The sequence below is a fragment of the Petromyzon marinus genome, chromosome 6, assembly GCF_048934315.1.
Source record: "Petromyzon marinus isolate PM22_M1 ecotype Great Lakes invasive population chromosome 6, UKy_Petmar_22M1.pri1.0, whole genome shotgun sequence".
NCBI lineage: Eukaryota > Metazoa > Chordata > Hyperoartia > Petromyzontiformes > Petromyzontidae > Petromyzon > Petromyzon marinus.
The window spans coordinates 10,309,412-10,453,590 of NC_133672.1; the positions used below are offsets into that span (position 1 = coordinate 10,309,412).

The following is a 144,179-nucleotide window of genomic DNA, read 5'->3' on the forward strand; positions in this document are numbered from 1 at the left end:
TCGTCTGTAATCAGCAAGAGGACTGTTATAGTTTACAGTGTTCGATAGGTCTGTTGTGAAGCTAATGCACCTAAAAATAAGCATGACGCAGCATGGCAAAGGGTCTCGGTCGTGTAAGATTCGTGGTGATACTCACGGTGAAGGTGCAGCCATGTCATTCCTTTCTCGTGCCACTTCTGGCAGAAGGGCCTCCACTTCAGGGGAGCTCTAGTGAGCCCACCTACGAGGGCATTCTGCCTACTCTTCCACGATGGCCAAAAGTCTTGGGAGAGGTGGGGAGTACACACACACACACACAGTCGACCGACCGCTCAACTGACTCGTGCACCCATTTATATTGCCGGGTGGACAAGCAAGGTAGGTTTAATAAACTCGCTCCACCGTTGCTCTGCGAGCACAGAATCGAATGTGCTTTGCACAGTGGCAGCGTGCTGTCGGCTTAGTGAATTGGTTGCATTCATGCTCCCTTTTATCCTCCTGCCACGTCTCTCCTAACGTTGAGGAGGCGAGCTGGAATACAAAATGCGGTGTCAGCAAAACTGCTGATATTAATTATTTCAGTTTTTTATTCATACATAATAAACGTGTTTCAAATGACAAACATGGTTTAATGCTGCATAACATAGCATCCGTTTGTATTTTACATTTTGAAAAATGTGTCCACCAAACAACGTGTTTTGTTACACAAGGCTGGCACGGCCCGGTTTTATTCATTCGGGTGTTAATCGGTTTTTATATAAAACCGGAGGACCTGGATCCTGCCCAAATCCGGTTTTATTCGGTTTTTATTAAAGTTAAGTCGGGATTTCAGTCGCAGGCACCCCGTTAGCGGCGTTCGGGCCGTGGTCCCGGGCTCAGCCGCCAAGCGCGCCCAGCCAGTCGACGACCCGCACAAGGAGCAGCTTATACTTGGGAGTACACACAGTTCAAGATCGCGGCGACGAAGGAAGAAGAACATACAAATCCTTTCGCTTTCAGCTCGTGGCCAAGCGGAGGAAGACCCCTTCGCTAGAGTGGTGGTTGACCGACGGCAGCGACTATCCAACGCTCCAGAAGATCAGCCATCAAACTGTTCAGCATGACCACGTCGACCGCTGCTGCTGCTGCTGCTGCTGCATCTGAGCGAAACTTCTCGACGCTGGGATTTATCCATTCCAAGTTGAGGAACAGCCTGGCGCCCAGCACAAGTCGAGAAGCTCGTCTTCATTAAGTCGAACCTCAACGCGTTCTACGACTACCTGATGCCTGACGACGGCGACAACGCCGAGTCCAGCAGCGAGAGCGACGACGAGGAGCAGGATTGAGGTGTGCACGAGACGCCGATAATAAAACCAGGTTTTGATCGGCAAAATCGGGTTTAATTCCATTAAAACCAATAACCCGATTAGTCGGGCAAAAAAAATCGGGTTTTTCCCACCCTTGGACTTTTGTAAGATATCATTCAGAGCGAATGTATGGCTAGATTTAGGAGATTGCCAATACGTTCCATATTCTTTGGTTCTATTCGGTAAAGTCACGTAGGTAAAAATAAAATAACAAAAATCATGACGTTTCGGCCACAACACAAGTGGCCTTCATCAGGTGAAGGGACCGGACTGTCCAGAGGACGGCGTTGGAGTGAAGACAGCCAATCCCAGGTCACGTCCTTTAAGCTGTGTGGGAGGAAACAAAAAACGCCTTGACAAAGGAATTAGCATAACAATGATGTACTGGACCGGCACGGTGGGGGTGGGGAGGGGGGAGTTTACATAATGTTGGTGTGAAGGGAAATAAGCTGCTGTGAAAGTTTGGGATACCACTACTTGAAAAAGTACACTGTACCATTGAAAATTAGGTTAATGTTTGGTATGATTTAGAAAATCTTTCCAATGATTGCTTAATTTGAAACCATCCTCTCGGTTGAAATTGTGTCCATGTTTGTAAATCTGAATTGCCTCGTTGACAAATCTCTGATAAATACCCGTGGGTTTGCAGAGAACCTTGGTATCGGAGAAAACTATATCGTGATCACCCACAGCGTTGTAACAGTGATCAGCTACGGCAGAAGAATTCGTTCTGCCGTGTTTCAAATCTGATTTGTGCTCGTGAATTCGGTCAGAGACATGTCGTTTCGTCTCCCCGATATAGCAGTCACCACAGGTGCAGCTCAATTTGTAAACCCCGGGGTACTGTAAATCAGGAATGACATCCTTCACGGATCGGGTCAGGTCACGGATTTTGTGTACTGTATTGAACCGGACCAGGATCTTGTGTTTGTTTAGAATTTTGGAGATCTTTTTAGTAACGCCTGCTATATATGGTATTGTGATGGTTTTGACCAGAGTATCAAGTGGTTGTTTCTGTATGGAGGGAGAAACAGCTTGGCGGATGGTACGATCAGAGTATCCGTTTCTCTTGAGGGCCAGGTGTACATGTTTTAATTCACTGGTCAGGTGGTGTTGGTCCGAAATGCAATGTGCCCTGTGGTATAACGTTTTGATGAGAGAATTCTTTTGAGCTGGGTGGTGGTGGGAATCAGGTTTCAAGTAGGAATATGTGTGGGTTTCCTATAGACAGAATGCCCCAGTGAGCCATCAGGTCTCCTCTCAAACAGAACATCCAAGAATGGTAGCTTGCCATCTTTCTCCACTTCCATGGTGAATTTGTTGGCGGGATGTCTAGAATTGATGTGGTGTAGGAAAAGGTTCAAAGCTGGGAGGCCATGTGGCCAAATGAGGAAAGTATCATCCACATATCTCTTCCACAGGGAAGGTCTGAGGGTGGAAGTCTGGATGGCGTCTGATTCAAATTTCTCCATGAAAACATTGGCTATCACTGGTGATAAGGGAGAACCCATGGGGGTACCCTCATTTTGTTTGTAGAAGGTGCCATTCCAAGTAAAGTAGGTATTGGTGAGGCAGTGTCTAATCAGCGCAGGTGTATCGGGGTCTAGTCCATGTTGTACCAAATTTTCAATTATTTCAATGGTATCAGGTACCGGGACCTTGGTGAACAGGGAGACCACATCGAAGCTGACAAGGATATCGTCAGGGGGCAGTACAACGTCTTTGACAATAGAGACCAAATGAGCTGAGTTAAGTACTGCTGAGGAGGTCTTGCCAGTGAAAGGTAGCAAGGTATCTGACATAAAACGTGCTAGCTTATAGGTAGGGGAGTTGATCGTGGATACGATGGGTCATAGTGGAGTGCCTTCTTTATGAATCTTGGGGAGACCATAGAATCTAGGGGGTCTGGCAGCAGAAGGTTTTTAGAAGGGACGTTTAGTTGGTTCGATTAGGGAGGTCGAACTTGTGATGATCTTGTTGGTTTTTATAGTTAGGCTATTAGTAGGGTCATTTTTAATTTTTGAGTAACTTCCATCGTTGAGTAGGTTCTGGATTTTTTTGTTGTACGAATCTTTATCCATAATTACAGTAGCGTTGCCTTTGTCGGCTGAGAGGATGACTATATCACTTCTATTCTTAGCTCTTTCGGTAAAGTCTCGTTGAAGGGAAACAATAACATAATAAAATATATATAAAACAATAAAAATTCTCACGACGTAGGCTCACATGACATTGACTTTTCCAAGACAGAGGTTCTTTGTAAGCCATCTGGCTACCATGAGAGATTCGTTCATGAGGCTATCCACATATACAAGCACAGAGACAATTTCAACCGAGAAGATGGATTCTGGCTTAGCAATCATTGGAAAGATTTGATAAACCATTTCAGGTCTTAATTGATTGTTCACGCTTACAGTGGCTTTCAGACAGCATACATTAACTTTTTGTCTCCCCCCTCCTCTTTTCAGAACATAGATGGACTAGTCCTTCTAAATAAACTGCCAAATCGCTGCGCATGGCGCTGACGTTTTTTTAAATAAATAAATGCACCGTAAAAATAAATAAATTAATGCAAACCAACACACCTGATGACGCCCGTTTGTGTTATGGTCGAAACGTCGTGAGAATTTTTATTGCTTCATATATATTTTATTATTTTATTGTTTCCCTTCAACGTGACTTTACCGAAAGAGCTAAGAATATGAATCACTGCATAAATCAAAATTTATATCACTTCTGTTTTTTAAATTCGCGAGTTCACAGCATTCATTTTTGCTGATGTTATTAATGGATTTCTTAGCATTCTTAAGAATAGTGGCTATTTCAGCTCTCGCAATGTCTGCTTGGATGTGTCCTATGCCTTTAAGGGCCACATCGACCTGAGAGATGATATCATCTACGGGAATATGTTTCAGGGTGACAGCAAAATTTAGCCCTCTAGCCAGTACTGTTTTCAGATTGTCCGAAATCGGGGTGCTACTCTGATTAATGACGATTTTGTTAACGTCTAGTTTTGTTATATGTGGGACTGGGTTCTTCTTCGATAGGTGGTTGAATTTAGAAATCAGGTTAGCTTTGTATTTGACTGAAAGTTAATCGGCAGAAGAAGCAGTCATGTTGTCTACGTGGTTACAATCAGAAGGTGAGATTTTTTGTTAAATGAGCTTGATCTCTATGGTCAAAGACGTTGTACTGTCCCCTGATGATATCCTTGTCAGCTTCGATGTGGTCTCCCTGTTCACCAAGGTCCCGGTACCTGATACCATTGAAATAATTGAAAATTTGGTACAACATGGACTAGACCCCGATACACCTGCGCTGATTAGACACTGCCTCACCAATACGTACTTTACTTGGAATGGCACCTTCTACAAACAAAATGAGGGTACCCCCATGGGTTCTCCCTTATCACCAGTGATAGCCAATGTTTTCATGGAGAAATTTGAATCAGCCACCATCCAGACTTCCACCCTCAGACCTTCCCTGTGGAAGAGCTATGTGGATGATACTTTAGTCATTCGGCCACATGGCCTCCCAGCTTTGAACCTTTTCCTACACCACATCAATTCTAGACATCCCGCCATCAAATTCACCATGGAAGTGGAGAAAGATGGCAAGCTACCATTCTTGGATGTTCTGTTTGAGAGGAGACCTGATGGCTCACTGGGGCATTCTGTCTACAGGAAACCCACCCACACAGATTCCTACTTGAAACCTGATTCCCACCACCACCCAGCGCAAAAGAATTATCTCATCAAAACGTTATACCACAGGGCACATTGCATTTCGGACCAACACCACCTGACCAGTGAATTAAAACATGTACACCTGGCCCTCAAGAGAAACGGATACTCTGACCGTACCATCCGCCAAGCTGTTTCTCCCTCCATACAGAAACAACCACTTGATACTCCGGTCAAAACCATCACACTACCATATATAGCAGGTGTTACTAAAAAGATCTCCAAAATTCTAAACAAACACAAGATCCTGGTCCGGTTCAATACAGTACACAAAATCCGTGACCTGATCCCATCCGTGAAGGATGTCATTCCTGATTTACAGTATCCCGGGGTTTACAAATTGAGCTGCACCTGTGGTGACTGCTATATCGGGGAGACGAAACGACATGTCTCTGACCGAATTCGCGAGCACAAATCAGATTTGAAACACGGCAGAACGAATTCTTCTGCCGTAGCTGATCACTGTTACAACGCTGTGGGTGATCACGATATAGTTTTCTCCGATACCAAGGTTCTCTGCAAACCCACGCGTTTTTATCAGAGATTTGTCCACGAGGCAATTCAGATTTACAAACACAGACACAATTTCAACCGAGAGGATGGTTTCAAATTAAGCAATCATTGGAAAGATGTTCTAAATCAAACCAAACATTAAACTAATTTTCAATGGTACAGTGTATTTTTTCAAGTAGTGGTATCCCCAACTTTCACAGCAGCTTATTTCCCTTCACACCAACATTTTGTAAACTGCCCCCTCCCCACCCCCACCGTGCCGGTCCAGTACATCATTTTATGCTAATTCCTTTGTCAAGGTGTTTTTGTTTCCTCCCACACAGCTTAAAGGACACGACCTGGACTTGGCTGTCTTCACTCCAAAGCTGTCCTCTGGACAGTCCGGTCCCTTCACCTGATGAAGGCCGCTTGTGTTGTTGCCGAAACGTCGTGATTTTTGTTATTTCATTTTTACCTACGTGACTTTACCGAATAGAACCAAAGAGTATGGATCCTTGCAGTCACGAAAGCTTCAAATCTAGAACGTTCCATATTTACATTTCTATCGTGAATGAGAAGACGCATTGTGTTTGTGTATCTGTTTGGGGAGCCGTGGCGCAGCGGTTAGCACGATGCGCTATGAACCCGGCAGCACAAGTTGGATTCCCGCTCACGACCAACACCAATGACAATTATCGAACTGGCCCTGGGCCTCCTGAAGGTTGACTCAGCCTCAAATGAGTACCTAATGTGGTTTGTATACAGCGCCACATAGGGAGACAAAGGCGGCCGGGTGTGGTGCTGACCACTCCCTCGTTGTGCCATGCCAGCCTTCATAGGTGCTCGCTAACAGCACTTGTCCTTACAGTTGTTAAGGCTATACGGCAGATCTTTGCCTTTGTGTATTTTGTGCATTGATGTAGATTATACATTGGCAACGTTTTAAAGGGTGACGGGGAGAGCGAAGGGTTCACTGGAAGGTCACAGCCAGGAGAAGAAGAAGAAACATCAAATTCTAACAAAGTTGAATTACACAACTGCTTTGACGCAATTCCTTTCTTAATGAGAGATTTTGTCTTGCGAATGACGAAATTAAATTATACATTTCTCAAACGATTCTACCATATAATTACTATTTAAAAAACAGGTATATACACAAAAAATACTTTTCATATCTTCGATTTGAATGTGGGTTTTTCTCCCATGCTGTGTTCTGGCAACGTGGTTTTTGCATATCTCATATTCCGACAACTCATTGGATGCATTCAGTGACATCAATAACACGAACCGATGGAATGTTAATGTGTAGAAACTTTTATTGCAAACATTTAATTGTAACTTTAGGCTAGGTGTAAGGAGTTATTTCCACATCCATCGAAGCAGCAATATTACTGAATTTTCTGCAACTGGCATGGTGTAGAATTCCATGAATTAAAGATTCAACTGCTTAAGACTCTGAGAGGCAACGCTGATCTAAAGAGACAAACTGATAATGCTGTAGTCTAATGTGCGAGTCTAAAACAGATGGGGAAATTGAAAATACACAATCAGCAAGCACAACAAAAACTTCAATGTGAGCTTTACTATTGAAGTAAAACTGACATTGATTGATCAGGAATGGATTTCAATACAAATTATGTATACAAGTATGCACTAACATTACTTTTAAAATGCCCTAAAAAAAATCTACGAATGTTTTTGGTACTAAATCAACGTGAATTTGTGTTAAATTTCGACTTTTCAGAATTGTAATCTTTTACTATGTAAACGTTACGTTTAAAAGTATACGTTATTTGGATTTTCAGCAAAATAATTGGAAACAATGAACATCACAATAAATTGTCGAGATTTAAATTTCCCTTATACATTTAATTTCACAGAATTGTAGGGTTCAGTGATTACAATATTTAAATACGTAAAAATGTTTCAGTCTATTTTATTATTTAAAACATTCTCATGCATTTTTTCCCACACCCTACACTCCCCTCCTTTCAAACGGAAAAATGCTATGCAGTACAAAAATATATTTTCTTAAAACCTTGGGAAATATAATTGTCGTGGGTGTGTCTTTAATGTGAACCATTGTTAATTAAAGACCTGACTTCTGCCAGACTGGAAGCCAGCCCCGTGGAGCCAACTGCATAAGACAATAAGACAAAATGAAATAAGCTTTGTGAAATTTACCGTATTGTTTAGCTTGGAAAACTGATGACTTAAAGTTTTTTTTTAAATAGCTGAGCATATAATATACATTATTGATTTTACTACTGTGCAGTGAAATGACGTTTCAGGTTTGCACATAAAGTATATTCACATCATACAGCTCTCCTTTTTAGCTTACATTTTAGATTCATTTTTAAAACAAAGAGTAGTTTTATTACATATAATTACACATAGGGGTATGCTCACAAACAGCAGGAAGACACAACTCCCATTCTGCATTGCATGCATATACCATACAATGATCTCAGCCTTATCCAGACCACCATCTCAAGAGCTGAATGTGTGAAAGAGACAACTGTGGATCATGTACATCCCCATTAAGTCTCATCAGTATAGTACAGTCACTGCTGCCTGGTCCGATGGTCACATTATTCAACTCTTTTTGAGTTAGTGACCGAAACAACAATGTTTACACACACTCGGCTGTTGAGTTGGTGGTCTGGATAAAGCTGAGAGCGAATGTACGTGCAATGTGGTGGTCACATGAAATGCATGCAAGGCACCATGGGAGTTTTGCCTTCCTGCTGTTTGTGAGCACACGTCTGCGCGTTGTTAAATGTCTTTGTTTCCAGCCTGCATGCTTCTGTTGTGATGGGCATCTCATAATTGAGTGTTAGCTTTGATTATGGTACAATAGATTATCCTGAAAAATAAATATCTATGGTTATATTTGATGTAAGTGTTGTACATGTATACATGTCTTACATCAGCTTCATACTATTCTTATTGCAGAGCAGCAATTATAGAGCTCAGCTATAATTTAGTGCTTTCCCCCCCAACCCCCACCCCCTTTATAAAAGTGTGATAAGTGCAGGGGTTGAAGATATTTCCATGTCTGTGTGGTTTTGGTAAAATTGGTGCAATGGGATAATTTCCCAGTACGCATGTAAAAAAAACCCTTTTCTGCCAGATTTTTCTGCTCGATGGCATCATGATTTACTGGACATGTGTGAAAAAGAGCTTCATAGCTCATCGGATTCCTCCAGTCTAAATAAAGCTTCATCACATCCTATTGGAAGAAAAGTGAGATGTCATATAATCATCCACCGAGCAGGTGTTTGGTGGATGATTATACCACAGGATGGTGAGAGACGGTGACCGATTTGGGAGGCATTCATCCAGCAGTGGATTTACCATGGCTGAAAAATAAAATAATGATGATGTATGAGTGTTGAACTTCTTTTTCAGCGTACCTCGCCAACCGTGCTAATCGGAGGTGCGGGGGGAAGGACAGAAATGCAGGGGAAGGTGCGAAAGAAAGTTACATTTATTGAAGAATGACTCTTTAATATTGTGGTATGAATAATGGTAAGGGCATTCTACAGTACCAGCAGTAGACAAAAAAAACGTGAAACAAAGTTAGTGTCTGAGCACCGGGTCATGTCCCATTTACTGTGCAATTATTTTGGCAAAATCACACTGACATACTCGTATGGTGCAGAATTATTAATGCAAGTTCCTTTACATACTGTAACACTCTTGTACAGTAATTTTGTGTTTCTATCATAGTAGGTCAAATGTAGCGAAATGTGACACGTTAAGAACAGGCCAGCAAATTAAATATACAACAGAAAGGCTTTTAAATTCTTTGGGTCTTTCTATCTACGCGACTTTACCGAAAGACCAAAGAATATGAATCCCCGCAGTCACGGAAGCTTTAAGTCAAAATTTAAGGCTTTTTAAATATTGTACAAAAATCTATTTTACATATTAAAAAAATCTATCAAATACTATGCTATTTGTTTTGTACAATGTTGACCTCGGACTAATATTTTAAGTCTCTGACTTATAATTGTGAAACGTAGGCATTACACATCAATCGAAAAATAACTATAGCAACATGTCATTCCATTTAAATTAGGATTTACATAGATGCATGCCTCTGTTACAGTTATTATATACTTCACGGCTAAGGCCAGGTCCAGGTCTATGGGGGCCAAATGCTGTTCAAAGTTCATGTCAAACACCGGTTATGATTTTCCTTTACAGAAATTTAAGCCATAAGACTGTAAACATTGCTGGGTGCGGTTTGGTAATCCGCATATTTGTGCACCGCACACATGTCAACCCATAACATCTTTAATCAGCATTCACGCAAGCAGCAACAACAAATGCCAATGCAGACTTTCAGGTGAGCCTTTATCACTGCAAGATCATGTGCCCAAGAGGAATTTCGCAACGCAGAATTGTTTCTTGTGAAATACAAGAACACAACATCTGACCGCGGTGGCGAGATGTTAACAACCTCGCCCGGTATGCAGGAGGTTGTCGTGGGGTTTATCCCGTCCCTGACGCCCGCTGTATATTTGGAGTTTGCATGTACTCCCGAGTGGTAGCGTGGATTTTTTTTCCGGGTCCTTTGGTTTTTCCCTACACATTTATAAACATGCGTTTAGAGTATTTGGCTGCTATAAATGTTCGCATAATAAGCCACTTTGTTGAACTATCATTTGTGGCCAGGTCGCTTCTGAAAAAGAGCTATACAGCTCAGTGGGCCTTACTTCGCAAAATAGATAGTTTAGTAGTTTTTAAATATTTAATCTTGATTTGAAGCTTTCGTGACTGCAGTAATCCATACTCTTTGGTTCTTTCGGTAAAGTCACGTAGGTATAAAATAAAATAAATTATTTAGTTTAGTATATATTTCTTCAAGTCCACAAACAGTGACTGTCTTGTCTTGTGCTTAGCTACCGTATTTGCCAGTTACGACTATATTGAAAGACAAAACGGATGACTTTAGCGTTTCATAGTTATAGATTAGTTGCAGTATTATAATGTGTTGTTAAAATACGCAAGAGTAAACTTGCTACCCTTTTATTGTACAGTATTTTAAGCCAATCCAGTTATTAATGCGCTGTTTTACCGAGATAAATAAACAGAACATTGGTACATTTAATGCAAACATGTTTTTAACCACAGGCTTGACAGCTTGCGTACGTATGTGATTACGCACATGAACTTTATGCTCGTTGCAATTCACTCATCCATACGAAAGCGCAGAACTTGGTCTAATTATGTTTGTAGCAGGCAAGATAGAGAATAAAGCGAAGGCAACGGATGCGTGTCGTACATGGATGATGGGAGCCCTGATACGGCGCCGGCTGGCACCAAGAGAGACACACACAGAGGGATGGTGGCTCCAGATAGCGCCCTGTTTGGGTTTGCTGGAATGCAGCCTGATGAGTTTGCTCCTGGAGGGAACAGATTGAACTTTGGCAATGCGGTTAAGTAGCTTCGTGCAATAATTACTCTTCAAAGGCATCCAAAGTATTCCCCTTTGTGCTATGTGGGTGTCTTGTGTGTGCGTGCGCGTGTGTGGGCATTTATCCACTTAACATTTATAGAAACCTGTAATGGGTTATAAATATACAGTACTGACAAAGGTATGGGTGCAAACCTGCAATTGCTTGCTCTTGTCACTGCTGGAGGAAAGCCCTCATGCGACTATTTTTGCCTGCCGATTCAACACTGGCCAGACGTCTTTGAAGAGGGACAAGTTCCCACAATTTACCCCACCATTCGTGACCTGTCGATCAACTACAGTCCACTGTGGTGTATCCATTCATACTGTCGCGTCTACAGAGCCGGAGCGGGGGGGGGGGGTGAACTTCTTTAGCACCTTACATAGCCAACTGTGCTAATCGGACGTGCCGGGGAAGGAGTCCAAATGAAACACAAAACGCAGTTCTAAATAAATGATCTTTCCAATCTAGATTTTTAAAGTGCATAGTTTACGTCGCTTCCTAATATCGGAAAAAAAAAACATTTTTCCAACAGGCGAGATCATCACCGCACCTCCGATTAGCACGGTTGGCTACGTAAGGTGCGAAAGAATTTCTCAACATACATACATACATAAAGAAACTTGCCCATTGTGTCAACTGCCATTCCGGGAGATAAAATCTAACCTTTGGATTGCAAGTCCGGTGTCCTAACCATTACACCAGCACTTCTTCGCAACCGGCGTGCCGTGGGCCAGGTCCCAGGTGTGCCTCGGTATTTTCTGAATTATTATAAAGAAACTAAGTGTGTGCAAGCTCCTTGCCGTTCAGTGCCCGATCCAGTTCCCCCCCCCCCCACCTCAACTCTCGATTGGAGGAACAGCAGCAGACAGCCATCAGCCCTCAACCACCGACCCTCTCAACTCTCTCGGCCACACATGCGCGGTAGGGTAAAGATGCCACTACACCCACCCACCCACCCTGGTCCACAGTGAGTTTTTGGCTTGGTTGTTTTTAGCAGCCAAGGTCGAGCAAGCCTCAAAGTGAATATGCAAGTGGATTAGATAACGTTGAGAAGCACTTGACTTCACGCCGAGGCTGCATCCAATTGCAAATGCCATTCATTTGCAATTGGATGAAAGCCAAATGTAGAATCACATTTGGCTTTTATAGATGGTGTCATGGAAACATTGAACCCAGTTGTAGGATATTGACGTACTATGTTTAATACCAGTACAGGGTTTTAATTACCGTACTTGGATCCACTGAAAGTGCAACACTTGAAGGTGTAATCTTGACTTCAAGCTTTTGTGACTGCAGGAATTAATATTCTTGGGTCTTTCGATCGCAACACAAGCAATCGTCATCAGGAGAAAAAATATCGGGAAAGCTGCTGAGGCAGGCTGTGTTAAAGGTTTGGAATGGGCGTAGCCCAAGGGTCATAAGCGAAGTGGGCGGGGCTAGTGATGTTAAAGTGAGAAATTTGCATATCAATGTAAGGCCAGAGAGCTACCTCCACGACGAGGGGGCCGAGGTGGCCATTGTATCGTGAGAGATTAGCATGTCAATGTAAGATCGCAGAGCCACCGCCACATCGAGGACACAAGCGACGGCGGCTGTGTTCGTGTGAGACATTTAACCTGTTAATGTGAAATCAGAGATTAGCATGTCAATGTAAGATCGCAGAGCCATTGACACCTCGAGGACACGAGCAATGGTGGCTGTGTTAGTGTGAGACATTTAACCTGTTAATGTGAAATCAGAGATTAGCATGTCAATGTAAGATCGCAGAGCCACCGCCACATCGAGGACACAAGCAACGGTGGATGTGTTCGTGTGAGACATTTAACCTGTAGATGTGAAGAAATTTAACCTGTTAATGTAAAACCAGAGAGTCGAAAATAACTAACATCGGAAGGTAGGATGGAAACACCACAGCCAGTTATGACTTAAACTGGTTAATAACGTCTTTCCAATGATTGCTAAGTTTGTACCCATCTTTTCGGTTGAAATTGTGTCTGTGTCTATATATATATGGATGGCTTCGTGAACGAATCTTTGTTGATAGCCAGTGGGCTTGCAAAGTACCTTCGTCTTAGAGAAATCAATTTCGTGTGAGCCCACCGCATTCAAACAATGATCACCCACGGTCGAGGTATTGGTCCTGCCGTGTTTCAGATCTGCCGTATGTTCACAAACATAGTCCGAGACATGTCGCTTAGTTTCCCCAATGTAACTACTGCCGCAGACACAGCTTAGTTTTTTTTTATTCCAAAATCATGATTTTTGTGTTTGCTCATGATGTTGGAAATTCATTTCACTTAACAAATTATAAGCAAACACAAAATCCAGGTTCGATTTAACACAGTACATAAAATTCGTGATCTGATCCCATCTGTGAAGGATGTGAACCCTGACATGCAATACCCCGGCGTCTACAAACGTTTTTGTTATTTTTCTTTGAACCTATCTATGTGACTTTACCGAAAGACCCAAGAATACTTGAAGGTGTGACATCAGCCAGATAAATAATTGTGCGTGTACACCATTGCCAACGTAGCAGCATCACCAAATAATGTATTTATGATCATGTTAGATCTACAAGCATGCAATGTGAACATTTTAAGATAAAAGTTCACATGATTGTTATATTTTTGTCCCATCCAATTAAGTATTCTTTTTTTATTTTTTACCTACGTGACTTTACCGAATAGAACCAAAGAGTATGGATCCTTGCAGTCACGAAAGCTTCAAATGTAGAAGTATTTTTTTTAGCTTCGCAATATAATATAAACACATGGAGTGTTTTTTTTAATTATTCATACTGGTGGGAATGTAGGCTTACTCAGCTCCTGGGTTAAAATAAGAAATTAATCGTAAACAAAGTACACGTTGCATTTGAATAAGAGGAAATGTTAGACCGATTTCGGGTTCATATGTTTCGTGGATTAAACACAACAATCCACCACACAAATGCTTTTTTGCGTAGGCTGCTTGAAACTCTTTCAGGTTTTAGAGAAACAGGAAGGGGGGTGGTCGACCAAAGGGAGCGAGGAGGTCACCAAACTCGGGGGGTTATGTAAGCAAGTGTTGAATCAACAGAGGGATTTGATTTCCTTAAATTGTCTCCCAAACGTTTGGGAATGCAAGCCTTCTGTTACCGCTGGCCTTCATAACAAACAGGCACTTTAGTTGTACAAAGTGCCAGGGAAGATATTGAACTCCAGAGCGTTGTGGTATAAAAGTAGAAAAGCAGTGGAATCTTGAAACAAATGGGGTGCATGCATGCATGTATATTGAACTTCGTATTGTAGCCAACCATGCTAATTCGATGCGCGTCGGAAGGATAACAAACTAAACACTAAAATCAGTTCTATAGAAACGAGTTTTCCATTGATTTAAAAGTGCATAGTTCCAGTGGCTTCCTAATATCGGAAGGAAGAACGTTCCAGAAGCGCACCTGAAAGCGCGCGGTGCAGTGACCGTCTTTGTTTGATGATCAGTCGTATCCGCGGCGAGGATGACCGCAGTTGTCTTCATGGTTTATGCTCCTTGCAACGTAGCATACAACACTGAATAGAGGATGCTGCTGCCATTGTTGAATGGTTTTCATGCTGGGCTTGAAATCCAGAGGTCACTGGTTCGATCTCGTGGCGAGGAAGTTGAAACAATGGGGCAAGTTTATTCACTGTCCACCCAGGAGTAATAATGTCCAGGCCACAGTTTGTCAGTCAGTCAGTCAAGGTCATGTCAGATCTGGCGAGCATGGAAGAGTAGGCCAAACATACACTCTAGATGGGCTACCTCCAGCTACCCTCACCCACATTTATTATTAATTATGATGCTTGGAGGAACAGCAACATTTGACAGTATGACGTAAAGTTTTAATATCCAGTGAAGATCTTCGGAAGATGCGTCGATAGATTGCAGCAACCTTCACACAGTCCTCTCTGTGGAGAGTGCTTGGTTCATTGCATCGGCGAGCACGTTGTGCGCGAACTAATGTCCACCGCTTCAGGGAGACCGAACGTCATTCGTAGACCTCGAGGTCAGAATAGCAGCCTTTTCAAGAATTCATCATTAATACTCGGCCACATCTTTTTTTTAAATGTATTGAGATGGTGGTGAAAGATAAAATGGGCACACATGCTAATCTGTATCTCTTGTTTCCCCCCCCCCTGTTTTATCCAATCCCCTCGTTCTGAGTGCATTGATTTAACTATTTCCCTGGCGTGGTCCCTTGTCCCATGCGTGACCCCTACAGCTCACGTTAACGTGACCTCCGCACAACCTCCACGTATGCACTTCGGTTGTAAGGCAGCCTCAACGTTAACATTAGCCTTTTTTATTTTTTAGTCGTACTCCCTTAATCGTTGATGTTCATATGTTTTCTCTCTTCTATTCTAGGTCCAGTGACATTTAAAATTAAGTCAGTATTACATGTTTACATGATGCAAATTGTCAAATGTAATACTGGTACACTGGCAATCACATGGTCAATTTATTGAATTATTTCTGTACCTTTGAGTATATTTTATTTTCTTGCTAAAATGTAACATCTAAATTCAAGAAAACATTCTCATATTTTTGTTTTACAATTATAATAGGGTGACCTGCCATGTAGATTAGAGATTTCACCCAATTACAGATGTCTGGGAGCTCCATTTTTCTTCATAGGAATGGAGTGGCGATGTTCATGAAGATTGGCAATTATTTTTTGTCATACTCATGTTAATTCTTAAAATAAGCATTGTCAGCTTGACATTCTTAAGGTGAAAGAACATGCCATCAATTATTAAAATACAGTTATTAATTAGTCAAACATTGTACCGCATTACTAAATACTATTTCTGTAATCACCTTAAAATTGGTCAGAGGATGAAAATGGAAAGTACAAGTATATTGAGTACTGCAGTAGTTGTCAGTAATGATCGATGCATCTTCATCTTCACCATGCTCAATTCACCGCTGGATGAAGGCCTCCCCATCACCTGCACACGGACTCATTCCATTGCTCCATCTCCTCACTGGATGATCCTTTCAAACGCGTTTCATTACCTGCTGCCACTCCAGGGCACCGCGGTGACGAGATGATAACTACCTCGCCCGGTATACAGGAGCACATGGGTTCGATCCCGACCCTGATGCCTGTGTATTTGGAGTTTGCGTGTTCTCTTTGGTCGCGTACATTTTTCTCCGGGTCCACCCGTTGTTCCCTCCACAATTAGAAACATGAGTTTAGAGTGTATGGCTGCTTTCAATTTTCACTTGATAAGCCACTTTGTTGGGCTATTATTTGTGGCCAGGTCACTTTTGAAAAAAGCTATATAGCTCAGTGGGCCTTACCTCGTAAAATAAAAAAAAATAGTTTAGTTATTATTTTTGACCATCATCCGACATCTCTGCAAGTGGCACGTCCTGCCCAGTTCACTTTTAACAGTTTGAATTGTCATTACCTTGCATTCCAAGCACTTATAGGCTGAATTCATAAAAATTACATTTGATTGACTTCAATCATATTTTTTACTAAGATCAGTACGATATTTTTTTATTTTATTTAAAGCTTTCATGACTGCAGGGATTCATATTCTTGGTTCTTTTGGTAAAGTCACGTAGAAGGGAAACAATAAAATAATAAAAATAATAAAAATATAAAACAATAACATTCTATTGTTCTATATTTTTATTATTTTATTGTTTCCCTTCTACGTGACGTTACCGAAAGAACCAAGAATACGATATTTTATGTTTTATGATTGTAGTGAAGCTCAGGGAGACACATCCAACATGTCTAGCCACAGGACTGCCCTTTTTATGCATATTTAGTTTCCATTCATGATTGTTCCATTTGTAGTGGATTCTACGGAGGCACACACACTTTGATCTGGGAGGCAACACGTTTATTACACGGCCCCAACAGGTCTACTACTTAACGTAACAAACACGTACTAGACCCCAACAGGGTAACGACTCAACTAGACCCCAACAGGGTAACTACATAACCGGGCCAGGCGGTAACGTACTGCCTGGCCCACGATGCCGAACGTGACGACCGAAGACCCAAGAGACGTATCCCGACGGGATGGTTGCAGGAGACAGCCCCACTCGGCTCTCAGGACCCCCTCTTTAACCCCTGAGCGTGGCCTCACTTCGCCCTCGGCCACGTGCCCTTCGGGATCCGCCCAGAAGGTTCTGGGGCCTTCCACCACCTATCCTCCTCGTCACCTGTCGGCCCCCCTCGTTATCCTCTCGTCATCACGTGCCCTCTCGGGTTTCCCTAGCCTGTCACATCCTCGGGTACCAGAGAGAGGCTAACGGCGTAGTGACTCAGTGTACGTCACTTCACATTTATTGAAATAAACAAACTTCTGAAACTGCTGCAATAACTTTCCTCCAATAACTTTCTTCCTGACATGTAGAAGCAAAGGATAAATGCAATGTGATATCGTCCCCAATATTTGGAGGGTATTTTGGCATTTAATGATTCTCTATGTTTTGAAGTTGCCCTATTGCCTTAACGATGTCGTGTCCTCTAACATTAAGCCAATGTAATATTCATGTGGCATTTTCATTCTGTGCATGGAATTCAATCATCGTTATGAGACGGGATCGTCCTTTTTTCATTACGTCAGACATATTCAACTCGGAATACACATATTTACAACTATTCTTTCGTAAAAAAATAACGAAATAATATAGCACTAAATTTTTCAGACATGGGCATATAGTTCACCGTGCTTATAATTTCAGTCAATCGCATGATTGGTAATTAAACGACAAGCAGTACGCGGCTCGAAATGCAAGTACTTTAATTAAAGCCCCATTGACAAAACGCATATTTCTCTTGAGAACAATGAACAAAATGTAAGATTGCAAGCCAAGTATAAACTGCATTTCTGGGTAAACATTTAGAAAACACCTCTCACCTCACGCCCTCCCCCCTCAGGTTAAATTACAGGTAAGTGCTCTAACGGTGCTCTCAAATAGAGCAGCAGCAGCAGCAGGCAGGACTTTAATTGGAGGAATACCACGAGGAGAAACACGTGAACGCTTTTTAGGCTGTCTAGTAAGATGATACATACAATGCGCACTGATTTACATCATGTAGCAATTAAAACTGAACCATATGCCTCTGGATAAAAAAAATTGGACGAGTGAATGAAATCGTGGAGCCCACTGGGCAAAAGTACGTGAGCAACTTGTAGACATCTGCAAAGCCGACGGACCAACCAACCTCCCCACCAATATAGAAAGAAAGACCCAAGAGGTCGAATGACACGGCGGGCATGGGTGTGGGAAAGGGAAATTAATTGTAACACATGCCGTCATCAGAGTTACCGGAGTGTTAACAGGGAGGTGACTTGACACTCGTCGATCCTCCCTCGAGTCCTGGTGTTGTATCCTCTTCCGATTTGTGTTCGGACTGAACCGCGTATTATTCAGCGGGGGCATCCGATGTGTTTGCTCCTCGTCCGGCAACAACCAGAAAACCACAATAGGAGAGCTGCAAACAGGGCGTACTTTGCCACTCGGTGTTATATGGAACCCTTATAGGGCTGGCTTGGCGTAGGGATTATTGGGCTTACGTCACTAACTACCACAAGTGCACGGGGTGGGCCTATCCGTCGTGATCCTATATTATGGTAACCTTTATTCATAGATATCTTACGAGGGCAAAATAAGTACCGTTAAGATAGAACAGGGCGAGATGGATGAGGCGTGCCAAAATGTATCCAGGAAAAGCGTTCTGGATTGTTCTGGCACTTCCTATGCAGCACAACTTTGAGCACCTACGCAACACGTAGAGCAAATGGGAACTCTGCAGGCGAGGTGTGTCAATGTTAAGCTAAATTTAACAAATGTTAAACGCTGAACAGAATAAATAAATATATTGCAGTAGTTTATGTCGGGGATGTGTTCCTGAGGGTGCGGCGAATATTGAAACTACGCAAATCAACGCAATTTACAGGGTAAGTGGAGTCGAAAGGCTGAAGCGATGTATACGAGAAAGGACGGACTGTGCTGTCAGCGACGTAAGTGTGGGTTGGGGCGACGCAAATCAGGTCGCGGTATTAATCAAATCACGACGTATTTATGAAACGACGTAAAAGGAGGGAGACGTAAATCGGGGTATTAATGTGTATGCTTTTGTCTGTCATGAATTCTGCTCTCGCTCTCCCCCACTATGCTCTGTAGAGTTAGGGCGATGGTGCGGGGACTCTCCACGGGGCCTGTCTCTTAAACTAAACATTTTTTTTTATTTCCAAGGTAAGGCCCACTGAGTTATATCGCTCTTTTTCAGAAGCGACCTGGCCACAAATGATAGTTGAAAGTGGCTTATCACGTGGAAATGTATGGCAATCAAATACTCAAAACACACGTTTCTAAATGTGCAGGAAAGAAGAACTGGAGGACCTGGAGAAGAATCTACGCGACCACGGGGAGAACACGCAAGCTCCAAATATACAGCAGGCGTCAAGGTCGGGATCTAACCGACGACCTCACGGATACCAGGCGAGGTCGTCAACATCTCCTAGCCACCGCGACGCTCATTGGCCCTGATCCGAAAAAAAACTGACTGACTACTGAAGTGGGTTGTCCGAGGACCAGTTCAGATGTCGTTTAGCACTGATGACGTCTTCCTATCGTGGCGCCCCTCAGAGACAGTGCAAAAGCTTGAGTGACAGTGTAGACGTGTGGGCGACCGTGCAGTGGATGATGGATTAGACTGGCCATTTGAATGTATTCTGTCTTGCTACTGGACTTTTTTCCTTGGACTTCATTGGGGGTTTCTGGCCTTTGGTGCCAGTTGCAGGGCCGTAGGCCTTCAGTGATAACTTTCTACAGTGGGTACGACTGCTGCTACCCATGTCGCCGCTGTCACCCACTTGGTTGTGCGAAAAACACCATTATAAGATGTTATTGTCATTTTGCAATGAAATAAATCTCGAAAAGTTGGTCTCCGGTGTTAATCTCTCTCGCCTTTATAAAAAAAAACGATTGACATGACTCTGCCTCTTTGTAGATATCTTGGTTACATTTTTGAAATGATAAAAACTTAAAAAGATGCTATTTATTTTCGTACTGTGCCTATTTGATAATGCGGCCCTGGCCTGTTACACTCCTTATTGTGTGTGTACAGGTTAATCGTAATCTCATTGCCCAATGTCTTTCCGTATGTTATCACTCTATAAATGTTTCTTTCACCACCCTTATCGGTGCTCATACCTCTTGTTTGTGTTGTGAAGTGCTTTGAGATGCCATTTCACTGTTTTCACTCAAAACATTCGATCCTTATCCCTGTAGACTTTACATGTTATCATAGTTTGCGTACTTTGTATTTAGCTTGTTTATTTATTTATTTGCACCCGTTAATTGTTTTTGTTTGCTTTCATCATATAAAATAATTTGCAAGATGCTCCGCTTAAAATTCGTGTATTTTAATTCAAAAATTGTAATTATTTAATTCCTCATATTTTGCTCATTTAACCCAGATTATCATCTGCCATGATCTATTCACTGCTGAATGGAGGCATTCCCACATCGTGACAACCCCTCACTGTCCCCGTGCTGCTCCCATCCATCTCACTCCTGTACACGAACTCATCACTTTGCTCCATCTCCTGAGGTCACAGCAGGTGTCCCCTTGAAAAATGGAAGTGGAGTCTCATCTCCAAATCCCTGTTGACAATTATCTTACATTACCAGCATGAGCAGTACCTGACTCACATACTGCCAATGCTTTACCTTCCTGCAGCTACAGTACCACGGCAGATATACCCAGATGAAGCCAATCATGCACCACACAAACATTTTAGTATCGAGAAATACTTTCATGTCACTTAAAAACTTGGATAAATTCTAGAATTAGATGAGTTCATGGTGACCTGTCCACCACAAACGCCTTTGGTAAATATAAAACAATTTAGAGTCACGTCACATCAAAGCGAATTAAGAGAAGCTGAGGCAGGATCTGACAGAACTGATAACGTTTGATAAATAAGCAGGTTGTGAACGCTCAATGTCGGCAGTATTGTACATTGGGCTTTATCAACGGAGGTTTATGGCCTACAAGGCAGAACAAACACACGGTTATGTACTGTTGTAATGTTACGAGTTCAAATCCTGGCTGGGGGTTGTCTTAGCCCATCATCTCTCTGGGGTCGATAAAAGGAGTACCATTCTGTGGGGAAGCCAACAGTGATTGCCTTACGGATAGATTGGCCCCCATCAGAGGAATGTGGGATATTCACCACTGGTCCAGGGCAATAAATTGAATCTGAGCACTGCCTCACTGCTCATTAAAACAGGAAATCACGTAGACTTTTAATGTAGCCTAACTGATTACTATAGATTAATAAGTAATTTAGGAAAAAAGAAAGCTCGGTATTAAATAAACAAATTCTACGTATATCATATTTTGACTTCTGAAGCAATCGTTGAATTAGATAGCTTTCCAAAAATACAGCAAGCAGGTCTGCAGATTTTTAATGCAGTCTTTACCTCATGGCTTCCTGTGACTCAGTACATTATGTTTTAATCATCGTCTGTGTCCATGGAGATTAAAGTGTGCAATGCTGCTAATTAACGCTAACGTAAAACAGACCATGCGTGGCATTCACAGCGAGTTGCCATAACACTTGAAATATTGCTTCATACTATTTGAACTTGAACAAGTATTCACGGTTTATAATTATAACATTTTTTTTGCACTTTGTCAATCCACTGAAGGATGGAGTCTGGCCTCACGCTGTATCGGTCATGAGGGTTTTTTTGACCATACTTCCCCACGCTGATCATCTTCTTTGGTTCTTTGATTCTTTCAGTTGTCCGTTGGTGACGCAGAGGCCTAGGAGGAGAGGACCGAGATCGATTTAGATATCGTTCGTCAATTGTGTTAGCTGTGATCGAGAATCGAACTCAAAGCACAGTGTGCTCACCACGACTCCCCCGCTCGTCCCTATTCAGGGTGCACAGGAGACATCCTCTTATCCGTAGTGATGAGAGCGACCTATATCACGAACCCTGTTACCTGCATAGTTATCTGCAAATTTACTCCACTTATCCAAGAGGAAAAATGCGGATAATTGTGGATAATAGGAAGAATAGGGCCCTAATTAATAGTAGTATTTGTGAACCCTAAAGATCCTACAGATAATTAATAGACAATACCAGATAAGAGGACTTCCACATTGTATCTTCCATATACTGTATACTTTTGAAATATTATATAAGGAGGTCCCATGATATATTATATAAGGCACATAAAAATGTCATCTTAGAGGTGTAACGTATACAGATGTCAAGAAAAGTGCCTTCAATTGGTTATTTTTTGCTGTGAACATAAACACCCAGAACTCTTGCCAATCACATTTTCCCATAGAGGTTAAATAAAACATATCTCCCTGTTCGTATATGGGGTTTGTCCCTCGGATGGCACTGAACAGTAGAACTCGCATAACCAAAACCACACCGCACGCCACACACAAATACTGTATGACGTTAGAACACGTGGCCTTTCCCAACGTGTTTTTTTTTTGCCAGGCATGAACGAATGTTGCTTTTTACACAGTGAGCAGTGTTCTGCACTAATTTTCAGAGGGGGGCCACTTTCGCCGATAAGACATCATCAGTGTGAGGGCCGCCACGCATCTGAAACCTATTGTGGGTTTTACAGAACGATGGGGGAGGGGGTTAACATGTTGTGTATTGCCGGGGGCCGCACTAAAGGCCACCAGGGACCGCCAGTGGCCTGCGGGGGCACTGGCGGCCCACACTTTGCCCCTGCCACATGTGGTAGGGGCAAAGTGTGGCTACTTTCAACTCTTCAACGGCATCAGGCCAGTGTGGACGAGTCGGACAAACGTGTTCTAGAGGGGCCCTCGAGAGCTTCCTCTCGTGGAGGCCCTGTCGCCCTTTGTCTCTCAGTGGTGTGAGCATTTGCGGGGATGCACCTTTAGCTTTACATCCTTGAGTGCTTGCACCGTCTTTCTGTAAAACTACTACTGATGAAGGACATTGTTTTACTATCCGACTCACGCACACGTGAAATCCAATGACGAATCGTTTTTTTATTTATTGCCGCAGTACCCGCTTGGAATGATAGTCCAGCCACATAATCGATGCCCTGTGCATGATTCGGCTGCTTGCATGATGTAATGCTGTTCGACACAATCCCTGGGCATCATCTGAGCTACATCACAGCAAGGAGCACGACTCAGGAAATGCCATTCAACGAGCGAGGAACCCATTGAAAATCGTTCTGCAGAAATTTAATTGACGTCAAGAAACTTGATTCGGAGCCCCATGGGAACACGCCAATGGAGAGGCTTGCTGAGAATAATACGCGCTTGACACAATGCAGTAACTGCTTTGCTTCGCAAGGCGTTCAAAATGCCCAAACAGTAAGCCAGCATGTGAGTCAGCTGCATCGTTTTACGTGAGGCGTACACGTAGATGCTCGAATGTATGCTGTTCTAGCAGAGCCTGTGGACGTGATACAAAAGCGACTTCATTTGCACTCGGAGACAAACGCAACGCACGTACTCGCATTCATAGCCTCGAACATAATACAATGTGCACTCTGCGAAGTGTTTAGGGTCTTAAGTAGAACAGCGTCGATTAATGAGTATATGAAGCCCGGTTCAATCTCCCAGCACAGCAGTTGAAACATTGACCAAGTGACTTAACCCCACCCCTTCTCCACCTCTGTCCACGCAGCACTTTAAATGTATGTTGAACTTCTTTTGCACCATACGTAGCCAACCGTGTTAATCGGAGGTGCGGGCATACCACAGTCCATCGGGGCAGGTTGTGTGTGGTGCAGTAATGTGTGGGTACTCCAGCCTCATTCAAGACGTCTGGCCAGCGTGAAAGAGTAGGCCAAATACACTCGAGAGGGGCATCCTAGCTCCCTCTAGTGGAGGTCATTCTGACAGCTGAGTAGAGCGAGGAATCAATTGCACGTCTGAACTTGTATCTTTTATAAAACGTAAACACATTCCTGCAGAGGGAGCTGGTAGGAACGTTGGGTTGCTCGGTCAATGGCCAGGGTCAACGGCGGCACCACGTGGTGTATTCCGCAAATATGCCCGACTGTGAGGGCGGGCACAAGCCGGCGTGAGTAGATTAAACGTTTAGTTTTATAAGGGCACCACGGGGTGACCAGCCCCTCCCTACCCAGCCCCTCCCCACCCTCCCCACCCAGCCACTCCCCTCCCCACCCAGCCCCACCCTCCCAACCCAACCCCTCCCCACCCTCCCCTCTCCACCCAGCCCCACCCATCCCATTTTGGATGCACGACGGACGGACACAATAATCGCCTGTGGGCTGGTGTAGCCAGGAGGTTCCTACCAGTAAAACTGAAAAAATATGGCCACAGAGTCACAGCAAAGAGACATAGTTATGTACTTTACCTTTCCAGACTTTCATTGGTTTACATTGAAATTCTGGGTATATATCTATCATTTATACCACACAATCTTGCTGCAATAAAGCAGATTCCCATGGCATTTTGTCGAATAAACTTTGCTATGTTAAAAAACAGCCAAATAGGGAAAGAAAATGAAAGACTGAAAAGTTGTTTCAAATGACAAAAGTTTCATTGTCTACCCAACTGCTGCTTCAGAGATGGGTTTATACAACGTGGCTGACCTGACACAGCAATTACACAACTACAAACTTGTATCCATACTTGACAACAGAAACATTTATCGAAATAATAACCATCAAATACAATATTAACATGAGTCAGGACAGATATCTTCTGGTATAATATTTCAGAAAAATGGATATCGAATATATTGGTGAATGCCATTTATTCCTAAGGGTAGGTCTCTTAACGATTTAAAGTGGACAAGACAACAAGGTGAGGATCCTCGTTTGGGAAAATTAGTGCCCTACATTGCTATTCCTACCACATGGCACTTCACCACAATTGACATTTAAAGTAATTATATCTGCAGCTCTGCAGCATGACCCTGTTTAAATTCGGGGCAATACAAAAACTCACGTTCAGGCACGACAAAGACAATGTTAAACAAACTTTTAATGAATGCTAAATGCTAAACAGGATGAGTAACAATATGATCTTCATTTGTCTGTCGTGAAGTCTTCTTGCAGCTCTCAGAGTCACCCCCTATGTATATGAGCAAAGACTGTGACACCCATGACCTAATTGTACCTGTCATATTCTGTGTATTCACATTTTGTTTGACTTGAAGAATTTAGAAGGGTGGTTGAACCTTCAGGAGAGGGGGCATAGCCGATCCAGCCCTCCACATCCTACTGGGCTTAACATAGAGGGAGTGAATATATCAGGTGAATTTTCAAGTGACATTTACACTTGCTACAAGCATATACTGTATTTATATATTACAGTGATTTATAGAACACTGGATAAAGCAATTCTAGTTTTTCAACTTTAATCGGCAGATAAAATTACAAATAATACTAGCCATTTCATTTTCAATCCACAAATGGATAGGGGCCTCTCCACACCACGTAGGTCATGGAAGCTTATTTGACCCATATCTAGATTTGAAGTTTTCGTGACTGCAGGGATCCATACTCTTGGTTCTTTCGGTAAAGTCACGTAGGTATAAAATAAAATTAATTAAATCACGACGTTTCGGGCGCAACACAAGCGTCCGTCATCAGGTGGGACAACCACAGCAAGAAACAATTGCTGAAGTGGGCAAAAGGGGCTGCTGTAACAGGAGGCTAAATAGGTAAGAGAGAGGGGAGGAGCAAGGGGCGAAAGATAGAGAGGGGGGGGGGGGTGCTGAAGTGAGCGGGGCTGGGAGTGGGAAGCTGAAGCAGAAGAGAGGGGGAAGGAGCAAGGGGGGAGAGATAGAGAGGGGGGGTGTGAGGTAGGGGGAGTGGAGTGCTGAAGTGAGCGGGGCTGGGAGTGGGAAGCTGAAGAAGCTGGAGATGCGGAGAATGAAGGCAACACCATAAAGCAGTTAAGGTTTTACCTGGCTAATAACATCCTTCCAATGATCGCTCAATTTGTATCCATCTTCTCGGTTGAAGTTATGTCTATGTTTATATCTGGATGGCTTCATGAACAACCCTTTGATAGTAGCTCGAAGGTTTGCAGAGTCCCTTGGTCTCGGAAAAAACAATATCATGAGAGCCCACAGCATTATAGCAATGGTCAGCCACGGCGGAGGTATTAGTTCTGCCGTGTTTCAGATATGATTTTATTTTATACCTACGTGACTTTACCGAAAGAATCAAAGAGTATTTGACCATACTTCACCACACTGGCTAGTGTCGGTAAGTGGTAGGGGAGGGGGGGCACAGGTTCGATTCTGATACAATTCGCACATGATGTTAGCCGTGGCTAGGTATCGAAAGCAGAACGACGAGTTTGTAGCGCAGCATACTAACCACTGTTGCACCGCCTGAATAGCAAATGCAGCATGCAAAATCATAACAGTATCTTTGCACAAATAAATTATAGCACTACAGTACTAGGCTTCTAATAGATGCACAGCAAATTTAGATACAGCAATATGCAATAAGACATGTGTATGCATTTGCATGTTGAATATGGGTTACTTTAAAAAGCATGGCTTTATAATTGAAACAAAGTGTGCACTCAAAAGCCGGTTGGTCTCTCAGGGCACACGTGCCAACATTAAGGAGGCATGCTGCGTGCACTTTTATACTTACCTCACAATGACAAGTACTAGTTGTGCAAGTTAGAGGTTACCATAATTTTTTAATTTAGAAAGGTTTTATGTTATACAGCTTATCCTTGACACCATGCACATACGTGATTAAACTTGAAATGCAGTAATTACATTGCATGAACTTTTAACCTCGGTTCACAGCAAAGGGTTTTCTTCTCAAATTCTGAATGAAGACCTCTCAATTTTTTAAATAGAATAATACTTGTGAGCGGTTACGGTGGGTGACTGCGGGTACAAGAAGTCTATGATTTCTGTACTTTAAACTACCGTATAATGAATTTTAATGGAGTGGTTTAGTGGTGCGTTCGTTTAGCGCACTTTGCGAAGAAGCCGCCAAATCTGAGCACGGTTCACAACTGTGGTATACATCAGCAGAGTTATTTCTGAATAAGTCCCACGACTCCCACTCTACAAACCTTATTAACTGGCCAACGTGGCGAAACATGACCAAACAAAACCCAGGTAGGCCTTCATCCAGTGGTGCATTGATAAAAAAACCAGAAGTTATATTGAGTAGTCGCATTTTGAAACTTGAGAAAACAGTGTTTATTCTGTTTTACCACTACATCACTTCAATGAGTAGGAGCTGGGATTAAAGCAACAAATTAATTTGTAAACACGAGTTTTTTTTATAATCGCAGAAGGTAAGTGGGTTTCCTATGCGTGAGCATCTTATTTTGGTCCTTGTATAGTTTCAGTCATGTGAAATGTGGGGATTCGGTAACACCATTCCATAGGAGGAGTAATTCATTGCTCTAAATTTATATGGTTAAAGAAGTTAGGTGAGCTCAGTAAGCTGACAAGTGGAAGTCAATTAATCAGAAACGTGGAGATTCGTGAAGAAAATGGAATGAAAACTGAAAATGTGGCCAACATTTATGCATGGAGAGATGCGTGCTTGGAATTACATTGAGATACAGAAAGAGGAACGCGTGGATTAGAGACCGTGTGCAGGATATTGACATAATTCGAACTGTAAAAAAAGTGGACGTCAATCAAAGGGGTGAAGGATAATGGGGTGGCAGCTGAGTGATAGAATGCGTCCGAGGGTAACCTCCATCGAGGAGATGTCGTGAAATGAGCTTTTGAGAAGGTTCTAGTTGGATTGTTGCATTGCAGGATTGTGACATGGCGACGGCTTTGAGTGTTTAGTCTCGGGTTTATTTTATGTCTTACACGGATGCTCCCGTTGAGCCAGCTTCCTGCCTATTTTACATGGGAGATCCACGGTGCCGTGAGCACAGCAGCAACAAGAAAACATAGATTAAACATTAATATATTGTCAAGAGCGAGTACAGGGTCCTTTAGGAATATTGCACAAGTAACCGACGAGGTATGTAACGATCGTAAACGAAACACACGAGAATAAAAAAAAGTGCAAATATAATATGGGAATCTTCATCCAGCAGTGAATCATGGCTGCTGCTGACGATGATCATTAATTGTAGTTTTCCAGAGTGGAGAGTTTCATAATAATTTCAACTACCAATACGACCAATACGACGTTTCGATTGCAACACAAACAACCATCATCAGGCACAAATGAATGAGAAAACAAACAGTAAGCTTGGAAATATTATGCAATACAACACAGAGGGTCGGCCAACAAAACAGTCAACACCCCACCTGGTTGATTACGTTCTTCCAAAGATTGCTAGATTTGAGAGAGAGAGAAAACATAGACACGGAGACACCAGCCCATGTGTGTATCTCTCTCTGTTTGTCTCTGTGTGAGTCTCTCTCTGCTTGTGTGTCTGTCTGTGTGTCTCCGTGTCTATGTTTTGTCTCTGTCTCTAATGCAGAAATCTTTGGAAGAACGTGAATCAACCAGGTGGGGTGTTGATTCTTGTGTTAGCCGACTCTCTGTGTAGTATTGCATTATATTTCCAAGCTTACTATGTTTGTTTTTTCATTCATTTGTGCCTGATGATGGTTGCTTGTGTTGCAATCGAAACGTCGTAATCTGTTATTATTTAATCTAATTTATTTCTACGTGACTTTTAGTGAAAGAACCAAAGAGTAATTTCTGCAGTCACGAAAGCTTCGAATCAAGTTTGACACTGAATACAACTTGTTACCCAGGAAAGGCTCTCCAATACCTGTCAACCCATACGGTTAACCCGTATTCTTGTACAGGGACATAGAGTTTTCAGGTCCATACGGCGTACAGCCTTTTCAGAACGGGCAACATTTTTGGTCTATTTGTTTGTGTTTCTCCCCTTGTGATGGGACTTTGTGGGATGAACGTTGAGATTTATAAGGGGCACGGGGTGACCAATAAGGTCTCAATTGGTCTGTAATAAGGTAGGGGACACTGATAAGGGGTTGACAGGTGTGCTCTCCTGAGTCTTAAGACACGCTTTTTGTTTTCCCAAGAGGAGTCTTTGCGCTGGGGATCTTTGACCAACGCCGTTAAATGAGCAAAAACTTGGCACGCGGGAGACAGAAAGAGAGAGAGAGAGAATAACCAACAACCGAAGGTGCCCAGCTTCGCTCGCTCGCTCCGCTCCGTTTTGGTTTGGTTTTGTTTATTGTTAATCTCTCCTCGGCCATCACCGAGCGAGCTGCGAGACATCGGAGCGACCGACCCAACGTTTTAGTGACGGATGTGAATCGGCCTCTTCTCGAGAGGCGTGTCCGGCCCCTCTCTGTGATCGACGTCAGGGATAAGGGCGAAGTGACGCGGACGCGGGGTGACGAAACTTCACCACTGCCTCCCCTCTGCCTGCCCTGCTGCTGGTGGTGGTGGCAATAAAGCGACGGGGACCGCTGTGAACTCTCTCCACCACCTCTTCTATTTCAAAGTAATCGATCCTCTTCGTCATCGTAGTCATCGTCATAGTCATCGTTATTGTAGTAACGTCGTCGTCGTTCAAGTTGTCGTTTCTGCTTCCGTCGAAGACACCTTCACCCCGCGGACGTTTAAAACCACGGGGCGCGGGGCTGTCAAATTATTTATTTGAATATTTATTTATTCCAAACGTGTTGCGCCTTCTTAAAAGTCCCCGGGGGAGGCAATCATCGTCGTCGGCGCTTGTGCCCACAGACTTTCTCATCTCTCCTACGTTGGTGGGGTTTTAAGTTTTTTTTCGCTGGAGTTTCGTGGTGGGGATTTTTTGTTTAATTAGTTACTTAGTTCGTCAAGAAGACAACAGCTAAGAAGCGAACACAACATGACGGTGGAGAAGGAGAGAAAGCGGTGAGGTTTTAAAAATGATGAACGCACGCGTACGAGCATTTAGCCAGAGATGTGAACCGTGCGTGACCAGCTGTTGCTTAATGGTGATTTGGGAACGAAAAGTCTTCACGGTGAAAAGTGCAGAAAAGTTAACGTGTTAAAACGTGCACTGAGAAGAGAGGGTCACTGTGGCATCAGAGTGCCGCGTTGCTCTGTGCTAATACGCAGTGCTTACTGCAACGCTATAGACTGCATAGACTGTACCTGGGCCATCGAATAATCGAGACAGCTAAACACAACAGTCGGCGTTTGTACAACACCGTTCTGCATTGCACACCGCTGTGATGTGCATGCACAGCCACTGTTGTTGTCAATCCACTGCTGGACGAGGGCCTCCCTCCCCACGGCTTTGCGCGGGGCGGGGTAATGTTTTTTGACCATACTTCACCACGCTGGTCAAGTGGTGCGGTCGGTGCTAACCGACGAGCCGGAGACGCTGCCAGCGGTGGCACAGTACAACAATGTGGATGTTGCTGAACTCGCTCTCTGTGGACAATGTAGTCTGCAACGCATCTTATCACGTTCAGGTGGCCGCCAATCCAAACAAGCGCCATCCAGGCTGAAACCTGCTGAGCTTCCCAGGTCTTGACTGGCCATGGGGCCATTACTTCTGATGTAATACAGGAACTGTGTGGTGTATGTAAGAAATGTGTCCGTGCATTGTAAAACATTGTTACCATTTTAATGGCTCAATTTTTTTGTTCAAAGCTTGTGCAAGTTCCGTGGCTTCTGCATCTCCGTGCTAAGTTTGCTACTTGTGACTTCAGAAGTGTTACAATGTCACCTTCAGCTTCCTCGTTAAATGGCTCAAAGAGCAAAAAACAGTTGTTGTTTTCATCATCACCAGTTGACTTACGGCAACAAACACTGCTTGACACATTTGACAATTCTAGTTGGGATCATAAGCCGCTTCGGAAAGTAAGACGCACCACAAAACGTGTGCCTGGTGTCAGTGAAGTTAGACGAAACACAATCTCATCATAGCTGTCAACTCACACGGTTTACGCCGTATTCTAGTACAGGGAATTTTCGTTTTCAGGTCCGTACGGCGTGAAGCCGTTTCAATACGGGCATATATATTTTTTTGTCTATTTGTTTGTGTTTCTCCCTTGTGACGGAGAGCTTCGTAGGGCGAACGTTGACATTTATAGAGGCCCGGGGTGACCAATACGGCCTGACTTGGTCTGTAATAAGGTAGGCACCGATACGGGGTTGACAGGTATGCAATCTTCGCCGTCAAATACTTTACGGCGTCTTGTAATCCGGTGGATGCGGTAACTTGTGAGCCCATTGGCCAGAGGCGCGTGGCCTGATGCGTCGTCGGGATGTCGAAGAATCGTTGAGGGCGACTTGACAGCCGGCATTTGCCTTTAAAGCCAATGAGGTCTTAGGCACGATACCAAACTTGCCACCGAATTCACTGAATTTACCACCGCGTTCTGTCGCCTGCCTAGATTGGACCAGTTGTCCGCATTCGCGGATGAGAGCAAAATTCGCGGCGTGTGGGAAACACGAGAAGCAATGGCAATGCTAGGTTTGCGTGTGTTCGTATGTATGTGTCTTTGTGGCATCGCTGTACATTAGGTATGACATTTGCATTGCGGGACTGAGGTTGTTGTGGGTTTTTTTTTGTCTTTGTCGACCACTTGAGTGAAGTATAAAAACAGCACTGTACATCGTATCAACCACTTGTCCAGTATTTGATAAGCTGTGGAGCAATACTTCAACATCCAGCCAACCAAAGCAGGCAGGCCACTGCAATTATTTATTTAGCTCATGGGAAAAACATACAGCGGTGTACTTTGTTAGCCTACAATACGCGACTGTACTTGTGCAAACAAGCATCTGATAGGAAGCAACATTTTTTTGTGCGCAAGCAAAATCTCGCAGAACTCTACAGACTCGGACTGTTGCTTGGATGTGTTAGCTCTGCTGAATGCATGTGTGGTGTTTGTGCAATTGCACGTACATTAAACCTGCGCGTGGCGTGTGTTTCGTGCAATTCTTGGCGTGTAAAAGTTAGACAGCGAATGCTGGCTTGACAGTCGAATGAATTCGCGTTTTCTGAAAAGGTTTTGGAATTCGTTATACTATGCGTAGGCTGCTCCAGAACGACATGCAGCGCGGTATCTTGCGAGTGCTGGGCTGTGGATATCGGAACAGTTTTAAATCGTTTTGGTGATGCGGCTGCATTTGGTGATGAGTTTCATATGCGTTTTGATAGAATTGACGATTTCATATTTGATACTCAACAATGTGGATCACCAACATAGTCTTAGTTGGGAAGAACAATTTGTTCTTGGCAGTTTTACATGTGTGTTTTTTCCGCCCATTAAAAGAGATTGCCTGTTGTACATGTCTATTATGTTGTCCATCATTGATTACTAATGTCAGTCTTAGCTGTACGTAATGGCTACTAATGTAGGTATTTATATATGCACAGTATTGTCATATTTCCTATACTGAGAAGGTGTACTGGCTATTAAAAAAAAAACACTTTTTAAAGTTAACTACAGGATTGAAAACGGTACTGGATTTTTATTCACAGCTTTCCAGGGTTTAGCAGGTGTTGTAGACGTGGCTTTGTGAGGTTGCCGGGAGATGGCACTGGCTGAATATTACCCCTACGTATGCTTGGAGTTTCTCCAGGTACTGCGGTTTCATCACACATGCCAAGCTCAATGGATTTGGCCAGACATTCCAATGCTGGACCATCTTGAATAAAAAAAAATATCGGGACTCCTGGGTAAATAATCTTGATTACAGTGTTTTAAAGTTATCGTGCTCGACTTCAAAGGCTCACACATTTAACTTATTCACCTGTATTTTTGTTTTTGACTTGTGTCAGTATTTCACAGATTGTGTTGCTGTGCTGTGTTGGATTCCGCATGGCTTTTAACGTCATAAAATATATTACGTAACCTAGCACAGTGTTATAATTATCTTATTTTAGTTTACATGGCAACGTTGGCCCTCACATTCCTTCATTCCAGGTGGCCCTTGTGTATGTTTGAAAACAAATCAAACTGTACTGCTGTACAGTACCGTGTTTTTCATATCCTGAATATTATTGGAGCGATGGTTAGCCCATTGCACTAAACCTTACTACTCGAGTTGTATTCCCTCTGTAGAGGAGAGGGGATGGGATCGGTATGGACGAGTCCTACGTGTATCACAATATGAGCCAGCCTGCATCGATTATAAAAGAGCCACATGTTTTTTGGCCAAAGCATCGAATTGAATCAAGGCCGTAGCCATGGAGTCAACATTGGGGGGGGGGACCAAATCTTCCAGGGGGTCCGGGGGTCCCCCCCCCAGAAAAAAAATCTAAATTTGAAAACGAATTTCCTGCCTAAAATATTAAAGAATTCACCAACACATGGGATGGACTTGTTTTACAATAATGTCTAATAGTGTATTGTATTACATTGCTCTGGTTTTTTTTACCTTTTCTTGTTTCATTGTATGTAATGGCAGAGATTAGGGATTAATAAAGTACAACCATAACCACAATCATATCAACAGAAATCTATTTTATAGCGATTGGGGGGGGGGGGGACATTTTGAGCATATTTGAATATTGGGGGGATGTAACCCCCCTAATATATATTATAATCACGGCCTTGAATTGAATGAATTTAACAGTTGCCTGGATGTTGGTTTGACATTTCATCTGAAGTCAGGACTGCATTCAGTACAGCGTCTCTCTGTACTGTGCTGAGACATTGGTTTGACCTCTGACCCAGAAGGCAGAATGGCCCCTGCTTGGCAATGAATAGATTTTAGTCATGCTCATTCCAAATATTACAGTTGAATAATAGTTACACTATTCGTTCATCTCTAATGGATGATGATGATGAGAAAATGACGCATTTAAAGTAGGTCTCGTCCCAATTACAACACCGTAATTCTGAAAACTGGGGCGGTGCAGTGGTGGTGCTGTGAACTTGGTGATCTGAATTTGATCCCAGCTTTGGCTATCATTAGTGGCGAACGGTATCAGAACCGGTCCGTAAACCCCACCAGCATAAACTCACACTGACCAGCGTGAAGTATGACAAGAACTAAATCCATATGAATTACACGGCATGAGGATACTTTCATCCAGCAGTGGATTGACAAACTTTACATTTTATCTCAGTACTGTACATATACAGTATTGTGATTTTAGGGAGTCTATAGTGAACTGGTAAGTTATCCTATACAGTTTTAAATACCCATGAAATAATAAGTATCCGAGTAGAACAGCTAAAGTGCATCTTTGAATACACTGGGTATACAGTACTATAATGTGTTTATATGTCGACATTAACATTCCAATGTATTTTTTCCACAAACTCATTTCAGGACAGCTGCCAGTTTTTCAGGGCTTCTACTTTACCAGCGGAGGGTCTGAAGGTTCTATGATTGTGCAAATAAAAGAGTTATATTCTTCTTTTCAGCTGATCTGTCAGAATAATTCTACGGCTACCATTCAATTGTATAATTTTTATGTGTAATTGCAAAATCGCTGACGAAATTTATTTAATCTAACCTTTTTCCCCTTGTTAAGTTCAGATAATAGGCACAACACTGTATATACGCACCGCAAATATAAGTACTGTAGATTTTTTATCAAACAACTGGACTTTTGGCCTAAGTTCATGCTTACATTCCTTCTAACCAAGTACTTTAAATGCCATTACTTAACAATAATATTTGTATTTCTTGTGAATCGCGTGATATTGTAAATCATTCCCCCCCTTTACAGTGTGAAACATTTGTAATAAACAGTTGGTTTATTTTGGAGTATACTGCTACTGCTGTAATTTCGTTCTATTAATAGTTAAACTTGAGGTCATTTCTAACCCATGTTGTTTACTGAGACCTCCAATATATGTACTTTGTCACCGAACAAGGTGCAACACTTTTCAGAGCAGTTTGAGCAAACCTTAGTATTTTGACGTTTAATTTCAGTTTTGAGAATTCGAATGCAACCAGTCAGCTTAACTCGTCAGAATTTGATCAATGTGCATCGGTACGTATATAAATACTATCTTTGTAAACGTCACAGTATTGTCCAGTGGTGGGTAAATTAACATGAATATTGGCATAAAACTACTTACTAATGGGCCTAACCACATGTCTGTGTATTGGTAACATCAACCTGGATTGTTGGCTTTCTGTTGTCGCAAAATCACGTTTCTTACTTTGCGTTGAGGGATGGTGCAAACAATTATCAAAGCTGGCTGTAGTTGGATCACTTTTCAAAAAGTTTCGTCAATCACCACCACTCTGGTTCCAATTGTGTTCTCTGGTGGACAAGTTACCTACATTTTTTTCCAACAAAGCTACTCAGAATATACACTGCAAAATGCAGTATTGCACATGAAATAAATCTTCCCACAATACCTTTATACCAAGTCCCACTGAAGAAAAAAACAATAATGGCAAGATCATAAGATCTGCATTATCTTGCTCCACCGCTTTGCGTGTCGATTTTACTCAGATGCCCCCTTAGGATCATGACAAAGGGTTTTAGCACATTTGCAGCGCAGCTCATCAGATGACCTATACATGTGTACTCTTGTGCTTGTGTGTGTGTGTGCGTGCGTCTGTGCGTGCAGTGCCACATCCGAACGACGCAAAGAGAAATCTCGAAATGCAGCGAGATGCCGGCGCAGCAAGGAGACGGAGGTCTTTTGTGAACTGGCCCGTGAGCTGCCATTGCCGCAAAGTGTCAGCGCAAGCCTAGACAAGGCGTCCGTCATGCGCTTCGCCATAAGCTTCCTGCGGATGAGAAAACTGCTCGCCTCTGGTACGTGACCTCAGCGGAGAGGGACTAAAGCAGCATTTTGGCCAGAAAAGAAAACGTGCTACACAGCTCTATGTGTTACAGTTATGAAGATACAATGCATTTCTTGAGTAAATGAAATTGTTACTTGCTCTTATTAAAATCCACTCACTACGCTAAATAGTTACATTTGGAAATATAACCAAATACAGTCTTGATTTTACAAGTAAAGTTATGGCCTTGTACCTAAAATATTATTATCGTCTTCGCATCCACCGTAAAATTGCCTGCATTAAGCACGTCTTTTGTTTTTCTTCTAATTTCACATCCATTGATTGGCAAGTGACGTGTGGTGTGGGTAAAGCGTGGGTACTCATGCTTCTTTCAAGATGTCCAGCCAATGTGGAAAAGTAGGCCAAATACCCTCGAGAGGGGCTCTCGAGAGCTCTGCCAAGCGGAGGCCTTTACCGGCAGTACTGGCGTGAACGAGGAGGTGTAGGACTGCACCTTTGTGTAATTTCATTTCAAGCTTTTGTAAAGTGCAATCATAGTATATTACAAAATATTTTGCTGGCTGGATTCCTGCCTGGGTTCCCGGCCGGCACGCGAGCATGGTAGTGAAAGCCCATGTATACCACAGCGTGGAGCCAGGTTCGTGCATCGCTCTGGCGTCACACCCCCCCCACCCTCCATCCTGGCCGTGTATCCCACACAAATGCGATAGAGGAGGCAGATTAGGGAGGGAGATAGAGGAGGGAGGAAGAGACGGAGAGGGGTGGGGAGAGAGTGAAAGGGCATAAAACAGAGTAAATATAGAGTGCAAAAGGGAAAGATGAAAGCGAAGGAAAGCGACTAACAGTGGGACGGAGGATTTGTTAGAGGCAAGAGAGATTGAGATAGAAAATGGAGCGGTGGGAATAAGGGGAGCTAGGGTGAGAAGGTGAGAGAGACAAACAGGGAGGGAGGATGGAGGGGAGGGATGTGGGTGAGATAGAGTATCAGAATCAGAGTCAAAGCGAGAAGTCGGGATACATTGGGATGTACTGTACAGAGAAGGCAAGATAACGGTGGAGAGAGACAGGGCTCAATATGAGATAAAGCAAAGTTTTGCTGGCTGGATAGACGGTCACATCCGAAGGATGTGCGGTTTGCTAGTCATTTTAAAAGCTAAATTCCGTTGAGCGCTGAGGCAAAAAATGTGTTGTATTGCAAGGGAGACCTGAGAAATCTGCACAGTGGGGAACCAACACAACAATAAATACATTTTCCATCCAAAGAACACTAAGGATGTCCTTAATATACAGAGCAAACCAAATTTGGCATTTGACCCTTTGATGCCTAAGTTATGGAGGGCGATCTCCTTTCAATGCGGAGACAGGAAATGTCTCAGTGGCAGGATGTTTATGGAATTTCTGGGGACACTGTTGGTTTTTCTCATGCGTATAATTTTAACCTCTTTATAGGATTTTTGTTGTTTCCCTTTACTGGAATAAAGTAAGCAGTGCTTGTTAAAATATATTGAACATGTTCATATGTTAACATCAACTAGTTTAGAAAAACAATCGATTACACTTCAGGAAATCTTAACTTGTTTTATATTGTTTTACATGGCATTCAAGCTTATGAAAACATTTCATCATAAGTAAGCACATTCGGGTATTAACTATAAACCTGGTACAATCTATTACGCCACTCAACACGGACTATATGACATTATAAAATGTTACGATCGTAAAAAATGGTAGATAGCATGAAAAACATTTGTAATAGGCATTAGTAAACTTAAAGTTCACCAGTACAGCTGTCTTCAAACCAAATGCAACGGTTTTGGGAAGTGCAGTTCTGGATTTTATTAAATGTGGAACAATATATACAATAATTTAGTTTTAATTTGCCCCGGTAGCTGTGGTGAAGAGCCATTTTTAGTGGAAATGTCTCTTATCTGTGATTTGGGTGGTGGATGAGATGGATATTCATCCTGTGAGTTGTAAAACTATTTTCTGTGAAAAGAGTGTGTTCCACTATAATCACAGGTAGTGATATAGCGAGTTGATCGGGTGTTGATCAATGTTTTACATATTACCTTCTGGTTACGATGTCATTTGCAGTAATAGGAAATCGCCACATTGAAAAAAAATCCATTATCCTCATCGTAATTATCTGTTTTGTACAAACATCATTGATCATTGAAATATAAATGACCATCTTGTCAACATTGTGTTAGCGTTTGATTGGGTAAGGGAACTTGTAGTGGGATTCTGGAGTTCCATTCCCATTATTAGCCTCTTATTAGCCTCTTGTCTAGAGATTAATCGCAGTGAATGTCCAAAGTTCACCTTGTTTGTAAAGCCCTTAAATGAGACGTTGGGTGCCCCTTATTTTTTCTGTGTGTCCAAATAATTATGGACAAAATTCATGCTCAGCTTTCTGTCGGGGTTGCATCTTAACTGTTATCAGCACACTGGACGGATATTAAGAATGTTTTCTTGCCCTTCCTATCCTAAAAAAAAAAATCACAGTTAAAAAGAAGGGCTAATCCATACAATGGAATGAATTGGGTATCGATAAGTGCTACTTTAAAAACGTCAACCTTAAAACAGGTGTAAATAGTTTTACAACAGATCTCATAATGAGAACATGTAGTACTACTTTGTAATTCAATCAATGCCATTAAGTATGGAATGTGTGGACTGCTGCTGCCAACTTTAGGAACAAAGTTAGTTTTTCCTGTTGCTCGTGAGGGACCTTGTTGGAGACTTGACTCCGTCCTCAGGATATACATCGGAGCCAGACTAAAGAACTACACGGAAATGGTCGCAGTTTTATAGAAAACAAAGCCTGAGACAATAGTGAGGAGGACAATGTTAAGAAACACAGTTCGCAGCACGTTATGTCCACTTATGTAAGCATTGATATGAAGTTAGGGTTTGGTACGCATTGATATGAACAAAGTGTTGCGGCTCGTTCGTGTTTGATGTGGTCAGTAAAATCTAAATAGTAACCGTAATGAAAGGTCAATTCTCATTTTTTTAAACTATAGCCTGAAAATGAAAACGATTTGGGCCATGATTGACATTTGTATTGTACTCTACGCTCTTTAACGCTGACTCAAGAATTAGTGGCAAGCCATTTTTCATCCCATCAAAGTAATTGGCTATTATACCTGAGTTGTTATAATACCGTATTATGAATATTCCTGTTATTACACCTTACTGGTAGAAATATTGGTGGCTGCGTCGACAGAACCTGTACTGCAAATATGCTAAAAAGTACAGAAGGGCAGTCTATGAAGTGTGGTTTAAGTCCATATAGAGTGGGTCACTACGACAGTGTACAGTATTTTATTCTGTCTACTTGTGGATGAACATGAGAAATAACATCGCCACTATGTGTCACATTCCATGTATTTACTCAACGTTTAGTCTTAACATATTTCTGTCATTGTCGGTACATATACTGTGGTCATGTTTTAGGAATGTGACACATTCCTCATTATCGTGAAAGTTCACATTTACGTTGGAACGTATATGTCGGTATGTGCGGATGATACACTATTTGAGTGCAATAACTACAAATAATTAAATTCATTAAATATGCTCATTGGTAGGTGCAATAAAATACAGCAGTTTCAAACGATACATTGGTTATTGTGAATTAAATGGCCAATAATTGTTTTGCGCACGAAGAAATATTCTATTTAATAGGCATTTGGTCAGGATTTTCACGTCACCAAAGTTACGAGTGGTAAGATATCTCTTATTTGGCTTGTCTTTTTATGTAGTTGTTTTTTTTTTAGGATGAATGAGACAAACTTACAAAGGGATCGTTTGCATATGTTTCAAATACAGTCACCAATCAAACACTTTTACAATGGCAGGTTGTAATAACAGTAGCATGTTCTAGATTTGAAGCTTTCGTGACTGCAAGGATCCATACTTGTGTTGTGGCCGAAACGTCGTGATTTTTGTTGTTTTATTTTTTTTACCTACGTGACTTTACCAAATAGAACCAGAGAGCATAGTAGCATGTTCTTTTATAACCGAAGGATGTCCTACTGGAAATCTGGGAAAAAGAGCTTCATAGCTCATTGGATTTCTCCAGGATAAATAAAGATTCTGATTCTGAGGTTGAAAAAGATAACGAGTCGTATGACAGAGCAACGTCTAACTTCCCTCCACCCCGTATGCTATGGAAAAAAATAGCATTCATTTAATTGTGCTGTGAGATGGGATTTTTTTGAAAGTATGTTATACTTACCGTGTCAGTACACCGTGTCCAGTACATGTGCATACAGTACTTAAACAATTATAAAGCAATTATGTGTAAACTATAATTTTTTAAAAAAAATAATTGTTAATGGTAAAACAATAATTAATTTCAGAATGCTTCGATATATCAGTTTTTTTTTCAGGAGCATCATTACTTTGATATGTTAAGTTAGTTATGTTAATGGGTGGCTTACATGTGTAAACGGAGTACCAGGAGTAAACCCACACATTCATGAAGGCCGCAATAAAAAAAAACTGCACAAATGAGCCCTCAACACACTTTCTGTACAGCCATCTGCTGGCTGCATTGCAGGCCAGCGGGTTTAGGAGTCTCCCAGATTTATGCGATCGAGCGAGGGTTTAGGAGTCTCCCAGATCTATGCGATCGACCGACTCCACGCCTCGAAAATGCTGGATCACAGACATGCACTCGCACACCCGGCTCTTTTTTTGTTGGACAAAAAAAATGCTTTAAATCAGTATACGTGTACAGCCCACTTAACCTAGTGTGTATTTTCACCTGAGAAATCCTTATCCAGCACAATAATTTAACTTGTCAGGCAGGTCTGAATAGTGAGTAGACCTGTGCTTTCATAACTTTTTATTAAACTGCATTTAAGAGTGCAATGTTTGCAACTTTTGATAATGATTTAGTTTCCAAGTACAATGTTCCAGTTATTGTTGCTGTATGTTATCAGCATGGAACATGAGCAATATGCACGTTCCAACCTCTCTAATGAATCTTGCAACCTCCAGCTGCTCATGAATTGTGAATAGCTTTGTTTAACATGCAGAACGCAGGGAATAACAACACATGTCCTCTGAAGTACAACACAAGTGAAAGGCATACCGTAGTAATGAGTATCAAGTATCTCAATAATTATTTAAATAGCTATGTTCATCTATAAGGAGCGTGAGGGCGTTTCTTTGACCTTGTTAAATATGTTATTTGTATGTATGTATGTTCCGTACTGAGCTAACCATGTTAATCAAAGATGTGGGGGAAGGACAACATTTATCAGACAATGGATGTTGGACAACAATGTATTTTAACTGAACCCTTTAAACAATTAATCCACATTATTTAAATGAAGTTAGATATTGCAAGCAATTCTTAATTACTGCTTTATAAGGACAGTCATACTACATTCTCCTCTGATATTTTGTAATGTAGCATTATGCTTTTTGAAACATACGTTTATTTAGAGCAATGTTTGATTCTGAGAAGGTTACAGTGAATTAGATATTAATATTTGACTCCATGAGTATTGAAGCTTTTAAATTTTACATCAGTATATGTGGTTACTCTTCTGGAATGGCCATGACTGCTAACGAAGGCTAAACGCAACACTCCACGCATGTAAAATCTTCAGGATCTTTTTCTGCTGCTGTTCTGCATTCCATAAATGTTCCATTGTAAAAACAGTCTGGTTAAAATATTGATGTAGTCGGATAGAGCACTGTAATTTAAAGTTCTAGATGGCTGTGATTCACATGTAATACAACCCGTCAGACAAAATAGCTGTTACTGAGTAACAGCTGCAAACTACCTGCATTACTTTTACATTTGCGTTTCTTTGATTGGCCACCACCAAATACAGTTTGACAATTCAGGTGCGAGACTTTAAAGAAATAAAATGCAGCACTGCACATCGTCGCTTGTAACAAGATACAAAATTAAATTTTCTGGAATTAACTTTACTTATTTAAATCCTGGTCTCCTTTGCAAAAATACTCCTGGGTCAACGTGCACCAGTTACAAAGGCTGTAAAAATGCACCTGTATAATATGTTACGGTGGGAATTGCATGGGTAATTTGAAGCACTTCATTTTATATACGGTATGCGTGTGAACATATGGCGTATCCGTAATTTTTTACACATTGGGAATTGGTTTTCATTTCATGGTGTCATCCCTTTTCAGATGGATCCACTGAACACATTGATTCAATGGGTGACATCGATCCAGCTTTTCTCAAGGTCCTGGAAGGATTTTTCTTGGTCATGAATCACGATGGAGACATAGTTTATCTGTCAGATAATGTCAGCAAGTACCTTGGAACCACACATGTAAGATGTACTATTTTTATTTTTACAGAACATAATTTATAATTGTTGCAGATTGTGTCTATATATCATGTTCGTTCACTATAGCAGTTTATATGATATTTTTTTCTGTAGGTTATTAGTTTCACTCACAGGGAGATACTTCTATTCAGTTCAGGATCTCATATATGCTGTATACATATATCACATTCTTCTTCATCTGCACATTGTCTACAGATGTAAGGTTTATACCAAATGAAAAGTCTTAGCTTCTGGTTGTGACGTGCAGAAAATACAATATCCAGCGCATGTAATTTGTTCAAATTTGTGATTCTGAAATTCCCATTTTACACTCTTAATGAAAAGGGAGAATTTTCTAAGCGACAGTGCCGCATAGTGGTGATGCATGGGAATAAATTAACGCGAGGCCCGTCAAGCAGAGAGCCAGCGTACTTACACAAGCTACATGAAGAGTGCAATAATATATATTTTTTAAGAAAACGACAATACCTTTTCAGCCATTGCATTTAAGCACTGTGTATTACTGCAAGTTGCCCAAATCACAACAGATAATGTTTAGGGTTCATTAGGTTCAAATCCAACAGTGGACGTAAAGAATATTATCACGGCTACCAATAGTAGTGGAAGAAATGTCCAAGTCCCAGTTTAACATTTTTCTGTTCAAATATTTTGCAGGTGGATCTTGTTGGGCAGAGTATTTTTGATTTTACCCATCCATGTGACCATGAAGAAATTAAAGAAATACTCTCATGCAAACAAGGTAAGAGTTTACCAGCAGTATTTCTATAACTCTGGTTCATAATTAACTCTGCAGTGGATCTCCAGAACTCTGCGGTTTGACGGTGTTTGTAATTCTGGATAATTACATAATAGAGCATGTCCTCCACAGATTATAGATACCAAAATTCCTCGCTGCGTTGCTTGTTTGCTTTAGATGATTCCAAAATTATAAGGTCATACTTATCGTTAACAAATGGGGAAAATACATCATGTACAACAGATAAAGCAGGGGAAAATATCCAGTGGATGGTTTTCTCTTATGGCTATACGTTATACAACGAATGGGAATCAATGCGATTGTTGCATTGGAAATACTTTGCGTGATACTTAAAATGTATGCAGCATTCATTTTTATGCGTGCAATGACATTAACACATTGCATTTGTACAATGATTAAATATGCTAACTTGAATGTTTAATCCCGCATGTCCCGGGATTAAACATTATACTTAACAGTGCATACGTTGCTTAATTACTATTTTTAGTAAAGGGTTAATTCGCTGCAATTGCTTGCTCGCACAACTGCCCCGGGGGGGGGGGGGGGGAGGCCATCCACGAGAAGATATAATTAAGTCGTCCACACTGGCCGAACATCTTGGAAGAGGCGGCAGTAGCCCAGACTTTGCTCCATCACACGGACCTGCGGTTCAACTAATTTTCAACACTGTTGACGTATATATAACAAACAAAAAAATCCCTTATACAGCCGTACTGTTATGTAGCATGCGACTGAAGTCTTTTCTCAGATGAGTTGTTGCATTATACCCACTAGGACGTTTTGCAATGCGAATCTCGTTTAAGCCATCAAGGCTTTTGTAACTCCCAGCGGCAAAACATTCATTTGCGATTGCGAAACAGGTGGCATCGAATTTGTTTTTCTCTGTGCTCATTGTTATAGAATACACGAGCCCCTTTGTCGGTGGTGCTTTATTTATTTATTAATGTGTCTGTTCACAGAGGCCTTGAGGCCCAAAACACAAGGCAGCCGGTGAAACAAAGCAACATTTAAGTTGAAATAGATACTAGTTAATGCGTTTCTTGAATTGAGTGCATCAAAATGTGTCAGAAATGTCATAGTCAACTGGAATGCGCATGTGTGTTGGTTGATTTATATAATAGAGTAAATGTGCATTATCTCCTTTGTTATTCAAACAAGTGGCATGGGTATGCCTTCATTCAGCAGTGGAATGATAAGAGGGCTGTACGTGTATGTTATTATTGTATTGGTTAGAAATGTTGGATAAAAAAATCCACTTTCATTTCCCCTAGGTTCGGCAAAAAAAAATAAAGAGACCCCAACTGAAATTGACTTTCTGATGCGTATGAAGTGCACTATCACGAACAGGGGCAGAACTGTCAACCTGAAATCTGCCTCATGGAAGGTATGCTCACTCCACAACACACAATTGTATGATATATCCTCATATATACCTTAAAAATACGAAAAAAACCACGTATATACTAGATATCCTGGAATAAAAGTCGCTCTAGAAAGTAAGATGCATCCCAGACTTTTGCCCGGTGTTAATATAGTTATCCACATCTGGCCCCACAAACACAAACAAGCTTAGTGGATCATAAGATGCACTCCCACTTTTTTATTAAAAATGCCAGGTGGGGGGGGGGCCGAGTTTGTATTTTAATTATGAGAATACGGTGTATTTTGGTTTAGCCTTGTATGTCCAAATACATAACTTCTTCCTGTAGGCTTGTGAACAATGAATATGTGACCTAAGTTTATGTATTTATGATTCAAGGTGCTCAACTGCAGTGGGCACCAGAAGGTGTGTGGCAGCAGCAGCTCGACACAAACCGAAAGTTCCCGTGGCTTCAAAGACCCGGCACAAACTTATTTAGTCCTCATATGCCAGCCCATCCCACATCCTGCTGAGTTGGAGGCTCCTCTGGACAGCCACACCTTTCTCAGCCGCCACACCCTGGACATGAAGTTTTCCTATTGTGATGACAGGTTTGGAAAGTTCGAGAGCTTCATGCTTTGTTGCCATCTCCACCAATTGCTGGCATGTACAGTATAATGCTTGGATGTTGCCCAAGGATGACATTGCAATGTGAAAGTAACGTGTAAGGAAGTATGTGGGTATTGCAGATCATGAGCTTTGGATATTTACTGTAGATACTGTATAAGATAATTTTGGCCACAAGACAAATTTCCATCGATATATTTTTTACAATTTTGTAACATGTGAGATATATATGTATATATTAAAAATTATACAGCACTGGATTGGAGTGAGAGAATATGTAGTTAACTAAAGTAGGCAGCTTACCTTGGTTACATTTGAGAGGACTTGGAGGTTATTTTTGTTTGAAGAATATGTACTAAACGGTTTAAAATTATTGCTTATGTTATAGTTTGTGCACTATTTCTATTTTAAAATGTTTGCCTTGCAGACCCTGGAAAATACCCTGACATTATCTTTCACCAGTGCAAATGGTTGTGTTTGCACGTAATTCAGTAAATATTGTATTCATGTAATTTTAGTTTATGTAATCGTATCATGTTTAATAATTATTGTGAAGATTTGTTGCTTTGGTTAGCATCAGAATGTGAATAAAATAAAGTGAATAATGTAACTGACCATATTGAACCTTGTATTTTTAACATATAGTTTGATGAAATGTTTTCTTTTTTAGAGTCGTTGACCTGATTGGATATTGTCCAGAGGAGCTTTTGGGAAAGTCTGTGTATGAATACTATCATGCATTAGACTCTGATAACATTACCAAAAGCCACCATAGCTGTAAGTATTGGATTTTCATTCATTTTGATGATTAAAACGTTGAAGTCAAATGACATATATCTTCCTGCTCAATATGAGCAATGTGCAGGTGGTCATCTCTGTTCGTGGCCCTGAGCCTGTGGTGGTTTCACATTCCTGTGGCAGTGGTTTCTTTTCAGTTGGGATGACCACTGTTGACTTATTACGTAATTCGCATGCGGTGTGGGTCAAGGGGTTTGTTTGACCATACTTCACCATCCTGGTTAGTGTGGGTTGATGAAGGGGGAATCAAACCCAGGTAACCGGGTTCAGATTGCAGTACACAAATTACTATACCACAGCTCCCCGAGAGATGATTTATTAGCTGGATTAAAAACAGCTCAAAAACATTGCATGTGTGTTTGAACATCTTTCCACATTTTGAATTGGTGCAAAATACTTGTTTTGTATTCCTTTGGATAGGCTTTAATATCATATACAGCCTAATAAGGGGAATAACTTAAAAAAAAAACAAAGTAATTATTGTACTTATCTTCAGAGTGACATTTTGTTGTGTAATTTAACTTTATATGTACAGTAAAGCATTGGATTGCAAGCATAATTCGTTCCGGAAACGTGTTTGTAATCCAAAGCACTCGTATATCAAAGCACTCGTATATCAGTTGTGATCACGTGACGCTCGGCAGACATAGCGTATACGTACTACTCGTATTGCAAGACCTCGCTCGTTTATCAAATTAATATTTATTAAAAAAAATTGCTCGTCTTGCAAAACACTCGCAGACCAAGTTACTCGCAATCCAAGGTTTTACTGTACTTAGTTTTATAACTAATGTCATTGAGCAAAAAAAATGCATTTCATAATACATTTCTACGTCACCTTGTGGTATTGTTTTTCTGTATTGTCTCAGTGTTTTCAAAGGGACAGGCAAAGACCGGGCAGTACCGCATGTTGGCCAAACATGGTGGCTACGTTTGGGTGCAGACGCAAGCCTCTGTCATTTACAACAGCCGCAGTGCTCAGCCACAGTCGGTTGTCTGCATCCACTACGTGCTAAGGTACGAACGGATGTATTTCTTAGAAGTTACACAGCAGTGATTTATAGCGAACATTATAGTAAGTGAAAAAAAGCGATGGTTCATCACCTTGGGAATTATCACGTCATTGTGTGATAATTATAGGTTACAGTATTCTCACATCAAAGGTAATAAAGGTACATTTTCAGCTTGTTAAAATTATGCTTGTCGCAAAGTTAATAATTTAACCGTGTTTAATTTGCGCTCTTTTCATCACCAGTGGGGTAGAGGAGAACACGACCATCTTCTCGTTGGAGCAGACGGAGCGGCTCTTCAAGCTGCAGGACACGGCGCAGGGGGCTGAGGGCGACGAGGCGTGCCCAAGAGAGGCACCCCAAACAGTTGACAGTGGCCGGCTGTACGCCATGCTGAAGGAGGAGCCCGATGAGTTGGCTCAGCTGGCACCAACTCCTGGCGACACCATCGTGCCCCTTCAATTCAACAGCACCGGTGAGGTTGACATGCTATGCCAAAGCCTTGCATGACTACATTCAGGTCAAAGTTAAAAGTACGTCTCTGCTTGGGTGGAATGGGGTAATGCTGCCTTCTACTGTGTGGATCAGAGGTCACTTGATAGGATCTTTCATGTACATCTGTGATCGTTGCTTCCAAGGGCGGTTCCTCACTCCTCTGCGGAAGATCTAAACTGATGATTTGTCTTATGATATGATGCCGATAGCACAATTGGAATAGAATTTGAAATATTTATATACACGTATAAAGTATGTTTTATAAATAAGTATTTCCCTATTCCAACGAGAATGAGATAATGTAGTTAGTTGGTGGCTCTTGGACAATGGTGGAAGTTTCTTCTTTCTGTGGCCTGAGGACATTATCTCTGGCATGACCATTGTTGACCCAGTCAAGTTGTCTCTCAACCTTCCAATTTCTAGTCTTGCAGGTCTGGCACTATAACCAGTGCCAGCTTAGCTAAATACATTCTCTACTCACACGCCCAATGGCTTTGTGAGTTTGACATCTTAATGAGAAGAAAATAATGAAACAACTTCCGAGAGGGTTTTGTGTAAATGCACACGCTCCCATACAAAGTTCCGTATTTTTTAAGTGAATAACTCCTAACTTGAATGCATATTGATGTTATGGTGAGGTTAATTTGCAAACTGATTGATTTTCAACATGAGGCTGTTATTGGTGTGGCAGAGAATGTTCTCAGTATCAAAATGTTTTTACAGATCTAATGTTGCATCTTTTGCACGTAAAATACTTAACGGATAAAGTAACCCATGACATTTAATAAACGGCATGTTTGTGCTTCTCATGCAGCAACATTAAACATGAACCGATTCAATATATTCACCTTAGAAATGGTTGCACTTAGCAGGAATGTACACGTGCACTCATTGGACTTTGTTGTGTCGCTTTTTGCCGCACACAGGTTGTGGGTTACAGAATTACAACAGCGCGCCTCTCTGCGACGACACGACTCGGTGTGACCCAGACACGAAGAGGACTGGCAAGCAGGCACCGACTGACTCAGGAGACACACAAGTGTCCCCTTTTACCGCACACCAAATGTCAACTCGCACATCAACTCCCAGCTCATCAGAGACGGGAAGCTCCTGTGTAAGTGACAATCACAGTGAGATTTAATTGTTCTTATCTTTACCGTTACATGAGGAGTCTTTTATATAATGCACTTATTTTGTTTAGCAAGCCATATCCCCAAACCCAAGGATATAAATAGTTTACGAAGATCGTCAGGGTTGAGGAAAGGTTTATCTTTCATTGACCACATACGTAGAAATTATGAATCATATTCTGGGAAAAACGAATGACTTTCAAATGACCATTTTGCCTAACCTTTGTAGAATATGAAAAGGCATATGACTCAGAATAAATTAATGCAATCATCCATTCTCTCACAAAGCAACGCTGCAGATGTTTATAATAATAGATTATTATTAGCACTTAATGCTGGGTACCACTGGAGGCACTGTACGTCACTAAACAAATACAGTGGTCCCTCGGTTAACGATATTAATTGGTTCCGCAAAACCAACAAAAGCATATTTTATAATATTTAAACATGCAAGTTTAATAAATAAACATTAGAAGAACAGAATAGAGTTTTAATAGTCTCACCTTAGGCTAAGAACGTTAACGTAAAAAAAACCATTACGTATTCAAGAGCTGTTTCCATAAGCAACGCACATCACACATTCAAAAGCTGGCCAGTTCCTCTCAAAAACATTCACAAAAGGGTGTCGCTGATTGTCTGAGGTCTGCCGAGTCCACATAGGAGTTGCTCCGATTAGGCTGAAATGAGCAGCCATGTGATATCTTAAACATATCGTTAATCGAAATGCATCATTGATAGAAACGATGGGACCCTATGGGAGGCGGATCGTTAATCTAAATATCATATTCTTTGTTCTTTCGGTAAAGTCACGTAGAAGGGAAACAATAAAATAATAAAAATATAAAACAATACAATTCTCACGACGTTTCGACTGCAACACAAGCAATCATCATCAGGTGTGAAAACCACAGCAAGAAAATTTGAAAAAAGTGGCGTTTTTTTTTTAACGTTAGCACCACGGAGAGCGATTTGGCAGTTATTCAGATGGACGAGTCTATCTACGTTCGGAAAAGAGGAGGGGGGAGACGAAAATAATGGATGCGGTCTGAAAGTCACCGTAAGCGTGAACAATCAATTAAGACCCGAAGTGGTTTATCAAATCCTTCCAATGATTGCTAAGCCAGAATCCATCTTCTCGGTTGAAATTGTCTCTGTGTTTGTATATGTGGATAGCCTCATTAACGAATCTTTCATGGTAGCCAGATGGCTTGCAAAGAACCTCTGTCTTGGAGAAGTCAATCTCATGTGAGCCTACTGACTTTACTGAAAGAACCAAGAATATGAATCCCTGCAGTCACGAGAGCTTTAAATCAAAATCTAAATATCGTTAATCGATGGCATCGTAAACTGAGGGACCACTGTATATAATAGGTCAATGGGCACAAAGAATGATGTCAGGTGGATGGACCGATGATGGAGGAGTGGCCGCCGAGGAATGGAACGTGTCTGAGAGGACATCATTGGAGGAGATAGATCAATGAGATCATCTCGTGTTCAGATGCTTGGAGAGTTATATTGCAGGATTGTGAGACAATGGTGGCAGATTGGGGAGGCCTTCATCCAGCAGTGGATTGTTACTGCTGCTGATACATTTTTGCAGGACTAATAATGTGTTGTGCTTCACAGCCAGGAAGCCCAGAAGATGTCTATGCCAGCTGCAATGACCTGCGTGTGGAGTTAGTGGAGAAACTTTTTGCTAAAAGTACAGACATACAAAACTCTTACACTCAGGTAATGAAATCGAATATTGACATTTCTGAAATGAAATTGTTTAAAGTTTGTCTGCACATATTGATGCTGGCAGTGTTTGGGTAAAGCGTTTATTACATTCAAGTAATGATATGATTGTGGCTGGTGGAGTCATTTGAGAGTACATTTTTTATATGCTCGATATTTAAAAGGTGTGGTACAGTGGCACAGTGGATAGCACTTGAAGTAGGTGACCTGAGTTCGATTCATAACCATGGCTTACATCAGTTTTGAATTATATCTGAACTTGTCCTGGGCCCCCTTACCCCAATTTACACTCCCCGTCATGGTGAATGATGGTCAAACAACCCCCATAGTCAAAACAACATGGGGAAGCCATCATTCTGCACTTCCGATTAACATGGTTCGCTACATACGGTGCAAAATAAGTAAAAAATACATACATCCAGCAGTGAATTAAGAGAATCCCTTGAATTATATATAGATACATATATATTTATTTAATAGAAACATTGTCTAATTGAGATAACAGTAAAGCATATGCACACAATACATTTTACATTTGATTCACTTGCCATTAGCTGTAATAAAACCCTGTGAATTGGTATATAGCTTAAGCCAGGTATATTTCATTCAGTGTGCATGCCACGAGTTGTTCATGGCCTGAAGAACAGAAAAATTTGTAATGTAAAAACGATGTCCTTGTTTTTGGTTTTAAGCCACTGCTTTTTTGTAATATTTCAATTGGTAAGGACCACGATTCTAGTGACGAATTCATTATGTCAAAGCAGCTGTTAGTGGGATAAAACGCTGAAAGTGCCCCATGCGGGCTGTGGGCCAAGATGATAAGTGAGCTGAGAGGACAACAGTAATGGGTTGGTCACTTCCCCAGAATGCCAGATGAGAAGGACCTTCCTAAGGTCACAACATTAAACGTTTTGGGATACAAATAAATGGTCCACAGCATAAGATATACGAAGATCTGTTTTTTTGTTTTCTTTGTGGAGACTTTGCTTTTCCAATGTTGACATTATAAAATATATATAGCTATTTTTGTCAATCCACTGATGGATTAGGATCTGCCTTCCAACAATGTAAGTCATGGGGGCTATTTAACCATACTTCACCACGCTGGTCAGTGTGTATTGGTGAAGGTGATGAGCATATGATAATAGGTTTTTTCCCCTTTTTTCTGGCAACAAAACAGCTGTTAAGATGTTAAAACACCAAACTGAACCTTTTACGAGGAATCATGTCTGCATTAACCACAATACTTGTGGTCAGAATGCAAAAAAAACATACTCTGATAATATATGCATTGGCCTTGAAACTGATTGGTCCACAACAGAGACAGCTTTCTTTTGAGCCTCGTCTCAAACGGTGTTAGACCAGAGGACGCCACAAGGCGTACATCATATTTTGGTACTGGCAAAGGAGGTCCCATGATGTGATGAGCATAGCAACAGCAGTGGATAAAATACACTGTAAATGCACCATCTTTCCGACGGCATGAATCATTTGAAAAACACTCTGCCTAAAAAGGTATGGTTAAAACCTAATGTATGTTTTTTTGTGTTTTTGTTTAGGACGATTATAGCACAGTGGACCTTGAGATGGTTGCACCTTATATTCCAATGGACGGAGAAGATTTCCAGCTGTGTTCACTAAGCCTTCAGGAGCAAATGGCCACACCGTCACCCTTGCAGCTTTCAAATGCATCACCAAATCCCCTGTCAAGAATGTACCAGCACTGTTGTCGTCAAGGATCATCCATAAAACTGCAGATACCGTCCCACTCGCAGCAACCACAGGCTGCATCCAAGCTTCCAGATGCATGGGCTTCACAGGGCATCATCGTAACAAAGCCTGCCATATATAATGACAGCAGTTTCTATGGAGCCACAGATCAAGGCTTGGCTGCTGCTGGGAAATGTGGCAGTTCATGGCCATACAAATCAAACTCTTTTAGCAACTTATATGATGGGAGGCATTTTCTGGATGGTGAAAAGGGATTTAAGCGAGACGCTTCAGTGGCTGCACAGATGCAAATGTACCAAAGGTATAATTCAAATGTTTACATGTTTCATAAAAAAATATATATTATTGACGCTGATGACAATTATTTAAAATGATTATCCTTTCTGCAGATGTTTGGGAAATCGCACACAGGACTTTGGACCTTGCAAACGTTCTCCCGAATTAAGTAACCTAAAGCGGAAGTGGCACCTTGATGGTGGAATCAATTTCAAAAACCCGTATACGGTAAGTTATAACCACATTGCCATGGTGTAATGGTGTCAATAAAATCATATGAATGCCAATAAGCTACAATTTTCAAAATTCTTCTTGTTGTTGCCTTAGATTCAAATATGTGAATGCTGTTTAAAGAAAATATAGTTATGCATATAGGACATTGGGAGGGAAAAAAACATCGTAATTATTCGACATTATACAAATTAAAATAACGTTGGAAATTTCATATTTTAATCCTGACATTTCAAGAGGCATCTTTGAGTATGACGTTTAAAAAAAATGCGACGAATACATTCGCTTGTGGCTGGAATTGGCGTTTTTATATATTTTATTCACGGTAATAGGTGCTAAATGACAACTCCAATTAATTTGAAACGTTTGCAAAAATATTTAGCACATGGTGTATGAAGATGCAGCTGCCACCACATTGTCATCACACCCCCCGTGGAAACGCAGCAAGGTTTGGGATGACACGAGTGGAAAGGGAGTCCCACAGGCAAAATCTTTGTCATTTTCAAACATTAGAGGTAAGGTCACATTGCATCATGCACTTTTACGAATAAAATGCTGTAAATGAGCAATAGATGTGCTTGCATTGTTGCACTGTTCTGATTACATGTGTACATTTTCTACATTTTAGTGCCTTGCGACAACAAAACAAGTGACCAAACTGGCATGAGTCAACTGAAGGGCTTCAAGCCAACACATTTGACCAGAGCATGTCCACCACTTCAACAGCAGTATTTGTCAACCTCAAAGCCTACAGGTTAGTTGTTACACTTATATCATATTCATGTGGAGCAGGATAACTGTGTATAATGACACCGTGATTAATTGTGTGGATGGATTATTTTGATACCATTCGACTTAGCTTTTATACATTTTCCTTCTGCAGGATTGGCAAGTTGCTTACTTGGAAGATCATTTGAAGGTGTACATCTGCCAACGCTCACAAGTTATGAATGTGAAGTCAACGCTCCTGTCCAGGACATCCAGAACCTTCTGCAGGGAAAAGACCTTCTCATGGCTTTAGACCAGGCAACCTAAAATCATAGCCCGAAAAGATGACGGGAAATAGATCACGTTTCTCTAACTTGCCGTAACATTTCATAAGAACGCATTAGTATTTCACACTTTCAACGTGCTGATCCCAAGTATTTTCTTAGGCTGCTGGACATGCTTATCAAATATCCCATGCATATTAGGATTGGCTGTTTATTTTCAAGGGAAATGTAACTTGTTCCAGCAATGGGCAATATTTTTTTAGTGTTTTCTATTTGCAAGACATCTTTACTATCTTTGTGACTACATGCATTTGCTGGTTTAAGGATATATTTCAGTGTGTGCTAGCTATTGATGTAGGCATTAGTTGTGTGGCGCATTGAATGACATCTGCCATCAATTTATACAATGAGGGAAAAAAGTATTTGGTCCCCTGCTGATTTTGTGCGTTTGCCCACTGACAAAGAAATGATCAGTCTATAATTTTAATGGTAGGTTTATTTGAAAAGTGAGATACAGAATAACAACAAAAAAATCCAGAAAAACGCATGTCAAAAATGCTATAAATTGATTTGCATTTTAATGAGGGAAAAAAGTATTTGACCCCCTCTCAATCAGAAAGATTTCTGGCTCCCAGGTGTCTTTTATACAGGTAACAAGCTGAGATTAGGAGCACTCCCTTTAAGAGCACTCCCTTTAAGAGTGTACTCCTAATCTCAGCTCGTTACCTGTATAAAAGACACCTATCTACAGAAGCAATCAATCAATCAATCAGATTCCAAACTCTCCACCATGGCCAAGACCAAAGAGCTCTCCAAGGACGTCAGGGACAAAATTGTAGACCTACACAAGGCTGGAATGGGCTACAAGACCATTGCCAAGCAGCTTGGTGAGAAGGTGACAACAGTTGGTGCGATTATTCGCAAATGGAAGAAACACAAAAGAACTGTCAATCTCCCTCGGCCTGGGGCTCCATGCAAGATCTCACCTCGTGGAGTTGCAATGATCATGGGAACGGTGAGGAATCAGCCCAGAACTACACGGGAGGATCTTGTCAATGATCTCAAGGCAGCTGGGACCATAGTCACCAAGAAAACCATTGGTAATACACTACGCCGTGAAGGACTAAAATCCTGCAGTGCCCGCAAGGTTCCCCTGCTCAAGAAAACACATATACATGACCGTCTGAAGTTTGCCAATGAACATCTGAATGATTCAGAGGACAACTGGGTGAAAGTGTTGTGGTCAGATGAGACCAAAATGGAGCTCTTTGGCATCAACTCAGTTCACCATGTTTGGAGAAGGAGGAATGCTGCCTATGACCCCAAGAACACCATCCCCACCGTCAAACATAGAGGTGGAAACATTATGCTTTGGGGGTATTTTTCTGCTAAGGGGACAGGACAACTTCACCGCATCAAAGGGACGATGGACGGGGCCATGTACCATCAAATCTAGGGTGAGAACCTCCTTCCCTCAGCCAGGGCATTGAAAATGGGTCGTGGATGGGTATTCCAGCATGACAATGACCCAAAACACACGGCCAAGGCAACAAAGGAGTGGCTCAAGAATAAGCACATTAAGGTCCTGGAGTGGCCTAGCCAGTCTCCAGACCTTAATCCCATGGAAAATCTGTGGAGGGAGCTGAAGGTTCGAGTTGCCAAACGTCAGCCTCGAAACGTTAATGACTTGGAGAAGATCTGCAAAGAAGAGTGGGACAAAATCCCTCCTGAGATGTGTGCAAACCTGGTGGCCAACTACAAGAAACGTCTGACCTCTGTGATTGCCAACAAGGGTTTTGCCACCAAGTACTAAGTCATGTTTTGCAGAGGGGTCAAATACTTATTTCGCTCATTAAAATACAAATCAATTTATAACATTTTTGACATGCATTTTTCTGCATTTTTTTGTTGTTATTCTGTCTCTCACTGTTCAAATAAACCTACCATTAAAATTATAGACTGATCATTTCTTTGTCAGTGGGCAAACGTACAAAATCAGCAGGGGATCAAATACTTTGTTCCCTCACTGTAGTAGTTACACTGATTGTCGCCATTGGACTTAGAGATGAAATAGGGCTGCTTTGCAGCATGTTACTCTAATGTGGCTAAGTTATTTAAATGTATTGTGCCTTTATAAACTTCGCAACGTGGTCGCTTTTATACATTATGTTTGTGGAAATTATGTTAAAATCATGAATTCTCTATTTAAGCTTTTCGCCCCAATATTAGAATGTGCGCTACGTAGCGACTGTAATCACTTCGACTTTTTTTGTTGCAGGAAATACTCCCAGTTAAACATTAGAAAATGAATTTAAATCATGTCGGTATAGCCTACACAAGGCTGCAATGTGAAGGTACCATTGGGAATGCCTTATAATAATTTAAGTTGATTCGAAAGTGGTGTTGGTGGTGATTAAAATCCATCACGTAGGCTTTGTGAGTACAGTAGTGGAGGAAGCATTCACTGCTTCCACACTTCGTCTAAATTTTGTGCTCTCATAGAGTAAAGTGTGCGGTGGAGACCCTAGATTTGACTGACACACTTCACTACACGTAGGACAAGTCGAATTAATGTAGGGTTTTGCAATATGTATATTAATTTCCCCTCCCCCGTTTAAAATTTATGAACATCAATATCAGTGATTTGACTTTGAAATGCTAGTTTAGAATGTATGGCTTGGTTTGGTTTAACACGTAGGCTTTCGTTGATGGCTTGGTTTATTGTTTGACATGTTAACATGCACACTGCTCGCAAAGGTAATTAACAGGCATTTCTAAATGTTGTATACTGAAGCAGTAGTGGCAGTTAACCTGGAAAATTAGCATAGCATAATGAATATATTTCTTACCTGCCATATTTCCTTTATTTATAAAATTACACTGGAAGCAAAGTAGCTTTCAAAGCCATAGTGTTGAGCAGAAACAGAATGCATATGTTTTGTTACATCAATACAGATTTACTTACAACTAAATATAGAAAATGGCTTTCTGTATTGTTCAATATCGTACTAGCATTCTTTAATTGTTTGTATTCAACTTTTGATACATCTGTGCCTTAAGGTTTGGTGATTACCGGTGAGTATTGGCCTTTATTTTAAAGGGAAGTTGCTGTTGTCACAATATTGCAACTGAAAGCAAGTTGTATTTTTTCCCACTAGTGTGTGGCAGGTTGGGGAATCTGGAACTTGGTGGTTCATAAGAGCATTATCATGGGAATTTAGTTTCACATATTAAACCATTTATCACGTGGTCACTTTTTATAGCCGTAGTTTCAATGGTTAATATAGTATACATCATTTTGCGTTAACACTTTTAATGTATGCAAATACAACCTGCTTTTAAGAACAGTTTATTCAGAGTTTATTGACTGTCATCATATTTTAAAGATTTTTTGGGGGGGAAATATCACTCTAGATCATTACTGTCAGTTCAGTGCTCTTTGTTTTCATCGCTCTTGTGAAAATACTGAATGAGTTGAGGAGCTTCGAGAAAGGACATGAAAGTGTTAGAAAGATTCGGTGTCTAAATGTTTTTTTAATAAAGCAATTACGTGAAAGGTCACAGGCAGAATATAAAAATACATATATATTCTAAAGTTATATACTTTATATGTAAATGTCTTATTTGTAACTAAACACTGTTTTGTTGCTCACGCTTTGTTCACGACTATATACAGTACTACTTGTACATGTATATGCACTCTTCACACATCGGAGGCTGTGACATGCTATTCACTGACAAATGGGTGTAACTTTGTTGAAAATGAGATGAGTTGCTTATCATTTTGGTTGAGGTCAACTATATCAAGAGGTGGTAGCAGCTTGTGGAGACCTTCATCCAGTAGTGGATTGATCATGGCCGATGATGAAGCTGTATCTTGGATGAATGGCTCATGTGTGTTCTGTGGGAGCTTGAGAGCGTAATCAAACTCATCGATAAGTGCTGTCTTTGGGTTGCTTTCCTGGCCAATACAATGTTAGTCATGTTTAACTCGCCAAATTAAACAACATTTTCATCCTTTGTGCAGTTTAATAGCATGCGTATATTTGATTTACACCTCTCCCTCATGTGCAAGTAATCCAATGTCATTCCTTTTAATGAGGCAGTACATGTTTTATGTAGTTGCTTTTATGTGCAATCGTCCCTGTGTGTAAGAGATACACGGCATTGAGTGCAGCTTTATATTTTTATTGCAATATTTCATTAATATTTCTATATACGTGTCATTCTTAATGTACACTACATTGAAACAACCTGTATGGTTAAGGTGTCTATAACATGTTTTCTGTGTACTAAATCCAATAAAAAAAACCCTCCTATGTTTAGTGGTGTTTCTCATGTTCTTGCAATCCAGAGGTCACCGGTTTGACCCCTCCCTGCGTAGCAGGTGAAACAATGGCACGTTTCTTACGTCCGCCCACCTACTCTCCACCCGGCAGTATTACACACAATCGTTAATGTATCGGCAGGGTCGCGTTTGGTGGGGTTAAGTGTAGGTACAGTACTCCCACTTCTTCCAATGATCTCAGGCCAGCTTGGAAGAGTGGGCTCATACCAGCCACTAGAGGGGGCTCTCTACATTGGCGAAAGAAATCAATTGGAGGGCTCCAACTCATTAATGTTGGTGTGCCAAGTGAGTACTCTAAATTCAGCATCCAGATTCAAGAATCCATCGCTGTACTGCCATCTCTTGATCCGCCTTGCACGAACCAGGCTCAAATGTGCTTGGCTTTCGAGATTTGTGTGACCCTGGATTCATTCATGGTGATTTGACCGCTTTAAATGGGTGCCCTTTTCTAGTAATGAATGCGAATAAAGAGATGGATACACATATGCAAACACCGGTTGAAATAGAAAGTATAAAAAGGTACATGAAAGATATGTACTATTTTGCTTCTCCAATTGTCTACCAATGGTTGTGAGAGTATATAGCCACTAGGTGGCATAGTATGACCTGTACCGGGTCATGTGCACTACATTCTTAAGTACAATTATGCACCAGTTTCTGCACGTTTTTTTATATTTTTAAAAATTTAATCGCGCGAAATGACTACACAAACTGCACCATGAAATATGCGTACCATTATAGTAAATCTATAACATTGAGCTTGGAGAGGTACGTTTTCAAACGCTGCTCATTGCCAGCTATGGATGTGGATTCGAAATAAATCCCCTGACATGAAACAACAGTTGAAAAGTGTGCACAGAATTATTAATCTATTGTGCACGCTTGGGTTTACACTGAGAGACAAAATAGAGCATAGGGATAAGGAAACATACATCAGACAATGCTCAAAATAATAATTCGCTCCCCTTAGCATCTTGAAGGAGACCCTGTCGACACCTGTCCAGAGTTTGTTGTCTTGCAGCTGATGGTTTGCATGTGAAATATTGCTTTTGGAAGTTAAGATCAGACATGTAAAGGAGACGTTGCTTATTTTGTTAAATCAGACATTGACCTTTAAATTAAATTGGGCAGGGTGCATTGCAGAAGGGATGTTGGCGATGGACGAGACCGAAGACAGAATGGCAGCTGAAGGAGGGAATGCTCGCGAGATGATGTCCATCACTGTGGAGATGGTGCAATGAGATCGGCGCATGGGCGGGAGTGAGATTAATTGTGGCAGCACAGGAACGGCAGAGACTGTGACAACGTGGGGAGGCATTTATCCATCAGTGGGTAGAGAGTGGCTGATAAATGATGATGAATACACAGGAGTGAAATGCGTGTCGCTTATCCACCTTGGGCTTGTAAATACAGCTCGCTGCACATTGTGACGAGTGTTTTTGGTACGAATGTTTTCTGGACAAGTAATTTTCTATTTTCTAATATCCTGTGTTGGTCTATGGGGGCCCATTGATTCACCATCATTTAGTCTCACACTGTTACGCGTCGAATGATTGAATATCATCAACACAGCAGTGTATACGGGAGTGTGTTGGAACATATCAACACTGGATACAGTGAGGGAAAAAAAATATTTGATCCCCTGCTGATTTTGTACGTTTGCCCACTGACAAAGAAATGATCAGTCTATAATTTTAATGGTAGGTTTATTTGAACAGTGAGAGGCAGAATAACAACAACAGAATCCAGAAAAACGCATGTCAAAAATGAATGAATTGATTGGCATTTTAATGAGGGAAATAAGTATTTGACCCCTCTGCAAAACATGACTTAGTACTTGATGGCAAAACCCTTGTAGCAATCACAGAGGTCAGACGTTTCTTGTAGTTGGCCACCAGGTTTGCACACATCTCAGGAGGGATTTTGTCCCACTCGCCTTTGCAGATCTTCTCCAAGTCATTAACGTTTCGAGGCTGACGTTTGGCAACTCGAACCTTCAGCTCCCTCCACAGATTTTCTATGGGATTAAGGTCTGGAGACTAGCTAGGCCACTCCAGGACCTTAATGTACTTATTCTTGAGCCACTCCTTTGTTGCCTTGGCCGTGTGTTTTGGGTCATTGTCATGCTGGAATACCCATCCACGACCCATTTTCAATGCCCTGGCTGAGGGAAGGAGGTTCTCACCCAAGATTTGACGGTACATGGTCCCGTCCATCGTCCCTTTGATGCGGTGAAGTTGTCCTGTCCCCTTAGCAGAAAAACACCCCCAAAGCATAATGTTTCCACCTCCATGTTTGACGGTGGTGATGCTGTTCTTGGGGTCATAGGCAGCATTCCTCCTCCTCCAAACACGGCGAGTTGAGTTGATGCCAAAGAGCTCCATTTTGGTCTCATCTGACCACAACACTTTCACCCAGTTGTCCTCTGAATCATTCAGATGTTCATTGGCAAACTTCAGACGGGCATGTATATGTGCTTTCTTGAGCAGGGGGACCTTGCGGGCGCTGCAGGATTTCAGTCCTTCATGGAGTAGTGTGTTACCAATTGTTTTCTTGGTGACTATGGTCCCAGCTGCCTTGAGATCATTGACAAGATCCTCCCGTGTAGTTCTGGGCTGATTCCCCACCGTTCTCATGATCATTGCAACTCCACGTGGTGAGATCTTGCATAGAGCCCCAGGCCGAGGGAGATTGACAGATCTTTTGTGTTTCTTCCATTTGCGAATAATCGCACCAACTGTTGTCACCTTCTCACCAAGCTGCTTGGCAATGGTCTTGTAGCCCATTCCAGCCTTGTGTAGGTCTACAATCTTGTCCCTGACATCCTTGGAGAGCTCTTTGGTCTTTGCCATGGTGGAGAGTTTGGAATCTGATTGATTGCTTCTATGGAAAGGTGCCTTTTATACAGGTAACAAGCTGAGATTAGGAGCACTCCCTTTACGAGTGTGCTCCTAATCTCAGCTCGTTACCTGTCTTAAAGACACCTGGGAGCCAGAAATCTTTCTGATTGAGAGGGGTCAAATACTTATTTCCCTCATTAAACTGCAAATCAATTTATAACATTTTGACATGCGTTCATCTGGATTTTGTTGTTGTTATTCTGTCTCTCACTGTTCAAATAAACCTACCATTAAAATTATAGACTGATCATTTCTTTGTCAGTGGGCAAACGTACAAAATCAGCAGGAGATCAAATACTTTTTTCCCTCACTGTATTTATCATAAGCTATCAGTAGCCAGTGCTCATGGATGTTGCTGGCATATTAATCAAAAATTGGTTGACGGTTTAATCGCACTGTTGTGACCACTTTGCACGACATTCAATACAATGCAAATGGTGATGTAGCATCGTGTTAGATGCGGAAGAAGTGGCGATATGAATCTATATATTGTGCTACACTCTGCTGCAACACAGTCGTTGAAACAATGGTGGAGGTTTCTTAAATTCCTCCACCTCTGTGCACCCGGCGGTACACAATTACTATCATGTATAGCGCCGGGTAAAAGTTTAGCTTAACATATCGGTATGGTATGGCACTGTTGTATATGCCGTGTGTATGTTGAACTTCTTTCGCAGTGTACGTAGCCAACCGTGCTCATCGTAGCCTAGGGGGTAGGACAACAAACCTATGAGTTCGTCGAGCGGCAGGTTGAGTGCCAGTGCTCCAACCTCTTCCAAGACGTCTGGCAGCATGGGAAAGTAGACCACTCGTGAGGGAGAGAGAGCTAGTGGAGGATCCTCTGCCAGCAGGGGCAAGAGCAAGTAGCTGCGGGGCTGCCCCTTAACCTTTTAGTACGGAAATATATATATATTTAGTTCTTAGATTGGCACCAAGGTTTCGTTTTGATGTGTTCAACGACCGGTTTGAAATATTAATTTAAATACATATATATGGAGTGATTCATGGATAATTTGTTTTTCTTTACAACTTGTTACTTTGTCACATTCAACAGATAAAACACGATCAGTTTGGGATTTCAGCCACTGTCTGCCAAGGCTGCGTGGGTTTACAATGAATTACCATAAGGATTGATGGCGCTTGATTTATTTTTGGGAAGCGTCAGCCTCCTAACAAGTCTATTGTCAGTCATTAAAAGCAACACAACTTGGCTCCCGTTTGCATCAAAATCTGCACAGACGAGATGAAGAAAGCTATAAAAGTTTGGCAGTCATTTTCACACAACTTTGAATTGCAAAGTAGTGGGATGTATTGGTATATATTTTTTTATAATTATATTATCATATTGAAGAAGCATACATTACGCACATATAAATACTATGGCTATGGTTATAAATAAAAAATATTTTTGACCTTTCATGGACTGGAATGTACATGGAAAAAACAACAAATCATCATGCCAATAAGTTTAAACAGTTAATCGTGACAAAAGCTGACACTCGTATAATCCACAAACTGTCGCTCATGAACATGGAAAATAGCAGTATTACAGAAACGTCATACATATTATGATTGTTCAGGTCCAAAACATTGTATTGCTTAGAATACAGTGAATGAAGCGCTTTATATTGTGACCAGGCACTGCTACGCGTGATATTTGAAATTGTTGCAAGCAGCCTTTGGAAAGAATGCTTCAAATTATATATGTTAATGGTGCCAGATGCAAGGCCCCATGTCTTCCGTACACAGTACATCAACATGTACACAGCAACAACAGCCACCATTCGCCACTACTGTATATCACAAAGACAAAAAGATCCCCACCCCCGTATAACCTGAACAGACCGTTGAGGCCAGTGCTGTTAGCGAGCACTCATGAAGGCCGGCATGTCACACGAGCGGGTGAGTGGCCGGCACCACGCACGGCCGCCTTTGTCTCTCTGGCCACGTTGTTTACACACCGCACCAGGTACTCATTTGAGGCCGAGTCGACCTAGGGAAAGCTCAGGACCGGTTCAGATAATCGTCAGTGGTGTTGTCCGTGAGCGGGAATCAATCGCAGGTCGCCGGGTTCGTAGAGCAGAGCGCGAACCGCTACGCTACCGCTCCCATTTATACACACACAGAAGAAAACTAGGCAATATATGTCCACTCATGCGCCTTCATGCATTTATCCTCAACCACAGTTTTTTTTTCCAACTGGATATTTGTATCTCCCCATCTTTCCTGATTTTCTGCCATCAAATTTTTTTTGCCGGTACATTCCTTTTAACTTTATAGGCTTCTCTGTATCTCACACTACTTCCCATACCCATCACAGAAGACAGAACTCCCCCGAATCACTTTACTCACCAAATGTCTCTTCTTTCATCATAGCGCCTCCTCTCAACTCCTGACCTCATTCCCGCCCACCTCTCACCAAAGCTGCTAGACTCATTCACGAAAGTGTATCGTCATTTATTTGATCGCCATTGTACTAGCCACTGCATGAGGTCATCTGTGCACATTGCACTGCTGTAAGGGTTTTTAATTCCTAACGTTTTCAGAGATGACTGGATATTTAAAAAAGAAGTGTGGGTTTAGTAGTCATGCACAGATACAACATACAGCAGAACTCCTCCACACCTGGGACCCTTTAACCCACGACTATCTATTCTACGCGGGAGCTGTTGGGTTTGCAAAATCTCCTAATATGTTTACCATGATTATATCCACTTTTTTTTCTAAACTACAATGCAAATGGCTTATCCGTAAGTATTTTTTGGGGGGATAAGTGGAATACATTCGCGGATAAACATGCAGACAATCTCAACCACAATTTTCACCCCTTACATTACCACAGATAGGGGAAGTTCGACTTAAATGTGAAATGATTTTCGCTTTTTTCTACAGTATCATATTTAATGGTATGAAAGTCATGGGAGTGGAAGTGTCGAAAAACGTGTCTTTCGTATGATGGTAAGCAGAAAATCACACATAGTGGCGAATAATACAATTCTCATTCTTTTTGGGTCTTTCGGTAAAGTCATTTAGATAGTCTTGTTGGTTCTTTCGGTAAAGTCACGTTGAATGAGAATAAAACAATAAAACAAAATTAAGACAATAAAATTCTCACGACGTTTCGGCCACAACACAAGTAGCCTTCTTCAGGTGAGGAGAGACAGGTCTGTACGGAAGACAGAGCTCAAATGGACGCCGTCATGTATGGACAGCATTTATTAAGCTGTGTGGGCTGAGTTAAAAATGAGTCTGTACGTTACAAGCATTACCTCCAGAGAGGGGGAGGGAGGGGGGTGGGAACACAGGCAGAGAGGAACCAAGAAGATGAATCCTTGCAGTCACGAAAGCTTTAAATCTAAATTTCACGTAGATAGGTTCAAAAGGGACCCCCACCCGTTTTCCTGATGAAGACCGCTTTGTGTTGCCATCAAAACGTCGTAGTTTTTTGTTATGCTTTGTTATTTTCTTTGATCCTATCTACGTGACTTTGTCGAAAGACCCAAAGAATATGAATTCCTGCAGTCACGAAAGCTTTAAGTCAATATTTAATACAATTCTCCCAAAAGATTAAAAGTTTGCCACACATGGATAAATCGAATATAGTTTGAGCACCACAACGACACAGTTCAGAATACAAACAGCAACAATCTATCGTATAATGAAATGGTGCACAGTTTGTACCAACAGTTGTTCAAATTTACCAAATGTGTTTCCCAAGAAAGGCCAACCACGGTGCCACCATACTTGAGGCCCTGCTTTTGGAAGGAAAAAAAAACTAAATCCCAGAAATGTTCCCACAGGCCCTCTGCTGGTGAACAGCTCTGCGCGTGGCTCGCCAAACAATCGACGCTTTGTGCCCCAACTCCATTGTGCAAGCCTCCCAGCCCATTGAGGGCGACAGAAGTTGCTGGAGCTTCACAAATCTGAGGCGACAGCCTGTGCATCGAAAACAAATCCAAGACCACAGTGGAACAATAGCGCTGGACAAATGCCCTCCCTTGTACAAAGACCCAGAGCAGGGGCTGCTTGGAGGAGCAGTTGAGGGAAGCTTTGAGAAGACTTGCAAGTGGTCCCAGGCTCGCAACTTCTATACGTTTGTGGTTATAGTTCTCTCATTTTTGAAGGTATGAGTTGCTACTTTATTGAATGGCTTAATCAGTTGTGAGGCCATAATATTACGGCGTTATGTTTTCAGGCTCCTTGAAAAAATGTTTTGTGCAAATGTTAAACGGCCGCTTTTTAGTGTTCCTATGCTTCACGTGTGTGCATAGCTTGTTAGAAGTTTTTTTTTTTAAAATGGCCTAAATACTTCAAGATCGAATGCTACGATTACTTTTAAAAACAACGTAATGAATAAGCACAATGATGTTTGTTGCTTAATGGAAAATTTTAAACGTACATTTAATATTCAATTCTCATACACATTTTCAAAGTGAATTTTATACATTTAGTATAATAAAAACAAATTACACTGCAGTAATATGAAGCATTGCTTTCACGTGCACTGGTATCAGATTTACAAATTATAAACCGTGTTTTGCAAGTTGAGCATATGCCCTTAGCAAACTAAATAACATTTAGTTCGTGCAACTTTACTCATCAAAATTAGTGAATGGCTCAACCCGCTTGTTAAGATTGACGTTTCACTCATGCATCATTACAGTAACCAACCAATGCAAAGTTTATACGTACAAATGGAAATGTCACATTTACAGTGTATTAATTGGGATATGCAAAATTGTCAGAAGCTGTAACAGAGAATTTGAAATCGCTCGTTGTGGGATGTCCTCTCAGGCTTCGAAATGTATCGGAAGATAGCACGGTGGTTACAGGATGACTCTTAGCGAGTGACCAGAAAATGATGTTATGAAATCAGACACCTTCTTGACCCAGGCCTCAAAGATCATACACAGCATTAATGAATTGAACTACTTGGTCGGGAGTGTTGAAAAAGCTTTGGTTGCTGTTATTTTAAGCTTGATATAGCGTAATGTCCCTTGATAATTTGTGATATATTTTGGGGGATGCATATGGTATTGAACAAACATAATACAGCACTGCTTATAACATATTCATAACATCTGATGCATGGTGCAAGTATGATTAATGCGACTATAAAATGGCAATATAACCTAAATTTTAACAGGCTTCAACTGTATTATATTGAGTAATGAAAAATATTTCCGTCACTCAACATATTAGCATGTGTGTGTTTAATGTGTCGCTTGCAAAGCACTATGCAAATTAGAGTGATGATATAGGTAAGTAGTTTTGACTCAACTGGCTTTCATTCTATGTAATTTATAAATGGTTATGTGGGTGATTGAAGTGTTGATATTGACAAATAAGTCCAATTCTATGGGGTCCTTACTGATGTTTATGTTTTATTCTTCCCACCTTTGTTTGAAATCTGACTTTGTTCTTCCACAACCAGGTAATTAGGCACCATGGAAATGAGCCACATAATTCAACGGGGATATAATTGATTCAACGTGCCTGTCATCAGCGGAGCATTATGAAAATTGTGATTTAAAAACCAAAATTGGTAATAACGCGTTTAAATTGACTACAGATTTTCATGTAATTATGCAAGTGCAGCATATGTTAACGTTCTTGCCACACATTTGCATGGACATTAAGTACAGTATTGTGAAGGTTAGTTATCTCGAGACATATAGGTTGGTAGAAATAACTCGAATGCTGCATTTGAGGCTGATACTCAATAATAATATTAATGATTAACAGACCTTCATCAATCCACTGCTGGATGAAGTCTTCCCCACAACATTTGGATTGTGGATTTTATTTTAACCGGTGTGGGTTTTTCGGATATCGCTCCCCACTGATGTTAGCCACTGTGCCAGAGCTCAACCATTTCCTCAATTCCTTTCGGTATATGTCTCATAGAAAGTAACAAAAAACCCAATAACATTACTCATATACTGTATATACATATAAAATAATCAACTTACCTAAAATAAGAATTATTGGCAGATGTTTTCACATGCCAGGAGAGCTGTATGTCAGTCATATTCTGGACACACAATGCTATGCTCGATGGTTAATGTAAATCAACCAAGTAAGGGAGTCTGGCTGCATATGGAATGTTAACGTGATTGATGGTGGGGTAAAATTCAAGCAGAGCTAGGCTTTCACCAAACAGATTAACAAAATCATGATGAAAATACTGTTGCATCATGGCACGAATATTTCTCCCGAGGGGCTTCATTTGTTTGTTATTTCATTACTTATATATCGGTGACGCAAGAAGATGTTGTTGCTCGTAAATTTACAACGCACACCGTGATGTACACGATATACACCGGATGCATGCGTAACACAACAGCGTGCCGTTACTCGTTTACAGCGGTGCAGCGTGTGTGCGTGTGTGTGTGTGCGCGCGTGTGTTTGTGTGTGTGCGTATGTGTTTGTGTGCGTGTGTGCGCGTGTGTGTGCGTGCGTGTGTGCGTATGTGTGTGCGTGTGTGTGCGCGTGTGTGTGCGTGTGTGTGTGTGCGCGTGTGTGTGCGCGTGTGCGTGTGTGTGCGTATGTGTGCGCGTGTGTGTGCACGTGTGCGCGTGTGTGTGTGCGTATGTGTGCGCGTGTGTGCGTGTGTGTGCGCGTGTGTGTGCGTGTGTGTGCACGTGTGCGCGTGTGTGCGTGTTGAAAACGTGGCAACGATAACATTGGCTCGTACAGCCACTTTCACGATTCGATGGGTGGCAAATGCAGCGGTCATTCAACTTCGTTATGAACCCGGCCAACTTCAGTTTGAGTCCACACCTGCATCGCTTGCGCGTGACATCTGAACAGCACCTGGCCCTCTCTCTCTCTCTGCTCGCGTGCCCTTCGCCAATGTGCAATAGAGAAAGAACCAGCAGCAGGCAGGGGTTTGAAGCACGGTCACTCAAATGGTGGTGTTATGATGGATGCCTTATTCACCGGCGGTGGTTTCAAAAGGACAGACATCATTGTGAATGTATCGCTTTCAAAATTACGATCGCCTCTCGCGACTGTAAGACGTTTTTTTTGCCTTTCTTGCGAGTGATTAGCTCTTCGTCAAGTCTCTGCGGCCAGCGTGCCCAGCATATTCGTTCGCCCGTACCCTAGACCGTGGCAGCTCTATTATTGCACTCACCGACCAAAACAAAATTGATGCACCATTGCTCAAAAACCAAAACCCCAGTCACCCCAGCATCAAATGTCTTTTCTTTTTTTAAATACCGCCTTTGGCACACTATATGCATATAAATAAACTGAGATCGTTTTCCTGTAATTTAGAACCAAGTGCCATAAAAAGCACCTGCTAAGTAAAAAAAACTGTTCCCCCTCCCAGGCCAGTTTGACAGGAGGGAACTGTGTAACAGTAGCGCTTGCCTGGGTAGGCACGGATTCTCGTTTGGCCGTGTGCCCGTGCTGTGTAACAAGCAAGTTGGGGCCACTCCGAGCTGGGTTGAGTTTTGTTTGAAAGTCAGAAACAAGCCTACTGCAGGGAGCCAGTGTCGTCGGTGAGTAGCGTCTCGGCAATGTACTACCCTGGCTAGGCTCTAAAGCGAGATTCAAATTAAATCGGTTTTACGTACACGGGTAGCATGCTGGTGATGGGAATGGTATTGCTTTAAACTGATTAACGGTTTCATAAAAAAAACGCATTTCATTGTGCAAGAGTTTATAATCGCAGAGAACAGGATCTTCTATCTATGAACGGTCACTTAATCGAATATTATATTTGTTTCGCGAAGAGCAATATTTGGTTTTCGTTATTTGCCTGTTGTATAAAAAGCAAAAAGGCAATGTGGAAGTTGCTGCATGTTACTGACAGAGGAACTGCATGTTGCGTGATTTGAAGCCACTGAACAGTATGAAAACATCTGTTGTGAGGAAATAGTAGTTGGAATATTTTTGTTATATTTTTTTTACTTAAGCTTCAACATTCATTATAAATTATCAATCGCTTGTTTGTTTGTATTTAATTGCAGTGCCGTTATAGAATACTGATGATCCTTGCCGTATGGAATATAACTAGAAATAATATCAACATTGAATGAGGCGTTTTTCCTGCAATCCCTAACTGAAAATACTCCAGTTAAGCTGGTGGCAATAACAACATGTTGATCACTAGGTAATGTTTACATTGCGATGATAGGCATATAAAGTGTAGCCTGGTTGCATGTGCTAATGGGACACGTTTAATGACTTCAGATGCAATTCGTACTGTAAAAACACCACGGGTGCAATTATAACGTGTGAACCAATTACTCCCAGAAAATATCTATGTCTGTGCTTTTATTACACTATATTGGAAAAGTAAATAATATTTATTTACAATTTACAGGTCCCCAGAAGTTACTGGAATAGATAATAATGAAAAAAACAATTTGGTGTTATTAGCAAGAATGTAATTATGGAAGGCATTTACATTTGTTTTCATTAAACAGTTTGTGTACAGCTGCAAATGCCATCATAAGCGGTGTCGGATAGGTTCTGAGAAAATAATTCATGCAGAATCCGGCTTCTGTTATCTCACCTGGAAAATGTTAAGGAAAATATTTACACAGACATAATATAATTGTAACTAGTAATATTTTGGTATGGCACACCATATGACAATGGCAGGCAATGATTGTGACCATAGGGTTATAATAAGCAAAGTCACAGGTGTTGTGGTTTATTCTGCATGTAAATAAAATGTTGGCGTTTGTAAAGATGTGTAATCTATTAGACAGCTGCTGTTGCACCTCAGAAAGCTATTGCTATTTCCCATTATTATCACACGCAAGATAATACATCTTTCACTTTGCTGATATAGTTTACAATGAGTGCTTTGTGAATGTATGCTGAAATTTACTGCACGTCAAATAGTGTGCGCCTTGTAAACATTGCAATCTACAAGACACTTTTTGTTCGAAGGTAAATTGCGTTTGCTAAAAACCATTGTAATACAATAATATTTAGTCTATCAGCATATTACTTGTTTGAACGAATGCTGCTACATAACAGTGTTATGGAGAGCCAAGAGGCTGATGGCCTAAAGGAGGATTCGTGTTTGTTTTGGGGAGATCAATGTACAGAAGAGTATTCATGCTTGTTGAATTCATTACACCAACATCCTCCACAGCAGCCCATAATGGGGTTTTGCATAATATCGCTAAGTGGGCCTTCATTGTGAAGATGGAATGATCTTGCTGATAGCATCTGAAGGCCCAGCAGGATATCAGAACTCCTCTTGTCCACGGTGATGTGGGGACGAACAACATAGATCCTACTATACGCAATGCTATCTGCAAATTTACTCCAGTTTTTGCATTTTTTTACGTGAAAGCATAAACTATGATGCATTTTCCAATCATATCCATCTGTCTTCAAACATTTGTTTGTTGACTATGCAGGATAGGAGAGGATGTGTGTAACAGGAGTTTTCTCAGACCCCACATCTGTAATAAGATTAACAGGTAATCGAGTGGCAGATAAGACTAACTCTGCTAATTCGCCCAAGTGGTCAAAACCGGTGCTCTTGTTTGCTAGCTCGAACAAATGCTACTGGAAAAAAAAAGTATTGGTCAAGACGACCAATGGACTGAGTGTCTTCGGTTCTCACGTGGGTAAACAAAATAAACTTGAAACCTGAAGCTCTAAAAATGTTTGGTTTTAAGCGATGGATCTACAGTATACATTTGACATTTAAAGTTGGCGTACTTCTCCCAGTTACTTCCTAACTTTTCGTGGTGTTTGTAAAGAACTGTCGGTCAGAGAAGTTTGAGCTATCTGTGCACGGTTTTATAGAGGCGCATTTGTTTTTGGACTCGATCTGCCAATGCTAATTCGTCACGTCCACATTGCTATTTTGGCAAGAAAGCGATGTCAAAGACAACGCACAACTACGAGACTTCAACGAACCATATGCAGTGCACAGGGAATTGGAGAAAAGGCAAGAAGTATGTTTATCAAGGGTTTTTTTTTTACCAGTGAACGCCAGTAAGTTAGGAATGGTGCATTTTCGGCTAGAAGCCTCATACATACTAAATGTCAACAGGCTCGGTGCATGGCATTTAAGAAGGTCAAATATGTGTATGGACCTATCCAACCTCTACTACGAGGATATTAAACAGCAGCGTGTGATATATACAGCATTCATATAGTTAATCCAAATTAGCGCTTTCATAACACATTTGAGAAAGCAATCGTGATTTTTTTTTAAACTAATATAAGCTATTTGTTGGGCGAGGGGGTGGGGGGTTTGAATGAAAACTGTTTGGGAATATTGCCCATTAGGATAACTTTATGACTGTGCGTGGCAGCTGCTATGGAAGAAAAGGCACACAGGGCCAACGCGTGCAATGTGTTGGCCTCGACGAGAAATAGCAGCATTGTACAGCATGCACAATGAGGCGTTGACATCTGCAAGGGTTTTAATGTTCAGCGGCAATGTGATGCTCTATATGCGTATCTTGATAGATGTTTTTTTTATGTAAACATATCGTTAGGTTTTTGCTGCTCTTTACAAAGTTGGGGTTTCGACATTCATCTGGGGTGTGGATTAACTATGCTTGTGAAAATACAACAACGTATCTTTACCCACCCTGGTTTTATCGTTAGCTGCTCCTCACTCAGAAATGGTCAGTGACTCAGCGCCCATGTTTCACGTTGGCAAGTAAACAAAATTACTTTAGAAGTCAATAAAAAACAAGATGGTGCAATCTAAATCTTCACCCCCATTCCAGCGCAAGTAAACAATACATCTTTTTATGGTCTAATTTACATGTGCTTTGCATTATCTTCGTTTTGTTGTAACTGGGCCACTCACTCTCCCCATTACCAAAGGTGTGCTTGCAAATAGCAGGAAGGCACGACTCGATCGTGCATTATGTGCACGTTGCTTATTGCTATGCTATACTGCAATTTGCGAATTTAGACAATGGCTAATAATAATTATTATGAATTACTAATGCGCCAAAAAAGAGCTCATCGTGATTTTCAGAGACTTAATCATCTCAATTTTAGCTCAAGAAACAGGATTAAGCAATCTCAAAATGCAACACGGAGACGGGCGTGAGTGAACAAACAAGTGTGAAAGTGCTGTGTGGGTTTGCAGCGTGGTTTGATAATGAGTCACGAACAGATGGGGCAGTCTCACAATGCTGCTCTTAAAAGACAACAGCATCTGGGTTGCGCTGTGTGTGTGTGTGTGCCTGCCAGGGCATACACTGCGGCTTCTTCAAGTTGTTTACAAGGCAATGGGAGTCAAATAAGAGATAATGGAAGAAAAGAAAATAATTATAAGTACACTAGCTCTTGGAAGTGATATGCAGTATACCTTACCAGATATAGTCCCAAAGCAGAAAAGTGTGTAACACACAACAAAGTGTGTAACACACACTTTTTTGTTGGTGCTGTTTTCGTGATAGTGGGTCATTCGCAGTGGTGCACAAGTACCAATAGCAAGACAAAAACTCAACACATTCATCGATAACACTGCCTGAAAAACACACACGTGACTGTATATTGAAATAAGTGACCTTTCGGACAATGGCTCTTCTTTATAGCAGAAATATAGATTTCGTATTCAAGCACAGGCAATAACATCGAGCCCAACAGTAACGGGTCGTGTGTGATTATACATGAGTCATGACAGGCAGCTGTTGCGTCGTGGAAGGCGACTCAGCTGGTTGTACTGTCTGTATATTCTACATTGAAATGGATGCTGGCAACCAGATGAGGGTGAAATAGCTCAAGGGCGTCCCATATAAGCACGTGCAGTATACAATATTTATTTATGGGGAGTGGTGGTGCAGCGGTTAGAGCGCTACACTATGAACCCGGCGACACGAGTTCGATTACCACTCACGGCCACCAACATCGGTGACGATTATTTGAAGCGGTCTTGGGCCTCTCCTAAGTCGACTCAGCCTCAAATGAGTACCTGGTGTGGCATGTAAACATTGAGACTGGGGAGATAAAGGCGGTCGGGTGCGGTGCTGGCCACCCACTCCCTCGTGTACCGTTCATAGGTGTTCGCTAACGGTACTTGCCCTTAAGAGTCTATTCAGGGGATCTTTGCTTTTATATACTCTACATTGTTTACACACACACACCACACACGCTTTCACACACATACAGGAATGAGCTGCACTTTTTTTCTTCATCGACCTGGTCAATGCCTACGACACCATTAATCGACCCGTGCCAGAGACTGTTCTGCATGGCTTCAGTGTCCCAGGCTGTCATTCAGAACCTCTGTGAAGGGCAACATATCTGCCTGTGTTCATCCATGCCGAGCTGCGTAGACTTTCCTGTTGGCTGATGAACAGTGCTGCGAGGACTAGCTCCTGGCAAAAGGGCTCCACGGTATTTTGTCGGGGTTTTTTTTCCTCCCACCTGTCTATTTTACTCGTCAAACCAGTCACAGCAACAGCCGAGAAGCCAAATATTCTCCCAGAGACCATATACCAACAACAGCAGCGGATATTATAAAAGGCTAAAATAAGCACCGTAAAAAAACAGCACGCAGGGTTGTTCATATTGGTGTAATCGATAATGAAAGAGTTGCAATTTGAGAGCGTTTTGAACTGCATGGTTGAAACGTTGCAAAATGTTTTCTGTACAACTGTGTTTCACACAAGTACTCTGCAACAAAATGGCATCCTTACAAGCGAAAGGAAGACGTGTCATGTTTTATGCAAAATGTTATCACTGTACACAGAGAATAAAAAAAATGGTTTGGCAAAACAACTCAAGGATCACAGAGCGTTTTGTACCAATGTCAGCATTTTCACTACACAGGGTGCATTGATATGAAATTGCATATCGGCAGGCCCTCCGTGTCAAACACATTCAAGTTGTTGTCAAACACGTGGGACCCTCAATTACCAATGAGATGTGTCATTTTGTTACAAATGCCGTGACTGATATGTGTAGATTTAAAGTGGAATAACATTCATGACAAAATCTCCACCCTAATAAGTGTACAGTGTTGATTTGAAGCTTTCGTGACTGCAGGAATCCATACTCTTTGGTTCATTCGGTAAAGTCACGTGGGTCGAAAAAATAATAGATCACGAAGTTTCGATCGCAACACAAGCAACCGCCTTCAGGTGAAAAAGAGGGTGAATCTGCTGAGGGCAAGCTGTTTATAAAGGTTTAGAGATGGGCGGGGCAGCTAATGTTAATGTAGGAGCGAGCAAGAGAGTGCGAGTAGGAGAGATACATTTTGCTTGTAAATGTATCCTCGGCGAGGGCCGAGCTCGGCTAGGGCCCCGAAATTTGAGAGTCGGCTAATATTGGCAGGTAGGAAGGGAACATAAAAGCAGTGAAAACTTTACCTGGTTGATCACGTCCTTCCAATGATTGCTTAATTTGTATCCATCTTTTCAGATGAATTTGTGTCTGTGTTTACAAATCTGGATGGCTTCATGGAGATTCTTCAGGAGCTCTGGGAGTTGAGTGAATGTGCTGCTTAACTTGTTCCATCCCAGTGCTGAAGGAATCAGCAGTTGTGGAAGAAAGTCACGAATGATGCTCTGGAGAAGACATTAGGTGCTTCAAGCCAGAAGTAGAATCTAGTTTAAGATGTATTACCACAAGAAGACACACATTGTACATTTTTCTGAGCAGCTCAAATACAAAAACAGAGAGGGAAGGGAGAAACCTGGCTATGATCCTGCTAATTGTTGTGTGTGTATGCAAGCTGCTTTGTCCTGTCCTGTAACCCCTTGTAAGCAAGCTTTTCTTTAATATAAATTCGTTTACAACTTACACCCAATAAGCAATCAAAACAATGTTTTATAAAAGCCATTTGTATTTATTGAGTCTGGCAGGTTATGACATGTCTCTATACTAATTCGCTGAGTTGCCTGGAACAAGAACAATGCAAATTGGAGACATCTTATTCTTGGTTCTTTCGGTAAGGTCACGTAGAAGGGAAACAATAAAATAAGAAAAATATAAAACAATACAATTCTCAAGAAGTTTCGACTGCAACACAAGCAATCAACATCATCAGGTGTGAAAACCACAGCTGTTTTCACATCTGATGATGATTGCTTGTGTTGCAGTCGAAACGTCGTGATTATTTTGTTGCTTTAAATTTTTCTTATTTTGTTTCCCTTCTACGTGACTTTACCGAAAGAACCAAGAATATGAATCCCTGCAGTCACGAAAGCTTAAAATCAAAATGGAGACATTTTGTTCACTGTTAAGAGACGTAAGTGAGCTCATTCAGAACACAGTGCTGGAAGCGATGATAGTACCTGGTGAGGTGTGCAAATACCGCGATGAGGGAGACAAAGGCGGCTGGGCGTGGTGCTGGCCACCCACCCCCTCGTGTGCCGTGCCAGCCTTCATAGGTGCTCGCTAACAGCACTTACCCAAACAGTCCGTCCAAAGACTATACGTATGGGGGCTCTTTGATCTTTGATAGCACATGTGTAATGAGCGACTTCCGCGACACGTCGTGTAGAGGGTACTCTTCTTTATTTCACAATCGGGCACTGCACAGCTAACATTATCTTCTCCTCTTCCGAGTACACACTTGGATATTCACGTAGATGTCACCATCTCATTACATCACCCCCCCCACCCCTCCCCGTAATAAAAAAAGTAGTCGTCCCGGCTAATATTCAAGTAACATGTAAGAGCACATATGCGCACAACAAAGAGGTGTAAAAGAGGACTCGTGACGTGTGCCTTAAAGAGCGGGACAACGCGTGGATCAATTAACCTGCAATACGAGGGAACACGGCGAGAAGGGGATATAAGAGGCACGACGGAGGAAGGGAACAAAACGCAACAACCCTAGGCACTCCGACATTCCCGAGCACTCCAGAGCAAGGATCAACGGAACCGCAAGCATTTGGACCGAGTCCGCGACGCTGGTCCGTCAACGGGGACGACCTCTTGCTCCCGCTCGGGCGGCGCCCCAACCACCGGATCGACCGGAGGTGTGGACTGCGGCACAGGAGGCACAGGAGCAGCAGGCTCAGCAGCAGCAGGTGCATCCTCGATTCCGGCGAGGTTCCGAGCCCCGTCCATGGTCACAGGCCCGGATGCTGTGGACGGTACGACACAGTCCTTCCGACACACGCCCTCCGAACACACCATCCCCGGCTCGTCGGACACATCAGACACCGGCAGGCCAATCGTTGGAGATGAAGAGGAGGTACAATCGGCTTCAACCAAGAAGGATGGACGAATCAACGGCAACGACCGGATACGCACACATTGTGGCCGTTTCACCTCGACCACTTCCACAGGTCCTTGCCAGGCTTATGTAACTTAGGAGACGTACCAACCGGCACCTGGGGGCAATGCAACTATGCCTTGTCGCTGATGGACCATGGCAGCACGTGATCCCGCTTCCCCGCATTACGTTCATTGCGCGCCTGTGTTTTGGCGGCAACTCTGGCCGCCTCTCGAGCTGTAGAAATGCACTGTAGGGAAATTTGCACATGCTCAGACAATCTGAACTTCCCTTTATCCAGTGATGAACCCGATTGAGCATCTATAGGGGGCACATTCTCCCTGCCATACATGAGAAAAAGCAGCGAAAACCCCGTGGAAGTATGAGGGGCCATCCTATACGTGGCGATTACATTCGGCACATGCAAATCCCAATCCGTCTGCCCAGCGTCGACCGCCTGACAGAGCATGGAGGTCAAAGTTCTAATCATGCGCTCCACCATCCCATCCGTCTGTGGGTGGTACGGCGACGTCCTAATTTTCCTAGTACCCAAAGCGTCGCAAACCTCATGCGGCGATTTAGACACGAAATTGCACCCCTGGTCAGTGAGCAATTGCTCCGGGGCTCCCTTGTCTATCACATAACCGTACAAAAACGCCTCCACAATGGAGGCCGCCGACTGGTCAGGCAGCGGCCAAGCCATAGGCCATCAGGAAAAATATTCCACCCCCAATAAAATACATTTATTCCCTCGTGGAATGGGCGGAAAGGGTCCAAAGATATCGAGCGCCACCAATTCGTTAATACGCGAAAACGAAATGGATTGCAGCGGCAGATTTGACTTCCGCTGGGGCGGTTTCCTGCGCGCGCATTCAACACATCCTTGGATCCATCTGGAAACATCGGCTGTCATCCCCGGCCAATAATAGTCAGGCTGTATTGTCAAGAGAGACCTCTGGACACCGAGGTGCAACAGCTTATCCTCGTGCAGCGCGCGAACCAAGTCACCCCGGAGAGCAGTGGGGACGACAAGCCGCTAGCGATCCAACATATCCTCTCTCCACATCAAAAGGCCGTCATGAAGGACTAATCGGGCTCCGTTAACTGACGCAATAGTTTCCCGTGCCTTTTCCGCATGACACCGCAAGACCCCTAAGGAAGCGTCATTCAACTGCTCGTGCATCCAAGCAAAGCGTGCAAGCTGCAACACACTACCAAGCAGCGCAACCGGCCCAGCGGCCTCCAAACCAGCAACTGCAGACATAACGGCAGCCGGCTGCAACACAGAGGGTCTATAACAGCCCGCCCCCGACGAACATGGATAACGAGGCGATTGAGGCAACTGGGACAAGGCATCTGCGTTACAATGTCGAGCACTCTTCCGATATGTCAGGCAGAACGAGAATTCCTGTAAGATTTCAAGCCAACGCGAAAGTTGGCCAGAAGGTTGTTCGCCCTTCAGGGAATTCTGGAGGGCCACGTGATCCGTACGAACAATGAACTCCCTGCCTTAGAGGCAAGGCCTGTATTGTCAGATAATTCCCTCTGAGTAACACAATAACGACGTTCCGCGGGGGAGAAGACACGGCTGCCGTACGCGACCACCTTAACTTGAGACAAAACGGCACCTATGCCCGTGTCACTAGCATCTGTGTCCAGGATAAATGGCAGCCTCTTCTTCCGGACGCCACCTGATTCTTAGCATTCAAAGCATGCAAGGGTTTGGCGACCGTAGCAAATTGCGGCACGAACCTACGGTAGTATGACACAAACCCAATCAAGCTGCGCACATCACCGACACACTTGGTGGGTCGGCCAATCACGCACAAAGGCCTTTTTTCCAAATCCATGGCGATGCCCTCAGCACTAACAATGTGACCCAAATAGCGCACTGAATTTTGTAATTAATTACATTTCGCCGGCTTATATTTCAGATTGGCTGTACGCATCCTAGCGAAAACGGAATGCAGATGTCGGAGATGTTCTTCAAAAGTGTGACTGCAGGCCAGTCAAGACGAGTTCCATGAGTCAATGAAAGGTGGCAGGAGCCGAATTAAGCACATCGGAAGGCAATTAAACTGAACAATTCCCTGGGGCTTGCGGAAGAAGACAAATCTAGAGTAGAGAAAAAACGGTCAAGGCATCCAGGGAGTCGTCTATGCGCGGGAGCGGGTACGCGTCGGCCACTGAATCTTTGTTCAACTTACGGAAGTCAACACAAAATCTAAGACTACTGTCCTTCCCAAAGGGCTATTAGATGGAGAAATAAAATCGGTGGCCAACATATTGTCGACCGCCCATTGCACACAATCTTTTTCCACTGGGCTCAACCGGTACGAGTTCTGATGAATAGGGCCGGCCTCCCCTGTGTCGATACGGTGATGCAACAGGGAGGTCCGACCGATATCAAATTCACTCTTACAGAGAATCCGCACAAGAGCAGCCGCAAGTCGTTCCGTTGCTTGGGAGATAACTGCGAATTCTCCCGACACAGAGCTTCAGCCCACATCTCATCCGCGACCCCAACGCGGTCAATAGCACCCACAAAAGTCTGCGGCGTAACGGCATCATGTTCACAAAACACGGTGGTGGCGTGAACCACCACCGCATCCGGGCCCACGTTAAGCAAGGACGGGGCCTGCTCGGAGCGAAGGACTGTCTGTGCACCAACTAGCGCCGGGGTCAAAAGGACCTCAGCTGTCGAATAAACACTTTTAATTTCCTTACGATAGCGTAGCGGTACAAGCATCTGGGATCCCGGCGGAAATTCCACTGCAACATCAACAAGGGCTTGTACCGTGACCCGACGGCATTTCAAAACAACCCTGGTCAACGAGGATTTTGATGGGCATCCTCTTAAGGAAATCAGTACCAAAAAGGCTGCTTGCAACCTCGAGATCAGGACAAGCCCAAGCACAGCCACTTTGCCAATTATGATGCGGGCATCCACCTGACCAATGATGCCCATGCTCCCACCATTCACCGCTACACAAGCATTAACAACAGGTTATATTTGACGAGCCGGAATCGACAACAATTGGACACGGGAGCCGAGGCTCCCGTGTCCACTAAGACATGCACCTCCACTCCCTGCACCAAACCCGCTGAAAAACCCGCAGCCGCCGTGACCACGCGACATGCCAATTTCCTCCACTGTGTCCTCGAGCTAGGCCACCCTTGCGCAACCGAACCCCGGTGCCCGGTGCCAAAATGGACCGGGTGTCTGATGTGTACCGACTCGTCTGTTGGGATTGAGGTTGAGCCGTTGGAGGGGCAGTGGGCGCCGGAGCAGCAGTCGGTGTCAGAGGGCGATTCTGGCATCCCCTCGCGAAGTGCCCTGGCTGGCCGCAGTGGAAACAGGCCAAAGGTGGCCTCTGCGCCACCCAGTCCTCGCGTTGATGTGGTCTGCAGCTCCATCAATGGAGTGCAGCGTTCCCCTGTCTCTGATTCCACGGCGGAATCGCAGCAGCGACGTCCCCCTCTGAAGACGCATCGCCGGCTGGAACCACCACCACTTTGCTCGGTGACCATCCCTTCCGTTCCCCGTCTAGCTGTGGTCCCCCGTCCATGCCGCCATCTGAGACCAACGCTGTAGATTTTCGTGGGCCTGAAGACATCTGGCGACCCCCGGGACGTTTGTATGTCTCCGTCACACACAGGTAAGACCACCCCATGGCTCTAGCCAGTCCCAATATTAGTTCCATGATGAGCGAGTCGAGGGCCTCCGGATTCACACCAGGGTAAGCAGCACCCGCTAACACCAACAATACGCTGCTTCTCGGCCTCCCCTCGCCTACATTGAAGAAACTTGCGTCGCGTGTCGGAAGGCGGCTCGTACACATCTGCCATCTCAGCATAAACACCCCGAAGAGTGGACTCTTTCTCAATAGGAATAGCTCTGAAGACCGCAAGAGTGTCGTCGTCCAAAACAGTCGTCAAATGTACTGAACGGAAAGCCGACTCGAATCGCCAAGCATTCAGTCTCCACCTGCCGCGACGAATTCTGTAACTTGAGGAAGTCTTCGAGTACGATCAGTTACATTCTGCGCGTCCCTAGCTGCGGCCGCAGTGTCTTGCGCACCATGCGTCTCTTGTAAAATGGCGGACTCCCGCACCGCCCAAAATGGCGGCGTCCGACTGCGTGCTTCCCTCTGCACGCGTAATGGCGGCCGTCTCACCTGTATACGAACCCGCCGAAACTTCCACCCTGGATTCCCGGTCGCTACCTTCCGGCGATGTGTGCGTTGAGTGCCCCACCACCGTAGAAGCAGTGAGGAGTGACACCAGCTGCACAACCACCGCCCGCAATGAGTTCAGTTGCTCCATCACCCTCCTCCAGCCGTCTTCGGGGCTGCTGGTGCGGAGGTGTTGTGTTCGCGCCGACCGTCTCTGGCGCAGCGACCTCTCCCGCCGTGGTTTCCATAACCGGGACCACATCTTCTGTCAACTGTATTCTTTGTTTTCAACCACTTCTGACTCCAATGTAATGAGCGACTTCCGCGACACGTCGTGTAGAGGGTACTCCTCTTTATTTCACAATTGGGCACTGCACAGCTAACGTTATCTTCTCCTCTTCCGAGTACACACTTGGATATTCACGTTGTTACAGACTACACACACGGTTGATCACACGGCTGTTTCCGCCCGTCCGCTCCCGGTCTCGCCGCTGGCTGACGGCGTGCCGGGGAGGGTGGTGGAACTCCGCAGGCGATCCGCCACGTGGCCGAACGATGGAGAGAGATGGCGGCGAGCAGTGACGCAGTCCGGACCCAAGACTCCACACACCGATCCTGAGTCCTCCTCCGCCTCCGCTTGTATTGCCGCAGGCACGGCTAGGCTGTGCCTGCGGTCACGCCCCCTCTCGTGGAACTTTCTTGGCCGGCTCAGCCCTTCACCTTTGGCCTAGATACCTCTCCCTTTGGGGACTGGATAATGTTTATAATGGTGCCTGTACCCGTGCTTCCCTTTTCCAATCAGTAGATGTCACTATCTCATTACATATGGATGAGACTGGTGACCGAGAAGTAACCCAAAGAAATATGACGCCCACTGTATATATCCTCTCACCCGCACGAACGAGACAGACTGCCAAGGGTATTAGTGATGCTGATAACATTGGCAGGCTTTCATTGAACAGTGGTGGATAATGGCTGATGATGATAATAGTGAAAACATCCGTTGTTAAAATAGGAACAGTTGCTATGCAAATTGATGTCAAATATGAATGTCATGAGAGCTATGTTGTTAGAGCTATTCAATCTGAGCTGCGCTATCAGAGGTGTGTTATTTATCAGAGCTGTCATTACCGGGCTTTGTTAGCAGGGCTATTGTATCAGAGCTATTATTACCAGGACTATTGTATCAGAGCTGTTGTTACCAGGGCTCTGTTAGCAGGGCTATTGTATCAGAGCTATTGTTACCAGGGCTATTGTATCAGAGCTGTTGTTACCAGAGCTATTGTTACCAGGGCTATTGTATCAGAGCTATTGTTACCAGGGCAATGTTACCATAGCTATTGTATCAGAGCTATGTTACCAGGGCTAGGTTAACATATATATGTTACCAGGGTTATGTTATCAGGGATATGTTACCAGGATAATGTTCATTATAAAGGTTGTTGGGTTACATCGCGTAAGTATAAATGCGTCGTGTCTCTCCACAACCCGACACAGCCAGTGAAGTTTGTCACTTAAACAAGACGTGCCAATTAGTAAACTACTTCAGCCCGCCGGTGTGCTGGAGAGTAAATCAACAACATTATCAGGGCTATGTTACCAGGGCTATAGTGGAGTCGTTATTCGCAGACAAATGGGTACTTTACCGGAAAAGTGCCTGCAATAACAAATGCTGTACTGCCACGTATAGTACTGCAATGTAGATTTATTTATGCAGTCTGTTTCGGCGTCAGTCATTGGAGCTCACACCACGTAAAGAGATTTATTTAAAGTTCAAATTTTAAGAGTGTAAAATGTGTCCTTGAAGAGTATTATTTTTAGATAGAAACCATGTTACGGCACTGTAGTTACATACGTAACCTCACTGTGTACACATTTTTGTCTCTAATTTCGGAGATATCCACTGAGATGGCGCGCCCCATTTTCAGGGAAGGCGAATACCCTTGATAGGGATATTGTTTTGCCCTATCGAGATTAGTCATCGATAGTATATGTAACTGAAAAACACCTCTGAAATAAATAACACTCATTATACCAGCATCCTTTGGGGTGGCACGGTGGCTAGATATTACACAACTCGCCTGGTATACAGGAGGTTTTGGGTTCGATCCCAACCCTGATGCCTGTATATTTGGAGTTTGCGTGTTCTCTCACACCGTGGCCTCATCGAGTTTTTCTCCGTATTCTCCGGTATTTCCCTCCACATTTAGAAACATGCTTTTAGATTAGTTGCCTGCGATAGAATTCCACGTGATTAGCCACTTTGTGAAGCTATTATTTGCGGCCAGGTAACTTCTGAAAAAGTGCTATATACCTCAGTGGGCCTTACCTGGTAAAATAAAAATAAAAGTTTAGTTTTAACTTATAATTTCATCATCAATTTCAAAGCAGGACTTTTATATTTGTAAATGTATGTGGCTTAAATGCTGCATGTATCAAGGCTAATACAACAGTATGAGCACAACTATATTATTTTTCTCCACGTGAAAATACAAATGTTTTGGTCTTTTGGTTTTACAGACTGATATTAAGCCAGCAGCACTTGTTTCAGCAAGCAAACTTTGGATTGCTTTCAACCTTCATAGTCTCATCATCAGGCCAGTTTGTTAAGCAAATGCTGCTGGGTTACTCAATGTTTTTGGCAAGAGCACTCCATGTATATGTATTGTTTTAAATGATAATGTAACTAATTGTGAGCATTTTTTATCCTAATGAATGTACCGTGTTAAAATTAAATACTCTATTGTCTAAAGTTGTGTTATCCATTGCTATAATGAGTAAAGCTACTAAAGACTACCACACTTCTCTGTTATTCTTAAATTGGTAAGCGAATCGCTAAAATGTCTCTAAATATGCCTTCATATAACACAATAGCACAATGCCCGTGAACAAATGATTATGACCGTGCTTGCAAACTGGAGGTGTCACATTACCATATATATATTACAATCTCAGCCTTTGGAAGCAGTTAGTGAAAGGGGCTTATTTGTTGTAAACTCGTTTTTATTATAAGTGAACATGGCTAATCACAATAATAAAGTCAAGATTTCCATAGAGTGCAATGAATATATTAGTAGTTAAAGAATATAAACATCAATGCCTGCACCATATTCCCTTTCTGTGGTACTCTGTGTCTCATTTAAGGTTCCAGCTCAAGACTCGCGGATGTGATGCATTGCACTGCAGCCTTGGGAGAGTGAACACAACTGTGCCTGTCCAGTGTGGGCATCATGACTGCTGCTCATTTTTCAGAATGGGTGACATTTGATGAAGAGCCCGGGGTCCCAGAGTGGGAGAAAGTCTCTTCCTCCGATGCTAATCAATGCAGGGCCAACATTGCAAATGGAATTGTCAATTCTGCATTTGACTCGCACTGTTTAGAGGGGGAATCTGAGATATGTAGCTATGTCACTGATTCTTTGAATGAGCCACTCAATAGTGAGACAACCTCTTCGCCAGAATGTACAACCATTTCTGAGTATGAATCGGAGCTGTACACTCCACTGCATCCAACAAATCCTTTTTTGACGAATCTGCCTGAGCCAGCGCAGACATCACCAGTTAACCCTTTTCATTCATACTGTGAGCACTTGGAAGATGTAATCTCGAAACCCTCAGGGGAAGGAGACTGGGGAAATAACCTCTACTCATCATCAGTCACGTGCTTTCCCACTAATGAGGTTGACGAAACCAAGCGAAGCTCTGGCTTCTCTGATGGAACGAGCAGCCAAATAAGTTCAGTGGAGTCTGGCCATCAGGAAGAATGTGCCGTGAAGCTGAAGCAGAGTCATGCCGTAGACTCGCATAGCCTCAATAATCTACCATGCTCTTCTGCTGTTGTCTCATCGCTGTGCGTGCATTGCCCCGACTATGTCGCTCAGAGTGAGGGTTGGCATCTCATGCTGCGGATCCCGGAGCGGAAGAGCAAGATGTCATCTCGACAATGGGGACCTATCTATCTTACTCTCAAGGATGGGCTGATGCAATTCTACTACGAAAAAGGCTTAGAAAAGCCTTTTAAAAAGTTCACGTTGCAAATTGGCCACGAGCTTTCCGAATTTAGACTGGAGCATTTTAACGAGCTTGGCAAAATTCACACTCTACGAATCGAGGCCGTTGCGTACAAAGAGAAGCGTAAATTCCAGGCAAAGCCAACGCTCTTGTTTGCTGACAACAGGTCGGAGCTGCTGAAGCTTGGCACGACCGATTACGGTGACTTCACCAGTTTCGTGCAGTCGGTACAGGATGAGCTGATGAAGCTGCCATGTCCCGTGGAAACAAATGTGGCATATATGGAGGATATGATGCTGGTGGAGGTCTCCGATGAATTTCAGGGCATTCTAAATGTGGAAAATGACCTCGTACAACATGCAGTTACTACACATATTCAAACGGTTGCCTTTATTTCTGGAAATCACGATTGCTGCCTCAACTTTCATAATTGCGACACAAATTCGACGGAAACTGCGTTCACTGAAATTGACAGCATGGCTTTCTATGGCTATCAATTCCATTCCTGTACCAAAATTGTAGAGTTCAACGCATCCAAAATGGTTAAATTCACCCCGCCAGATGCTTGCAAGATTGAGCTGCTGCGATTCCGCACAATTTTCCCAGAAAAGGGACTCCCATTTCTGATAAAAACCATAGCTACTGTTCAAGGAGCCTTTATTGAGCTGCAGTCTTGGCTGGTGATGTCAACAGAGTTCTCATCAAATCAGAGCCCCCACTTGCTTGTCCCATGTGAGAATGTTATGGTACGATACCCTATCCCGGCAGACTGGGTAAAAATCTTCCGCACCGAGAACCTCATCAAGCAAAAGTCACTGACCGCTAAAGTGAATAAGAGCGCCAAGTTTGGCAGTGTCAGCTGCACCGGTTTAGAGCCATTGATGCAAGTGACCATTGGATCTGCAAAATATGAACATGCGTTCAATGCTATTGTGTGGCGCATTGAGAAGCTACCAGATAGGAATGTTGGTAAGTGGCACATACATACACACACACACAAAAGGACAATAATTTATATACCCATTTAGAACTTCGCACAGTGGGCTGGCAATGCAAAAGTCACTTCTGTTTTGGTCGTTGAAACAGTGAGGCAGGTTTCTTAACTCCACCCCCCTGCCCACACCCCCTGCCTCTGTCCACCCAGCAGTGTACTCGTTAATTGGGTTCACCACGCGAAGTAAGTCTCGTGTTGTGGGCTAAAGTGGTGGGCACTTCCATCTCTTCCATGATCATTTTGGTCAGCGTGGAAGAGAAGGCCACACGTTGCCTCGAGAGGGCCTCTCTTGAGCTCCCTCTCTTGGGAACCCTTCCGGAAGCATGGGCATGAGGAAATAATCGCAGGGCTGCACCCATCTCACTTTAGTTTTCTGTTCCTATTATGACAAAAAAATTTCAATTCCATATACATTACTTTAGCAGTAATGCAAATATGGATACAAATATACATGAACATGCCACACAAAGGCCATTTTTTTAAGCAACCGTTTCTCCATAACAGACTCGTCCAAGTGTCGAATTGTCATTTTGAAACTGAAACGTTTTTTTCCTTCTCCCCTTTTTTTTTTCTTCTGAAGCTGCAGATCATCCTCACCGCTTCTCGTGTCGCTTGGAGCTGGGATCAAACAAGGAGCTTCCTTGTGCATTCTTCCGCTCCGTGGACGTGGAGTTTGACATGCCAGCGGCGATGGCTTCCAGGACCCTGGTGGGCTGCGTCAGCTCGCCTGCGAATCCCAACCTGGGCAGATGTGTCACCTACAAGTCTCACTTTCACTGCAAGGTAAACAATTATACGTCGAACAAACCAGCGCATGTCACAGCGAAAGGAAGTGAACTTTGATTGTTGGTTGTCAATCAGTTCAACATTGATGCATCGCAGGATCGTGACTGGTGGTGGTGGTGGCTTGGTGAGGCCTGCATCGAGCAGTGGGATAACCATGGCTGCTTCTGCTGCTGCTGGTGATGCTGATGTTATTAACACTGCCACATAACAGAAAGCTACTGTTGGGCAATCTTTTAGGCAATGGCTTTGTATCTTTCAGCAATAAAGACATTGTCAGAAATGGTAGCTTTGATATACTGTACTGTATATTGGCAAATGTGTTGCAATATATTTTTTCTTACCAGGTAAAAGCCCACTGAGCTATATAGCTCTTTTTCAAAGGAGACCTGTCCACAAATAAATGATAACTCAATAAAGTGGTTTATCATATGGGAATTTATGGCAGCCAAATACTGTAAACGCATGTTTCTAAATGTGGAGAGAAAAACCGGTGGATCCGGAGACCATGGGGAGAACATGCAAACTCCATATATGCAGGCGTCAGGGTCAGGATCAAACTCAGGACCTTCTGTAACCCAGGCGAGGTAGTTAATATCTCGTCAGGTTGATGAAGGCCTCACCAGGTTGCTGCCATTGCTCAAAGCTCATCGATACGCATGACTTGATTTCACCGATTCATCTCCACGATGCATTTTTGTTACATTAAGGCAGTGTCAATGACAGGAGTAGATAGGTATTTTCTGTATGTCCTTGTGGCCTACTGCCAATGGATATTCTTATGTTTTCACTTAATTCTATAATCATCCACAAGTGGTGATAGATTCACAGTGACCTTACTCTCCCCTAAGGTCTTGCCGAGGTTCGTGGACATGATAACAACTGATTGTGCTTTCATCTTCAGTTACAAATTACATCCCATATAGTGGCCATGTTAAATGCTTTTAGTGTTGGAGTGAATACTCTATAAACTGTTTTAAAACCAATCTTGCATTGCAGGTGGAAATGGAGCGAAGGTGGTTGCATCTGGGAGATACTGATGTGGAAGAGAGACCTGCAGCATGTGCGCTGCAGTGAAGGCAATAATGACTATTGATAACGGATTGAATAGCAGCAGGACTCGCTGAAGCCGAACATCAATGCATGACAAAAGTCATACACAAGGCATGGGGTAATGCCACGTGGGTCGAGGGCCTCATTTTCCACTTCAACTAATTGAGGCCTAATGACCCCAGAAGCCATGTGATAGAGATATATCATACCTTGATGCGTGTGATTTACACTCCATTAAACCTGAACTCGTTTTTTTTTCCCCTCTGAACACCCCCACATTTTTCAAGAAAAAGCCATAAAATGTGACCTCGTATTTGTTTTATTTTCTTTCCATACTTCCTCTGCTAAGGTTTGACCAGATGTGTTGTTCAACAAAGTTTGCTCCGGCTCTTGTGAAGTATCAACAGGGAAAATAAACTCAGCGATCTCTATTGATTGAACACAAACTCACAGTGTGACACACCCTTGGATAGGTCTCCCTGTTCACACACCATTACATTTTTTTCTATTGAAAATCACAGTCACCCCTGCAAGTTAAAGATGAGGATCATAAAACATTTGAGTCATCCCCATATAGTAGCTAAGGGAACAACATGTATGATTGATGTATGTATGTTGAATTTAAATTGTTTGATACTGTATTTATCAGTTGTGTATCATCTGTGAATGCATTACATCACGTGAATATCTTCCAAAATCTAAATGGAAAATGTAACCTTACAGTAGTTCAAATTGAATGTTAATGCTCTTTTTGTTTGTTGTTGACAGGGCTTAATTTCTCATAGAATAATTTTCTGGAACTCACAACCCCCTTGGAAGGGGGGAGGGGGGGATATCTTCCAGAGCAGAGCTTCAGTTAGAATTAAGCCCTGGTTGTTTATGACTAAATACAATGTGGAGTATACGTGGAATGTAAGACTATAATGCAGTGGAGCAGAACAGCTCTGTTGTACAATACTGTGTACTGCATGGACATTTGTTGTCTATTCACTTGAGGGTAAAAAGGGATACAATGAATCATCACCTCCAGGGTGCATAGAGCATCTGTAGTGACTGTACAGTTTTTGTGGATGATACACACACAAAAAAAACTCGCTGTATACTATTTGGAAATTACAAAAAACACTTTTTGCTTGTACCAATAACAATGTAAATCTATACATTGCTACATCCCCATTGAATGTGTTTTTTGTAAGTTCTGTATAGGAGCATCTTTTCCTCACGTGGCAGATAATATTCATTAATGCCACCATAGTCAATTATATAACGATTATGCATTGGAGAAGAACTTTCACTTATCTGAGGTGATTTGTGGATGACCATTGCTGATCTCATTTTCTGCAATGCCACCTTCAAATTTACTCTTATTTGTCCACAGAGGGATGCAAATTAGTTTTTTTGTTGTTGATAATAGGGTCCACAGATTATAGGAATCACAGGAAATAGGGTCACATATACGAGGAGTTCTACTCTTCATCCTCAACCAAGTATTGGCCGCGGCCTTTAATTTCAACCTGTCGAACTAAATATTCATGAGACCTGCTCTTTTTGCTGTGTGCCTGCTTTGGTTATGACCTGCATATGCTTCTAACCAGGCAAGTGTTATTTACACATCATCACACTCAATTAATGCTTGCTCTTTTATATATATGCTGTAATTTATTTATGGTCAATGTAATTTTTTTTTCATGTAACTTTTCGAAGAGTTAAAAAGTGCACGTATTTTCTGTACGTGATTCGAGTCGTGATGAGCACAAGTCTAGTGGTGATCATTGATGGCAAGTACTCGATCGTAATGGATTTTGGTGAAGTTTAGTACAAAGGAATACTCTGTGTATGGCAATGTAGTGTTAACGGAGAGTTGTTGATGTGGCAACAGCGGATTTATCCTTCAGAATGCAAACTCAAGACTTCCCTTCTCTGTGTTACTCTATTTGCTGTTTGTATTCTCAGTTATACCCTTTAGCCAGTTCTTCCCCACACCACGTACAGTACAAGCCTGCTGCTCACACTCTTCTGTAAAAAAAAAACTCTTTTGTCTTTCATATTTATAGATTTTAATTTTTATTGTGGGTTTTTTGCTTTTATTATCTTCAATTTATTATTTTTCTTTTATTTTTATTATTTAAATTTCTGTGGGTTTTCTTATCTACGTGACTTTACCGAAAGAAACAAGAATATTTAAAGAAAACCTCTTTCCTGATTGCCTGCCATTCGCCATGGCTTCCACACCCCCATTTATATGCTGTATTACCCTCTACAGCCTGTTGAAATTGACCATACGATATATTTAGCCACCTTATCAAAATCTATGCCTTCGTGATGTGTATTGATGCAGTTTAGTATTGATTGGTTTATTTTAAAACCATAATAATGTCATGATTACAGTATTCAATGCAGTCTAGTGCATTGAATAGAGAGAACAAAAGGCTGAATAAAATATTTAGACTTGTAAAATTGAGTACGGGAAAGTGGTTAACGTGCAAAAATTAAGACATTTGAACAACTGGTTGCAACTGGGAGGAGTATCCAATGCAAAGCTGTTGAATAATATCACGGACAGAGCTAAATGGAACAAAGGCGCCTTTAAGAAAGGGCACAGCACACAGAGTAGTTTAGTGTGGATACTCTTTGGTTCTATTCGGTGTGGGCTACACAAGTGATCCACACAACCGATTTCTATGGTTCGTTATTGTTTTAAGCCCTTATGGGGCAAGAGCAAATTAATCGTTGTTACACCCGAACTATCTGGCCGGTGTCATTACCTGGTGAGCTAAATCTGATCCACTAAATGTGTCTTGAAATTGTTAACTAGAGAAAACTCTTAAAACACCCCACTCTTACACAGCACCTGAGTGGGTTGTGTTTAAGTGCATCCTAGACATGTGTAGTATATAGTGTTCTGTATTTATTGTCGATGTTATCACTTATTACAAGAGCATGCTGCTTAGTGCTCATTAATTTATACAGACGTAGAAGACCCCGTTGCATTGTTTTCAAGAGAATAGTATTATGGTATTGTTCAATGTAATTTTCCACGGTTTAAAAAAAAGGTAATTTGAGACGTTGAATAATTTTAAGGATAATTATCAAATATACGTAAACATCAGTTATTGTATACATATATTACTGTATAAAAATAAATGAGCCGAAAGTATTGTACATTTATGTCAAAAAACAACACGGAATACATATTTGCCTGAGCTCAGCCCTGGACAGCTCTGGCTGAAGTTAATCCCTGGTTGTAACACAGTCGTGTACAGTATATAATATAGTCTAATACAACTGGTGATTGTTTTATTTAGTTAAAGACAGATTTTTTAAAATCAATATTAACACAACAGCAGCACATCATCTTTTTCTTGATCAGAGCATGCTATTGTATTTGTTAAAAAAACAGCTCTTAATGCCATTTGTTAAATGGAAATGTTTGAATTAATCCTGCATCCTTTTTCATATATACGGTGGATTTAGGTTTTTAGAAAGCTCAACGCAGTTCATTAGCCTTCTAATTAATGTTAGATCTTACAACGTACTTTCCTCAAAGGAAATAGGTTTTGGAATATGCGTTGAGTAAAGTTTGTACTTTATTCAGAAAAATGAAAGTGTTAACATTTTCTACGACGAGATGTGTATTTTCATTAAACTTTACATTGATTTTTTTAGTTTAAAAAATGCACAGGTAAGTTGTGCGCATTGACAGTTTTCCATCGGTAATGTGGTAAACAGATCAATAAACTAATTTATAGCAATGCAGTACCTACTAATAAAGGTTGCCCTGTTTCCAGTCCGTGGTTGTCTGTTAATTAGTTACTCTTTTACACTTCACTTCAAGTGACAATGTGCAATCAATGCTAATCTTTGCACACCGTATGAATTCGTCATTTATTGAATTTCAGGGAACTTTTCCCGGATGATCGCTGCATAACAATACAAATAAATAAAACTGAGCATATCAACGCAGTGCAGTACAGCACATGATAACTCTTATCTGTGGTGGTGTGGCAGACGAACACGACACATCCTATTATACGGAACACTATCCTCAAATTAATTTTACTTCATCGGTTTTAAATTGTGCGGATATTTGAAGATAATAAGATGAATTTCCCGATGAACTCCTCTTATCTGCAAAAAAAACAACATTTTGCAAAGCAGGACTGGAAAAACAACCGTGGATAATAGAAAAAAGATCGTGTATAATCGGAGTTTTCTAAAATAATTATCCAACTCCTGGAAATAATAGGATTTGCAGTTGATACGGCCACGGGATAAGAGTTCTACTGTACTCAACAACACTGATCATGCAGGTTTCCTCCGAATTGCATTGTACTACGGCGGTAATCGCTACAATTACTGTTCGTAATCTAGAGATAAAAGGTGAATCTGCAGCCCTGAAATTTCTTACTCACGCCGATTGATGGTGGAAGAGTTTCCACTCTGGTTGAACTCGAGATAACCCCTCTTGAGTGCATTCTTTGGCCTACTCGTCCATGTTGACGAGACACCTTGGAAGAGTTGGGCAGTGCCGACACTTAACTCCACCACACACGACCTGCTGGATGGGACAGAGACACAGCGATTATTATTTTTAATAAACAATCCCTTTGTTTCAACTGCTGGGCTGGGAGATCGAATCGAACCACCGACCCCTGGATTGCAAGCCCAGTGCACAAAGCATGACACCATAGCAGCATCCCAGTTCTGTATTACTCTGTAAATGTGTGGAATCGGAGAATGCTGTATCTACTACACGTAAACCATTTTATAACATAATTGTTTGGATTCGTAAAGACATTTTATTTTTCGGCACGGGCGCCTCCAACTTCCTACCCTTTTTTTTGTGAAAATACAGAACACGGACACGTTTGGACATTTGAGCGCTCCTTCATTGTGTTTGGGATAACAAGATATGAAACATCCTCCAGCGAAGAAGTTACCAAAAAAGCCAGGTCTTGTTGCATCCTTCAACCTCCCAAAACGTCCGTCCCCCATGGTCTCGGTTCCCGTTGCGATCAGTCACCTCGAGGTATAAATTAGATTCCGTGTATTGCCTGTCTCAGTAAATTTTGTGTAGGTGTCAATTGCATGTTTTTTCTCATTCTCAAAATGATGGGCTTGACGTTGGACCTTGCAGTCTGGGAACTATTCTTTCGCAGTGTAAACATACTCGATGGCTACTATTTTCACTTTGGCTTTCATTCGTTAATCCTTACTGGGCAAAAAAAAAAATGTTTTCCACCACATACAGTTAAAGCAATATAAAGGTGCAAGCCCTGAAATTGCTTGCTCACGCCCCTGCTGGCAGAAGGGCGTCCAATAGAGAGCTCCTCTCGAGGGTATTTGGCCTACTCTTTTACGTTTGGTAGACATCTGAAGAGATGGAATTACCGACATGAGCCGCCAATCGATGAACTGGTCTGAAAATGCAATTTACAACAAGCAATGTTTAACGGACATAAACGACCGTGAAACTTGCGGTGCGGAGCTCAGATCGGTGTTGCTTGAAAGCCAGGCGATAGAGGTGGCCGTTTAAGCGTCTATTAAAAGTAAGTGGAGATTGAATGCTGCGAATGTGCAGAAGATAGTGTTCCAGATGGAGGGGGTTGCCATTGAGAAAAGATGCCCGGCAGTGATGGTCCTGGTCCTTGGTATGAAGAGGAGGTTGTGAGTTGCACTCCGGCTGTTCTACCATGAGCTGTAACATCGGGTTCCAGAATGAAAAAAAATACAATGGACAACCATAAGAAGAGGCACCATGGCAAAGAAAAGTGATCTTGTAGTTGACCCTAGCAATATTTTAAAGTATTTAACTAAATTGTACACTTTTTTACTTTATTTTACCAGGTAAGGCCCACTGCGCTATATGGCTCTTTTTCAGAAGTGTCCTGGCCACAAATGAAAGCTCAACGAAGTGGCTTATCGTGTGGAAATTTCCAAATACTCTAAACGCATCTTTCTAAATGTGGAGGGAATAACCGGAGGACCTGGAAATAAAATCCACACGAGACAGAGAGAACATGTACATTTCAAATATGCCACCGGCGTAGCGGTCGGGATTGAAGCCAAGATCTCCTGTATACCAGGTGAGGTAGTTAAAAGCTTGCCATCATGGCGCCCCTTGCAGCTGTGACCATTTATAAAGGCAGTGGGGGGGGGAGGTTTAAAAAACTTGCACTGGGAGATCTAAACTGGTGACCTCTGGAACGCAAGTCTGGTGTATTAACCATTAGATCACAGCAGCATGCCATCCATAATACTGTAATGTGAATGAACAAGACTCATTGGAATTGACATTATGGTATTCATGTGTAGTCTGCCAGGCCCTTTCCGTTAATGCAATGCACAGCTACCTTTGAGAGTTCCAGAATGTCTCTTATTATGAAATGTGGCTGACAGCATTGAATAGTACGGGGAAAATGGTACTGTGTAAATAGTAAAACATAGTTAAATCAATTTTCACAAGCATTTTATCAAGATCCTTTTATAATTGAATAATAATGACGTTTTGACATTTAGGAATATGGCACTGGTGCTATCATGACCATAGTAACCACCTGCATGGGCAGTGTAATGGGGTCCTGGCCTCAGTAGATTTGCTTTGGGTGTCACTAATTTGAGTTTAGTCTGGCTACATAATTTTGTAATGCACTGCAGCATCCTTGAGGGTGACATTTGATAAAGGGGAGTAACCATGCTATAATTGTATGCCATATGAGAGTTATTGTTGCCTCTTCTTATATTGTAGTATCTCATCATCATTATCCTCAGCCATGGTCAAGCAACTGCTGAATTAAAGCCTCCCCACATATCATATAATCGAATGTTCATACAGTATATCAAAATTTTTATTTTTGAATGTATATACGTAGTACATTTTTTATATCTGTCATAGCTCACAGTCAATGTCTACTCAGCAAGAGGCCACTCTTAATTCTCTGTTGCTCCTACTGGGGGCTTGAACTCCCTCCAGCCATCTATTTTGTGCAAGGGCAGGCTGAAGACGTCTTCTCTGCCCATACCTGAGTGCACCTGAAGCGATTCTCCGAAAATCCTATTACAGTATCCATGTCTCGATTCTTCCTCCTGTCCGCGCTTGTCTGCCAATAAAAGAAGTAATCTGAAAGTGGTGGAACATTCATTCCATTAACCACAGATGAGTCACCTGGAAGTGGTATCCCAGAAGCTCCAATTTCATCCTATTCTCTGAGCCTTTGCGCAAACACGAGGACTGGCCCAGAAATGGTGGGAAACTCATCCCAACGTCTGCGTTCACCCGTGCATAACCACGCAGATGAAATGTGCAGAGTCATTTGTGAAACGCGACCCAACGGTAGCAGATTTGTCGGTTGTTGCAGAGGCTTACGGTTCGATTCCAGTGGCCACCCTGATTAACAATGCGGGTGTAGGAATCCTACTAGTAGTGCCGGCTGGTGGAGAGCAGTGTCAACTCTGGTGGACTGACAGTACACGCACCGGTGAGGGTGAGCACGGGTGTAGGCAGAGGGAGGAACCTGCTAGCGGGTTCAAGAAGGGAGGCGCGGTCAGGGTGGAGCCAGACCGCGCTGGGAGCATAAAAGGAGCTGAGAGCGGGAGGCTCGAGGTTGCCGCTAATCATCTCCGCTAGATGTTGCGCTACAAGATAGTGGTTGGCTATCTAAGTCAGCACCGTCAGTGTTAGACGGCCAGTGTTGTGTACAGGCTAGGGTGAGCTACTGTGGAGAGTGTGCTGGACGTGACTGTGAAAGTTGTTAATAAAGAAAGTGCCTCCTAGAAACTCTGTCTCTGAATCGTTGACACTGCACTAATACTACGCGCCGTCTTAAAAATACCATGATGTCATTCAAATGTATAAGCCGATGTGCGCCAGCGTCACTGTCTAAATTTGCCAAGTGGAAAAAACAACCCTAAAATGACTCATTTGGAATTACACGTAGCAATTATTGCACCGTACAGGCAGACTAATGCACTCGGTCACAATTTTTCAAATTAGATTGTCCTCGTTATCTTGAGTTCCCACCTGGTTAAACAAAATAACCTTGCAACCTAAACGTGAATAACACCGCATCCACATGATAGGGGCTTATAATAGATCTACTGGGACTTGTATGAATTTGAACTTCAAAACTGAAGCAGTAATTGAACCAGACAGCTAAATAGCATCTAACATACCATTCACACCATTTCATTGTAACATTTTCACTCCACTTGATTTCCGTATACTCATTCAGAGGGCATTACTAAATTGCATGTTGTCTTAAAGTGTGTAGCTTGTTACCAAACGTATCATATACTGAACAGTACTTAATGTAAATCGAGATTATCTTGATGCAATATAATATGTTTTAAACGTCACACAAAATGTATGGAAAATGATCTTTTGCCTTAGTATTAAAATTATCACAGTACTGGAGCTTATCTGCTTTATTTAAAATTCTGCACGCAGTAGTCAATAGCTCCTCATTTATTTTTTTATTTATTCATGTGCTTTAAAAACATTTGCTGGGTGTCTAAAAAAATGAAATATGCGCTTATAAATATGGTAATTGTGACTCGGGGTAGCTTCTGGGACAGGATGAAAAGATTTAACTCAGGATTCAAAATGCGAGGCAGCCAAAGAAACGCTGCTGCTGTTTAACTTTGTTTTAGTTTACCCACTTCCCTTTCATTCACTATTTTACCGATTCGTTATCTATACTAAAACGGTCAAATGTCAGAATAAAAATATTGGATACGTAATTTAACGTCCCCCGTTGTTGGTATTTAACCTCGGCGCTGTGTTTTCGTTTCAGAAAGTGAAAATGTTAACTAATTATAGAAGTTAAGGGAACACGAAATTAGTGGTAAATAATACATTTGTTTTTAACGATAACTGTCCACAAGGTATTGTTCAATCATTCTGTACAATGTGCTGATATTTAATTTCTCGCATGTGCTCCGTTTTGCAGGGATCTTTGAACACATACGCCAATGTAATAGCGGGACAAAGCTATATGTGACTGTATGGAGAAAACAGGGCCATTTTTTAAATAGTAAAGTTGAAAATTACGATCTTAATATATGCAAGACAATCCGGAATATTGCATTTAACATACACTGTATACAGTACGGTAATGTAAAAGGATTGCTTTATCCCTACACTATTCAAAGATAAGGCCTAGAAAAGGTTTTTTTTAACACAGTATCATCCTGGAATGTGTTTTTCCCCCCACTGGTTTTAAATGAATGCAATTTTTTCTGGACATTCAATATTGTATGAGGTAGAGACATGTTTGAAAAATGTACAAGAGCTTTGCCATTACAGTGTAAACTGTATCTGAATAGAAATGCAAGTGCAGGTTTTATACGCTAACGGGATACAATATATATGCCCAATACAGCGGTAAACTTGACAGGACTGTAAATATCATGGAATTTGAATTGTGAGGGTGTCCTTGACTTGTTGAGCAGTTCCAGACCCACTGAAAGCAACACACAATAGTCATGTAGTTTACAATGTAGTTTACAATCAGTCACTTAAGTCGTGTCGAGTCAGATCCTGCATATACAAAAAAACAACTTGGCAAGCCAGTCCATTTAGGGAGGCTTTTTTTTTTAGATTCCTAGGCCATATCCTTTGTAATAAATAGTTGTTAGTGTTCATGTTCATATATTATATCATCGTTAATGTTGCTGATGTTGATATATCAGATTATTGTTGTTGTTGTTGCTATTGATGGAAGTATGCCAGAGAGTGTGATTGGGAGATGCATGCAAATAAATCCACATCACTTAAGTTATATCCTACGCAAATGCGTGGGCAGTGCTAGTTTCATGATATCTGAGGAACACAACTCAAAAAGATGCACCATATGCAACAATCTTGTGAGACTTTCCCGAGAATACACGTGGAATTGGCCGTACAAATGGTTTTGCAGAGTACCACACAAAAGCAGTGATGAATCACTGATCGCACGTGCTGACAAATTATATGCCTGCAAACAAATTCATCCATCGCTGTCCTTTACCATCATCAGCCAATTATCTATCCACCCACAGGTGGACCCAAGCTTCACCTAGTTATCGCAGTCACTCACGCTCTCGCACCAATCTAGATTGCTCATGCACCTGAAATTATTTTACTTTCCTCAAGCGTCAATATTTGGTGTCTCTCATTCATAATTCTGTCTCTCAGTGGAATTCCAAGCGTGAAACCCTCCATGTGTCTATCCATACTTTTCAGCTTTCGTTCCATTTTCTTCGTCCGTGACCATGTGTACGATCCATATCTCAGATCCATCTATGCGGATTGAAAACACGATTCTCGATGGTACGTTGTTATCATCTCAACAGCAGTAGTGAGTGACTGACACAGTGTGGTTGAAGCCTTCATCCAGCATTGGCTTGACAGAGGACATTAACATATCATTATTAAACATTATTAATACCAAGTCACAAACGTCCAATGTTTTGACGCACACTCTGCGACGTTAACACGAGGAGGGCTTTGTAACAATAAGGTGAGTTCCGTACGATTTAAGAAATTCGACTCAAACATTTCATGGAAACATGCTGAGGCAGCAGACGAGGGAGCTGCAGGCAAACGGGGCCTGCTGATGCCCAGCAGAGGTGGGCGCTGCCTACTGTTGATCAGGTCCATAAATAATAAATATAGAAACATCTTGGCTAGTACCTTCACGAACATCGTACGTTTGGGATGATGGATACGGACCCCCCTTGGGTGGCAAGACGCCGTGCTGCATGCAGCCAGATTGTTTCCTTTATACTGTTTGCGATTAAATTATCTGCAAAGGTATGGAGAGCAGCCAAATCATTATTAATGTGTAGTGTTCCTGCATACAGTGTGGAATTTAAAATGTGTGTGCTGCTAGTGCTGGGTTTAAAAGCTACAGTGACCAGCAGCACATTATACGGCACGTTTTTTTTTAACTCTCTGACCGTCCATCGTCAGTGGGGTTCACTATACGCCTCTTAAAGATGACAGTGTAAAATGTAATTTTTGTAGACATTTCAGTTACTCATAGGGATTTACCCTATACAAAACCGGCCAAAATGATCGAAAGAGTTGCCCAAAAAACTCAGGGATAAAAAAAAAATGTGCGATGAATAGCTCACCACCCTCTCCGACCAAGGCAGTGACACCACCACAGCAGGCGTGCTGCCTCTAGCTCCTCGTACCGCCATTCCATCACAGTTCGTGCGCTGGTCCGACATCACCTTATCGCGTGCGGCTTAAAGAGTAACGTCATTACAGCACTGGGTGATGGTGCACGTCCTCGGATAACACGTACCGAGAAGCGTTGCAGTATGCGTCACTTCTCTTCCTTGATTGGTTCCGTGTGGAGAGAATTGGCAGAGTGCAGGGCAGCACAACCATTGCGGTGCTATGGTGCTTCTCTTATTACATAAAAATGCTCGCTGCCTCACCAGTCCGCACTGACCAAGCGTGAAAACAGTCCAAATTACCCATATAGAATGTGGGGCGGCCCTCAGCCAGATGTTGATGGACATGTGCTTTTTTTTCTTCCAGTGTCTTAATGAAAACAAATATCCTAATGCAGGGCCATCCTGAAAGTCATAATACTCAGTGGGGCTTACCTGGATCAAAGATGAGCAACATAAATGCAATACGTATTATTTAAATCTGAGCAAATCATCAAAGAGTACTTGTTAAAACGTGCAAAAAATCTAATGTGTACGAATATCCGCTGCGTGTGTGTGTGTGGTTCTGATCGGATGATCGGACCGACCGTGCGTTCATCGAACATGACCTGATCAAAATCAGGTCAAGTCATGACCAGCAACAATGCACATATTTACTTTAGGGAGAGAGAGAGGAAGTTAGTCATAGGCATCGTAAAAAAAGGAAGGTATTTTGCCTGGACTTGAAGAGGGACAGGAAGTCATCAGCACAGATGGCAGGGGGGAAGCTAGCGAGTTTCAGACATAAAGATGGTCACTTGCATCACTCGCTTTCAGAGGGCGCTTCTGCGGCCGTCTGGAACGCTCTTCCTTTCGATATTAGGAAGCCACTGGAGCTGTGCACTTTTAAATCTAGATTGAAAACTCGTTTCTTTAGAACTGCTTTATGTGATTAGTTTGTTGTCCCTTCTCCCGCACCGCCGATTAGCACGGTTGGTTACGTACGGTGCGAAAGAAGTTCAACATACATACATGGAGGCAAGCAGAGAAAAATGAGATTATTTTTTTCTGGGTCTTCCACAAAGAGCTTTGGTTGGTTGCTGGAACCGTATGAAAACTACAGTAGGAAAAAATACGAAATGTAAATACTTGATGCATATAGCAAGAGTGTATATAAGTTTTTGGTAATAATTGTCGATTGATTAATAGATCATTGCTACCCTCATACGTACAGGACGTTAAAAATAGTTCCCGACAGAGCTGGCACGTTTCACTCATCACTGGTGATGTCATTATTCAGCCCATACAAGTTTCAGTACATTTTTTTCCAGGATTTGTGTCACAATTCTATTCACAAGACCTCGTTCTGTAATCTGTGATTATCACGGTAATTATAAATTATGTTGATGGCGTCATCTGGTCGAGCACCAATTGGGTCGAGGCTCAAAAGAAAGCCGTCCCTTGGTGTGGACCAATCAGTTTCAAGGACAATGCATTATATATTATCATAGTATGTTTTGTGTTTGCATTTTGACTGCAGGTATTGTGGTTAATGCAGACATGAATCCTAGTAAAAAAAGGTTTCAGTTTTGTTGCCAGAAAAAAGGGGAAAAACCCCTATTATTACATTTTGGTACTGGCAAAGGAGGTCTAATGATGTAGATGATAATTTGACACGGATAAAACATAGGTAATAAAGGGACAGAAGTTGTAATGTTCCCGAACATAATCTGACCTGAACTATTTACATATATGATGTGACCCAGGTTGCCTTTGCAAAAGAGGCAATGTTTCATGTATCTCAATGGTTTTATTTAATCTCTCGGTTAAAGAAATAGTCCTGAACAAACGACAATGCTTTTCGAGTTTTTGTTTTTTTGCAGGGACACAGAGGTCTCTATTTCCCCTATCGCATTCGGGAGTGAAACAGCAAAATTAGGACACTACCTATACTGAACACGCAATACCCGAACACACGCATTTCGCGAGATTTCCACATTTTCCACTCGATCTCACGCTCTTCGGCAAGCTGGATCACGTTCTCCCGACAACAGCGGCGGCGGCTGCGATTCTCGGGTATTTGATGAGCAACGACAGTGAGGAGAATTGACGCGTGATTCCTCCACGGCAGTCCGACACAAACCAACCAACGGGTGTCACTCCTGGCACCCCCACTCACCCACTGCCTCTTTCATCTCCTCTGCTGCCCCTACGGTGGTCCCACGCCGCCTCTGGGTCGATCTGGCGCCGCAAAAGATTGTGTGGCGATGAAGGCGAATCTGAAAGAAAGAGACAAAAATACAAAGCCGCATGTGTTATTCTCACTTTCTCCACAATACGCCGTGGCATAAACTGCTTGCTGGAATATTTTGTTGTCGTTGCAGTATACTGTATGCGTAGAACAAAAAAAAAACCCCACTTGGTTTAGTATAATGTAATGTGCGTACAGTATTTCATTCATGTTACACTGTTAGAAACCATGGGATACCGATGCTCATTGTAATTTACCCGAAGGGAAATGAGAGCTGAACTTTATTAGACAGAGTGTGAGATCGCTTAAACCTGCGAGCAGTGTGGTGTAAACCTGAGCCGTAAAGGTCTTGCAATGCAGCATAAGGGACACTATCAACGGACTTGATTTTCCACTTGAATAGATTTAATTATTTCCCCTGCTATGGCTGCGCGTGATTACTGATCCATGGCAGACAGGTTGAGATGTGTGTAGCTGTGTCCAACCTTCCATGTTCCATTCATTTGCTCTCTCGCTGCCATTTGGCAAATCGGTCATCTTGTCGGACCATATTTGTACCGCAACGCCACCAGCAAATGCTGAACAATGAATAATTCTCGTATGCATTCAAGTAACCTACATCGAGTCGTTATTATCATATTCCTGTCGACTGGAGATGCATAGTGGAGAACCTGCTTGTTTTCTTGATCAAATAATAAACTGATGTACATTTGAATGAAGGTAGGCCTTATCTTGACCATCATGTACTGACCAGCGTGGTGAAGTATAGTCAAACCACCCCCAACACACATTCAACCTTAACCGCTGTTCCTAGTCCCCAGGTTCGGTCTCCAAGCTGCCGTCAGCTGGGTTGGATGTGGTAGGCAGGGTGTGCTAAGCGATGCATCGCAAGACCATGAACAACATCGATTACGTGCGAAAGCCTTAATCCAGCGGTAGAATAATTATGGCTGGTGATGATGATGGTGATTAATGATTTGCGTGTGAATGCTGTCATATGCAGTATACTCTTCTTTGCTAGGTGATACATATTTTTTTTGCGTTGGCAATTGATGCAAGTCGAACATGTTGGATTCATTGCACATTCAGCTCTATCATGTCTGCCACTGTGGAAAAATCCGATTTTCTAAGGATGCTCTCTTGATGCTGCATCAACCTCATCAATAATTCAGTGGGAAAAAAATATTTGTGCCTCGAATCTCATAGCCATGGGCTGAAAAAGATGTGGGTCAATAGTGGCAAAGCCCTACAGCAGTGGGAAATAATCACTCTACACTGACAGAAAGAAATTAACCGGTGCGGTATATCTGGGTCTGAGAGAGTATACATATACTGCAGTGTCATTTGTACTTTTATCCATTTATTGGAAATATGTGCAGCACTTTTTTCGCAAGTAAAATTACAATGCTGTATAAAACTATTCCCATTTGTAAAATGTACTATTCTTACAATGTATTAACGGTGCAATTAATAAATCACCACTCTCTGTCAAGCCTCTGCTGGATAAAGGTCTCCCTATTAATTTCAATCATGGATGATGTTGGAGTATACTTCCCTATGCCGGTCACGTTGGTGAAGGGGGTGCCCAGGACACACACACATAGATATATCTATCACTTGACACAGATGTTAGCTGTGGCTGGGAATCAAACTACAGTCGGGTCACTGGGTTGATATTGCGGTGAGCCAACGCGTTGTGTGCCACCGCTCCGTCTGTACACGCTGTTATCTGAACATAGCAAAGAGTACGTGCTTTAAAGTTGTTTGGAATACACAATCAACGTGACTTATTTTCAACGTATGTACAGTATTTAAATGCAATGACTTCCTATTTAGAATGACCACAAAGAAAGTGTCCATGAAAATGCATGTTCGATGATTTATGAGGGCGCTTTTTTTCCGATGGAATTATGATCACGTGCACTTCCGTGTTCAGATTGTAATCATTGGTACGATGCCAACTTTGGGATCCCGATTTTCATTTTGTGCAGGGCAGATTGCTGATAAATGCAAGTGCTGCGTGCATATCAGGGCCATAGTCTGCAGGATAAATGGTAATGCGCCTTGCCGAGTGCTGGTGGTGTTTAATGCACGTTACACTCAATTTAGCGATTCAAATGTGACAAGATCTCTCTCTAGTGGATTCATTGTCATGAATGTAAGAATTTAAATACCAGATTGGAACATGTATTTTTATATTTGGACAATAGAGCTGTTCGGCATAATCATAATAATACATTCCATTGTTTTGGCGTTTCCTTAGGTCAATTAAATGCATTCTTTTTGTTATCACTAATTGTGTTCCTAAATATTTGCTGTCTTCATGCTCGTAGAATGCTTATATTTTTGTTTTCTCCGAGTGCTCTAAATAATTCTCTTGATAGAAACAATATATACAAATTGGTGTTGTATTTTACATGGCCAGAATTTTACAAAAGACTCTGTGTTTAATTGGTGTGCTGATTTATAAATTGCAAAGGTCCATTCCAAATGCATTTGGTGTTACGTGACATAAATGAAAGGAAATTCTTCATTAAATTACGATTTACAGCCCAACATAACGAATAGCATGACTAATCCTTATCTGGCTAAATGTAAATGACCGATTATTGTTTTTAATATTTTAGAAGAAATGAACGTTATAAATACCTGCTGTAGTGTTCATTTATGTACAGTGTTGCCATAAACAATATACATCTGATAACCAACAAAAATAAGTTGTTGTGGTAATGCTGTTTGCATCACTTCGCATTTTAATTGTAATAACGTATTATAAAGTAGTGTTGGTTTTGTGACGTGACACATATCATGACAATCCAAATATTGAACTGGGGATAGCCTCACTGAACGGCAAGACTTATTTTCAGGAAGGCCTTACATTTGAAAATTTTTGGGCAATTCCTAAAATTGGGCATTTAGCTTGCAGAAGGAAACAGTGGAACCAAGAGAAAACCTCACTCATACGGGGATAAAAATCAACCCTGCCATCTCCTGGTCGCCTTGTAGCCCCATGCTTACCAAAATTTGTGTTTTGTTTTTAACTAATGCTTAACAAAAGCCACGCCACTGCAATGATCATATATGCAGCCATCGTCATCTCTCAGTATTTATGAACCATTGCAACCACTGCGGTATGCATTAGGTGAAGTCCAAGAAAGGCCATCATCTCTTCTGCTTCCTTTGGCCGTGCATTATGCATGACGCGGGGAAGCACTACACAACGAACCACTACACAAGACTACACAGAGATTCACGAAAGCGTAGAGCCTGCAGACATCGTGACCTGTAAAATCCCTGCAGGGCTTGCTTCACACAGCGCACATAGTTTTATTGTGCGTGCAGCTAGAGCAAGAAGAGCGTTGATGCTCCAAAAAAGCATGTTGTGCTCTGCTTTCTACTGACAATGGTTCCATCTGAACCCCACTTGTTTAATACGTGTGCACATGCAATTGCTCTCACGTGTTTGGAGAGTTTGAGCACGTATGGCACTGTACTCAATGCAGCGGCTCGAGATGCAATGTTGTACTTTGTGGAAATATTTATATATATAGCACACATCATTTGTGTGTGTTACTATTAATGTGTTGACTTATTCCTAGATATCGTTTTGTTGTTCAGAACCTTCACTTCAAATGTTGGTGGAATTCCAGTCCTGTAGTTAAAGAACAACAGTATACCATCACAAAAAATTGGTAAAAGCCAAGAAAAAAGTAAGTGGTGTTTGGCCCTACTTCACGAAGCTAGTCAGTGCTTGTTGGTGAAGGAGAACCCCCATTGTACAATTAAAATATCACTCGATAGCTATGTTAGCCATGAATGGGAATCTAACCAATGTAGCCGGGTTTGTAGTCTACCAGAATCATATTACTTAAATTGCTGTCCACTGTCTATGTCACATTGCCTTTAGGATATTCCCACTGTGTTTTAAAACTATTATAGTTTAGGGATGGTGAAAATATCACTCGTAAAAAAAACTGTGGCACATGAAGAGAGCTACTTGGCAGTGTGGACATAGGGCTTTAAAACACTATAAAAGTAATAGAAATATCACTCAGGCCAATACTAAAAATGTAACGATCCTTAACGTAAAAAAAAAATCTTTGATTATGAATATCATCATAAGGGAAGGTACTCCATTGAGGTTTTAGCTATGGGACAGTGGAGTCAAGTTCAAGGAAAATCCTGTGTCAATAATAAATGACCCTTGCAAAGGCTGGGTAAATTTTGATTTAAAGCTTTCGTGACTGCAGTAATTCATATTCTTAGTTGTTTCGGTAAAGTCACGTTGAAGAGAAACAACAAAATAACAAAATATATATAAAAAATTCTCACGACGTTTCGACCATAACTCAAACGGTCATCATCACCTGATGATGACCATAACTCAAACGGTCATCATCACCTGATGATGACCATTTGAGTTATGGTCGAAACGTCGTGAGAATTTTTTATTGTTTTATATATATTTTGTTATTTTGTTGTTTCTCTTCAACGTGACTTTACCGAAAAAACTAAGAATAAGGCTGGGTAAGTTGTAAGTGCGGGGTGTTTTTTTAAATAGGCCCTCGGCATCTTGCTATTGCTTATCATGGATGCAAGTATATTGTATACACTTTGAGTCTGATCTAACACACTCAAAAATGCTGTAATCTCCCCCTAATGAGACATGTTCACGCGTTGCATACTGGGAAGAGTGGCATAGCATATAGTCTAAATTTGGGTTGGCATAAGCCTTGTCATCAAAGGAGGAGCTTGGGGGCAAGTGCCCTCTTTACTTCAGCCCAGATGAATGGATTGTATGCTTCCTAGATTCATTAAAAAGTCTGTTCCTCTCCCTCATGCTTTCTGACAAAGTCAACTGCTCACCCACTTGCAAAGCAGATGGTCCTGGCCTTAGCTGGCACTGATCAGAGTACTCAGCAACGTCATGGCTGGTATAATCTGCAAATATGGTAGATTCAGAGGATTACACCAACGCTGAATGAGACACAGGTCAGAGCTTTCGATGTCCATTTTAAACGCTTTATCCTTTGCATCTAAATCTGGCGCGGTAGTTCTGTGGCGGAGTGCCCAACTCACACTCTCGAGGCTACCCGTTTAAATCCTAGTTGGCATCCAATGCTGCCCATCATCCATCCAGGACGTATGCTTTGAGTACACGTTGTGAGGCATCAACAGTAGTGTCCCTCTGGATAGAATGGTCCCTGACATAGGAAGGTGCAATTACTGGTTGACAGTACATTTGTGACGAGCACTACCCAACTTTAATTTGAGTGCGGAAATAAATTGACCCACCCTTCGCGTCTACCATTATTATTATTATATAGCATAGTAACTAGAGGCTCACATTGTATATATTAGTGATTGTTCTCATGGCCAGATATTAGAGGGGTCGTCCTATTGAGTTACTCACCCCCACCATAGTAATGTGGAATTTCGACTGCTGGCTGAATGACTGTAAACAGTCGATGAGCATCACGTTAATGCTCATTTGAGCAAACACAAATCACTTAGACTTTTTTTTTACTTAATGTTGCGTAAATAGAAAGTTGCCATTTGTGTAAAACTATTCTTTGATAGCTGCAATGCTTGTTTGCTTTCTTAATTGTTACTTTAGCACCAATTTATAAACAATTTCACCCACACATCATGGCAGCTTTAGGGAAATTGAGTTTGCACTGAATGGCATTTGCAAGAAAGTGTTTGCAAGAAATACATTCCTCGGTGTAAATAAAGAGAAAGAAAATTAATTAAACCAACAAACGTTTGCAATGCGGTGCTTAATGAAATAATTTTTAACGATAGCTATTCAGCTTCACATATTGTGTAAAACTGGTCACACACCATCGAGAAAAGTTGGCTTTGACTATGTACTTCGTAGACGAAATAAAACTGCTTGTCACATGAAGCACACCATCGAAAAGCACTGATAAATATGTTTTAAATGTCATATAATTGTGCATTTTGAAAAAAAGGCGTTCTTACAGTACTATATACTTTACAATTTGAGTACATTTACAATTTGTGGATTTACTCTACAACACACCGGGTGGGCTGAAGTAGTAACTAATTGGCGCGTTGTTTACGTGACAAACCTTACTGGCCGTGTCGGGTGGTGGAGGGTTACGACACATTTATACTTACGTGACCTAACCCAAAAACCTTTAACACGTAGGCTTTCGCGGCCAATATCATCAATAAGAAGTTTTTTTTTTTTATCGTGAAAAATATTGGTCGCGAAAGCCTACGTGTTAAAAAGGCTCTATATTAAAAAAAAAATAGTTTTACATCTCTCCTCAAATAACGTTTCGTCTTCTTGTGAGGTTCCTTAATTTCCACTGTAACAATGACAATAATTTGCATCATTACCCATAAAAAAAAGATGTTGTCTATTGTATCCAGTATAATATCTGCGTGCTAAATGAAACGGACATGATCACATGCTTGTCGCTGTTATTATACAGTGCTCGATTCTGCGGAGCCAACAAACACCTGGATAGTTTGCTGTGTTTTAAGCCGAAGTCCTTGGGATATGGCGTTGCTTGCAACAGCAGTGCTTTTTTTATGTCAACGCTTCCCAAATTGGCCATTCAACAGGGATTAATAGCAGAGCAAAAAACACCCATGCCCCACAACGTAAAGTATTATTCCCCAGCGCCTCACACCTAATTATTTATTTCTTCTTTATTGGTGTAGTTTGTCAGATGTGCAGTTTAACTCAGCCTTGCGCTGATTATTATGTAACTAAACATCTCTTGCACGGCTGAAATACGCGCGCGTAGAAGCTGCACAATAAAGTTCTCTGCACGTTTGACCTTGGCTTTTTGACCTACATTGTGTCTTTAAGAAGTTCATAAATTATACACAGTACATTGCTTCACGTAAGTGGTTTATGGGTATGCTTGGCTTTTATTTCGCACGGTTTTTGAGAGGTTTTGAATATGAAAATGACGTAACCACTGACATCGACTTGATCTGAATTACAGGCCCAATTGGTTGATGTACAATTTCCAAGTAAAAATCACCTTTCACAATTCGTATAATGACCACCCACATATTTACATGTTGAAATGCACATCGAACATTGTAAAGCTACGCCAAATTAGGTTAAAAAAAGATAATCGCATGGTCAAGAGGTATGGTGGCGAGATGTTATCGCATGGTCAAGAGGTATGGTGGCGAGATGTTATCTCCCTCGCCTGCACACAGGAGGTTGTGGGTTCAATCCCGACCCTGGCAATGCCTGTATGTTTGGAGTTCGCGTGTTCTCTCTGTGGTTGTATGGAATGTTCTCCAATTTCTCTGGCATTACCCTCCCTTATAACGCTGTGGGCTCACATGATATTGTTTTTTTTCTGAGAAGAAGGTACTCTGCAAACCTTAGAGCAACTATGAAAGGTTTAAATTTTGATTTAAAGCTTTTGTGACTGCAGTAATTCATATTCTTAGCTCTTTCGGTAAAGTCACGTTAAAATATATATTTTATTATTTTATTGTTTCCCTTCAACGTGACTTTACCGAAAGAGCTAAGAATATGAAAGGTTTGTTCATGAAGCCATCCAGATATATAAACATAGACATAACTTCAACCGAGAAGATGGATACAAATTGAACAATCATTGGAAGGATGTTATTAACCACCAAAGATTTGTCCATGAAGCCATACAAATATACAAACATAGACATAACTTCAACCGAGAAGATGGATACAAATTGAACAATCATTGGAAGGATGTTATTAACCACCAAAGATTTGTCCATGAAGCCACACAGATATACAAACATAGACATAACTTCAACCGAGAAGATGGATATAAATTGAACAATCATTGGAAAGATGTGATTAACCACCAAAGATTTGTCCATGAAGCCATACAGATATACAAACATAGACATAACTTCAACCGAGAAGATGGATATAAATTGAACAATCATTGGAAAGATGTGATTAACCATGTTAAACCTAAACCGATACTCTCCCACCCCTCGCGTTCGCCCCCCCCCCCCCCCCCCCTCATCGGTGGCTCCGATGTACTTCGTCATCTTTCCTTTCCTGGCTGCACCCACACTCCCCCCCCCCCCCATACTGCGCTGTCTTCCCTGGCTCCTCCCCCTCCTCTTACCCTATATAAGTCTATCATCACAAATAGCTCTCTCTCTCTACAGTTATTTTGCTGTGCCTTTTTACGCCTGATGAAGGAAGCTTGTGTTGCCTCCGAAACGTCGTGATTTAATTTAGTTGTTTTCATTTTTTTTTAACCTACGTTACTTTACCGAACAAACCAAAGAGTACGAATCCTTGCAGTCACGAAAGCTTCAAATCTAGAATGGTTGTGGTTGTTTCCATCGTACCTGCCGGTTTACTAGTACTGTACATTTTTATTTCTTTCCCCCTGTGTCCCACACTCAGCTTCCCACTTCTAGCCCCCCCCCCAGCCTCACGTCCTCTTCCCTTAAGCGCTCACGCAGCCCCCCCCCCCTCTCCCTCCCCCTTGCATTCCCCCTTTCTTACCAATATAACCTCTTGCCACGGCAGCTCTCTCGCCTAGTTCAGCATTTTCTTGCTGTGGTTGTTCCACCTGATGAAGATCGCTTGTGTTGCGATTTAAACGTCGTGATTTTTATTTTATTTCTACCTACGTGACTTTACTGAAAGAACCAGAGAGTATGGATTCCTGCAGTCACGAAAGCTTCAAATCAAGATTACCCTTCACATTTAGAAACGTGCGTTTAGATGATTTGGCTGCTTTAATTTCCCACGTGTGGTGATATAAGTCACTCCGATGAGCTATCACGGGTAGCTAGGTCGCCTTTGAAAAAATAGTTAATAGCTCAGTGGGCTTTATCTGGTAAGATAAAAACTAGTTTTAGTTTACAAGGGTGCCTTGATTTATACACGAAGGACATGGGTTTGCTTCCAATCCTTGGTAAAAATTTATGGGATTTTACAGTGAATAACACATTTACTTTATAATATGTATTACACAGTGATGAGTTTATATTCCGATTTAAAGCTTTCGTGACTGCAAGGATTAATCTTCTTGGTTCTTTCGGTAAAGTCACGTAGAATGAGAATAAAACAATAAAACAAAATAAGACAATAAAATTCTCACGACGTTTTGGCCACAACACGACAGCGCTGTCGTCCCGACAGTTCTGTTCCTTCACCTGAAGAAGTCTACTTGTGTTGTGGCCGAAACGCCGTGAGAATGTTATTGTCTTATTTTGTTCTATTGTTTTATTCTCATTCTACGTGACTTTACCGAAAGAAGATGAGTTTAAATTTGTTAACTTTTGATAAAGGCATTTTGCAATCTTATTGGGAAAGCCAAAACTCCTGTCCTTTGCGTATTCATGTAAGGCCGTCTGGAAAACTACCCTGGCGGATACAGTGCCTCTTTACCAAGAGATGCTGCTATTCTTTCATCTTTAAATTGGCTGAAAAACCACCATCTCTCCCCTGCTAGTCCCACCCCTTGCCCTAGTGCTTGCTCATGCTGTGGAGTCAGGTAGCCCTCCTACTTGTAAAACAGTGGTGCTGTCCATGGTAGCTGCTTCCACTGATTGCGTTTCAGCTAGCTGGCTGGGATTGGACTTAGACATGGTCCACTTTTCATCCAGGAAACCCTAGCGCACATATGAAATATTTGTTGATTTATCTCTGGAACAAACCATTAGAAATGAACAAATAAAAGAAATAGCAAATATATTTTATAAGATAATAATAATAAAAAATAATATATATTTTTAATTTTAAACGTTATTAACGAATCTCATTCTATCTGGGACACTGGTAATTTTCAATAGTGACAATGCAAACAAAACATGCAATGTTACAATAACAATTCTCTTTTACTTATTAAGGCACTATTTAATTGCTGCTTTTGGACATATTAGATTCTACTTGTATTATAATATTGTATACTTCATCGTTCTTGCCAATCTCGATCAATTTAAAGATGCCATAATTCATTTTACGCATTGTGTACATGTGCACACGTACAATCAGCAGTTGGTTTAAATAACCATTATTGAATCAAGCGCTGATGATTTATTACATTAAAATGTTGACTGGCTAAATCAAATGCGATAAATAACCAAAGCTGATCTAGGACGGAAACCACTAGCAGCTGCATATGTATCAAGAGTTGCATTGTTTGTGAAGTAAGTGCAGATCTTGGACGGTCAACATCTGCACTTGTGTGGTTTATTTTTTTAGAATGAGATGATGTTTGTGGAAATCAGTGCAGTTGCTATTTTCAGTTGATGTGTTTACTGTATTCACTGTATAATAATAGTAATATTCATTCATAATAAAAGTTTTGGGTTTTTTTGGGTTAAATGTCATTAACCCACCACCACCCAATTCTGGAAAATCGCCTGATGAAGCTGGTCGTAATCACCAGCGAAACGTCGTACTCAAATTGTAAATGTTGTGGGTTTACTCTCCAACACACCGGTGTGCTGAAGTAGTAACTAATTGGCACGTTTTATTAACGTGACATACATTTACTAATTGGCTGTGTCCGGTAGTGGTGAATTAACAACACATTTATATCTATGACATCTAACCGAAAAAACATGTATTATGAATAATATTGCTAGCAAAACCGTATGTTTTATTTCCGTACGTGGTAAAAAAAAAAGAGCAAGATTTGTCTAATCAAAATTTAGTTCAAATTTTATAAATTCATTGTTGGATGGTGGCTTCACTACACCGTGTAGCTGGTCGGGTTATTTACCCATGCTTGCTGGTCAAGTGATAGCCATTGCAGAATACGACTCGGCAGCAGACTACAACACCTGCATTATGCACGGTGGCCATCAATCTAAGCACTTTCAGCTTCCAACATCTGACGAAATGTTTGTGCATATTCTGGGAGATCTGATCATAGCTCAATCGAGTGTTACAAATGGTGGTGAGATGCTAACTACCTCGCCTGGTATACATGAGGTCATGGATTCGATCCTGACTCTGACGCCTGTATATTTGGAGTTTGCACGTTCTCCCCGTGGTCGTGTGGATTTTTCTCCGAGTCCGCCGGTTTTTCCTTCCAGATTAAGAAACGTGCGTTTATAATATTTGGCCGGTATAAATTTCCACATGATAAACCACTTTGTTGAGTTATCATTTGTGGCCAGGTCGCTTCTGAAAAAGAGCTATATAGCTCAGTGGTCATTACCTGGTGAAATGAAGATAAAAGTGTCTTGTTTATTCATGTATGAAATATGATTTCTGGAAAAGAATAATTGCAGTGCCATTGTTGTTTAGTTACGTTACTGTCCAAGTTCTCTCCATGATGTTTGCTTTTGCAGTAATAAAGCGTGACCCAATGTGTTGGTGTGCGGGTCAAGGGGACCCGTGGGGTGGGGCTGGCTTCTCTGGCATGCGATGCTGTAAGCATATGTGGGACTGCAGAGGGGGACAACACTGCGGCAGGTAGACTGAGGCAAGGATTAGAGGTGTGTCTGGAGGAGACCTGGGTGCTTGTCACATTCCATTTCATCCTGCACATCATCTGGCCAGGGTAATGTGTAGTGACCTAATTCGCTTGCGCCTGCACATCTGAACATAGCCGCCCTAGCGCAGCCAATTACTTTCCCTGCCGCCTACACCACTGTCGTGACTGGGTGGGTGAGTGCTTAGGGAGTTGAGAGGAGTGGGGGGGTGAGGCTGAATGGGTGGAGTCGGCAGGCTCCATTATTGTGCTGGTGTCGCATCCATCGAGTTGCAGCAGGATGACGGACATATTAAAAAAAAAACATAGCAATGGCTGACCGAAACTGCCAAGAGCGTAGTAGCTTAGAGAGGCAAAATAGGATTATATCATCAGCTGCAGTCACATGAGCATTGCTGGAATTGTGGCTCCGGCATTCCCTCTACGGTTGTGTTTGTATGGCCGAAGTAATAGAAGAGAGCATAGGGATACACTGCACGTTTCAAAGGCATGTCAGATGCTTTTGAAATGATTTGGTCTGTTAGGCATAGACTTTGTTGTCAAACCAGAGCAAACTGACAAAGACAGGGAAATGCACACATATACCACACACGCCTGCAGCGATCTTTACTCTCGTTCTTTTATTGTCTGGTATTATAAATGCTGTTATACAATGTACCGCATATAATGATGTAAAATGTAATTCCTCATGGTAGGTGGTGGAGTGAGGAATATCCATATCATGGTCCATGGTTTGATGATAATAATAAAGTAATAATACAATTAAACATCAGGGAATGCTGCCATCCATTATCACAGTGTAATTTATAAATTAGCAATACCTGTGCTTGTTTTGATTGTTATTATCCTCATACAGAATGTATTGTAGCTGGAATTATGCATCGCCGTAGCTGCAGGGATTTTTGCATTGACAGATCGCCTCTTTCTCCCGCTTTAATATTAGATTAAAGGAAGTAATCTCTCACACATAGGTTCTTGGCAGCACTGAATCAAAATGGGCCAGAACAATGTTGACCTTGCGGTGCAGATTCAAGGGCAGCCTCCGTCTTAATTGCATTCGCAATGGCTTATGGGTGGCGGCTATGTTGCTTTAAGCGGCGAAAACCTGTATCACAAATGTAAACTCAATTAATCTGATTAGTCTCACGATGCATCTGCAGTGGTCAAACAAACCAAAAGGGGAAATGCATTCTGATATTTCCTTGCAGACTGAATTGAATCTGTGCAGCTCTCCTCTTACCTCACTGGTTTATTTAAGCAAAATTGCTTTCCATAGTTATTGCACTTGTGTGATTGCTTAGTGTAGAGAGATAAAAAAAAATGTGCAACGTCTTTCTTGAAAATCATTAACTGGCACATATAAATAAGGAGGTAAAAAAATATATCTTTGCAAATTAAAGGAAATTAAATGCCCTCTTCAACCTGCATGGGCTGAGTTCACCAGTGCTATAATGCAATCTCCTTCACGACACCGCTGGCTAGGTTTGTTTCTTGCTACTGGTGACTTAAATTGACTTGGTCAGGCTAGGCACAAAGCCCAGAGGCATCTTTCTTTCAGTGTGCTCATTTTTCCGCCCCCCCCAAAAGCTTAGACCCAAAAAAAGCAGCCAAGCATATATAGTGCAAGCAATCACTCCTCGACATTTATTACTTTTTCAACATTTTTCCTAGCAACACAGCCAATAAAAGGAACACAAGTTACGTAACTTTTGTTCGAGCACACTAGACCTTCTGTATATGAATGCTCGTAAATATTCATTTTCTCACAGTGCTGTAATTGTTTGGGGTGTTTTTTGCAAAAGGCTACTTGGATAGTGAGTTAGGGCTGCTTGGCTAAATTGCAGTGGCAGATGCGAGCCTCACATTCAAGCTAATTAATTGGACAATGTAAAGCGGAGCAAGGTATCCATTGTACTTTCTCTCCAGACCGTCCTCATGAATATATTTCCTCCAGGGTTTTTTTTGTAATTACGAAATAAACCTCATTTCTGTATAGGTGTATGAATCCTGTCTTATGTACCTGGCTGGGCTGCAATGGCTCATAATCTAAAAGTTGCCATTGGAAATCCCTGTCGAGGGTTGGCTGAATCTACCATTTCCCCAGGGAAAATACAAGTCTTCTGGGATTGCATTGTCGAAACATTAGCCCGTGACATGATAACGTGGAAGTACCACCACTTGCTTAGGGTTACAAACAGACACGACCATTACCGCACATTGTTGACAATTATTATACTTTCACTTTGAATAATGTAACACATTACTCCACGAGATAAATGGTCTCTTATGCCCCTTACCTATTTTAAAGTTAATTTAAAATATATATTGCGTAGGATATTGGTATGCAATACTGAAAGATACATGACGATACGTACAAGTCAGTTTTAAGAAAAGTAAAGCCAAGAAGTGGAACGCGTCTGAGATGACGTCCACCAAGGGAGATGGAGTGATGAAATCGGTCAGCTTGCAGGTACTAGGTGAATTGTTGCATCATAGGATCGTGAGAGGTGGCTTTGGCAGGGCTTTCATGCAGCAGCGGGATTGACCATGGGGTGATGGCGATGAGCATGGTGGAAGTGGGTCAAACGCGAACCCGATTGAATTTTCACCCATGAGCATGCCAATTAAGCAGCGAAATCTGCGACAACCAAAACCAACATATATCGCAACTCCGTACTAAATCGGCGCTTATTTAAAGATCGCTTTTCGCGTTAGGATGTGTTTTTGTTGTTGTAAAATAAGGTTGCACGTTTGGCAGCTTCTCGGAAGCTTCTAGAACTGGAAAGATTTGTGTTGTATTTTTTTAAAGCGCACGGTGGCGTTGCAGGCAGCATTATTAACGCGACTCAACGCTGTGCCGCGCGGGATTCTCGCTACACTACGCAACCGAATGCACCTGCAGAGAATACTCTTGCCCTATTTCTGTCAAGTGCAGGTTGAGCAGGTAGAGTGCAGTCCTGTAAATGTACTTCAATAACAAAATAATTAATGCTAATGGCAATGCACGCAAAAAAGCGTAGATTTTTTTGGATACCATTTTGAATTCACTGTTAGTACATCGAAATCTGATTGCAAACAGGTTTTTAAACCAATGCATGCAATACTGTGGGATTTTCTCTCTCTCTAAGGCATGTGATTAATTGCCCCGGTTTAAAAGCACACACCATAGGACTGAACTGTGCATTGACCCATACTCAAATAAAACATGAGGCTGTTTCTTCAAGAACAGTATTTATGTGAAATTGCAGGCGCTACGTCCTGCATACTTATTGAGGTGCTCATTTTGATCTGTATATGTTCTTCATAAGCATGAGTTATGCTTTAAACCACCCACTAGAGAGGGGGGGGGGAGAGAAGGCCTTATTACATTTTAATGGCGTTTGCAAATAGTTTCCAAATGAAAAATGATTACTTGCGTGTAAAATGGTTGGGCTGCTGGCGAGCTCTGTATAGGAGGCCTTGCGCGTAGATGCCACGGACATCTTTGCCAAGAGGCACAGAGAACGACTGCTGCTTGCAGAGGTGGCAGCAGGCGTGGCTCTCCACGAGCTTTTATTATGCCACTCAATCACGCAAAGGACAAAAACTGCTGATGAGCTGACCTGGGGGCGACATGATACAAACATCCAAGGAAAGAAGGGGGCTCCGTGGCAGTCTCTGAAAACACTTTCAACAACGCTTGTGCCATGGGCAATGAAGAGCCATTTAAAAATGTGAGCCATGATAATTAGTTGAGATGTCTCTGGGGTCATTACCTCTGATTTGTGCATGAAAAACACACTTTTTTTTCCCCGCACTTAATTGGCCCACACTTATGCTCACCCTGAAATGTTAATTGGTAAAAAAAACATTTCGCCGGAGTATGTACATTATTGGTTTCCGGAAGGTTAAAGTTGGTCAATGTTGCCGAAAATGTTGTTTTTGCTTTGTACCTAAAGTTCAATACTGCATAACCAATACTCATTACAGTGTAGTCTTACATTCTAATTGTAGATTTCAACAAAATGTATTGTATCTATATATTTTTATGGCATGTCACAGGGAATTAAATGCTAAATGAGTACTTTAATTATTTTAATGTATGTTTTTTTACAATACTTTATAGACGCGAAGTTAAGCACCAAATATTGTACGTATTTAAAGTGAAATGTAGTACTGTAATGATTATTGCCTAAGTGTTACATTATTAATCATGACAATACTCGTCACTTACATTAATTACATTTTAGAATATTGTAAATGTAGTTGAAAGCACAATACTGTACCAGATTTTTTAATGAAATAGAAACTTTTGAATGTTGGCACGTCACGTTGCATTGCCTCTTTACTCCAAACAGAAACACACAATACCCTATAGAGGTATTGTCGTTGTATTGCAAACATATATGGATTTTTTTTATTGTTTAACATTTATTTCAAGTCAATATTAAAAACGCAACACATTGTCCGGAAGAACAAAAAAATCAAGACATTTGGACAGACATTCTCCAAGGACATTAAAAACGTTGGACCTGTCTACTTGCTGACGTGGCAATGTTAGAGGACAAGGCAACGATTCAGTCCTAGGAGATCTACAAAAGCCGAAGCTGTATTGTAGCTAAACATATCGATTTTTCCCTGAAGATTTCTGTTTTTAAATATTTTATGTCACGCATGAGTGTTTAATCGGAACCACCCCCCCCCCCCCCCATCTAACTTATTCGAAGTGCTTAAAGAACGTTACTATTTATACAAGAGAGGCTTACTTTCGCACGTGCAATAGTGAGATAGTATGCCTGGTTAATATTGTAGCGAGTCTATCTCACCACATTTGACAGAAGCCCAGAAATTCTGTAAAAAAGCAAGCATTACACCAAAAGAAATTTGCAACAGCTGCACCGTGTGAACCCCCCCCCGCCACATATTGTTGTTTTTTTGCTTGACGCAAGCCTGTAACCCCCTCGCAACAAATCATCTCCCCCTTTGACTTGCTGCAGATGGCATGCAGCAATCATCCACAACAACAGGGCCCATAGTCGCCATCTGACAAATATTCACAGGATGCTCCATAAAAACGAGGAGCAAAATCAGAGCCGCAATGAGATGTGCGAGTTATCTCTAGCTTAGGCTCTTTGTCCTACGCTTCCCTTTGGTATTCACATCTTATATAAATAAGCTAACACCTTATCGCAAAAAAATTGACACAGCCCTGCGTGTTTCATGGCCAAATTTCAGGCTGTATTTGTTTTTGTTTGATTTGCATTTAAATTGAACATTCACAATAAATGGGCTCAAGTAAAATGTGAAAGTCTACGGGGCTTATTTTCACAATGCGTACAATAAAGATGTTATAATAACAAAAATATACCAGTGTTTATATGTGAGTGTGTATATATTGGCATTTATGCCATATATGGAGCACACTATATTAGATTTTTTGAAAAATTACTGTCAAATCGGTATAACCTATAGATACAAATATAACTACTGTATACTTGTCATCATCATCATCAATACCATCGGCTATGATCGATCACCTGCTGGATGAAGACTGCCCTAATCCATCACCATATCTCACAATCCTGCGATGGTATACCTGTATGTTGTTGTTGTGGTAAGTATAGCACATAACCGGGGAATTAAAGTGAATTTAAATTTTATATATTCAAGTGATGAATGCCAGCAGCAGCTTTACATCTGGCAGAAGAGCATTTCAAATTAGCATAATAAATATATAAAGTAAATGAAGCAACAATTAAAATGTGATCATCATCCTCGCTTAATCCACTTCTGGATAGAGGCTTTCCCCAAGCCATGACGATCTCGAACAGCTCTGTGATGGAACGTTAAATGTAACATGTAAAAATGCAATACGGCATTATAAATATGCAAACGTGCTTGGAACTGTCATGGCACTTTCTAACGATACAGAGAACCATCCACATTTGACCACACATTCAGATCAAATTTGCATACATGTCATGACAGTGAGGCTTGAAGAAAAATGCAGCCTCCTGATATATTTGACACATATACAGTACATTGGGATTCTTTACGTCATGCCACATCTAACCTCTTTTCAGGCGTGAGTGCATTCCTTGCAGTCACTGTGTCCTTGTGTGAAATCAGAGTCACCTTCGTGGTCCCAAAGCATGCTTCTTTTTCACATACACAGTTTTACTATCAGGAAAAGACCTTTAAAAAAAATTAGACAAAATACGTGACGAAAAAAACCCTCTTTCAACTGGTGTGGTGTGGGGAAGGCCATCATCCAGCATTGGATTAACAAAGGACTGTAATTATTGTTATTGTTCCAAGTCATATGACTAATCCACCTATTTTAGATTTTCGTGTTTGGGTTATCCCTCAGTAGCTTTCCCTAGGTACACATTCTCGAAAGTAGTTTCCAGTTGATATCCTCCAATTGATATCTCCAATAATTTAGCGAACTTGTTGACCTTCGTGTATGACCTCTGTCTCTGTCATATTTATACTGAGCTCAACCTGACAGCCTTCTGTTTTTCTAACATTTGTCGCGGTTTATTCCCCACGGGATGTTATAATAACGATCTCTTTACCAAATCTGAGATTGCTAACTTTTTCACCATTAACATGTGTGCCTTCATTTCTCCAATCCATTTTTCGGGAGATGTCTTCCGTTGTCGCTGTGAACAACATAGGCGAAAGCGCGCCACCTCGTCTGACTTCCCTTTTAATATGTATGTTGGCGCTTTCTTTTACGTCATCTTAATGTGGCTGTTCAATATATGTAAATAGATGTGATTATTTATGAATGCTTTATTTCGGCCGTGACTCGGCGAGAGCTGGGATGATTGCATCCATTTCGAAGAAGTCAAATGCTTTTTCATAGCCGACAAATGTTATGCATAATTATAACCGGAAATAAAGTGGAAACGTTACAATAAATGTGTAATAGCATCTACGATATACGATTCAAAACGTGGTCATGAACAAAAATACAGAACACAACTGGAAAGTGTGCACAGCCTTTAATGATGGATGCTTGGAATAACTACTATATTTTCCCGCATATAACCCGCGGGGTATACCACTTTTTACACACAAAACAAGACCCTGCGGGGTATATGGAGGTGCGGGCTATCTGAAATTTGTTTTACACAAAACGCTATTTTTGCGGGGTATATGCATCTGCGGCTTATATGCGTATGCGGGCTATTTGCGGGAAAATACGGTATATTGGGAGACAGAGAGAGGAACATCTGCATTCGAGAGCATATGCAGGCAAATTACTTTACACACAACGGTTAAGAAAAGTAAGTTGGCTTGGACAGGACCCATTGCTCGATGGGCTTATGGCCGATGGTCGAGACTAAAAACGGAGCGGCAGCCGAGGGATGGAACGTGCACGAGAGGATGACTACCGGGGAGATGGAGCAACAAAATCAGTTCATGTTCACGTGCTGGGTGGATTGTTGCGTTGCAAGATCACGAGGGGTGACAGGAGCTTGGGGAGGCCTTCATTCAGCAGCGGTTTGATAATTATGATAGGTGGTGGTGATGATGGTGGTGATGATGGTGGTGATTTGTACATGTCACAGTACAAATATTATAGCAGATAGTTGAATTTTTTCTTGAGAAAACATAGGAATATTAACGTAGGAAATCTTGTGTATGTGCAAACTTGTTGAGTATTCTGTATGATAATAATTAGTACGAGTATTTTCAGCCCTATGTCATTCCATTTGCAAGATGGCTACCTCCCCAGCTGTGCTGGTGATGTGGTTCCTTTGGCCATACTTTACCACTTTAGACGGTCGTTGGTAAGTGATGTGGGGACTCAGTCACGCTTCACATATCACTCACCACTGTGATGTTGACCTTGAATAGTAACCCAACTTGGATGGATGGGTTCCTAGCTCAGTGTGCGATCCACTGCGGTGCCACAGCATCGCCCCATTATTATTCTGTTCCACCATTTAACGGTGTTTGAATGCTCTATAAGGGTGAGTCTGACAACCTGTTAAGACCGGCATGATAGAATTCATGGATTATAAGTACAGTCGTAAGAGATTATCAATGCACGAGACATCCATATGAATTTAAGGATAACAACATCTATCTTAGATTGATTAATTCAAATAAACTGCACTGTTAGTTATTTTGGTTACCTGCTGTGGCTTACCAGTGAGACTTTAATGATAATTAAAAAAAAACTTTACCACAATAGCATGCACACAGGATACAGCACACACAATACTATATTGCAGTAAAACTTCCCTTTTATATTTTAAATGCACTCACTTCATACACTGGCACATTCTGTTTCAGTATATAAAGTAGAACCCATTAAGATACTGCACCACTCTTTATGAAACATCCTGAATACATTTACATTATACTTATTTAGTTCTGCTGAAAAGTCTTTACCGGGAGATGCATGAAGCATATATACCCAATGATTTTCACACAAGTGGTATAATAATGTAAGTAGAGTGCACGAGTGTCGGCAAGTATTTACACGCCTTTTCTGCCAAAATTAGCGAAACGAATGCCCTATCACACTGCAGTACAATACATATTTCAATTTAAGGCCTTTATCATTTGAAACTTTACCGCTGGTGTTGTAGTATGTTTTCCTTGAAACGGCAGAGACGTTTTGCAAAATAATTGATACCGTATATAATTACTGCCTAAATGTTGTACATCAACATGCACAGTATTGCAGTAGAAAGCAATTAAAACAAATCATAAGACATTCTTCATGACACGAGTTCTAAAGTGTTTATTTGACCACTGCCAATACATTTTATTTCATAATTTTGAGTACATGTCTCACTTTTTACTAGAATACAGTGTACTTTGAGAAAGTCAACTAAGAAAACTAGTTGTTATAAATTCCAACGCTCAACAGTGTGCACCTTGGTCGGAAGTGGCCTAGATTTGTTGAAGACGGGGTTCAGGCACCCATGATTAAACAAAAAATGGTAAAAACAGCAACCAAGCAAGAAGAAACACGATTGACGCTGTACAAGTTGAATCAAATGGACTCTCCAAATGTGCTTCTGAGTGGCACATTTCAATTGGCGCTTGATACTCCGGTTATTTGAAAAGGACAACCCCGTGTAATGAACCTGCCTTGCACCGAAACCTTCCACACTCGGCAACGTAGACCCCCATCCCCAAAAGCTTATCTTCACTTTCGGACTATTACATGATGCATATCGCCAGAAAAATCTTTATGTTTCACGTAACAATTTCCAATCTTCCGAGCACGATTATCTTATAACGATATGGACACGGTGAAATCTTTTGAACCAGCCGGCAGTTCATTTTTCCTTTTCTTTATTTTCTTCCACGGTAGTAATACAAGTTTATAACGGGACAGATTTTGCAGACAAGTCAACAACTCAGATGAGCGGAGCCAAGCGCGGGGCTGCTCGAAAGCCTGACCACATTTTATAGGCCTTTAGATGTTTCTTAAAAGTCAGAGTGCATTTGATGCCACGGATGTGGAAAGGAATAGAGTTCCACGCCGAGGGGGTGACAGGAAAAAAAACCGACGTGAGGCTGTAACAGTTTGAGACCTTAGTGTCCGAAGCAGATTTTGATTGAGGCGGCGTAAGGTTCTACGATGAGCTTCAGCTGCAAGGCGACGGCGGTGAGGCGAGGTATGGTGGCGAACTGGTGATGAAGGCGAGATGACAAAGGCTGGCGATTTTATAATTTATCTTGCTGACGAAAGGGAGCCAATAAAGATTACATAGAGCGGTGGCTGAGTCGACTCGTAGATGATGAACGCCGAGGATGACACGAGCACGGTTCTCCTGTAACCATTGCGATTTGAGGATGTTGCTTGATGACGACTTGAAGAGAATGGCATTGCAGTAGTCGAGGCGAGACCCGACTATACTGCAGGTGAGCGTGTTGCCAATATCGATGGTAATGAGTGGATGCAGGCGACGAAGATGCTTGAGGTGATAGTTTTGAAAATGTAGTTGATGCAAATGTCCCGAGACAAAGGTGGAATCCGGAGTAGCATAAAAGGAATTTTATGCGGTCCACGAAGGGAATGGTGGTGCCGGCAATCCTGATGTTGTCGGAAAGAGAGGGTGACATGAGCCCTTGTCGGAGTATGACTTCAGATGTTGGCTGCAGTTAAAGAAAGATCATGCGAGCTGCATCCAGTGTTGTGCACTCAGAGACATTTTCAATTCCTCGAGCATTAGTGGGGTTTATTGATGTGTATAATAGAATGTCATCAGCGTAGGATTGGTATTTAATTCCGAAGCTATTAATAAGTCGGGCCCGATGGGGGGAATGTGGTAGACGGCAAACAGTAGTGGGCAAAGCACGGAGCCCTGGGGGAGCCCCGTACAACTGCCGTGTGATAGTGGATTCACCTATTCAAACAGAGGAAGTCCCCCGGCCAAATAGATTGAGATCCGTTTTAAGACTAATCCTCTGATTCCAAAGTCAGACTCAAAAGAGCCTGGTAAGCTGTAGGTGATTAACAGCATCAAAAGCTGATGAAATGTCCGGACCAATGAGAGGCGTGATTGCACCGGAGTCGATGATGGAAAGAATTTCATTGAAGATTGGTTATAGACAGATTGATAAGATCAAAGTTTTTGGGAAGAGGTGAATGTGAATCTTAAGTTGAGCAAAAGCAAGAAGCTCAAAGAGTTTATAAATGGTGGAGAGGTTAGCAATTGGCCAGTAACTGGCAGAGTTGCCAGTACCTAGTCCGGATTCCTGAAGACGTGGTGAAACTTGTCCTATTTGCAAAAGATAGTGGGAAACACCCAGCTGAAGACGAAGCATTGTCGATGTGCGCAATCGCAGTAGCGAGTTCAGTGGATGATTTTTGAAGAGGGGTGCAGGAAGCATGTCAAGAGGAGAAGTCTTAATGTAAAGTGATGGAATTAAAGCAAGAAAATTATTCCATGATACAGGGAAGAGCAGAGATAAGACAAGTAGGGGGAGCGCGAGAAATAGGAGCTGGGTATCCAATGGAATTGCAGTGGGAATTCAACGAAGCAGTGATGGAGCTAGCAATGAGTGCCAATTTGTTCGTAACGTAAGTACTGAACGAAGTGGTGAGTGTTGAAGCGGCAAGTGAGTCACTCAGAGCAGGAACCAAGTCTCTACCTGGGTGGAGGAGGTCATTAAGAGTTTTTTCCAGAGGTATGTAGGTTTGCCAGAAGCAGCTGTTAGACGTGGATTTGATATAGGCAGACTGTGAGGCAAGGATCCGTTTATTTGCAGTCGTGCAGGCAACTCTGTAATGTCCGCGGTCAGTGTCAGGTCCACCACGAGAAAGGATCCACTCTAAACGTCTTCTGTACCGCTTAGCTGTGAATGGCCGCTATGGTTGAGCCAACGGTTATCGTGGGAAAATGTGCGTTTGATGTGAGATTTTAACGGAGCAAGTTTATCAGCACTGTCGCGAGATTTACGTTCAGCTGCCAGTTGCAGGTGGCAAAGGACAGGGAGAGAGTAGAGGTGAAGGTTGAGAGCAGGTGCCGGAAAGTGGAGAAACGTACGCCTTTGGAAGTTACGTGAGGAGCAAGTCATTGTGATAGAGCGTGGTCTGAGAGTTTTTAATGAGGTGAGAATGAGTGATCTGAAAAAAACTCACTTGGACCGACTGAGACATAAATATGTCGACGGCCGGTGTTAGGCTCGATGATCAGATCAAGGGTGCTCAGACCCCCGAATGATGATGTTCCAGTTCGCCCACGATTTACAGTTATAAGGTCGTGGCATGTGAACATGGCCTAAAGGCGATTGTCAATGGTTGCTGCGGTCTGGCCGTGGCAGTTAAAATCGCCTCCTAGAAACAGTCGACGGGAAACGTTAGGAAGCAGGTACAGCAAAGCGGAGAGGTCGTTCAAGAAACGAGTGATACCTGCCGTCAGGAGGGCGGTAAATGAGAATGAGAGAAAAGCTGAAAAAGCGAGCGAGGAGAGATAGCGACTGAAACTCAAATGCAGAGGGAGAAAACGGAATAAGAAGTTACTTTATAATGAGGTTTGAGTCATGAACTACAGCGAGACCTCCACCACGGTGAGCTGTCCCACGTGGGAGCATGGAGAACACTGACCTCAAGGTGTTATTGCGGGTGGAAGATCATCCCTTGACCAGCTTTCGGACAGACGGAACGCATGCGTGTTTTGATCATGTATGGTGTCATGAATCAGAAGGGGAGTTTAAAGAGCAAGAGATTATATCAGGTGAAGGTACGGAGGGCTTGGAGAGAGATTGAGAGGGGAACGGACGGCTTTTAACCAGTGAGGGATCAGCACGCAAAGTGCAGCAGTTGCCTCCTCGACAGCTGCGAGAGTGAAAGTGCGGGCAGACACATTTATGGTGACCACGAAGGAGGCCAAGATCAGCGAGGGTGGTAAGAAGTGGTCGGGACAAATGTGTGGAATAGATATGAAATCAGTTGAATAATTGTTCTTACTACTTTCTGACAAAAAAAAACCAGTTGTGTTAAGATGTTAGAACACCAATCTGAAACCTTTGGCAATGAATCATGTCTGCATTATCCACACATAGTTGTGGTGAAGATGCAAATAAACAAAACTAACACTCTTTGATACTAACAAGGGAGGTCCCATGCTGTAGCTGCTCAACCCCGAGCTCTCAATGTCCTTAAAGTGCCATTGTCTTTGTGCTGTTCGCCTTTTGCCAGTATCAAACAGTGTTGGTTTTTTTTAGTGAGTGTGTTTTTTTTTGTTTGCATGTTTACCACAAGTATCTGTGTGTGCTTAATGCAGACACGATTCCTTGCAAAAGTTTTCAGCTTGATGTTTTAACATCTTAACACAAACTGTTTTATTGCCAGATAGGGTAAAACCTCTTCTTATATTTTGATACTGGCAAGGGAGGTCCCCAAGAATGAAAGTAGTACGGCGAAAGTCCAACAGAAGGGCTCTGGGAACGAACAAAAGCGGCACCAGGTGGTTCCAGGGTTTAGAATCAGGGGTAGGGAACCTTTCTTCTGCCAAGGGCCATTTGGATATTTATAACATCATTCGCGGGCCATACAAAATGATCAACTTAAAACATTTGCCCGTTATATTTGTTCAAACATTTAATTAACTCACCCCTAATGCGATGGCTGGAACTGCTTCTCTTTGGCGAGGCGTGTGATGATGATGTTAGCTGGTATTGACGATGTTGCTGCTGCTCGCAACTGCTTTCCCGGATTTATTGAATTTCGAGGCCCGCCTGCGGTTGCCTTGGCAGGGCCACACCAAATGATTTCACGGGCCTCATACGGCCCGCGGGCCGTATAAGGCCCGCGGGCCGGACGTTCCCCACCCCTGGACTTCAGAAGAACCCCTACCGACAGCTGCACCGGCTGCAGGCCCGCGGGTGGAGGAGGCACGAACAGCGTCCTCTGCGACAGAAGTCATGCGGTCAGCAGTGGCGGGCGTGCCGTGCTCGCGCCGGTAGCAACAACAGCCTCGTCTTTGGCGGTAGCGCGGCAGTGCGTGTCGCGCGGCGCTTACATTGGCACGCGGCTAGACAGCCACCCCCCACCCCCACCCCCCCGATGCAATGATGTCCACTCCGACTTCACGCTCAGATGTGTGCCTGCAATTATTTACATCACCCCCCCGCTGCAGTCGCAGTGCTGCGTTATAACTCCCTGGCCTGCGTGTTAACTTACCTGGCAAGTGGCCCACGAATGACGTGCTGTCAATTCTGTGTGGCGCAAAAAAAAGGGACCAAGCCACCCCGAATGCATCCCATCTCATCGGATCTCAGAAGGTAAGCAGGGCTGAGCGCGGTTATTACTTGGATGGCTGACCAACAGGGCTTGCCAGGTCTTGTAGACATGGTGCTGCAAGGTGGTCACGAGATGGCTGCGCTTAGTGTCACACACACACACACACAAGTGTCACAAATGAGTGTCACGCATAAGTATATGTGGGTTTTCTCTCAGATTCCCCACTTTCCTCCCACATGCCACAATAATCATTAAAGGATTGGCCAACCAATGCAGGAGCCTCCAGAAAAAAAAAATGTCTGAGACTCAATGAGACTGCTGGGTAAATATTTGGTATTGTAGGCATGTGTGACTGTCAATAAGTATGCATTGTTTAGTGTTCGGATTTCATCGTGATTTTCACGGTTGTAATTCTTTGTTCCACTTTGCAGCAACAACAGGATCAATTTGTCAGATAAATTGGTTGTTGGTAAAAAAAAAAAGTTCAGTGACACTTCAGTCTTACTCCAGGTCTTTGTCTTTCGTATGGCATAATAACAGCAGATCAAAGATGTAATTTTAAATTCGTTATCCACTCAATTGTTTGTTTAGAAGCAGAGTGGATCTTGTCCATTCCTCCTTTAAAGGAGTGAAGTCAACAGCGGCGGAGTTTTTACCATGTGGTCGATGTGGTGGGATTCGTCACCGCACTCGCAGGTTAAAAACAACATTTGACCTGCATTTTGTTGTTACTTTGGCATTTACAAAAAAAACTGTAGCTGACTAAACTGTCGTTCGTCTTATAAATACGCTCGTGCATATTTCTTGCCTTTGTTTTACTGCCGTACTCAAAATGTTGATTTACCGAGTCCCTGCGTGAACTATGTGAACGCGTTGGATGTGCCTATATGGCAGTGTGCCTCCAATACAAATATTCAATATGTTAGTTTAACACGTAGGCTTTCGCGACCAATATTATCCATAATAGAGGCTTTTTGAGTTACATCGCGTAAAATATAAACGCAAATGTACAGCACATCGGTGTGTTGGAGAGTAAACCAACAACGAATTGGCATCTTCTTTGGTTATTTCTGTAAAGTCACGTAGAATGAGAATAAAATAATAAATTGATAAAATAAAATAACACAATAATATTCTCACGGGGGCGAGACTGTCCTACCAGACAGTCTCGCCCCCTTCACCTGATGAAGGCCGCTTGTGTTGTGGCCGAAACGTCGTGAGAATATTATTGTGTTATTTTATTTTATCAATTTATTATTTTATTCTCATTCTACGTGACTTTACCGAAAGAACCAAAGAAGATGATTCATTGCAGTCACGAAAGCTTTAAATCGAAATTTAACGAATTGGCATGTTTTGTTTATGTGACAAACCTTACTGATTGGCTGTGTCGGGTGGTGGCGGGTTTAACGACACAATTATATTGACGCGATCTAATGTGGCTTTTCGTCTGCTAGGTTGCCTCACAAGTGCGGTTCATTGTGACAGATTTTGGTGAAGCTAATTGGTCATGTGACTCATGTAAAATCACTGAAGGTGATCTCATGGAGCACAGATGTAGAACAAGGTAATACAAAGTGCATTTGGTGTGTGATTTAATATGGTTAATTTTTGAGATGATGACACAGATAATAAACATTAATTGGATTCATTAGCTACGACTCTTCGGAGAAAATGAGAATTAAGAATGTGAGACAGTTAAACTTAATTAGAGGTTAATGCCGTGTTTATTATGGTGTTCGTATAATTATTTGTCTTCATAACTATGGTATGTTATCACATTTATCAAAAATACTGCACTTTTTTATCATTCTACTTGGAATGTTAATATCGTGCCTCTTTGTTTGCTGCTATCATAAGAATCCAGGAACATGTAGAGGAGGGTTTTGTGACCCAGGATGAATGAAAAGAGACCACCCCAGCCCCACTGTAACGTTTTGCATAAAACCACTTATCTCCTTCAGATACATCGTAATTTTGATTAGATCTTTAACCACCATTCTTGTCATTTATTACTGTAAAATACTAATCCAAAAGGAGAAGTGCAAACCTTTACACTGATAAATCAAACATTTCACTATTTTTTTTACTTTAGGTGCTAAATGGATTATATATCCTCAAGAGGTCACAAAGAAACATTGGAGGAATTTAATTGTATTGCTTTTCATGTAGGAAAGGGTAGATTTGTCATGCTCATTGAAATTGCAAGCATAGTCTTACTATTTTATAGTGGCTGAGATGCCTGACATTTTTGTCTGAAACATCCTACATGTTTCAGTGACAAGATATTGTATTGAGATTTTAGAATTTAAATATCCTAACATTATTCATATGGAAATGTATCTTGTACAGGATGGTCCAGATGTGTCGTGACCTTCAATTAATTGACCCCAGACATCTTTGTTCCCTTTGTATATCATTTCTGTTTTGCATACACTTTACTTACAAAAATGTTACGTTTTAGTGGATTAAATGGGGTGGTCACAAAATATTTGGACCACCTTGTATATAGCAAACAATGTATTCAGCATGCAACGAACATGTTGATCTTAGGACAATACAGCATCGCACACCACTCTAGCAAAATATGCTTTTTTCCAAACATTTCCGAAGTTCACCGTTCGTTGAATGGCATGTGAAAGGGACCTTCTTTTTTGGAGTCAATCACAAATAATAGTCATGTAAACATTCTGAAATCCCTTTATATTACAGAAGGTTCCCTGTGGCGTGCATCAACGAAATTATTTGAACTTTGCAGATCTCTTACGAATTTGCACACTCCACAATACCACCTCACTTCATTTATTAGCTCCCTTTTTCTGTGTGCTCCCTTTGAGATGCCTAGACAAATTAAGAGCAAAATGTATGGTTTTTGAGCACACTTGTTGTGCATGCCATCTATGTTTGGACCGTAGAAGAACCCACGTATTTTTTTTTTAGATTTGCCCACTGCAGAGCCAAGATTATAGAATTGCTGGTTCAATCCCTTGACACCAGAAATAAACCGGTGAGTCATCTCACGGCTGCATTTTAAAGACAATTTTAAGCCAGCGCCGGTGCATTCATTATAAACGTTGTTGTGTTTAAATGCAATTCCGACATTTTTGCTGGTGTACTTATTCAGCAATATTATGACATAAATACCGCCTTATATTTTCTGTACTCTAACACACCGCTAAATATTGTGTGCTTCATCTCGAATGCAGACAGAATGTGGGAGAAAAAAAAGGCTTAATAGGTTTTCAGAGAAACACGGGGTAAAGTGGTGGCACATTGGTTAGAGCAATGTGCTGTAAAGCAGTCCTGAGTCCCCCTTTCACCAAACCGAATTGACCAGCGTGGTGAAGTATAGTCAAATATGGCATGTGGATTCATAAAGTATGACATGATATTTGTTGCTATGTTTGATTTTGGGACAATATATTTTGTAAACATATTTAGAAAATATCCTCAATTATCGGAAACATGATATCATGTATTTAAGATTTCAATAATTGCGGTTATATTGAATACGTTTGTTAAATACTACTGATGAAAATCAAACATTTAGCTCACCGAACCAGAGCAACGAAATACCATGCAATATTCAGCTGCATGTGGTCTGTGTCCACGAGACCACAATTGATCACACACTATCCAACGAAAAGTTAACATATCTCCATATATATAAAAGGCAAAGTTGTGAATATGTGTGTCTGTTCAAAATGTTTAGCGTACTTCCCGACATGCAACAAACTGGAAATTTGCCATGTGGGTACTTTCCAGACTGTACACCATGCAAAAATTATAAAAATGCACTTTCTTTTTTTGGGGGGGGGGGGCTCAATATTGTATATATTTTTTGCACGGAACGTGCGCTGTGACGTCAAATCTGTCACGTGACCCGCGCATGTGGAAGAGTAACGCATTGTAGTGTATTGGTTAGCGCGCTGCGCTACTAACCTGGCGTCCCGAGTTCGAGTCTCGCTCACGGCCACCACCGGTGACGATTATTTTAACCGGTCCTGGGCCTCCCCTAGGTCGACTCAGCCTTAAACGAGTAACTTGTGTGGTGTGTGAACATCGCCACTGGGGAGACAAAGGCGGCCGGGCGTGGTGGATCCAAGTCCCGGGCGAAGCTGGGTAGTACAGCTAATGAGATATATAAATGAGTGCTATATATTCTTGGTTCTTTTGGTGAAGTCACGTAGAAGGGAAACAATAAAATAATAAAAATATAAAATTTGTGAGAATTTTATTGTTTTATATTTTTATTATTTATTGTTTCCCTTCTACGTGACTTTACCGAAAGAACCAAGAATATGAATTTCTGCAGTCACGAAAGCTTTAAATAAAAATTTGAGTGCTATATGTTGTCTATTCAATAGGCAGAAACAGTAGAAAATCAATAACATGTTCAAATGCATATTTATGCCTGATAATTGAACTTGTGTAATGTCTCTTAAATTGACTATTTCATGTTGTCGATACTCGAGGATACATTAAATACGTTATTTAAAATTGATTGAGGATATGTGGAATACCTTTATTAAATACATTGTCAAAATCTAAACATTTTTTATACCGAACATAGCAAAAAACATTTTGGGCATCACAAAGGGCTGTGAATGAATATTATTTAGAGCAAGTTCTTTTTGTATTCTTAGTTTTTTCGGTAAGGTCACGTTGAAGAGAAACAACAAAATAACAAAATATATATAAAACAATAACGTGACTTTACCGAAAAAACTAAGAATATGAATTACTGCAGTCACGAAAGCTTTAAATCAAAATTTAAGTTCTTTTTGTCCAACACACGTGTAATGACAGATTGACACCTGCCAGCCTGTAGAGGTAATTACGGTTATATCTACATTACATAATGCCTCATTATGATGGGGCGTATTTGGGGAAACGGTCAAGGGCGGAGTCAGACGAGAAGCTCCGGGAACCGACCCGAAGGTTCTGGAAAGGGGGCGTGGCCAGAGGTGGAGCTTGGCAGCACCAGGCAGATATAAGGAGCACCGAACCAGAGCTTCGGTGCTGTTAGCGTGGGGTCTGGGTCCTGGTTGCATCGCTGCTCGTCGTCATCTCTTCGTCTTCGACCACGTGGCTCTTCTTCTGCAAGACCAGTTCCGTCGCCGCCGCTACACTCGTCAACCAGCCAGCGTAGCGCAGGTCCGAGACGGGCTGCGTGTTTAGAACAGCCGAGGTGTAGCCGCGTTACGAAGTGTATCGCTCTGTGTGCTCTTAATAGATAAGAAGCCTTCTACTAGACGTGTGGCGGAAGTCGCTCACCACACACGTAATACTCTATTATCTTTACTGATTATTGTAAATACACTTAACCATTATTTATTGGGGCATTGACACGGCCCAGCGGTAGCGCATTCGCCGTTTGTTGCAGATGTTCACGTGTCGAAGCCAGTAGCCGCCCTGGTTATTCGTGCGGTGTGGACTAATCTTAGGACTACGCGCCATCTATTTCACAGTGGACGTTTTAAAAATTCCCCTGACGTCATTCGCAAGCGTGGACCATTGCGTACTGGCGTCAGGGTCCAAATGTTTAAAGTTTTAAAGTTACCCACACATTTGTAATTTTGGACTATGACCTAGCAGGCAGACTAGTGCCCCCGGTCACTCTTGCAAACGAGACTATTTTTAGTCTCTTCAACTCTTACCCGGTTAAACAAAATAAACATGAACTTGAAACTATTACAATGCAGTTGCAAAACAACTGCTTTTGTAATGTATGTGAATTAATGCCGATGAAATTCAGACTTTTCACCATTGACAAATCGACTATGGCGAGGTCTAAATACCGCAATCACTTCGAGTGATGTCCGAACATGTAAATCCCTTAATTGGGGGGTTACAAACACTTGCAGTATATATATTTTTTAATTTTGATCCACTACTAACTATTGACTTAAAGCTTTCGTGACTGCAGGAATTCATATTCTTTGGGTCTTTCGGTAAAGTCACGTAGATATGTTCAAATAAAATAACAAAAAAACTACGACGTTTTGATCGCAACACAAGCGGTCGTCTTCAGGAAAAGGGGGGTTATTATTATTCCCTTTGCCTGATGACCGCTTGTATTGCGATCCAAACGTAGTTTTTTTTTGTTTTTTTGTTATTTTCTTTGAACCTATCTACGTGACTTTACCTGATAGACCTAAAAAATATGATCCACTACTCCCCCCTTGTAAAATATGCTTTACAAATACGCAAACTAATGTGAAGGAAAGCTTTGTGTGCCAGTTCACAGTGATCCCGCAATGCAATTGCCTTTCTTCCTCCGATTTGTCATTGCAGTGTAGGTCTTTCTTCTGTTGTGCTGGAGTGTTGATAACACACACAGCATGCATTGTATCATCCTGTCTGCCAACACGACAAAGCTGTAATATGTTTTATGCAGTATTCGAATTGGGCCACAATCCCTGAATATTTTTTTTTATTTAACTAAAACACGAACATGGATTTCTTAATTTATACTGTGTACACGTCTGACCCTTTTGTTGACCCATTTCTCGACGAGGGTTACCCCATGACACGTGGGTTGTGAGGATCATTTAACCAGTTCATTGATATCTTAGCGACTACTACCGATATATTGTCTATAGACGTGTATATGTCCTATGTCCTTGCAGCCATTCTGGTTGGGAATTGTGGTGCAGTGGTTTACACACTGAGCTATGAACCTCGTGACCTGAGTTTGATCCGTGGTGATGGCTCACGAAAGCAGTTGCGAGCGATTATCTGAACCGGTTCTGGGCACCAAACCCAAAAATAACCCATGGCGATAAATGGCTGACAATACATGGGGAGGCCTTCAACCAGTGATGGATTGACAGAGGGTTATAAATAATTTATAGTGCATATTTGTGTTAAGTACATAAAGGCACGTGAATGGGTTTACAGTATATATTTGCTATACTGTACCCTGTACTTATACGTATTAAATGTATAGTACAAACATATACTATGTATATATTTGTACAATATACTGAATGTTAAGGTACTATTAAATATATCATGGGACCTCCTTTGCCAGTACCAAAATATGAGAATAGGTTTTCCCAAACTGAAACCTTTTACAAGGAATCATGTCTGCATGAACCACAATACTTGTGGTCAGAATGCAAACAAAAAACATACTCTGATTAATATATATATGTGGCATTGCCTTTGAAACTAGACCAGAGGACTCCAAAAGGCGCCTTTTGGCGTCCTCTGGTCTCACACCATTTGAGACTTGGCTCCAAATGAAAGCTGTCAGAGTGTTTTTTTGTTTGCATTCTGACCACAAGTATTGTGGTTAATGCAGACATGATTCTTTGTAAAAGGTTTCAGTTTGGTGTTTAAACATCTTTACACCTATTCTTAGCTCTTTCGGTAAAGTCACGTTGAAGGGAAACAATAAAATAATAAAATATATATGAAACAATTATATATATTATTATATAATATATTTTATTATATAAAAAATATATAAACCAATTATATATTTTATTATTTTATTGTTTCCTTTTTATTATATAAAATATATAAAACAATTGTATATATTTTATTATTTTATTGTTTCCCTTCAACGTGACTTTACTGAAAGAGCTAAGAATATGAATTACTGCAGTCACGAAAGCTTTAAATCAAAATCTTTACACCTGTTTTGTTGCCAGAAAAAAGAGGGGAAAGCCTATTCTCACTATTCAACATAATCATATAATTTGAAGGAGTCATTCTATATTTTGTATATCTACAATGTTACATTGTTGAGTTGTTCTTGGCTATTTGGCAATAAGGTCAGCTCATTTGTAATGCCTTCCAAATGGATAATTTTACTGAACAAATAAAATAAGGAGGTGTGGTGAATATCTCTGCATTCACAATTTGGACATGTTCTTACTAGGTGTAAGACAGGATATATGAACGGTTACATTTTTGTTACGTTCTCATTAACTATTTTTCAGAATACAGCACATACCAGTGGAGGATGCAACGTGAGTGAAATTATTATTTTTCTCAACAAAAACGTAATAGGGATGGTCACGCGGGAATCAAATGTAAAATTCTGAGGTCAGAGTGGCAGCTACACACGTAGCGTGTGAAAAACAGTGGGAGAAAATGACACAGGTAGACAAGCACATTCAAACCTTTACACACATTTGTATCCAAGAGACATATTCAGAAGGAATTTTTTTTTTACTGTCCTAAGTTTGCAATGCTTTGAGTGTCTTCTAACATAGGCCAGGAAGACATACTAAAGCATTGCATATTGCCTGTGGGTCTACCTCTCTTGCTGGAAATGCAATATTTCTTTAACTGTTTGAGCAATCTTTTGACATTTTCTAGGGTGGTCTGAGATCACAACATCTTGTTTTAGATGTATTTTCGGGTTAAAAGGCCAGCGTTGCATTGCTCCAAAGGACTGTCACAATGGGATAGGTTACGGGGGTCATTGATTTCAGCATTCCACTAAATGCCACTATGCCCCTGCTGATGTGTGGGTTTTTATGGGGAGTACTTTATTGTTTTAGTTTGTTATTCCCCCCCACCCCCGTATTTATATACGCATGCATGTGTGGGTAAATAACAATGTATGTTCTACTGAGTAGCTTATGAGTGGCAAAAATCTGAAAATAACATAACATTACTTACGAAATCTTCCCGGCAGATGAAAGCTCCTTGTTTTACCTTCGCCCCATTGTATTATTTTAAAGGAGATCTTACCCATGGACACTCAGAAAAAAATGAAACGCTTGTAAAATAAAAAAAAATGCGTTGAACTCGCATAGACGATGTGGCCTTTTTGAACACGTGTAACCATTTTACAACGCCGGTGATGGCAGTGTTTTGTGCGTAACTGCACCATGTATTTACGTCATGTAGACATTAAGTGTCAACAAGATGAACCACTTTGATATAAAGCTTTCGTGACTGCAGTGATTCATATTCTTGGTTCTTTCGGTAAAGTCACGTTGAAGGGAAACAATAAAATAATAAAAAATATATAAAAATACAATTCTCACGACGTTTCGACTGCAACACAAGCAGTCATCATCAGGTGTGAAAAGCAACGGCAAGAACATTTGAAAAAAGCGGCGGTTGTATTTATTTCTTTATTTGTAAGCGTTAGCACCACGGATAGCGATTTGACAGTTTGTTTAGATGGACGAGTCCATCTATGTTCGGAAAAGAGGAGGGGGGAGACGAAAAATTTATGTATGCTGTCTGAAAGCCACCGTAAGCGTGAACAATCAATTAAGACCGCAAATGGTTTATCAAATCCTTCCAATGATTGCTAAGCCAGAATCCATCTTCTCGGTTGAAATTGTCTCTGTGTTTGTATATGTGGATAGCCTCATGAACGAATCTCTCATGGTAGCCAGATGGCTTGCAAATAACCTCTGTCTTGGAGAAGTCAACGTCATGTGAGCCTACTGAATTATAACATTGATCTGCCACGGCCGAGGTGTTGGTCCTACCGTGTTTAAGGTCTGCTTTGTGTTCACGAATGTGGTCCAAGACATGGCGTTTGGTTTCTTCAATGTAACTACTACCACAGAGGCAACTTAGTTTGTAGACACCAGGGTACTGTATGTCCGGAATCACATCTTTTACAGACGGCCACATGGCCGGCTTGCTCTAGACCAATTCTTCGACCACATCAATTCCATACACCCAGCCATCAGATTTACCATGGAAGTCGAAAAAGACGGCAAGCTACCTTTTTTGGATGTCATAATAAAAAAGAGACCTGATGGTTCAATGAGCCACTCTGTCTACAGGAAAGCTATCCATACGGATGTTTGTCTAAAACCGGATTCCCACCACCATCCATCACGGAAGAATTCTCTCATCAAAACTCTGCACCATAGATCCCAATGCATATCCGACCAGGAACACATAGGCAGTGAACTCAAGCACATACACCAAGCTCTTAAGGATAATGGTTACTCCGACTATACAATCCACAAAGCTATCACTCAAACCATGAAGAAGGACCCTCTTGAGGAGCCTTTCAAAACCATCACTTTACCCTACATTGCGGGGATCACAAAAAAGATCTCCAAAATCTTGAATAAACACAAGATCCAGGTCCGTTTCAACACATCACATAAAATCCGTGATATGGTTCCGTTCATGAGGCTATCCACATATACAAAAACAGAGACAATTTCAACCGAGAAGATGGATTCTGGCTTAGCAATTATTGGAAGGATTTGATAAACCATTTCGGGTCTAAATTGATTGTTCACGCTTACGGTAGCTTTCAGACAGCATACATTAATTTTTCGTCTCCCCCCTCCTCTTTTCCGAACATAGATGGACTCGTCCATCTAAACAAACTGTCAAATCGCTATCCGTGGTGCTAACGCTTACAAATAAAGAAATAAATACAAACCGCCGTTTCTTTCAAATGTTCTTGCCGTTGGTTTTCACACCTGATGATGACTGCTTGTGTTGCAGTCGAAACGTCGTGAGAATTTTATTGTTTTATATATTTTTATTATTTTATTGTTTCCCTTCAAGGTGACTTTACCGAAAGAACCAAGAATAAGATGGACCACGTTTTATTTCGTATATCACAAACTCCACTGGTGAGTGGATGCCACTTCTCAAGTGAAGTTGCATCCACGTTTTTGTCTTCTTGTATCATAATGTTTGCCTGTTTCTCGGCAGCAACAATGAAAAATAATAAGTAACAGAATAATTGCTGCATTCTCGATACGATTCAGTAGAGTTACACCTCTTCTTTGTTCCGCGAAATTAAAGCATTCGCACACGAGAGATTTTTATGCATTGCAATTTAACGAGCATAAAGGCAACAACTGCAAGGCTATTTACGTAGTTTTTGTTTCACGTAGCCCTATTGAAAGTTTTACTCTTTTGTCTGCTATTTGTTTTGTCAGTTTAAAAAGTTGTCGCATTACCCCCCACCACCCATCAAACACGCAGGGATGTTATCCGAGGAAGCCAGCCCGCACACCCATCACGAATGTCACCTGGGTTAGCGCAGCCAGGCACGCACACCCATCACGAATGTCACCTGTGTTAGCGCAGCCAAGCATGCACCACCTCGAAGCGCAGATGGCTCTCTTTGCTCTAAGCTCCTTCGGCGGGGCGTAATACGAAAACTCGCAAACACAAATCACAACAACAACAACAGAAATCTGCGTCACGGCAGGGCCTGCGGGCGTGTGGATGGGATATTAAATGGAAAAAGGCCAAAAGGGAATGTGGGAGGGGTGGTGCATGAAAGGCTTGTGGAGTAGAGCGAGATTGAGAGATTGGGAAACGGGTTTAGAGGTGGGGGGATGTCAGCACCCGGCAGTCTATAATCATGTTGCCGTAAATCTGATCTCCATTATCTTGTGGCGTACTGTAAAACACGAAGGCTTACAAGGCAATAGAAGGGGGCTTCTTCTTCTTCTTCTTAGACACGAGGCTGTAGCTCTTTGAGACAGCAGCGAGATCAAATAAATGAGGGTTTGATAGCGAGGTGGGGAGCAACAAATATATAAGGATTATTTTGATAAAGTCTTTGGGTTTTACATTCTCAAGCCCAAATATGATGGAATAAAGAATAAATTAAAGCAGCAAGATATTGTCGGTACAAATCGAACTCATGATTGTGAAAATACACATTAATTGTAGTGATGTGAAACATATGAGTTTAAATGGTGGGGGGAGGGGGGTCAATTTAGTTTAAATATGCATATTGTATATGGAACATTCGTACCTGTAATTCGTGCTATTAATAAAATGTAATTATATTATATTTGAATACACGTTGCATTATATTATCGCGCGTCGTCTGGCAAATAGTGCAACTATACTGCGTGGATTTCATTAACGTCAACGATATTTTCACCGAACCTAATATTTGAAGTTTGTACATTTTTGTTTGAACACAGCACCACTACTTAAATTTTTTGGTGCGTGGATTTCACCACACGGTGTGTTGTACTGCAATAATTAGTTCCCATGGGGGAGGGTGTTTTTTGGGAAGATCGGGTGCTAGGTCGGGGAAACCATCAAGCAAGCTTCAGTCCTGGATATACAATTCAACTGCGGTGCGATTCACCACAGTGTGATTACATGCTTATCTCACTCGGGACGGGAGGCTGCATGCACACAAGCACTGCAATGTTTTATTCAAAATATGCTTTTTTTACGATCTCATATGTTTGCGAATAAAAATATTTCCTAGTCAGTAGCTCGTGATAGTGCCACAATTTAAAAAAAAAGCTATCGATATTTATGGGAACGGAAAACAAATATCCTGTCATTCTATTGTTTTGAAGATAATTTTACACATACACGCAAAAAAACACCCTCGAAATGTGTACATTTTAAATCTTGTACCCAAGGAGGTGATTTGAACAGGCGTAACCATTTTACAACATCTGTGAATGCAGCCACTGCCTTGAGTGTGGCTGCGTAGTGTCACGTAAGTTACGTGCACACATACAATCTCTACATATTCTCCCAGTAATGCTCGACATTCAGAACAGATACGCAAACATTGTTCTTGCCTAGCTTTTTTTTAAAAGCGTAACTGGAAGATGCGGGAGCAATGGAAGGATGTCTGACGAAAAATGGCAGCTGCTGTCTGCGCAGGAATGCCGATTATGGCTCCCTTTTGTTGCTGTTCAGTTCCCCCAGCACCGCCTTCAATATGTGCATTGTACACGCTAATGATTCAAATGACCTGCCAACAGTGGGGGGGTGTACACATGTTGTTCTATATTTTTTCTTATATAGCCAAGTTAATAAGGTCCTCGGCTGTCGAGGGAGAACCGGGAAGTGCACGTCCTATAACACTGTTGTTCATTTAGTTGGATAAACATTTCAATAAAAAAAAAGAGTTACACTTATTTATTTCTTTAAAAAAAGTTATTTCCCTCCGATCTTGTCGCGATTATGCTATCGACATCATAAACTATGGTGCTCCATCAGCCGCTTCAGAACAGCAAATGGTCGCTGTGCACACCTCCACCACAAGTGGAGAATTAAAGACAACCCATAGTCTGACTGTGCCCACCTGAACCAGACAATGGGCCATATCGCGAATAACTTCATTCTCGGCCCGCTCTCCGGCGGACTGAGCAGTATACGTCACGCGTCTCCCGAAGCTTTCGCCTGGCTCGCAGACTCAAACTTGGACGTGTGATTTCCGCATACTTTCCATACGCTAGAGAGAGATTGACATCATGTCGTGAGATGAGCTATCCATTCAGATACTCTCACAGAGCAGAAGTGCAACCCTTCCATCTCCGAGAATGTCCCACAGAAGAAGATAATGCAGAGCTATCTCTGAGAGACCTTCAAGTGAGCTCGGGTGTGCACAGTAGAGAGAAGCTCTCTCCCTCTTGCTCTGATCATTATCAGAGTAATGTTCATCTCATTTATCCAAATTGTCTGCAGATCCAAAGTGAATGTGATAAGCTTGTATTGAGTCATTGGTGATATGGCTGAAAATATCATCTCACTGCAATTAAGAACCCAGTTTTAATCACAGGTAACTGCCCGGATTCAAACAGTTACCTAACGACCTGTTTATGCACATTTTAATGAAATAGTTTTTTTTGTAATTGAATTTCCCATCACATCTTGCACAGTCCATCACGTTGATAACTTTTAAAATGTATCACTGTAGGAAGGCGTGCATAACATAGTGATCACAATGGAAGGATTCCAATGTCTTCAACAGATTGATTCCATTTTAAAGTCAAACTACCATAAATGCTTTCATCAGAATAAGAAAAAATAGAGCAAATTAATTATGGAATATGATTAAAACTAATTGGCAGAATATTAGCATAGACCCATGGTCGGCTTGGCAAAACCAAATGGTATTTCTGGCAAATATCATGTCAGTGGGTGTTTATGAAACCCTTAGTGTATGGGGCTCTAGGACTTAGTGGGGCTGTGAACATGTCCAGAGTTTTAATAGGGGGTTCGTGGTAACTGTATAGTACCAACTGGCAGATCAGCAACAACGCACACATCCAGTCAGCTATCAGGTGGCCAACAGGTCGAAATATCCATAATATAGTTGTTTTATAGGGTTAGATCGCATAAATATAAATGTCGTTAAACCCGCCACCACCCAACACAGCCACTTAGTAAGGTTTGTCACGTGTACAGAATGTGTCAATTCGTTACTAGTACAGCACACTGGTGTGTTGGAGAGCAAATCCACAACATTTACAATATGAGTACAACGTTTCACCAGTAATTACAACTAGCTGCATCAGGCAACAGCCAGATTTGTGGAAAAATCTTCCCGTTTTGTTCATTAACTGGAGGGATAGATGTGATGACGAAAGACGAATTACGTAACTTTGGCATTTGGTCATAAGAGGGAGGTTAATTGGTTCACATATTTTCAACGTTGTTGCAGGAAACTACACGGATTGTCCGTGTTGCTCCATTTGAATTGGCTGCAACACAATGACGTTGCATGGGCAGTGGAGCGGTGGCAAAGGGGTTAGCGGCCTGCGTGATGAACTCATCAACCTCAATTGGAATCCCGGGCATGGCTAACATCATAAATCATTTCTAATGGTCCCGTGATGTAGGAATGCATCTATCTCCTGCAAATAAGCTGATCTCATCGCACTATCTACGTGGAGGTTATACTTTTTTGGTATTTTTTCCCTGCTTTGGCTACCATTCTGTCATTAGTCTTGGCCGCCAGGCATTAATGAAAGCAAACGGAGAACAAGAGGATGAACTAAAGAGGTGAATGGGAGCAGGTTGGAGCACGTTTAGAAAACGTAATAATGAAGAGCAATATAAATACGAATGCGGTTAAAGAAAGACTGTTCACATCAGTTGGAATTACCCTCATTGACATCGATCAAAAACATTGACATTGTTCCGACTGCCTTGCCGGGAGATCAAAAATAAACAGCGACCTCGAGACTGCAAGTTCACCGTGCTAATTGTTACACTATTGTTGCATCCAATCTACTGTGTAAGTAGCAACATTTGTTCATAAAGCCTGGATAAAAACACGTTGGCAAAGACCAAGTGTTCTTACAATATACATTATATGTGTGTAGCATGCAAGTGTAGTGGGTTCACTTGGAGACACACAAATTCAGGAGGCAACACGTGTATTCTATGACCACAACGGGATAACTACATAACCGGTAACCACCACGGGGTAACTATATAAATGGGTCAGGTCAGTCGGCACAATGCCTGACCCACGATGCCGAGCATGAATACCGGAGACCTGAGGAGAAGACGCAGCGTGGCCAGTTCCATTCCAGCAGACAGCCCCAATAGGACCCCGTAACCTCCCTTTTATGCCCCCACAGCGTGGCCTGGCTCTGCCCTCGGCCACACCACCTTCTGGAACTTCCCAGAAGATTCTGGTCCAGACACCATGTGTCCCTTCTGTCACCTTTGGCCCACATCGTTACCCTGTCCTATCACGTGCCCTTGCCAGCCAATCGGGCTACTATGTCCTCAAATGCCCCCTACTCTGCCAGCACCCAGAACCATGCTTCCCTAGAGACCTCTTCCATGACATCGTGTACTCTTGATTTAAAGTTTTCGTGACTGCAGCGATTTATATTCTTAGCTCTTTCGGTAAAGTCACGTTGAAGGGAAAAATAAAATAATAAAATATATAAAACAATAAAAATTCTCACGACGTTTCGACCATAACACAAACGGTCGTCATCAGGTGTGTCGGTTTGCATTAATTAATTTATTTTTAAACGGTGTATTTATTTCTAAAAAACGTCAGCGCCACGCGCAGCAATTTGGCAGTTTATTTAGAAGGACTAGTCCATCTATGTTCTGAAAAGAGGAGGGGGGAGACGAAAAATTAATGTATGCTGTCTGAAAGCCACTGTAAGAGTGAATAATCAATTAAGACCTGAAATGGTTAATCAAATCTTTCCAATGATTGCTAAGCCAGAATCCATCTTCTCGGTTGAAATTGACTCTGTGCTTGTATATGTGGATAGCCTCATGAACGAATCTCTCATGGTAGCCAGATGGCTTACAAAGAACCTCTGTCTTGGAAAAGTCAATGTCATGTGAGCCTACTGAATTATAACAATGATCTGCCATGGCCGAGGTGTTGGTCCTACCGTGTTTACGGTCTGCTTTCTGTTCACGAATGTGGTCCAAGACATGTCGTTTGGTTTCTCCAATGTAACTACTACCACAGAGGCAACTTAGTTTGTAGACACCAGGGTACTGTATGTCCGGAATCACATCTTTTACAGACGGAACCAGATCACGGATTTTATGTAATGTGTTGAAACGGACCTGCATCTTGTGTTTATTCTAGATTTTGGAGATTTTTTTTGTGATCCCCGCAATGTATGGTAAAGTGATGGTTTTGAAAGGCTCCTCAAGAGGGTCCTTCTTCATGGTTTGAGTGATAGCTTTGCGGATTGTATAGTCGGAGTAACCATTAGCCTTAAGAGCTTGGTGTACGTGCTTGAGTTCACTGCCTATGTGTTCCTGGTCGGATATGCATTGGGCTCTATGGTACAGAGTCTTGATGAGAGAATTCTTCTGTGATGGATGGTGGTGGTAATCCGTTTTCAGATAAGCATCCGTATGGGTAGCTTTCCTGTAGACAGAGTGGCTCATTGAACCATCAGGTCTCTTTTTTTATTAGGACATCTAAAAAAGGTAGCTTGCCATATTTTTCGACTTCCATGGTAAATCTGATGGCTGGGTGTATGGAATTGATGTGGTCGAAGAATTGGTCTAGAGCAGGCCGGCCATGTGGCCAGATGACAAAAGTGTCATCCACGTACTTCTTCCATAAGGTTGGGCGCAGAGTGGCAGTCTAGATGGCGTCAGTCTCAAATTTCTCCGTGAAAATGTTAGCTATAACCGGAGATAGAGGGGAGCCCATTGGGGTGCCCTCAGTTTGTTTGTAGAAAGTTCCATTCCAAGTGAAGTATGTATTGGTTAAACAGTGTCTCACCAGGGGGGGTACCTCAGTGTTTAGTTCTTGATGAACCAAGTCGACCAAATGTAAGGACAACCTGATTTCCAAATTTAACCTCCTCTTCAACAAAAGACCGGACCCACACACCAAAAAGTTAGACGTTAACAAAGTCGTAATTAATCGCAGTAACAGTTCTATTTTCGATGGTCTGAAATCCGTTTTAGCTAAAGGTCTAAACTTTGCAGTCACACCTAAACACATACCAGTTAATGATATAATTGTCCAAGTAGACGTTGCTCTCAGGGGCCTGGGTCACATTGCTGCAGACGTAGCAAGATCTGAAATCGCTGCAACCCTCAAAAACGCTAAGATGCCAGCTAGCAACCTCAGCAAAGATGAGCGTTTTGAATTATATAAATTAAAAAAGAGGGATGATATTGTAGTCATCTCAGCTGACAAGGGCAATGCTACTGTCATCATGGATAAAATAGAATACAACAACAAAATTAAAGAATTACTCTACGATGGTAGTTATACAAAAATAAAAAGAGATCCCACCAACAGCCTCGTCACACAAACCAACAAAATAATTTTTGATTCAACCTTATTAATTGATCAATCTAAACAGTTTTCGTTGAAACCTTCTGCTGCCAGGTCATCAAGATTATACGGCTTACCAAAAATACATAAAGTAGATACACCCCTTCGTCCCATCGTTTCTACTATCAACTCCCCCACCTACAAACTGACTCGTTTTTTGTCTGAAATCCTGCGTCCTTTCACTCGAAAAACCACCTCTGCAGTACAAAATTCTACTCACCTGGTATCGACAATCAAGGGTATTTCCCTGTCCCCAGACGACCTGCTTGTCAGTTTTGATGTAGTTTCCTTATTCACCAAGGTTCCTGTACCTGACACCATCGCAATCATTGAAGACTTGGTTCATCAAGGACTAAACACTGAGGTACCCCCCCTGGTGAGACACTGTTTAACTAATACATACTTCACTTGGAATGGAACTTTCTACAAACAAACTGAGGGCACCTCAATGAGCTCCCCCCTATTTCCGGTTATAGCTAACATTTTCATGGAGAAATTTGAGACTGACGCCATCCAGACTGCCACTCTGCGCCCAACCTTATGGAAGAGGTACGTGGATGACACTTTTGTCCTCTGGCCACATGGCCGGCCTGCTCTAGACCAATTCTTTGACCACATCAATTCCATACACCCAGCCATCAGATTTACCATGGAAATCGAAAAAGATGGCAAGCTACCTTTTTTAGATGTCCTAATAAAAAAGAGACCTGATGGTTCAATGAGCCACTCTGTCTACAGGAAAGCTACCCATACGGATGCTTATCTGAAACTGGATTCCCACCACCATCCATCACAGAAGAATTCTCTCATCAAGACTCTGTACCATAGAGCCCAATGCATATCCGACCAGGAACACATAGGCAGTGAACTCAAGCACGTACATCAAGCTCTTAAGGATAATGGTTACTCTGACTATACAATCCGCAAAGCTATCACTCAAACCATGTAGAAGGACCCTCTTGAGGAGCCTTTCAAAACAATCACTGTACCCTACATTGCGGGGATCACAAAAAAGATCTCCAAAGTCTTGAATAAACACAAGATCCAGGTCCGTTTCAACACATTACATAAAATCCGTGATCTGGTTCCATCTGTATAAGATGTGATTCCGGACATACAGTACCCTGGTGTCTACAAACTAAGTTGCCTCTGTGGTAGTAGTTACATTGGAGAAACCAAACGACATGTCTCGGACCGCATTCGTGAACACAAAGCAGACCTTAAACACGGTAGGACCAACACCTCGGCCGTGGCAGATCATTGTTATAATTCAGTAGGCTCACATGACATTGACTTTTCCAAAACAGAGGTTCTTTGTAAGCCATCTGGCATGAGAGATTCGTTCATGAGGCTATCCACATATACAAGCACAGAGACAATTTCAACTGAGAAGATGGATTCTGGCTTAGCAATCATTGGAAATATTTGATTAACCATTTCAGGTCTTAATTGATT

At 41.8% G+C, this 144,179-nt stretch overlaps 2 protein-coding genes and 1 long non-coding RNA gene across 4 annotated transcripts; all 3 read left to right on the forward strand.

Moving 5' to 3' along the window:
* The first annotated feature begins 18,136 nt into the window (after positions 1-18,136).
* On the forward strand, positions 18,137-19,961 carry LOC142923974 (uncharacterized). Its single transcript, XR_012941092.1, has 2 exons — positions 18,137-18,974; positions 19,401-19,961. It is a non-coding gene; the product is annotated as an uncharacterized LOC142923974 (long non-coding RNA).
* A 9,273-nt stretch (positions 19,962-29,234) lies between these two features.
* EPAS1 (endothelial PAS domain protein 1) lies at positions 29,235-57,534 on the forward strand. The gene is made up of 16 exons (XM_032948042.2): positions 29,235-29,902; positions 35,548-35,738; positions 41,906-42,051; positions 42,724-42,808; positions 44,098-44,210; positions 44,586-44,797; positions 45,484-45,590; positions 46,481-46,628; positions 46,867-47,096; positions 48,043-48,230; positions 49,873-49,977; positions 51,543-52,015; positions 52,104-52,218; positions 52,604-52,736; positions 52,850-52,975; positions 53,105-57,534. Exons 1-16 carry the CDS (start codon positions 29,877-29,879, stop codon positions 53,254-53,256), a joined length of 2,550 nt encoding a protein of 849 aa, XP_032803933.2. The 5' UTR covers positions 29,235-29,876; the 3' UTR covers positions 53,257-57,534.
* Positions 57,535-64,430: 6,896 nt separating this feature from the next.
* LOC116939526 (stonin-2-like) lies at positions 64,431-90,442 on the forward strand. Of its 2 annotated transcripts, none has more exons than XM_032948040.2 (4): positions 64,431-64,585; positions 82,956-84,791; positions 85,397-85,599; positions 86,599-90,442. In XM_032948040.2, the coding sequence occupies exons 2-4, from the start codon at positions 83,042-83,044 to the stop codon at positions 86,674-86,676; spliced, it is 2,031 nt and encodes a 676-aa protein (XP_032803931.2). In that variant the 5' UTR covers positions 64,431-64,585; positions 82,956-83,041; the 3' UTR covers positions 86,677-90,442. The 2 variants fall into 2 exon arrangements, with proteins under 2 accessions (XP_032803931.2, XP_032803932.2); XM_032948041.2 differs by lacking the exon at positions 64,431-64,585 and adding an exon at positions 67,137-67,969.
* The last annotated feature ends 53,737 nt before the right edge of the window (positions 90,443-144,179 follow it).

Bases quoted from the DNA above. Each gene is read 5' to 3' on its own strand.
- LOC116939526 (XM_032948040.2), top strand. From the start codon at position 83,042: ATGACTGCTGCTCATTTTTCAGAATGGGTGACATTTGATGAAGAGCCC. The intron at 84,792-85,396 runs GTAAGTGGCACA...TTTCTTCTGAAG, and splicing joins GCTACCAGATAGGAATGTTG to CTGCAGATCATCCTCACCGC. The intron at 85,600-86,598 runs GTAAACAATTAT...CTTGCATTGCAG, and splicing joins AGTCTCACTTTCACTGCAAG to GTGGAAATGGAGCGAAGGTG.
- EPAS1 (XM_032948042.2), top strand. From the start codon at position 29,877: ATGACGGTGGAGAAGGAGAGAAAGCG. The intron at 42,052-42,723 runs GTAAGATGTACT...AATATTTTGCAG, and splicing joins AGTACCTTGGAACCACACAT to GTGGATCTTGTTGGGCAGAG. The intron at 45,591-46,480 runs GTAAGTATTGGA...GTATTGTCTCAG, and splicing joins TACCAAAAGCCACCATAGCT to TGTTTTCAAAGGGACAGGCA.